The 144,179-nt window shown below is 42.0% G+C and overlaps 2 protein-coding genes across 2 annotated transcripts; one reads left to right on the top strand and one right to left on the bottom strand.

Annotated features, from left to right (window-relative positions):
* The first annotated feature begins 10,897 nt into the window (after positions 1 to 10,897).
* Positions 10,898 to 17,565, top strand: PSMG4 (proteasome assembly chaperone 4). Its single transcript, XM_087707531.1, is given in 4 exon segments — positions 10,898 to 11,075; positions 11,077 to 11,166; positions 14,709 to 14,784; positions 16,275 to 17,565. Coding segments are annotated over 4 exon segments (411 nt in total). The 5' UTR covers positions 10,898 to 10,952; the 3' UTR covers positions 16,397 to 17,565.
* A 6,854-nt stretch (positions 17,566 to 24,419) lies between these two features.
* Positions 24,420 to 125,513, bottom strand: SLC22A23 (solute carrier family 22 member 23). Its single transcript, XM_087707526.1, has 10 exons — positions 124,812 to 125,513; positions 94,946 to 95,049; positions 89,505 to 89,659; positions 51,614 to 51,782; positions 49,293 to 49,420; positions 42,054 to 42,156; positions 38,302 to 38,534; positions 35,968 to 36,000; positions 33,542 to 33,665; positions 24,420 to 25,349 (listed from the first exon to the last, which is right to left on the bottom strand). Exons 1-10 carry the CDS (start codon positions 125,373 to 125,375, stop codon positions 24,992 to 24,994), a joined length of 1,971 nt encoding a protein of 656 aa, XP_087563652.1. The 5' UTR covers positions 125,376 to 125,513; the 3' UTR covers positions 24,420 to 24,991.
* Between the last annotated feature and the right edge of the window lie 18,666 nt (positions 125,514 to 144,179).

Here is a 144,179-nt window from a genome sequence, read left to right as displayed (position 1 = left end):
TACCGAACCGGTTAGAAGAGGTTCCACCAGTGGACCCGGAAAGCAGGCCAGACCTACAGAAGAGGTTCCAAAAAAATTTGAAACCCACCACTGCCACACACACACACACCCACACACACACAGACACAGAGAGAGCGAGAAAGAGAAAGAAAGGAAGAAATAAATAAAGAAAAAAGAAAGAAAAAGAGTGAGAGAGAGAGAGAGAGATGAAAGAAAAAAAGAAAAAAGGGACAGAGAGACAAAAGGAAGGAAAGAGAAAGAGAGAGAGAGAAAACACATGGCCAGCAAGCCACTCCCACCAGGTCACATGGCTGCCAAGCCACTCCCACAAAGGAGGCCACACCCACAGTGTAGGTTCCAAAAAATTTTGAAACCCACCACTGGTGGGCGTGTAATGTCCCGCAGTTATCTACGCATTAATAATGATCTAGTAATATTTCCTTATACATTTTAGGGACCTTTCTTTACATAATTGGTGTTTTCTTTCATACTTTTGGATTTCTAATTTCTGTTTCCATTAGTTGGCAATTGCTAAAACCAATCCCACGTGAAAAAGTATTCAAAGCCTTCTTGATTTTAATTGTCAATTTATTTATTCCTGCACATTGTAATATTCATTCATTTACATATCTCTGTTTTCCCACTGTTGTGCAAACACAATTCCAGCAGCTGCTAACATGTGTAAAATTAAATATATATTATACTCCCTTTCAAATAGCCAACAAAATATTTCTGGTTTTAATTCCATATCTTGCTTTACGATTGCTTCTAACCACTAACTTCTGAATAGCTACTTGGACCGACCTAAGTACTAATTCATAATTTCATATCCGGTCACATGGGTGGCAAGCCACTCCCATCCGGTCACATGGGCAGCAAGCCACTCCCATCCGGTCACATGGGTGGCAAGCCACTCCCACAAAGGAGGCCACACCCGCAGAGTAGGTTCCAACAATTTTTGAAACCCACCACTGTTCTATACCTATGTGGAAAATATACTTAGTAAATTGAAGTATTTGTGAATATAACTCTCTGGAGCAGAGCCGAATGCTGGAGAAGATTGAGGGCAAAAGAAGAAAGGGACGACAGAGAATGAGGCGGCTGGATGGAGTCACTGAAGCAGTAGGCATGAGCATAAATGGACTCCAGAAGATGGTAGAGAACAGGAAGGCCTGGAGGAACGTTATCCATGGGTTTGCAATGAGTTGGACACAACTTCACAACTAACAACATGAGTATAACAACAGAATCTGTTCATTCTAGTAGTTAAGGCATCAGGCTAGAGCCAGGAAACCTTGTGTTTTTAGTCCTGACTTAGGCATGGAAGCCAACTGGGTGATTTTGGGCCAGGCACTTCCTCTCGGCTTAAAGAAGGAGGGGGTTGTTCCAGGATACAAACCAGTTGGTCATTTCCTCTTGCAACCAATGGATCAACATTTGATTGTTCTGAAAAAGCAAAGCCTGCGCTTGGAGACAGAAATGTTAGGAAGGAGAATGAGATGTATGAGAGTTGCAGGTAAATCAAGGTTATCTGTGAATAAATCTCCTGGGGCATCTAAAAATATTTTGGAGAATTATGTGCACCTATAACAAGGGTGTCAAACTTGCATCGTCACTTGATGTATTGCAACTTTTTTCCCCTTTGCTAAAACGGGGGTGGGCATAGCCAGCGCGTGATGTGGGCTGTGAGTTTGACACCCCTGATCTATAGCAATAGCAATAGCAGTTAGACTTATATACTGCTTCATAGGGCTTTCAGCCCTCTCTAAGCGGTTTACAGAGTCAGCATATCGCCCCCACAGTCTGGGTCCTCATTTCACCCACCTCGGAAGGATGGAAGGCTGAGTCAACCCTGAGCTGGTGAGATTTGAACAGCCGAACTGCAGAACTGCAGTCAGCTGAAGTAGCCTGCAGTGCTTCATTTAACCACTGCGCCACCTCGGCTCAATAGTTCTGCTGGTCGGCCGGGGTGGAGGGACAACAGTGGTGGGTTTCAAAAAAATTTGGAACCTACTCTGTGGGTGTGGCCTTCTTTGTGGGAGTGGCTTGCCGGCCATGTGACCTGGTGGGAGTGGCTTGCCGGCCATGTGTTCTCTCTCTCTCTCTCTCTCTCCTTCCTTTTGTCTCTCTGTCCCTTTTTTCTTTTTTCTTTCATCTCTCTCTCACTCTTTGTTTCTTTTTTCTTTTTTATTTATTTATTTCTTCCTTTCTTTCTCTTTCTCTCTCTCTCTCTATGTCAGTCTCTCTCTCTCTCTCTCTCTCTCTCTCTCTCTCTCTCTCTCTCTCTCTCTCTCTCTCTCTCTCTCTGTGTGTGTGTGTGTGTGTGTGTGTGTGTGTGTTTGTGTGTGTGGCAGTGGTGGGTTTCAAAAATTTTCGGAACCTCTTCTGTAGGTGTGGCCTGCTTTCCGGGTCCACTGGTGGAACCTCTTCTAACCGGTTCGGTAGATCTGATGAACCGGTTCTACCGAACCGGTGCAAACCGGTGGGAACCCACCTCTGGGGGACAGGATGGATGCCTCCTGCAGCACCTGCCAGCTAAAACCTTTTGGCTTCCAGAGGCACCAAGGGCTGGCCCTTTGCTATTTCCAGGCTGGTCCTGTGGGCAGATTTAAGCACCCCGCAGGCCATATCCGCCGCCCTGCACTACTGCATTCAAGCAGATTTCCCCTCACTCCACCTGTCAAGGCCACTATTTCATGAATAAAAATTTGGATCCAGAAAGAGCTGCTTTGTGGGTCGGATCGGCCCGCTTCAAGGCTGGCATTACTGCTCCATCAAGCCAGCATGAATAAATTAAGACAGACAGGGGCCAACAGAGCCACAATGTTTTATTAACATCCCCAGATCCCAGAAGAGTAACACGATCCATGCTATGAAACCCGTAGTGTTGCAGCAGTCAGAAAGAACTACAGCACGTCAAAAGTAGGTACTCAAACCAGAACGGATATGAATGATGTTCATATGCTCCCTTCGCCCACTGGATGATGGCCAAGGCTAAAACTGAATAATTAATCCCTTGGTTTATGTCTGTAATATATATCCATCTATCCCAAAAAGCCTGACACTCACACACAAATACCGTATCAGTTTCACATCGCATATAAAAATGGAAGTGGGTTGATTCTGTGAATTTTACTAGCAGGTGTTATAAGAAGATAATAGGCCGCCTGAAGAAAGAAGACGTCTCCAAATATAATTCTCTCTGAAATAAAGTGCTAGTTTTTCTGACTGTACGTCTCTGTGCCCTAAAAAAGAGAGGAAAGCAGACTTCCCCTCCCCCCCATCTCTAGTTAGAGGAGCCATTATTCTGAATAATAGCAGGTTCCTATTGTTTCCGGCAAGGCATTCTTGCCTGATCCCAGTCCCTGTTACATTTCGAACGTATGCGGTTATTTTTTTTATGCAGAACTTGACATTCCGCGCTAGGAGAGGAATTTGCATTTTTAAATTTTTTTGCTTCTCTTCAATTGCACGCCTTCCTTAATTCTTCAGAGACCGGCTCCCTCCTTCATTGAAACGCTACCCACAGATCTCTGACGCTCCGGTCTGGCCAGCCACGCATTGAATCAGATTCCACTTACTGCGGTTTCCTAGGAAACCGCTTTAGCCTTGGAAACAAGCTGCAATGAGGGGAAAAAAAAGGGATCCCTCTGTCTCGTGATCCGGTAACGTTTTCGGTTCTGACAATACCGTCTCGTGGCTTAAAAAGCAAGAATATGGAAACATATTCCCCCTCCCTGAATTTAGAAGGAAAAGAGCAGAGAATTGCTTGAAATCAACAACATTTATTTTACATCTTTTTCTATGCCCTTCGAGCATAGGGCTATGGTGTTAAAATATAAGAAGGTGTTAAGATGCCCACTGCTATAATTTTCTTTGCTGGCAGGTAACAAAAGACTTATTTCAGCGATACAACGACCATGGGCATCCATTGGTGGGGAGAAGGGAGGCGGGAATGATAAAGCACACGTCATTGTGTTGAAATGCAAACTTTGTTCCTTCTGTAGGGGGGGATTGTGACGTTCTGCTTATGCACGTAAGAGGTAGAATGTGCATTGCCGTTTTGATGAAAACTCTTATCACTTAGATTGCAGTTGAGACTGATATCCATTTATGTAGCTATATCAGTGTTTCTCAACCTTGGCCACTTGAAGATGTCTGGACTTCAACTCCCAGAATTCCCCAGCCAGCATTCGCTGATTTCTAGCTGGGGAAGCCTATGAGAACCATCTAAAGCTGACATTCAGTATAATTTGACACTCTTTTTCATAGATGTAAGACTCACATATTTAGCAATAGCAAGAGTTAGACTTATATACCGCTTCATAGGGCTTTCAGCCCTCTCTAAGCAGTTTACAGAGTCAGCATATCGCCCCCAACAACAATCCAGATCCTCATTTTACCCACCTCGGAAGGATGGAAGGCTGAGTCAACCCTGAGCCAGGGAGATTTGAACAGCCGAACTGCAGAACTAGCAGTCAGCTGAAGTAGCCTGCAGTGCTGCACTCTCTAACCACTGCGCCATCTCGGCTTCTGTGTGTCTTACACTGCAGTATTGCAGTGTTAAGTATCTTTTATCTCAATGAAATCAATAGTCTGGATTTCACTATGGGTAATGGCCTGGATACTGCTAACAAAAAAAAAAGGCATTTCCGATCCAAGAAAAGATGAAGCAGCTCTTTTTTTGCTGATATGTTGATAGACTCAAACGAGAAATCAGAGCCTTAAAGATTTTAGTTAACCAGAGCTTCTAAATCTGGTGTCCTTCAAATATGTTGGTCTGACACAGAGGATGATGGGAGTGGGTAGAGTGCAGTACTGCAGCCACTTCAGCTGACTGTTATCTGCAGTTCAGCGGTTCAAATCTCACCGGCTCAGGGTTGACTCAGCCTTCCATCCTTCCGAGGTGGATAAAATGAGGACCCGGATTGTTGGGGGCGATATGCTGACTCTGTAAACCGCTTAGAGAGGGCTGAAAGCCCCATGAAGCGGTATATAAGTCTAATTGCTAATTATGTGATGAAGCATTTCTGTTTTTTTTTTATAAAAAAAAACCACAGTTATGCATAATGCTGCCTTCTGTGAGTAATTGTATTAAGTCTTGAGGACAAGGCAAAACAAACATGCTTAAATGCAGCAACAAGGGAAGGCCATCATCAGCTGTTCTGTGTGCAGATAGGGTTTCATTCCTGGCAGCTACAATTAGGAGTGGATTTGGTCTTTAAGATCTGCTGGCCTTGTAAATGAACACTGAGCCTGTTGCCAGCATCAGAGGTGGCATTCAGCAGGTTCTGAACCAGTTCTGGAGAACTGGTGGCGGAAATTTGGAGCCGTTTGGAGAACTGGTCAATGCCACCTCTGACTGGCTCCACCCACGCCTATTCTCTGCCTCCTGAGTCCCAGCTGATCAGGAAGAAATGGAGATTTTGCAGTAACCTTCCCCCGGAGTGGGGCGGGAATGGAGATTGTACAGTATCCTTCCCCTGTCACATCCACCAAGCCACACCTACAGAACCGCTAGTAAAAAAAATATTGAATCCCACCACTGGCCCGCATGGCCGTATTCTAAATGCAGCACTTCCCTGGGCTCCTGCTCATGAACAGGGATGGATTGATCCTGGAAACTCTTCTTTCCAACTTGCAGAAAGGTAGGTTGAGGGAGGAGAATCTTCTCAACAGATCCACATCAAGCACTCATAGGGTGAACGTAGAGTTTCTGCCCAACCCATTGACTGCTTAACAGATGCACTGCAATGCCTCTAGGTGAGATGGGTGACCATTCAAAGATAATTTTAAAAAATAAGATAAAAGTAATAAAATAAATAATAACATAAATTAAAAATGATAAAATTAAAAAGCAATAGACTTATATACCGCTTCATAGTGCTTTACAACACCCTCTAAGCAGTTTACGTAGTCAGCATGTTTTCCCCTACAATCTGGTGAGATTTGAACTGCCGAACTGCAGCTAGCAGTCAGCTGAAGTAGCCTGCAGTACTGCACTCTAACCACTGCACCATACAAAATAAAGTAAAATAATAATAAAATAAAATAATATATAATATAATATAATATAATAAATATAATAAATATAATAAATATAATATAATATAATATAGTATAGTATAGTATAGTATAGTATAGTATAGTATAGTATAGTATAGTATAGTATAGTATAGTATAGTATAGTATAATATAATATAATAATAATAAAATAATAAAACAATAATAAAATAAAATAAAATAAAATAATAAAATAATAAAATAATAAAACAATAATAAAATAATAAAATAATAAAATAATAAAATAATAAAATAATAAAATAATAAAATAATAAAATAATAAAATAATAAAATAATAAAATAATAATAAAATAATAAAATAATAAAATAATAAAATAATAAAATAATAAAATAATAAAATAATAAAATAATAAAATAATAAAATAATAAAATAATAAAATAATAAAATAATAAAATAATAAAATAATAAAATAAATATGATATAATATGATATAATATGATATAATGATATAATATGATATAATGATATGATATGATATAATATAATGTGATATAATGTGATATAATATGATATAATATAATATAATATGATATAATGATATAATATGATATGATATAATGTGATATAATGTGATATAATATGATATAATATGATATAATATGATATAATGATATAATATGATATAATATGATATAATATGATATAATATAATAATAAAATAATAAAATAAAATAATAAATAATAAAATAAAATAATAAAATAAAATAAAATAAAATAAAATAAAATAATAAAATAAAATAAAATAAAATAAAATAAATAAAATAAAATAAAATAAAATAAAATAAAATAAAATAAAATAAAATAAAATAAAATAAATAAAATAAAATAAAATAAAATAAAATAAAATAAAATAAAATAAAATAAAATAAAATAAAATAAAATAAAATAAAATAAAATAAAATAACAAAACAAAGCAAAGCAAAGCAAAGCAAAGCAAAGCAAAGCAAAGCAAAGCAAAGCAAAGCAAAGCAAAGCAAAGCAAAGCAAAGCAAAGCAAAGCAAAACAAAACAAAACATAATTGTCTGGAGCAGGAGGGTAGCAAATGCTGAATTCAGAGACCAGAATAATTTTTCCTCTCCTGATTTTATAAGAGATGAGATGAAGAATATCAGCTCTTGTCTGGTGTTTGCAAAAAGAAGTAAGATATACAGAGTTTCCAGAACTATTTTTGCTTAGATAACTGGATTTTTCTAAACAGTAGAAATGTGTGTATTCACAGAAGGACTAATGTTCCAAGAGCAGGGAGTAGAAAATGGGCTACATCCCAAAAGAGTCATTCTTAGCTCCTAAATGTAACAAGGGAAGCTTAGTTTTTCACATAAGCTTTCCAGGAAGAAAAAATGGTTTCATAGTTAAACAGATTCATAATTCGTTACAAAGTTCCTGCATGCTGAAATAGAAGGACAAAGAAATCTCTGGAGAGTTTGTTATGCTGCATTTTGTGTGTGTGTGTGCACAAATATGTAAATAGAGAATAATAAAAGTATAAAGACGCAGAAAAACTATGGTATTTTCAGAAAACGACGGGCTCTCTCTTTCAATTCACACTCAGCAGTGTTTGCACAACACATTCAATTGTGGTTAACAGAATTGTGGTTTACTTAACCCAATTGCCTGCGTTCAGACATCTCACTTAACCATAAGCTAGCTGGGCTCACACTCTCCTCTGGCATATATCCATTGGTACATGAATCTGATAGATTCCAGCTACAACAGTAATCTATTAGGTAATATTAAAAAAAATCAGTTTGCTTCCAGCCTTAAGTACATTTCAACAATTTAGGTTCCATTTCAGGGTATTCAAGTGGCCCCTTTCTCATTCTTCCGGAATTGGAGCATGTAGATGTTTATCTTGGAATGGGGACCATTGAATGTCATTTAATAGTTGTCTTAAAATGCGACCCAACAAAAGGGCGAACGGCAAAACCGCGCCCGACTAAACCGTGTCGCTAAAACCGCGACATCATCAGCGCGGCGACAACAGCGCGGAGACAACAACGTGGAGACAGAAGGGCGCTTTACAACAGCGCGTCGGCAGAAAGACGATTAAACTTAAGGTAAGGGTGAGGTTTAGGGTTAGGTTTAGCGTTACGTTTAGGGTCAGGTGGGCGTGTCCAACTTGTAAAATGTGGTGAAACTCACTTAACAATGCTCTTGCTTAGCAACCAAAATGTTGGCTCAGAAACTCTGGCATTTGAAGCACACAAGTCTTAAAGCTGCCAAGTTACAAGACCCTTGCACCCCTAACCCTTTAGGAAAAAAACCCCCAGGGGTGTTCAAACTTGACAGCTTTAAGACTTGTGGACTTCAACTCCCAGAATTCCTCCTCTCGCTCTTCATCTTGATGATGTGCGGATGGGAGGGGGTGGAGGGAGCTGGAACCGGTTCTAAACAGCACAGTAGATTTGTGGAACCTCTTCTGTAGAAGAGGTTAGAACTGGCAGGAACCCACCCCTGATTCCAGAGGAGCAAAGTTTAGTCTTGAGTGGGAGGAAGACAGCCGGAACAGCTCCTCCCTAGGAATTCTCAGAGTATATGTTTAATGATGTAAGTAGTTTGCTTTAGCTCGGCAATATTTCTGTCTATGGGCGAGGAACAATAAAGGAATCTGCTTAGAACAGGTGGGTCAAACTGGCATCCCGTGGGCTGGATGCATGATGTGCAGGCCACGCCCACCCAGTGATGGCGAAAAATATGTCAAGGGATGGCAGTGTGACATGGCAAGTTTGCCACCTGTGGATTAGAAGAACTTTGCTGTGTCTTTGTTGGTTTTTGGAGCCTGACATCCACACCCACGTCTGGAAAAAGCTGACTGAGATTGTGGGAATAGCTGATATTTATAACTGCTGAGTTTATGCTATTCTTTTATCCTGCAAATGTGATTTCCTTAATAGATACAATTTCCATTTAAATTCAGCATAACCTTTTCCAGCGAAATAAAAAAACAAAAAACCAGAATCGGAATATTTATAACAGGTAGAGACTCCAGATAGGAATAATAAATTTTCTCCATCTAGTGGATAGATGAGCTATCACATCTCCTGGTCTGGTTGTGATAATGCAAAACAGCAATGATGTTGCAGTTTTTTTTAACAAATTGTTGAAAGAAATGTCCTTCTGGGTTCGGCTCCAAGTGGGGAAAAAGACACTGGAGACATGGAGGCTGCTTGGAAAGATGGTTTATTGTTGGACAGGGCCACATGGCTTGAGCCCTGTACAGAAAAGGTGGTCACATACTTTGATGTAGGTGGAGAAGAAGAGAAGGAGGGCTGAGGAAGGGGCTTGCTAGGCTTTTTATACCCTGTTTAGTCCCACCTCTCTGTTTCCTGTTCCTGTGTAAGATATGTATTCTGATTGGTTGTCAGACTCCCTTGGGGCCATGCAGGGGGCCACTCTCTAGGCTGTTTTGAATCCAGGTATAGATGAGTTCTCAGATGCCATGTGGAGAGTTGAATAATATCCCTTTCCCCTGCAGCTGCAGTGGAGAAGTCTTTGTTATGTAAAGTGGGCTACCCCGGCCTTCTCAATGGCCTATTGACAAAGTGTGGATGGGCAGGAAGCTACAGGCAGCTATTCTGTCTTTTAAAGCATGTTTCTTTCTTTTCACATCCAGAGAAATATTCTGCCTTTTCAATATTTCCTAGGATTATTTCATTTTTCTGGGGGAGGGCTGGATGATAACTTCCCACAAACCATCCCAATTTTCCCAGAGCATTGGGGTTAAAGAAGTTAATCATAGATTCCTTGTTGGATTGGTTTGATTTATTGGATTTATATGCAGTTTATTGGAGATAAACCTTATTGTTTATTGGAGTTTATTGCGGCTTATTTGGTTTGTTGGATTTATATGCAGCTTATTGGAGATAAACTTTTATTGTTTATTGGAGTTTATTGGGGTTTATTTGGTTTATTGGATTTATAGGCAGCTTATTGGAGATAAACTTTATTGTTTATTGGAGTTTATTGCGGTTTATTTGGTTTATTGGATTTATATGCAGCTTATTGGAGATAAACTTTATGGTTTATGTAGTTTATTTGGTTTATTGGATTTACATGCAGCTTATTGGAGATAAACTTTATTGTTTATTGTAGTTTATTGTAGTTTATTTGGTTATTGGATTTACATGCAGCTTATTGGAGATAAACTTTATTGTTTATTGTAGTTTATTGTGGTTTATTTGGTTTATTGGATTTACATGCAGCTTATTGGAGATAAACTTTATGGTTTATTGTAGTTTATTGTAGTTTATTTGGTTTATTGGATTTACATGCAGCTTATTGGAGATAAACCTTATTGTTTATTGGAGTTTATTGTGTTTATTTGGATTATTGGATTTATATGCAGCTTATTGGAGATAAACTTTATGGTTTATTGTAGTTTATTTGGTTTATTGGATTTACATGCAGCTTATTGAGATAAAACCTTATTGTTTATTGGAGTTTATTGTGGTTTATTGGATTTACATGTAGTTTATTGGAGATAAACCTTATTGTTTATTGGAGTATATATATTTATTTATATTGATATGGAGGAAGAACGGGCGGGGAATGCAATTCAAACGCCCAAAACTCTGTTTCAAGTAACACCTGTTTCTTAAGCTACGTTTGCACCACAAAGGTGGCCAAACTGTGGTTTATGGCGAGCCAGGCGTGTGAATTTAACCCAATCCAACCATTCCTTTTATGGCTCGGCGTGCATTTAAAAAGAAAAGAAAGAAAAAATGAAAGTCGAGACGCCGTTTGGAAGGGAGAGGAAAAGTAAGCGAGGGCCACGCCCGCTTCTGGCCCGCTGACACCCGGGGAAGGGCGGGCGCGATCGGGGATCGCTTGCTTCGGCCTACAAGCCTGCTTTGGCCAGCAGCGGCGATGGAGGAAGCGCAGGAGCCGGGAAGAGGAGGCGATGCTGCTCCCGCCCCGCCGGCGGCCGAGGAAGCCGGGATCTCGCTGCACAATTTCTGCGGGCGCTTAGCGGAGCAGGTCGTGCATTTCCCACGCCATGCGCCTCCGGGACTCGCTCTTCCTTTGGGTCGGGGACGGCCCGGAGCTCGGCAACCTGGCCGTGGCCATGTGCAACCCCCGCGTGAGTCCCGGGCTTTGGGGTTGCAACCATGGGACGGGGTGTGTGTGTAAAGGAGGTTGCAGACGATGCGCGTCATTTGCAAAAGCGGGGTTCGCTCCCGGTTGGATTCCCGACGCAGCACGCAACCATTTTTCCCCGCAGATGCGGAGGTCTCGTCTTATCTTTCTTTTTTTAAACGGAGCAATGAGGAGGCGACCTCCTTCTGCAGCTCAGCTTTGTGGGTGCAGGCAGTCCTCAAGTTACGACCGCAGTTGAACCCCCCCCCCCCAACAAACTGTTCCTCGGTGAGAAAACGAGTTGAGTTTTCGCCCCATTTGATGACTTTAACCACTGCGGGCTACTTCAGCTGACTGCAGTTCTGCAGTTCGGCTGTTCAAATCTCACCGGCTCAGGGTTGACTCAGCCTTCCATCCTTCCGAGGTGGGTAAAATGAGGACCCGGATTGTTGTTGGGGGGCAATATGCTGACTCTGTAAACCGCTTAGAGAGGGCTGAAAGCCCTATGAAGCGGTATATAAGTCTAATTGTTATTGCTATTGCTATCTCACCGGCTCAGGGTTGACTCAGCCTTCCATCCTTCCGAGGTGGGTGAAATGAGGACCCAGACTGTGGGGGGCGATATGCTGACTCTGTAAACCGCTTAGAGAGGGCTGAAAGCCCTATGAAGCGGTAGATAAGTCTAATTGTTATTGCTATTGCTAATCTCACCGGCTCAGGGTTGACTCAGCCTTCCATCCTTCCGAGGTGGGTGAAATGAGGACCCAGACTGTGGGGGGCGATATGCTGACTCTGTAAACCGCTTAGAGAGGGCTGAAAGCCCTATGAAGCGGTAGATAAGTCTAACTGCTATTGCTATTGCTATTGCTATCTTGCCGTGTTGGTTAAGGGAATCCCCTGCCCTTGTTTTCAATTACAACGCAGTTGTTCAAAGTTTAGTTTATTAGCAATAGCAATAGCAATAGCAATAGCAGTGGACTTATATACCGCTTCATAGGCCTTTCAGGCCTCTCTAAGCGGTTTACAGAGAGTCAGCATATTGCCCCCAACAATCTGGGTCCTCATTTTACCCACCTCGGAAGGATGGAAGGCTGAGTCAACCCTGAGCCGGTGAGATTTGAACCGCTGACCTGCTGATCTAGCAGTAGCCTGCAGTGCTGCATTTAACCACTGCGCCACCTTGGCTCTATTAGTTTTGTATGCCGCCCACTCGCGAAGGACTCCGGGCGGCTTACAATAAAAAGGGAAAGGGGATAAATAAGACAATGCAACAATTAAGAGCCTTAAAAGGGAACCTGACCACTGGTTTACATAATCAAAAGCCTTAATATAATCCATAAGCAAATTAGGCATTTTTTTGGCAACTCCCTTGTCTTTTCTAGGCACCCAGATGTTAACAATATGATCTCAGGCCCCTCTGTCTGTTTTGAATCCAGCCTGTACATCTGGCAGTTCTCATTCCGTGCATTATTGAAATCTGGATTGCAAAAATATTAGTTTACTGGCAGAGAAGTGTGGTACTATGAACATTATTTAGCACTGCCCTATAAACTGATCTTTTATACCATCCCTTAGCCTACACTCTGCTTTCTATATAGCAATAGCAGTTAGACTTATATACCGCTTCATAGGGCTTTCAGCCCTCTCTAAGCGGTTTACAGAGTCAGCATATTGCCCCCAACAACAATCGGGTTCTCATTTGACCCACCTCGGAAGGATGGAAGGCTGAGTCAACCTTGAGCCGGTGAGATTAGAACCGCCGAACTGCAGATAACAGTCAGCTGAAGTGGACTGCAGTACCACTACACCACCTCGGCTCTATATAGGCTTACAAACTAGTTCTTTAACTGTATCACCCTCTTGTAGGATTATAACAGTAGAGCTGGTAAATTATTCACTACCTGCAGCTTTGCTATTAGTAATATTTTCTTTCTTTTTTTAAAACGGAGCTATGAGAAGGCGACCCCCTTCTGCAGCTCAGTTTTGTGGGTGCAGGCAGTCCTCAAGTTACGACCGCAGTTGACCCCCCCCCCCCCAACAAACTGTTCCTCGGTGAGAAAATTAGTTTTGCCCCATTTGATGACTTTTTCTTGCCGTGTTGGTTAAGGGAATCCCCCTGCCGTTGTGTTCAATTACAACGCAGTTGTTAAAAGTTTACATAATCAAAAGCCTTAATATAATCCAGGATTACAAGGATTAGCCCTGTAAAGTGGGGGGAAAAAACAAAATGAGATTTCTTCCAACAACCGGTTCTCCAAACTGCTTAGAAAGTTACCAACCGGTTCTCCCAGATAGGTGCGAACTGGCTGAATCCCACCACTGCTACATCTACTATGGTCTACATCAGGGGTCACCAAACCTTCGGACCTCAGGGACCACTAAATTCATAATTTTAAATCCTGTGGACCACTAATATGATTTTTTTTAAAAAAAAAGATAAATAGTATTTAGTGCAATATAAAAAATGCAAATAATTTTTCTGCGGACCACCAAACTTTTCAGTGGTGACCACTGGTTTACATAATCAAAAGCCTTTAATATAATCCATAAAGCAAATTAGGCATTTTTTGGCAACTCCCTTGTCTTTTCTAGGCATCCACATGTTAACAATATGATCTCAGGCCCCTCTGTCTGTTTTGAATCCAGCCTGTACATCTGGCAGTTCTCATTCCGTGCATTATTGAAATCTGGATTGCAAAAATATTAGTTTACTGGCAGAGAAGTGTGGTACTATGAACGTTATTTAGCACTGCCCTATAAACTGATCTTTTATACCATCCCTTAGCCTAGGCTCTGTTTTCTATATAGCAATAGCAGTTAGACTTATATACCGCTTCATAGGGCTTTCAGCCCCTCTCTAAGCGGTTTACAGAGTCCGCATATTGCCCCCACAGTCTGGGTCCTCATTTCACCCACCTCGGAAGGATGGAAGGCTGAGTCAACCCTGAGCCGGTGAGATTTGAACAGCTGAACTGCAGAACTGCAGTCAGCTGAAGTAGCCTGCAGTGCTGCATTTAACCACTGTGCCACCTCGGCTCTACATAGCAATAGCAGTTAGACTTATATACCGCTTTCAGCCCTCTCTAAGCGGTTTACAGAGTCAGCATATCCCCCCCCACAGTCTGGGTCCTCATTTCACCCACCTCGGAAGGATGGAAGGCTGAGTCAACCTTGAGCCGGTGAGATTAGAACCGCTGAACTGCAGATAACAGTCAGCTGAAGTGGCCTGCAGTTCTGCACCCTAACCACTGCGCCACCTCGGCTCTTAATAAAGTTCTTCCAAGGAGGGGAGAGGGCAACCGATTTAGATACGAAGTTTCTGTCGTGTGATCTTTCATTTTAGCACTTCTGTTGTTTTCATACATCTTTGAAGCGAGGTTTTTAGAAAATAAACATTAAGTCGAAGGATGAAGCCAAAAATTGTATCTTCAGTGGCATCAGCCTCTGAAAAAAAAACCCATAATTACAGCAATTTTTCTTCTGTAGAGGATCTGTATATGTATTAAGAGCACAGAATTGCTCCTAAAAATTTTTTCTTTGTTACAGGATTCCATTCCGGCATCAACCTTACTTTTTGGCAATGCTTCTGACAATACCTCCAATTCTTTAGCTCAAAGACTAGGTACGTATGTGCATGAATTTTTAAAACTTAGCACAGGGAAAAGGAAGGGGAAAAAAAATCCATGATCACATAGGTTGGGCTTAATTGACATCCTTCGCGTGTGCTGGTCACCACGATGCAAAAGTTTTTTTAAAAAATGTAATGGCTCAAATTATATGGATCATCCTAAACCTTGTGCGGTTTGAGCAATCTTTGAGTATGTTTATTATTATTGTTTTAAATCAGGGATGAGGAACTATGGTCTTTTGTGGACTTCAACTCCCAGAATTCCTGGGCCAGCTGTCAAACCGGGAACCCATCTTTTTACCTTTGGGATTTCAGGCCCGCCACATTTTCTACTGCGGGAAACTGGGAGGGAGGATTATAGTGTGGGTGATATGTAGCCATAATAACATTCTTTCTCTGAAAGTCAAGGCCATTTCATCCTGCAGCTGCTAATGAGGTGGCTGGAAGGCATCTCCAGTTTTAGATGGCACCTGATTGGATCATATGATGGACATGTGGGTTCTGGTGGGCAGGGACTTGAACTTTCACTTGGGTGGGGGAAACCTGGAAGCTTTCAGATTCGGGTTTCCCCAGATGTGCCAATATGACATCTCTAATAAAATGGAACTTTGGGGAACTTCAGTCCATGGAGTCTTCTTTCATTGGGGTGTTTTTTGGAACTCTTGACACACCAGCTATGCTGGCTCAAGAATTCTGAGAGTTGAAGTCCATAGGTACTAAAGAGGCCACAGTTCCCCCCCCCTCTACTTTACATAATGCTGCTTCCCAGAGAACCCCTGGGGATAGCAATAGCAGCAGTAGCAGTTAGACTTATATACCGCTTCATAGGGCTTTCAGCCCTCTCTAAGCGGTTTACAGAGTCAGCATATCGCCCCCACAGTCTGGGTCCTCATTTCACCCACCTCGGAAGGATGGAAGGCTGAGTCAACCTTTGAGCCGGTGAGATTAGAACTGCTGAATTGCAGATAGCAGTCAGCTGAAGTGGCCTGCAGTACTGCACCCTAACCACTGCGCCACCTCGGCTCTGAAAGCAATTCAATTCCTGTTTTAAAGCAAGCCTTTTATCCCAAAGAACTCCCCAAAGTGTGTTATGCGGAGAATTTATCCCAAATGTAAAGCAACTACCTCCCAAACGCACCCCTGTATTTTTTTTGTCAGCAATTGGGGGCTTCAAACTGTGGGAAACACATGATGGTATGTGGGTGGCGCAGTGGTTAAAATGCAGCACTGCAGGCTACTGCTAGATCAGCAGTTCAGCGGTTCAAATCTCACCTGCTCAGGGTTGACTCAGCCTTCCATCCTTCCGAGGTGGGTAAAATGAGGACCCAGATTGTTGGGGGCAATGTGCTGACTCTCTGTAAACCGCTTAGAGAGGGCTGAAAGCCCTATGAAGCGGTATATAAGTCTACTGCTATTGCTATTGCTATTTGTGCTATGACATCCCTTCAAAGATTGATATGATGTGTGCTTTGTTTATGTTTCAGCCAGCAAGACTAAAAAACAGATTTTTGTCAGTTATAACATTCGAAATACTGACAACAGCTTCATACTACTTGTAGAAAACCGTATCAAGGAAGAAATGGCAACTTTCCCGGACAAATTTTAGTTTGGGATAGTCACGTTTTTTGTTTTGTTTATATTTGTGTTTTTTTTTAAAGATGATTTTTTGGTTCCACCACAAAAGCGCGGTAGACAAAAGCGCGGTCGACGAAAGCGCATATGTGACATCATCAGAGCGCGACGAAAAAGATCGAAAAATGTAAAAATAAAGCGAAAACCTTACTCTAACCCCCCCAAACCTAACCCTAAACCTAACCCTTAACCTAACCCTAAACCTAACCCTAAACCTAACGAAAAACCTAACGCTAACCCTTAACCTAACGCTAAACGTAACGCTAACGCTCTAAACCTAACCCTAAACCTAACCCTTACCTTTATGTGAATCGGCTTGCTGTAATTTAATTTTTATTTCAATTTTTCGATCTTTTTCGTCGCGCTGTGATGACGTCACATACGCGCTTTCGTCGACCGCGCTTTTGTGGAACGCGGTTTTGACGGGTCACAGATTTTTTTTTGTAAAAAAAAAATGTCACCGAGATATATTTTTTGGATGGCAAAATGCATTCAGTTTAATCGAGTATCTTTTTGAACTAATGAATGAATCTACATATCAGTATATAATGAAAAAGAAAGAAGTATTCAGTTCTTTAGATATTCCTGTTGGGAGAATATAGAACTGGAATAAATGCTGCAACATTTGACAGATGTTGCCACCTACTGTTTCTGCTTGACAATACATAGAATCTGTTTTGAATTTTCCAATCACACGTTGATCCAGTTCTGTGGCATCGGATCAATGACAAAATGAATCTGTTCAGTGGAAAGTATTAGATTTGAAATGGATTCATTGCAGAATAGATGCCCATAGCAAACCAAGTCAAGGAAAAAAGACTTAAAACTTATTCAATTAAGCGTAGTCTTATCAGCTTCCTTAACAATTTTTGATGGGATGGTGCGGAATTGGATCGACTACTTTCCCATTATATGAGCACCAGTGGTGAACAGGCTTACATTTTTTTACAAGAAAGGAGGAAGCATTCTAGAAGAACATTTGTGAGATGGGGGAGAAAGAGAGTCACGTGCTCTTTCTCAGGAAAAATATATGAATTTCAATGCCTAAAGTGAAATAGCTAGACGTAGATTGTATTACCAAGAAAACCACTTGTGCTGTCAAATTAAAAAAATAAATAAACCACTATGTAATATTTATTCTTACACGCTTTGTGATTCATCCATTAAATCAATAACAAGACAAGCTACATTTCAGTTACGCTCTACATGGGGCTACCCTTGAAAAGCGTTCGGGGACTGCAGCTAGTCCAGAATGCGGCCGCGCGAGCGATATTGGGTTTACCTAGATACACCCATGTTACTCCTATCCTCCGCGAGCTGCACTGGCTACCTATTGGTCTCCGGACACAATTCAAGGTGTTGGTTATCACCTTTAAAGCCCTACATGGCTTAGGGCCAGCATACCTGCGAGACCGCCTACTGCCACACTCCTCCCAACGGCCAGTAAGATCCCACCGATTGGGCCTCCTTCAGATGCCGTCAGCCAGACAATGTCAGCTGGCGGCTCCCCAGGAGGAGAGCCTTCTCTGTGGCTGCTCCGACCCTTTGGAACGAACTACCCCCAGAGATCCGGACCTCGCCCACTCTCACGGCCTTCTGAAAAGCTGTTAAAACCTGGCTATTCCGGCAGGCCTGGGGCTGTTGACCTCATTGCTGAGGTCCAGCCCCAATCAGATGGATGATGTTTTAAATTGTTTTCCTTTATTTTTTATTAATTACTCTTCTTTTCGCTTTGTAAGCCGCCCGGAGTCCTCCGGGATTGGGCGGCCTATAAATCTACTAAATAAAATAATAAAATAAATAAATAAATAAAATAAAATAATAAAATATAATAAAATAAAATAATAAAATAAATAAATAAATAAAAAAATAAAATAAAAAAATAAAATAAAATAATAAAATAAAATAATAAAATAATAAAATAAAATATAAAATAATAAAATATAATATAAAATAATAAAATAAAATATAAAATAATAAAATAAAATAAAATAAAATAATAAAATAATAATAAAATAAAATAATAAATAAAATAAAATAAAATAATAAATAAAATAAAATAAATAAAAGAAAATATAAAATAAAATAAATAAAATAATAAAATAAAATATAAAATAATAAAATAATAATAAAATAAAATAATAATAAAATAATAAAATAAAATAATAAAATAAAATAATAAAATAAAATAAATAAAATAAAATAAATAAAATAAATAAAATAAATAAAATAAATAAAATAAATAAAATAAATAAAATAAATAAAATAAATAAAATAAATAAAATAAATAAAATAATTAATAAAATAAAATACATACATACATACATACATATACATACATATACATACACATACATACATACATAAAAATAAATAATAAATAAAAAATGCTCAGCTTCATTCAGTCACCCTGATTCTTCCCTGAATAGAAAAAAGGGAGGTATATTCTTTGGGAAAGCAATTTTGGGCAGAGCAGCATCTGTAATAGTGCAAAATGGGGTAATCCCAACAAAACAGATAAAACACTCGAGTCCAGCCATAATGGAGCAACATCTTTTATTCCTGTACATTTTACATACAAAGTTGTTCAGTAGGTACAACGGGTGTAACATCATGCAGACATTTAGCTTTTAAGACTGTTCTCCAGTAGTTGATTGTTAAGCTTGTGCTATGAAGAAGCACCAACTACTCATGATAAAAAAAAAAGGTACAGTAACAACGATTAGTCAAGAAAACATCATCAGAAATTGAGGGAAAGGGTGGGGATGTCATCCACTTACAGACATTAGCACACTACTCTGTTCCAAAAAAGTTTTTCACACAGTACATTGGAAAAAAATGAGGTTTTGTTAACTTTTATTTTTTTTAAAAAATCAAGTGTGAACCATATTCGACACTTGTCTTTCTGTCCCAGCGGTAGATGCAACTTGACATGACATTCAGAGTTCATTTTAATGGCACTTCTGAATTTGGTGACTTTTTCCTTCTTCTTTAGTTTGGCTATAGGAACTGGCGACATAAATAGTTGGTAATTTAAACAACAACAACAACAACAACAACAAAAACTGAGAAACCGAGCCAACAATTCAGAATACTCATAAGAATCCATTCTTACAATGATCCATCACAAGGTTCTCTGCACCATTTTTAAATTCTTTTAATATTTTTTAAACCTGTTTTTACGTAAGCCGCCCGGAGTCCTTCAGGATTTGGGCGGGCATACAAATCCATTAAATCTCAAATCTCGTTTTCAAAATGTTTTGATAACAAATGGCGCACCAAGTCTTGGAATGTCCAATGTTGATCTGAACTTTCTTGCTATTAAAAAGGTTTCTAATAAATTATTTTCAAATATACTTCCCCCCCAAAAATGGCTGTACCGAAAGCAGAAGTAGAAAAACTGAAGTGGACAGAAGAGATACCGATGGGATACCCTTGTTTGGATAAATATGACGATTTATTTATTTCTCTTCCGGAGCCAGGGCAGCCTGCTAAGAGCTTCCTAGCTGGAAGGTCCTGACTGTCGTGGTTCTTAAAATTCCTTCGCCAAACAACATATGCCGTTTTTTTATTTAATTTGGCAAGAACCAAGGATACGATCTGTGTTCAGTTTTCAGGCGTTCTTGTGCTGAAGCTGGTCTTGAAATCTGTGCAACTAGAGAGGCATCCCTTCCCTTTTTCTACATTGCAACAGCTTGTAGGCGATGAAGCAGAAGCTGATCTGACAAGAACGCACATTCTGTGGTTCTGCAGATTGTTAAGCTTCAAAGCTGCCGCAGGGAAAGGCTGGTATGTTGTTGCTTGATTCTCCAGAGGATAAAATGGCATTGGGTACATGATGAGAGTCTCAAATGATAATTTTAAATGGAGAGTTCAAGCCATTCTCACAGGAGACAATGTGTGTGGTAGTGGCAGTTGAACCACACCGATGCCGCGGTATATGCGCAGACACAAGTTTCCTACCACTTCTGCTGAAACCTAGACCCATTGAAAGGAATGGCCAGATGACCATTTTCAATGGGGGATGGGAGCTCTTGTTGATCAACCTTTTCCTATCAGAGAACAACATTTGAAACTCTTTTTTTTAAAAAAAAATATAGATTTAATACAGGCATTGCCGTTCTGTCCCGATTGAACATTCAAACTGGCTTACCATTTAAAACAACAGTGGGGGGGGGGGGGAAGTTGCCACCCAGTTAAAGACAGTGTTGTGCTAAAAAGATTTGGTGGTGAATGGATCCTAGTGGAACATGGCCTCATTCTTGCTAGTCTCCACTCAGTTTTGAGGACCATAAAACCTGCTTTTCAGACTTAACGAGAAGAATGAAGCTATACACCACGTACCTCAGGGGTGGGTTTCAACCGGTTCGCGGCGGTCCCCACGAACCGGTTGGTCGGCGAACCCGGAAGTAAGTAACTTCCGGGAACGGCGAAGGGCCCACCCGCCCGCCTGCGCTCCTTACCGGTCTTTGAAGGCTTCTGTGCTTCCACGCAGGCGCATGGCACATACAGCGCCTGTGCGATTCTCCGCGAGCAGCTGGATGGCACATACAGCTCCTGCGCGAGTCTCCGCGAGCAGCTGGAGCATCGCGCAGGCGCTAAGACGCATGCGTGAACTGCGCGCGTGCACGAGGACGCCGCCGGCCGCGTTCCAACCAAACCGGTTGGAACGGGATTAGCAACCCACCACTGACGTACCTGCAACATTTCACACACTGGAAAAAGCTACAACATCAATTAATGCCTAATAAATAAATATATCCAAGTCCTGTGAGGCTGCCTGACAGTTTTTTCAAAGTTATAGGCTGTGTGCGTGCAATCAGCTCTGTACTAAGGACCGTTGCCAACGTCTAGGGACAATGCTAAAGTTGTAAAAAAACGGAGAACTGTCCAAATGTTGATAGGCTGCAATAAGTAGTTGATTTTCCAGAAACAACACGGGGACCAAGTATGTAGTAGTTCAGTCTTAAGAAGAATACTCGAATGGGATGTTATGGAAAAATATTGCCAATGGTTTGCTACGAGCAAGCCTCCCGCAACGTGCAGCTTATTATCGGAGGAGACAGCAGCAGAGACCCATCACACCACAACTGTAACAAACTTCTGTGAGTCCTTGAAAATGGATCAAAGTTCAGGTACGTAGGTCAAGTTTTATGAGTAGCCTTCGGAATCTAGGGTTGCGCTTGAGCACATTCAGTAGAATCCGGTGGTCCTGCGGATAATTTTATGCCCACTTACTTCATCCAAAAATAATTTAAATTTAGGCGTGCAACATAATTTATTAGAAACACGTTCTACAAAACTGCCTTCAACAAAAACGCCGTGAGGACTCCCGACTGACAGTCTTCCGTGAGGCAAATTGCAAGGAAAGTTGGGCACGAATAACGACACATTAATTCCAAATACCGGATTCAGACCAAAATAATAAAAAGCACATCTTTAAAAACAAATCTTAAAAAAAAAAAAATCACCAAGAGCTCCTCTCTCATCTTACAAATATACAATCTCCAACCATTTGCTCTCTTTCTCCGCTTGTTTGTAAAGTTAAGGAGCGTCACATCAGAAAGTGGTGAGGACTGTAGGAATGAACACAACGGGGACTTTGAACCATGGCAAAATGCAATCAATTCCCTATATTACTGCATGGTTGTTTATAAAGACTATATGTACAGGAGTGGGGAGTTTAAAAAAAGCTACTCCACAGCGTACAGACTGCAAAAGTGCTCTGTTGTCTTACTTGGAGCCTGGATGTCAATAATAAATCCCCCTCCCACGAAGAAAAAAACACAAGGCCCCCACTCCACTGAAAAATAACTCTATACTAGAAACTTGCTGTTCCTGATGTATCACTTAATAACAAGCATCATATAAAAGGCAAAAGGCGTCACACGAATTTGGCACATGAATACTGCACAATTCAAAGGGCCTTATTTTTTTTTTTGAATGTGATGTCGAAGAGATAAATGGAGGGAGGGGTGGTCATGTTAAAACCGGACAGTTTACTAGAGTGTGCAAAAAAATAATAGTGAAAAAGGCTGGAAAAACAAGTTGTTTTTCCCCCACCTCTGATCTACACAAAACAGAAGTAAGAAGATACACAGAGAAGTCAACAGACAATATACGGAAAGAAAGGAAGGAAGGAAGGAAGGAAGGAAGGAAGGAAGGAAGGAAGGGGCATAACAAGGAAAGTTGCACAAAAAGTGGGTCCTTAACACTTTACCCACAAATGCAAAATATACATCAAACAAAATGACCACCACGTGAAGAGCTCTTACACATCACCGCACTGGCTGCTGCGTTGATTTAAACGGGACATCAATCTCATGATGGTGATGTTCGTTTAAAAAAAAGGGAGTAGGGATAGTTTTAACTAGCCACAAGTTCAGATCTTCTTGCGTGAAGCTGACTCTGAGGGACTCTTGCCTAAGAAGGATTGCTGAGACAGCCAAGGATTGAGCAAGAGCAGGAGATTTAAATTGCCAGCAGATACTACGGATGAATCTGTGGGGAAGAGGAAGGAAGAGACGATGTGTTTCCATGAGCTTCCTGCTCTTCAACGCAGCTGAGGCAGAAGCAGCTGAGTTTCAACAGCAGTTTTACCTTCAGGTTTACTTAGGACCAGGGAGTTAAGGATCTATTTTCAGCCCCCAGTGATCATAGGGGGTCTCGGCTTTTATTTATTGTAGGGTTTAAAAAAAAAATGAAGAATCCTACAAGAGCACTTTGGAGTTTGTGTTGGTGCACTTATGGCGGCCATTTTGAAAGGTTTCAATAGTAAAAAGGGCAGCTGGTTGGCAATAGATGCCAATTACTTCGGATGTCACATCGAGGGTGCACCAAAATCTTCTTAAAGGGGCCTTTTCAACCAGTTGCTTCCCATTATAGCAATAGCAGCTAGACTTATATACCGCTTCATAGGGCTTTCAGCCTTCTCTAAGCGGTTTACAGAGTCAGCATATTGCCCGTAACAATCCGGGTCCTCATTTTACCCACCTCGGAAGGATGGAAGGCTGAGTCAACCCTGAGCCGGTGAGATTTGAACAGCCGAACTGCAGATAACAGTCAGCTGAAGTAGCCTGCAGTGCTGCATTTAACCACTGCACCACCTCGGCTCTTTCTCCTATATTTCCCCCCCCCCCTAAACTTGATCTTTAAGTCATTGCACTTATCCATCAGAATCAAGCATTCCTTAGAACAAGGATGATGATGATGAGGCTGCCTAGAATTTCAGCCCATGGCTTCTGGGACAACCAGTAACTATTTTGCAATCATTTATCCCCCTTTTCAGGTTGGAGGTAATTTTCTAAAAAGCATTACCTCTTCCTTTTGAAGTTAAAGAACAATTCTTGATAGTGTTTATTATCAAGGAGGGCGTTTTGAAATGGCTTCCTGTTCTTAATTAGCAGACACTTGAAAGGATAGCAGTGAAAATCTTTCCCACTTAAAAACCCTATCCGTTTAACCTCTTCTTGAAAAAAAAAAATTACCTCCTTGTGCAGTGTTTTTTATTTTTACTGTAAATAGCAATTTACACGCGGATTCCTCAACTTCTAAATTAAGAGCTGTTAAAAATACCCCAGGGCTTCTGATCCAAACTTTTTTTTCCTGCTACTTGAAATGCGTGACCCGACAAAAGCGCGAACGTCATAAGCGCGCCGACAAAACCGCGCTGCTAAAACCGCGATGTCAAAAGCGCGCCGACAACAGCACGCCGACAGAAGCGCGATTTAAGTTAAGGTAAGGTTTAGGGTTAGGTTTAGGGTTAGGTTTAGGGTTAGGTTTAGGGTTAGGTTTAGGTTTAGGGTTAGGGTTAGGGTTAGGTTTAGGGTTAGGTTACAGCGTGCTTCTGTCGGCGCGCTGTTGTCGGCGCGCTTCAGGGCTCATTCGTCGCTCATTCGTCGCACGGTTTTGTCGGCGCGGTTTTGTCACCGCGGTTTAGTCAGGCGCCTTTTTTTCGTTCGCGCATTTGTGGTGGAACCCTTGAAACGCAGTTGGAATTTAGTTTTATGGGCACACACTTTCACAGTAGCTAGGACTAGGAGGTTGGAAGGAGGAAATATTAATTATCTGGAGAGATCAAGGGGGGAAAAAAAAGATGACTCAAAACGCCAGTCGCCAACAAATTCATTGTTGCAGCAAGAGATGCCTCATACCCCTAGAAAAAAAACACACAAAAAATAAACAATAAAATGAAACCAAAACCATATACCGCCTCATGATTTCTTTCTTGGAATGGCTGCTTTTCTTGAGAGTAACATGGCTTCATGTTTATGGTCAACAAGAGAAGAAGAACAGAATAAAGTGCTTTCATGGGGAAAATCGACAAAATAAATAGAACTATTTCGTGGCAGGGGAAAAAAAAAATGGACAGTGATCTCCAGCCAGTTTTTCTAAAGATGCATTTCCCCCCACATTACTGTGCCTCAAAGCAATTTGTATCCCCATCACAGATTTCTAGAAGTGGCTTTAGCAGCAGAGTCTTAATTTCCCTGTGTATCCATCCCTTCTTCTCAATGGTTTGTAAATCTTGGACGAGAAGCAAACCCACAACTCAATGCTCCTCCTCCTCCTACATTGCTTTCATCCCGTTGGCAGTGACGATCTCGGTCACCCCATCATTCACGGTTGCCGAATCATGGAGGCCGGAGTAATCTTTAAGTTCAGAGTTCGTGAGCAGCAGGGGCTGCTCCCCCTTCTTATGCGGTATGAGAGGCTGCCGGGTGTAATGTTCACCATCTGGAATGTTCTCCGGCAGGTTCTGGTTTTTGCTCTCTGGCAAGAGGAGAATGCAGATGATGCAGATGAGGGTACAACAGGCAAAAATCACATGGTGGAGGAAGTAGCCTTTCTGGTTGTGAAGTTCCATGATGGGTGCCGTCAGCATCCCAAAACCTGCGCTAGCCAGGACGAGGCCAAGGCCACCACCCCTGCGGAAGGAAGCATAGTTCTTCAGTATAGGGCAACTGTCCATGCAATACGGTAACAACATTAGAATAGCTGCACTTGAGCATCTGTTTTCATGCTTCAGGCCCCTCCTCATCTCTCGGTTACTTTATCTAATACTTTTGTTTAACGCCAAATATATAAAAATGTTTTTAACGCTAAAAAACTCAACACAATTTGCAATCGTTGGAAGGATTGCAATAAAAGTATAAGAGGAATGCCCATGGAAAAGAACCCTTTAATTACTTAACTGAATTATAATAATGATGGCAACTAGTCGTCCCAAAGCATTTTTCCAGCATCTAGCCCAGAATATTATAAATCACCCAATGATATCCTTGACCCAGTGGTGGGTTTCAATTTTTTTTGGAACCTACTCTGTGGGTGTGGCCTCCTTTGTGGGAGTGGCTTGCCGGCCATGTGACCTGGTGGGAGTGGCTTGCTGGCCATGTGACCTGGTGGGAGTGGCTTGTCGGCCATGTGTTCTCTCTCTCTCTCTCTCTCTCTCTCCTTCCTTTTGTCTCTCTGTCCCTTTTCTTTTTTTCTTTCATCTCTCTCTCACTCTTTTTCTTTCTTTTTTCTTTTTTTTCTTTATTTATTTCTTCCTTTCTTTCTCTCTCTCTCTCTCTCTCTGTCAGTCTGTCTCTGTGTGTGTGTGTGTGTGGCAGTGGTGGGTTTCAAAATTTTTTGGAACCTCTTCTGTAGGTGTGGCCTGCTTTCCAGGTCCACTGGTGGAACCTCTTCTAACCGGTTCAGTAGATTTGACGAACCGGTTCTACCGAATAGGTGCGAACTGGCAGGAACCCCCACCTCTGCCTTGACCCCAATAGAAGCCAAGAAACTTGGCCACTTACTATTGACTTTTTAAAATATTTGGTTACACAGTACATGAGAGAACCAAAGATGGACCATGGCCAAGCCTGAGGACTTATGTTCACTTGTTGGTCTCCTTCTGCCAAGGTTGGCATGGATTATAAAAGCAAAAGGAGTAGCTGATTGGTTAATAAGTGACAATAAGTGACAATTATGGACAGCAGCAAGAGTTGTGTTTCTTTCAAGAATTATTTTCAGAAATCAAATGAATATTTTACTCAATAAAGTTTTATTGTGCCAGCCCTGTTGCTGAGATAAAACCGAACAGTTGCGTATACAGTAGATGAAAATTACTTCACCACTCGGTTCTAACAATAATCAGCAGAAATGAGGAGATGTCACAATGAGGTGTTCCGCTGTCTGCTTTAAATCTGCATTTATCATCAAGTACAATCCCAAAATAGGTAAAATATGTTATTAAAACTAATAGGATACCTTAAAACAATACACTTTTTATTCAAATAGACATTCATCATTTTCTAGAATAGATATGATATGGGCTTCAGCAGAATTGATCTGCAATGTACAAGAAATTGAGATTGGAGCAAGCATTAACTCTTCTTCTCTTCCACTGTTCAGCCTTTGTTTTCTATCCTACGAAAAACAGAAACTTGGAACACGTAATTCTTTGTGTTATCGCTAGAGAGCAACCTTTCCTCAAATTTATTTTATAAGAAATATAAAAACAGGGAGCCGGGTTACTGAAAAAGATATACTGATGACAGACTTCTGTCTGCTCCCTTTTCACTGTCACATTTTATATCCACTATAAATTTGGAAGTCCTTCAGGAGCTATCGTTTTTGAAAAATGTTTCTTTTAGCTAATGAATTAAGTACACATGAATGTGTAGAACAATGACAATTCTGGCCTGGATCCAAATATAACAAATACACAATGATAGAGGCTTTAATGACACTGATTTCTAAAAAAAAATATTTTCTAAGTGTGCCTCTTGGGATTCAACGCATTATATCAGAATGAAATCATTCTTTGATCAAACAGTGGGAAACAGAACAATTTCTATCCACATTTTCCATACTATCCATGAATTTTGTTGTGTCTACATTTACTTATCTTTTATCTAAGGTCAGCCTCCAAAGTTTTTTTTTTTAAGGAAGGAAGACACCAAATAAATGTATCTGCCCCTTTCTCCATCTTTCTTTTATCTCTCTGTAACAATCCTCTCGAGATCAAGTGATCACACTGTTTCATCTCCTAAAATTCAGTCTGCGGAATTTATTATCTCTTGTTTCCTAGTAGTGCTTAAAATCAAGAATCTCTACAAATATATTGGCTCTGTCGGGATTCTACAATAGGCTTTTTTGGTGAAAAATGTTTTTATTTAGATATTCACACTTTAGGGAGTTTCCAAAAGCTGCTCCTAAACTTTCATGGAATATATACATATGCTTCAATGGGATATGGAATATGGATGAGAATCACTCCCAAATAATTTCAGGAATTATTCTCTCACACATTCTGGGTGCTATCTCTCTCACTCTCTGAAATTACTTGAGAATGATTCTCTTTCTCAGCTTCCTTTGATTTTTCTGCTTGTCCCTCTTTGCCCAAGTAATAAAATAAAGGGCAAAAGAAATCCCGGTTTTTCTATCCGAATAAAGAGAGAAAATGTGGTATAGTGCTAAAGATGCTTGACTAGAAATAGGGAGAGCCAAGTTCTGGTCCTCCCCTAGGACAGAAGCCAGCTGGATGACCTTGAACAATCACTCTCTCCACCCAAATCAGCAAGCCAGATGAAAAGCACAGTCCTTATCACATCACATACTGATAAGCTTCGTTGAAACAATGAGGCAAGTTCTTTCAGTGAAGCTAAGAAGAACAGGCTCTTTAGCTGAGACAATTTCCATTTTGTTCCTTTTGCCCAGATTCCGATCTGGGCAAAGAGATTGAGAAATGTTTCAAATGGGAAAGGCCCAGCTTCTTAGCACCTGGACCTTCACTGAACCTTTTTCTTTCCTCATAAATATTCTATTAAAAAGAATTCTGCTTTCAGTAACCAAAATACACAGTTATTCCACACTAAAAAAATACTACAGGAGATTTAGGGTGTTCACTTTGCTAAGTGTTTGAACCAGTGGTGGGTTTCAAATTTTTTAGAACCTATTCTGTAGGTGTGGCCTGTTTTGTGGGAGTGGCTTGGTGGTCATGTGACTGGGTGGGTGTGGCTTGGCGGGCGTGTGACCGGGTGGGTGTGGCTAACTTGGAAAATGTGGTGAAACTCACTTAACAATGCTCTTGCTTAGCAACTAAAATTTTGGGCTCAATTGTGATCATAAGTTCTCTTTCTTTTTCTTTCTCTCTCTCTCTCACTCTTTCTTTCCTTCCTTCCTTTTGTCTCTCTCCCTTCTTTCTTTCTTTCTTTCTTAGTTTCTTTCTTTCTTTCTTTCTTAGTTTCTTTCTTTCTTTCTTTCTTTCTTTCTTTCTTTCCCATTTCCTGTTTCTTTCTTTTTTCTTTCTCTTTCTATCTTTGTCTCTCTCTTTTTTCTCTCACACTCCCTCCATTCCTTCCTTCCTTTCTTGTGTGTATCTCTTCCTTTCCTGTGTGTATCTCTCCCCTTTCCTTCCTTCCTTCCTTCCTTCCTTCCTTCCTTCCTTCCTTCCTTCCTTCCTTCCGAACACGTTCCAAAAGGTATGCTAAATTTCACAAACCGGTTTTGGCGTACCAGTGTGAACCGGAAGAAACCCACCCCTGGTTTGAACGCATATCTATTTTCAATCCCTTATAATGTGGAATTAGGATTCTTCAGAGATGTTTAACTGCTTAGCAGCTAGAAGCTGGAAAAAGCAACCAGAATTAAGGGATCGGCATCTATCTCAGGGATGGGGAATCATGGCTCCTTTATGACTTCTGGACTTCAACTCCCAGAATTCCTAAGTCAGCCATTTGACTCATGAATGCTGGGAATTGAAGTCCACAAGCCATAAAGGAGAACACTTCTGATCTAATTGAATGAATGCGACTGTATCAAAAGATCTTCACTTCTTTTTATACTTCAGTTTGAAGTCGTTCACAATAGACCCTTTCTTGTAACAACACAAGTTTTAATAAATATCATTAATTGCCCCTCTAGTCAATATCTTATATATATATTTGAAAGTTTAAAAATGTTTTTATGAACTTATATTCATCAAATTTAGAGCCAGTGAATTATACAGCTGAGGGGAATTAACAGGAAAAATCAACACTCAGAAACACAATTTTAACAATGCTTATTCGTTGTAAAGGATAGGGTATTAAAAATATTTTACATTACTTCAAGTTGAGTTACGTCGTTCGTGAAAATCAAACTGGGTTTATATACCAAATAAACCTAAAAATATTTTCCTAATAATTTTAGCAAGAAAGTAATTTAATATTTTGTGCCCTTCACATTTTCCCTTTTATCAGCAGAGCTAAGGGAAGCTTAATCCTCTCTCTTCCAATATTAATTTGATTTACTCCAAAGTTATATAATAACATTATGCAAAAATTGTATATACACCATCTCACTAATATTTACAGTGCTCCATGACAACAGTGTTTATGATAGCAACACAGATGCAAAGTCTAATATAATTGCCAATATCTCATTTGCTGCGGGCAAAATAACAGCAATAATACATGTGTTAAAGGCATTGGAACAGCTTACATTCTGTGATGATACCTTTAACACACCCACATTTGCCTATCCTGGGTCCCTGGAAAAGACTTGATAGATGGATAAAAATGTCAAATCCAGTCTGAACATTGGGCTGACAAACGACAACAATAATAGTACCGGTATTAGCAGGAGCACTGGTACTACTTTGAGCAATGCATACATTACTATTTCTTTAACCATCCTAAATTTTTGTTTGTTTGTTTTATTGGTCTTGTAGGCCGCCCACTCCCGAAGGGCTCCGGGCGGCTTACAATAAAAAGGGAAGGGGGATAAATAAGAAAATACAAAATTTAAAAAGCAACAACATTCACAATTAAAGTTCAACAGCCTCAGGCCTGCCGGGACAGCCAGGACTTAGCAGCTTTACGGAAGGCCAGGAGGGTAGTAAGGGTCCGGATCTCAGCCAGGAGGTCGTTCCAGAGGGCCGGAGCTGCAACAGAGAAGGCCCTCCCCCGGGGGGTCGCCAGCCGGCATTGGCTGGCAGATGGAATCCGGAGAAGGCCAAGTCTGTGCGATTGAATCGGTCTTAGGGAGGTAATTGGCAGGAGGTGGTCTCTCAGATCTTTTTGGGAAAGATCTGATAGTCAAAAGTGCTAAATCCAGTCAAAGATATCTGGAGGGATAAATATACTGAGAAGGATGATTGGTCCCCGAATGGGACAACTTGTCATGGTCAATTCATCAAGGCCAACTCACCATGGATAACTTGCCATGGCCAACTTGATATGGGACAATTCACTGCAGGACATTTCAACAATCCAACTTAATTATTTAAAATAATTTTAAAAATTATTTTATTTTTTCTCATTCACATTCAATTTTGTCCCTTGTTTGGCATCCTTCCTTTAATGCTTCTATTCCACTATTTCTACGATATTAGTGTAACTCTTGTCCCTCAGCAAGTTGTCCAACAACGAGTTGGCCATGGCAAGTTGGCCATAGTGAACTATCATAGGCCTAACTGGTCCAATGTCACCCAGATGGCTTACAGGCATATGGGGTGACAAGGTCCTGGGTCTCTCTCCAAGTCTAGTCAGCCCCTCAACCACTACACCACATTGGATCTCCTTCAGTGAAGCTTCCTCTGCAGATTATAACCACTGGACGATGCAAGATCTCACCATAGCTGATGGTAGTCACCAGAGGTGGGTTCCTACCAGTTCGCACCTATTCGGTAGAACCGGTTCGTCAAATCCACCGAACCAAAATTTTTTGAAACCCACCACTGGTCCTTGGATATGATTATTCTACACTATCATGCTCATATTTATAAAACTCAGTGCCTCTGTGAAAGGATGGCTACTGCGTTTGTGGTGCAATCAGAACATTGCTTGTGTTGAAGTTGTTTTAACGCAAACCAAAGATGCCTTTAAAAAAACAAGTTTACATCCTATTCTTATGCATGCCAGTGCTGTGTGAGAGGTAATTTAAGGTGGTTCTGACAAGTGTCGTCGGCATCTTCATATCTGGTTACATGGGCAGCAAGCCACTCCCATCCGGTCACATGGGCTGCAAGCCACTCCCACAATGGAGGCCACACCCACAGAGTAGGTTCGAACAATTTTTGAAACCCACCACTAGTAGTCACAAAACACCTTGCAGCTGCCACAAAAATCTGGACAGAGCCTTCAACCATTAGCAAGAAAATTATGAAATCCACCTTTATTTTATACAAAAATCATTATCTTTTTGTCTAAGGAGCTCAAGCCATCACATGGCCCTCCAGGAAACAATGCCTCACCCCTTTCCCCTTGCAGCAACACCATGACTCTTCAAATCACATGATGGTGAGAGGGAGTTTTTTATTTTATTTTAAAATGTACTGATAAGAGAATATTAGGACAATGTATGCAACAATTTGACCTCAACATTATGAATTGATTAAAAGTGTACATATTGCTTCTTATGTGCACACTCCTGCTGCCAATTACCTCCAACAGACCTATTAGATCCCACAGACTAGGCCTCCTCTGAATTCCATCTACCGGCCAATGCCGATTGGCTACCACCCGGAGGAGGGCCTTCTCTGTGGCTGCTCCGGCCCTCTGGAACGAGCTCCCCGTGGAGATCCGGACCCTCACCACCCTTCAGGCTTTCCGCAAAGCCCTTAAAACCTGGTTGTTCCGACAGGCCTGGGGCTGACGAATTCCTGTCCCCGCTCGAATTGTGTGGTTGTTGATTGTTTTTAAATTGTTGTAGTTGTTTGTCTGTTGTTTTTCTCTTGTTTGTATTCCCCCTGCCCCTATTTTGGTTTGTGAGCCACCCTGAGTCCCTCTGGGAATAGGGTGGCATAGAAATGCAATAAATCAAATCAAATCAAATCCTGTAATGGTTGGCCACAAAAGTGTAAACAATAAAAGAACCAGGTAAAAAGAACAATAAGGAGTCAACTGAGCATGCCAAATGTTTGGTTTGCCAAAGTTCTGAAGAACACTATGGCATTCAGAAGACCTTTTGAAAAGTGTACGGTTGTGATAATCCCTTAAAAACAAGACTTTTGATTGGACTAGAAGAGAAGGTTTAAGGAGAGACAGATTAATATTTCCATTAAAACTAAAAGGCTCCCTGAATAATTTTTATTAAGCCTGCTCATTCATTGATAACTGAAACCTTTGATATTCCCCAAGCTCAAATCATTTTATGAGGCTCAAAGAGACACTAGGAAAACTATTTACACCGACTGGAATATAGGTTAAAAAGAAATAAAAGAGAAACGGAGAGGGCAACTGAAGAATAACCACAATCATTTCCAATTTAGCACACAGTAGTCCTGTCACGTTCTGAGCATGCGCTAAAATAAAGTATTTGTACAGACCGATTAGATCCCACAGATTAGGCCTCCTCCGAATTCCATCCGCCGGCCAATGCCGACTGGCGACTACCCGGAGGAGGGCCTTTTCTGTGGCTGCTCCGACCCTCTGGAACGAGCTCCCCGTGGAGATTCGAACCCTCACCACCCTCCAGGCCTTCCGCAAAGCCCTTAAAACCTGGCTGTTCCGACAGGCCTGGGGCTAAAGAGCTGTTGCCCCCCGCCTTGAATGGTATGGTTGTTGTGTGTTTTTAAATTGTGTATTGTTTTGTCCGTCTTTTTTTTTTATCCCTTATCTGTATCCCCTTCCCTGACTTGGATTGTGAGCTGCCCTGAGTCCCCTTTGGGGAAAAGGGCGGCATATAAGTGCAATAAATTCAATTCAATTCAATTCAATTCAATTTGAGCGGGAAGCACTCGACACCTGATTGGCTGGTCGTTTGACAGCTCCAGTATAAAAAGGGAGCTGTCCAAATGAGCAGCACGCATTCCTGTCTAAAAGCCGGTTCTGAATGTTAGCCTGTATTTGTTAGGGAATAAAATTTGTTAGCCTTTATTCCCGTCTCCGCCTCAGTTCTTTGGCTACCCACAGTCCCTAGTACACACCAAGTCCGTTTTCCTTTCATTAGCTTTAAGGATCAAAGCCACTGTATGGACTAATCACTAGTGGTATGCAAAACAACAAAACAAAACAATGTCCTTACTAGTTTTTGGAAGTTTGCCCCCAAAATGTCTAATCCTAAAACTAGTTGATCAGAGGATCAATGTCTATACGTAAGGATGGAACTTCAAAACATCTTCTGTTCCTAGAATGAACTCTTATTTAAATACCTTATTACAGTTGGGGTGATCTCTGCGCAGAAGAATACACTCAGGCTTCCAACTGCGTGCGATGAGAACATCCCCACGATGGAAAACGTAATGGAAAATTTGTCCTTTACGGTGTCACTCATACCTGTTTAGAAACATGCAAATACGTCATTCGCATTCTCTCTCTCAAGGACTGACAGCTCCCCCTTGTTTAACGTGCCCCTCTACCAACTACAACAGTTGGCCCATGTACACATTTAGGAGACTGTCATGAAGAGTGGCTCCGTGCAGCCTGAAGAACGGCTCTACTGAGAAGCTCCAGCCCCGAGATCGTGTTACACTGTTTGGACAGCGTACATCCGCCGTCTGACAGATTGATAACCCTTTCCTCGGGTGAAGAGGAAGGGGGAGAGCTGCTGAGCTTGGAAAGAGCTCCATTAACGCCCCCCCCAGGAGATAATTCTGGAGTGTGGAAGGTGTGAGCCACCCTGCAGCTTGGTACACTCCGCGTCCAGGACTCATTCTGCTTTATAGCAGAAACCAAGGCTCACGACCGCCCCTGCACAATGTTTGATTTACTTCTGAGCAAAAAAGCAGGCAGAGCAAATACCGGAGAATCTACAACTGTAGGTACATTTAAACTTTAGCTCGTTTTTTTTTAAAAAAAATTCCTTCTATTAAAACTAACGAGACAGAAGATAAAATGGCACCGGAGTCTTGAAGGCGGGGCTGAATCGTAAATTAACAAACAAACTACAGAGCTTAAGATCGCTCTAAAAGAGCATTGATTTATTAACGAGTTACAAGAGGAATAATTGGAATAAGCGGTTTGTTTGGACTTAATAATTTGGTGGAAGATAAGCTTAATTGAAGGTTAGAAATGGCTGTAGTTTTCTTGGCAAGGTTTTGGAAGTGGCTTGCTACTGCCTTCTTCCCAGACTTGAGAAGGTATGACTGGCCCAAGGTCACCCAGTTGGGTTCATATCTAAGGCAGGACTAGAACTCACAGTGTTCTGGTTTCTAGGCCAGCACCAAATTGGCTCTTTTATCTCTCTCTTATCTGAAGTATGGAGAGATAAACCTGCCTTTATCTTGCATGGCATTGAAAAGAAAAATGACCTCCAATTCCTATGTAATTATAATTAGTCTAAAAGAGAGAAAAAAAACAGGACATAGTTACCCATGCAGGTAAAATACACCTTTGGGCTCAAGGAATAGATATTCCCATACCATTAAAATCAAGGCTGTCCAAATTTAGGAGGCCGGGCTGCCCAGGGATGTCCTCCAAAAAGGAGACTCAGCTAGGGCAAAGTCTAAACTTGATTCATTTCAATTTACATTTGATTAAAAAAAAAGTCACATTGATATTACAGATATTGTAGTTATTCCCCATATGTCTGATGCTTTCCTCTGTTTTGTTAACCTGAAATTTTGTGGAAGCTTTGGGGATGTGTGGCCTTGACCAATAAGATTTATGCCTGTTCACTCCTGATTTAAAAACATGCTTGTTGGGGACGTTAAAATACAATAACAATAGATATTAAATGGATGAAATAGTATTTCTTCAAAAATAGCTAATTGTGCTTAAAAGGATTGAAATAGCAGTTAGACTTATATACCACTTGATAGGGCTTTCAGCCCTCTCTAAGCGGTTTACAGAGTCAGCATATCGCCCCCACAGTCTGGGTCCTCATTTGACCCACCTCGGAAGGATGGAAGGCTGAGTCAACCTTGAGCCGGTGAGATTTGAACCGCCGAACTGCAGATAGCAGTCAGCTGAAGTGGCCTGCAGTACTGCACTCTAACCACTGCGCCACCTCGGCTCTATAATGTACCCCCAGACCAGTGGTGGGATTCACATTTTTTTTACTACCATTTCTGTGGGTGTGGCTTGGTGGGTGTGGCTTGATGGGCATGGCAGGGGAAGAATACTGTAAAATCTCCATTCCCAACCCACTCCCGGGAAAGGTTACTGAAAAATCCCCATTTCCTCCCAATCAGCTGGGACTTGGGAGGTAGAAAATAGATGTGGGTGGGGCAAGTTAGAGGTGGTATTTACCGGTTCTCTGAATTACTCAAAATTTCCGCTACCGGTTTTCCAGAACCTGTCAGAACCTGCTGAATACCACCTCTTCCCCAGACCAAGATAGCAATAGCAATAAGACTTATATACCGCTTCATAGGGCTTTCAGCCCTCTCTAAGTGGTTTACAGAGTCAGCATATTGCCCCCAGCAACAATCCGGGTCCTCATTTCACCCACCTCGGAAGGATGGAAGGCTGAGTCAACCTTGAGCCGGTGAGATTTGAACAGCCGAACTGCAGAACTGCAGTCAGCTGAAGTAGCCTGCAGTGCTGCATTTAACCACTGCGCCCCCTCGGCTCAATAGGCTCAAGAAAGTTCACTAACATTAATGAAATCACATTCTAAATGATCTGGAAATGATACCTGAGTCTGGAAGTTGACTGTATTTTCCTATCACTGGATTCCGAACGATAAGATGAGGAAAACATGGGAAACAGAAAAAGAAAAGAAAAAAGAACATATGAAGAAAAACATACATCCAGTTGCAGTTGTTTAAAAAAAAAATTACAGTGTAGAATTGCTCCTCTAACTACCCCAGCACATTTGTTGTTTAATGATTTGATAAAGCGGAAATACATCTTTTTCCCTGGCTTGCCGTTTTAATTTCCAATTCCCAATAAAAATCCTAATGAGATGATAACAATGAACTGCGTAATAGTGGAAGATTCCAGGCTTAGAATTAATGCAAAGGCTCAACAAAAGCTTTTATATTGATAATGTAGGGAAAATAGAGAGAGAATACAGATAGAAACAAATTCAGTATTAAAAAAAGAAAACTCTTTAAGATTTTTAGGCAAGTTTACTGGAGTCTCACAAAATCCTGTTATTGTAAATGTTAGGACTCAATCCTTCTTGAATGTGTTCAAGAAACATGATCCCCACTTCTTTTCCTGTTTCTCAAGACATCTTTGGATTATTTCAATATTATTTTATGCAACGTTAGGTATGTTATATACAGATATGTAACATATACATATTGCTATGTAATATTGCAATAGCACTTAAGACTTATAAACCACTTCACAGTGCTTTATACAGCCCTCTCTAAGAGGTTTCCGCAGTCAGCATATTGCCCTCAACAATCTGGGTCATTTTACTCCCCACAAAAGGGTCGAAGGCTGAATCAACCTTGAGCTGGTGAGAATCGAACTGCCAAACTTCTGGCAACTGGCAGTCAGCAGAACTAGTCTGTAGTACTGCATTCTAACCACTGTGCCACCACGGCTCATAACCAGATATAAAATTTTACAGAGCTGATTTGCTGTCGTTTGCATTTATATGAAGAGGGATATGATATGAAATCAAGTCCATCCTAGTGATTCATAGAAGATGAGCATTTTAAAATCGAAATAACATTTCCTTGAAGTTTAAGCTTGACCTGTGTATCTTCACGGATAACATCCATGCAGTTGAGAAACGGAATGAAAGTTATTTGTTACTGTCTTTTTCCAAAGAAATGTTTCCAGTCCCCCCAACAGGCTGAGACTCTATAATGCTCTTCCTTCTTCCTTTCATGTATGAAATGTCTAAAATCCTCCTTGGCTTCCAAATCCAGAAAAAAAATTCACCCTTATCCATCTGCTAAGAACTGAAAGTGGTGTGTTCAAAGTTTGATTGTAGGCATAAATCGCATGGAGCTTTTGCTAAAATATGCCTTCTAAATGCCTGATGCCATATTTCATTATATCTGCATGGACAGAATCACCTGATCATTACAATCTCAGAGGCATTACTTAAAGTAACACAAGGCCAACATTAATTTATGGAATTTAAGGAATTTAGGGAAAATGATATTGGATTAAAAGTAGAAGTTAAAGGTGAATCTGAGTCACTATGACCTGCTAATAGGATCTTGTGGGATCTTGTGATCTCGGCATCTGCTATTCTCAGCCAAATTCAAATTAACGCAACAGGAGTTGAGATGCTTTCCATTAAAAGTAGCATAATCAGTAAATCCCAGGATAGTTCTGGCAGAGTTGGAAATGTGTCATCAGCCAATGTTTTCTTTCTCCTCAATCTCTGAATTTACCCAGACTAGACACAGAGTAGGCTAGAAAATGAATCTTGCAGAGACCCAAGATTTGGCTATATATGTGACAGGGACGTGCAGTCAGGGGAGGCAGAGCCTCACCACTGTCATCCTGAAAAGAAAAAAAAAATGTAAAAGGAAAAAGGCAAGAGCTGAGGTCAGGCTGAGCTAGTTGCTGCCAGTCACCATGGATGATTCTGCTTAACTGTTTAAAAAAGCCTCTAAAAAGCTCCCTCTACAGGAGGAGGCAGGAGAACGAGGTGCCTCATCTAGTCTGGCGTTTTATGATCACTCGAGCAGAGTTAAGTAAGGGTTAAAAGCCGAAAAATTCCTGTTCAGTTTTATATATAGCAACAGCACCTAGACTTATACACCGCTTCATGGGGCTTTCAGCCCTCTCTAAGCGGTTTACAGAGTCAGCATATTGCCCCCGACAATCTGGGTCCTCATTTTACCAACCTCGGAAGGATGGAAGGCTGAGTCAACCCTTGAGCCTGGTGAGATTTGAAGTGCCAAATTGCAGGCAGCCGGCAGTCAACAGAAGTAGCCGGCAGTACTGCACTCTAACCACTGCGCCACCACAGCTCATAAACTGGAAACCCTGTGGGTAAAGTCAGGGCCCCGTGAATCTGCACTAAACTTTGCAACAGTTCGATGCCGACACTCACAGTTGAGAAGGCCCAGTTGTAAAAGAGACGCCAGAGCAGTAAGGATCATGAAGAGCAGGAGACCCCCTCTTCTTCCGAGAAAACCAACCACCGGGCACATGGCCAGGCAGGACACCAGAGTGATGCTGGCCATGGTGTAATAGTCTGCATAAAAATTGTTGGTGAAGGACATCATTTCTTCATGACCCATCATACTCTTTGCAAAGCAGTGGTGTATTCCGTATCCAGTCAGCCTGTGGGAGACAACGTGAGACAAATAATAGGAACCATTCCTTTTACGACTGCACAGTAAATGATTATTTAGGATTATCAGGTGGGACTTAGCCCAATCCCAAAGAAATAGGTTTCCTTTTTAAAAGTCGGGTAGGGGGACGAGAAGGGCCCTAAATAATGTATTCCTCCCAGTTGCTTGGATGTCAGGACCTGTTGTGGCCCGCCAGCAGTCAGCAGAACTGGCAGTAATTGGACAGTGAGGAGATTGGGGAGGAGCGTGGGCAGAGGTGGGTTCCTGCCAGTTCGCACCTATTCAGTAGAACCGGTTCGTCAAATCTACCGAACCGGTTAGAAGAGGTTCCACCAGTGGACCCGGAAAGCAGGCCACACCTACAGAAGAGGTTCCAAACTTTGTTGAAACCCACCACTGCCACAGACAGACAGACAGACAGACACAGAGAGAGAGAGAGAGAGAGAGAGAGAGAGAAAGAGAGAGAGAGAGAGAGAGAAAGGAAGAAAGGAAGAAAGAAAAAAGAAAGAAAAAGAGTGAGAGATGAAAGAAAAAAAGAAAAAAGGGACAGAGAGACAAAAGGAAGGAAAGACAGAGAGAGAGAGAGAGAGAGAGAGAGAGAGAACACATGGCCAGCAAGCCACTCCCACCAGGTCACATGGCTGGCAAGCCACTCTCACAAAGGAGGCTACACCCACAGAGCAGGTTCCAAAATTTATATTCCTCTCCTGTGGAAAAAGACACAGCCGCAATAACTATGCAACCTGCTACAAGAAAACTACACATGAATGCACTCCCAAAGATTTGCATAGATTCATAATGGAACACTAATTCTATTCAATATATCTATATTGAGCAAAATTATTGTTCCACCATGAATCTAAGCAAATTTTGGCACGGAGCAGTTGCAATTTGCAATTAGTAGCACCTGGTACAGTGGTGGGTTTCAAAAATTTTTGGAACCTACTCTGTGGGTGTGGCCTCCTTTGTGGGAGTGGCTTGCTGCCCATGTGACCTGGTGGGAGTGGCCATGTGTTTTCTTTCTCTCTCTCTCTCTCTCTCTCTCTCTCTCTCTCCTTCCTTTTGTCTCTCTGTCCCTTTTTTCTTTTTTCTTTCATCTCTCTCTCACTCTTTTCCTTCCTTCCTTCCTTCCTTCCTTCCTTCCTTCCTTCCTTCCTTCCTTCCTTCCTTCCTTCCTTCCTTCCTTCCTTCCTTCCTCTTTCTCTCTGTCTGTCTGTGTGTCTGACTCTCTCTCTCTTTGTGGTAGGAATCTTTTTTTATCTTTAGTGTCTAATATCTGCGGGTATCAAATATCAAAATCTGTGAAAACTCATATCAAACTATAAATATTCTAAGACATGCTTATTCTAGGCAGATAACACGAACTGCATTGTTCGCATAATCTTCTGTACTCCTCCTTAGCCAGGGAAAGAACAAGGGACAGTGCAGAATAAAGAAATAATATACTTGTACATAAGAAACGAGCTGCTTTTTTCAATGTTATTTCACCGATCATGGACAAAATCTTGGAAGCCAATGTTCACAACCAAGAGGGACTATAAACTTGCTTTTAATTTAAAACAACAACAACAGAGTTTTGGTCCAATAAAGAATTCTATTCTATTCTTTTCTATTCAAATAACGAATTCCCTGTTCAATACTAAACTAAAAGACATTTTTCTACTCTAGCAAAGAACTGCAGAATCTAAAGGCTAGCAAGAAATCATGTACAATTAGATGGCACAGAATCTTATTTCGTTTCGTAGTGCGCAGTTTGTCTTTCCCACAATGAGCAATTTCCATTAGATTAGCGCATCAGTTGACACGATCAAAAGAGCAACAAATATTTGGATGATTTATTTTTTGTTAAAGAATTACTTCCTACAGGAGCCGGATGGATGTTTGAAAAAAGAATCTGTATTTGCAGTACCACTGAGTGATACCAAGACAGCATCAGGCATGTGGGTAGAACATTTAATGCTGCAGTTACCAAGCTATGAACATGCATATACAATCATTCCTAATATGGGCCCTAAAGAACTTTTACTATTCTCACTATTTAGATAAATAGATGCCTGTTCTGACCCCCCTCTTCGCTCGTTCACAAACGACAGCCAGACAGAACTTCAAAGGAAATATCTTTATCCGTCCCGGCTCAAGCTGGCTGCGAGCCCAAAATAAACATAGATAAAGTCTCTGGCAAAAAGTTACACAGCAAATGCAAAAACAAAACTCTTACAGCAAACCAGGTTTACAGAAAGCAAATCACTTATCCAAGTGTCTCTTTGAATCACTAACGCGAACAGGAACGGAACTGAACTCACGAACAAACGAACGACAAACGTTGACTTCTGCCACTAAGGCGTGGCACCATCAGTCTTTTATCTGCAGGAGAAGACCCTAACGAGCAACAACTGCTCAGTATCCTGCATCCCGAGAGCATCCTAAAACCACTCACTGATAGCAGCTCCAAAGGCTCCTACTGAGCCACAACAGATGCCTTACATAAAAATATTATGCCAGGGGGCAACCTGTCTCCAAAATCAACCTGCCAACTCCAAATCAACCTGCCAATCCTGTTTTTAATTGTTGTTTGTTGTTACAGTCATTCAGAGTGATATTGCTAAGTAAAAAAATCATGCAACAAAGAAATCAGTTCATTTTGAGGAGTATCTTCAAGTCAGTCATGACTCCTAGTGACTGCCTGAATTAATACCTGCAATTTACTATTAATATTAATCTTCTCACTGTTCCTGTCATCCATCTCCTCCCACTTATGACTGTATGACTAACTTTGTTGCTTGTATCCTTATGATTTATATTGATATTGTTTCCTAGTATGATTCGTTTGCTTATTTGTACCCTGTGACTATTATTAAGTGTTGTATTTTATGATTCTTTTCTTTTATGTACACTGAAAGCATATGCACCAAAGATGAATTCCTTGTGTGTCCACACTTGGCCAATAAAGAATTCTATTCTGTTCTGTTCTATTCAGTGGTGGGTTTCAAAATTTTTTAGAACCTCTTCTGTAGGTGTGGCCTGCTTTGTGGGAGTGGCTTGCCAGCCATGTGACTGGGTGGGAGTGGCTTGCCAGCCATGTGACTGGGTGGGCATGGCCAACTTGGAAAATATGGTGAAACTCACTTAACAACGCTCTTGCTTAGCAACCAAAATGTTGGCTCAGGAACTCTGGCATTGAAGTGTGCAAGTCTTAAAGCTGTCAAGTTAAAAGACCCTTGGACCCCTAACCCTTTAGAAAAAAAACCCCAGGGGTGTTCAAACTTGATAGCTTTAAGACTTGTGGACTTCAACTCCCAGAATTCCTCCTCTCGCTCTTCATCTTGATGATGTGCGGACAATAATAGTAAATACTATGATGATGATGATGATGATGATGATGAAGAAGAAGAAGAAGAAAAAAGTCTAACGTTCAAGCTACAGGAGTTGCTGATGCTAATAGGTAAATTACACTAGTATCAAGAGTTACTCTTGATAATCCTTCTTGGGGGGGGGCGTTCATACTTACGAGTTGATGCAGAGCACAACAATGTTTTTCCACAGGTTTCTCGTTCCCACCACTTTAACAATGCAAACTTTTTTCGGTCTCCTGGCAAGCTCTTTCTCCAGTTCTGAAACAAAAGCAAACATTTCATTATCTAAAAGGTGGGCATTTGGGAACGAGGCAGATCAGCTCAGCGGAAAGAAGGAAGTTCTAATTAAAGCTCCTTGTCCCTTTTTATCCAAGGTTCTGTTAGACAGTGAGTTGTGTTTAAACTGCAGGCGTTGTGGTTTCTGAGGTTTGGGAACCATGCAACGGAAAAAAAAGAAGAGAAAGCAATACGCCTCCCCTAATCTTGATCTCCTTTTTGAATTAATAATTAATTGAACCTATTCCCCTTTTCCTTTCGAGCTATCAAAGCCTTGGAGAGTTTTACGATCAGATTAAACGAGGCGTAAATTTCAGGATTATAGTGCCCACAACCGCAGCTGGCAGAAGATAAAATTAAAGAATTCTTAACCCAGTCACTTAGTTTGTTTCATAGGCTCACAAAAATGTTACTCCTGATTTCTTATTTCAGCTTGCAATAGTTTTGCTAAATGTAGAATCTATCTCATTCCCTTCTGCCCATCCTTGGATTAAATGTTCCATCTTGTCCTTCAGAGAGTTGTTAACCTTGTTAAAAATGAACAAATCCACAAAAATGTTTTGAAATGGGCATGGACAGTCAATTACCTCACTGTCTTTGGCAAATTAAAAATGCCAGCAGTTGATCAGAGTAGGTAGATGGGAGGTTTTTTAATGTATTTGTTAATAATTTGAAGATGAGAACCTGTTAGTCTGACCCTACATAGAAAATGGTTTTCCCTTTATTTTTTAAAATAAAAATGTCAGCTTTCAGAAGATTTCTGCGTAGCTAAAAAATTTCTATCACCAAGCCATAAACACAAGGGAAATAAATATAATTGCTTTGGCACGCCCATAGATTTGTTTCCCCATTCCCTTGAATCTTTGTAAAGTTCAAGAATTCAAATTTTTGAATTAGCGAAGCATCTCTCAAGCACAGGAAATCCCATATAACATGAAAAAAAGACCAAAAGAGAGAAAAAAAAGATTTTTCAATTCATCTTCTTGTAAACATTACTGACTTTCTTAGATAGCACAGATAAGATAGGGTTGAGTCAACAAAACAATCAGACAGAAGGCCATTGCAGAACTGGTTTTTCTTGCTTTATTCTTAAAAAAAACCCTATGTTTGTGTGTGTATATACGTGTGCAATTGAAAAAACTGAAATACCTGTTAGGTTACCTATAGGTTTTCAGTGTGACAGTCCTTTACAGAAGCTTTTGTGAAAAGCAACAAGGGCTTATAACTTTGTTTTCAGTGGGGTTGGACAATGATGATTTTCTGATTAGGCTTATCAAGAGGTTGCAGGCGAAAAAACATTATGGAGAGCCATTTTTGACTAGTGGTTGAGCACCAGGCTAGAAAGCAAGAGGCTGTGAGTTCAAGTCCTGCCTTGGCCCTGAGTGTCTTTGAGCCAGTCACTCGCCCTCAGACCAACTCACCTCAAAGGGTTGAGGTTATGGGGAAAACAGAAGGAGGAAGGCGTGTTGCAGTGGTGGGATTCAAATAATTTAACAACCGGTTCTCTGCCCTAATGACCAGCAGAGTAGGTGGGGCTTGGTGGTCATGTGACTGGGTGGGCGTGGCCAACTCAATGTCACTCAGGTCGATGGGCACTTCACCTTAGTTGTTGCAATGGTAATAAGGGTTAACCGGAGAGGCAGTTTCTGTAAGCAGGGCAATAAAGATGAGGCTAGAAACAACACCAGGATGTTTCCTTCCTGCCTTCCTTACAGGATTAGCCCTGTAAAGTGGGGAAAAAACATAAGGAGATTTCTTCCAACAACCGGCTCAGGGTTGACTCAGCCTTCCATCCTTCCGAGGTGGGTGGAATGAGGACCCAGACTGTGGGGGGCAATTTGCTGACTCAATTTGCTAAAAATCTGTAAACCGCTTAGAGAGGCCTGAAAGCCCTATGAAGCGGTATAGAAGTCTAATTAATAAATAAATAATACATAAAAATAAATAAATAAATTGTATTAGCAGAGACTTGCTAATCCCAGCCTCTGCTTCTCCATGAGTTCGTTGTATGGAAATTCTGTTTCTGGCAGCCTGCTCATACATTATCTCTAGCTTGGCTGCTTCCCACATCCCCCCATCTGGCACTTTCTGACAACAAAGCCATTAGAGGTCCGTGACACGCAGTCCTTTTTCTTCACTTCCTGACAAGAGCTGTGGGCAACCACCTGTGGCCTATGAGAGAGGAGCCAATCAAACAGGTAAAAGGAAGCATGGTTTGACTGACAATATCAGGGAACAAAAACAGCATTCCCTTACTCTTAAGTTCGCAGTCCAGCACAAGATCATGAAAAGCAGTGTTATGTTTCCCTAAATAAACCACATCCGTGTAAAGGATTTTCTTTCCTAGGAGCGATGAGCTTCCGGTTCGGATAATCTATTGTCCTCAAAATAGAGAACATTCGTGTGTGCATAAACCAGGCTGACTTCCAGGCATCCGAACTCATTTACAAGCAGGGATCATCCTTATCTCCCTTCTGCAGAGTTTTACTATTTAATGGCTAATGGAGTATGTGTATACACTGCACGGGTCTCCTTCTCAGAGTGTACTTGGGGAAAGATTCTCTGCCCCTTTTCACAAATAAAATAAAAATGGAAATTAAACATGTGCTCAATACACCTATTTCCCCTTCCGTTTTCCAGAAAAAAAACACAAAAGCACCAAATATTGGCAGTTCAACGCAGGTTGTGATTTAACAACCACGCACAGTAACAAAGGCTCTGTAGGAGGCCCATTTTTTGCAATACAGAAATGGAAGAATGGCTTTTATAGAGTCAGGACTCTCATAGGTAGCAAGCATGATGAAACAGACTTGCAAGGCCAGCATACAAGCTTCAGCTAACAAAAGGCTGATAGACAATCATCCAGGAAACTGCAAAGTCATGGACTGGATTCAATATAGCTAGTTATCTGTTGTGGCCCAGCAGGAGCCGTTGGAGCTGCCACCAGACTCCGACAGAGAGGGGCCCCTATGAGTCGGCTCTGGAGGATGTGGAGGACCCTGGACAGGGTTCCAACTCCGAACAGGGTGCAGAGAGGGTGGTTGGCCACCAGGAGGCGCCTGAGCCTTGGACCAGTGGGGAGGAGACAAGGGAGAGTGAGCCGGACGCCAGCAGTGAGTTGTTCCTGGATGCATGCCACCAAAGAGCTAATAGGCATCAGGAACAGTTGCGCAAGTACAGGAGGTAATTGCACTCAGCTGGTGGTCATTAGGCTCCTCTCCAGACTATAAAAGGACTGCTTGTGCACACACCCCTCTTGCAGAGGTCAACGCAGGAACTAATGTTGGAGAACATTATTGTGAGCTTGGCAGGCTGGATTGCTGCCACGGCTTATCTGTGCTGGATTGCTGCCCAAGTTTGTCTGTTCTGGTTTGCTGCCAAGGACCTGTCTGTCTGTTAATTAAATGCCGTAACTAATCTTTGGCTCGGAGTGTGTTGGAGTGGGACGAGGGGGGTCAGAACAGTTATCTAAATGTTATCTATACTGCTGCAACTTTCTTAATCTATGTCCGCAACAACAAAGGCTAAGCGAAGTCTTATTGAAAATAGAATCATTTGTAGATCCAGAAAAATACGTATATAAAAACTTGTAAAATTGTCATCTCTGGAGCAAAACACAGCAGTTCCACCATCCAGATGTCAGATCATCTGGAACATCATCAATGTCATTTTTTTTCTGCGTAAAAAGGGGGGCATGTAATAATTCAGGGTAACACAGAGATGCTCTAGAAGTTGGGAGGGGGACTACTGCCCCTTTATGACTTGTGGACTTCAACTCCCAGAATTCCTGAGCCAGCCATGCTGGGAGTTGAAGTCCACAGGTAATAAAAGGGCCTTAGTTCCCCACTCTTGCTGTAGGGCATACATTTGCTATTGAGAACTGATACCTCCTTATTGGTTCAGATATATTCAGTGGAAGATTAAGGCTCACTGGTGCTCTAAGCACTGACAAATCTTGGTGCCCCCCTCCTTTGGGTTTAACCACCAAGGTGGTGCAGTGGTTAGAGTGCAGTACTGCAGCCACTTCGCTGACTGCTAGCTGCAGTTCAGCGGTTCAAATCTCACTGGCTCAAGGTCGACTCAGCCTTCCATCCTTCCGAGGTGGGTAAAATGAGGACCCGGATTGTTGTTGGGGGCGATATGCTGACTCTGTAAACCGCATAGAGAGGGCTGAAAGCCCTATGAAGCGGTATATAAGTCTAACTATTTTTCTTTCTCAACTTTGTGGTGCTCCCCCTCCCCCAAACATGTGCTTAGTCTGCTTAATGGTTTAATACACTACTGGATAGATTATCCAAATACACCGGAGCAGAACAGAGCCCAAATCACTCAACCCATTACATTTAGGAGAGTCCATTGTGCATTTATTTTTCATTTTAAAGCACCCAATGCAGTGGTGGGATTCAAATAATTTAACAACTGGTTCTCTGCCCTAATGACCATCTGGGTAGGTGGGGCTCGGTGGTCATGTGACTGGGTGGGCGTGGCCAACTCAAGGTCACTCAGGTCGATGGGCGCTTCGCCTTAGTTGTTACAATGGTAATAAGGGTTAACCGGAGAGGCAGTTTCTGTAAGCAGGGCAATAAAGATTAGGCTAGAAACAACACCAGAATGTTTCCTTCCTGCCTTCCTTACAGGATTAGCCCTGTAAAGTGGAAAAAAAACAAAATATTTCTTCCAACAACCGGTTCTCTGAACTACTTAGAAAGTTACCAACCGGTTCTCCCGAATAGGTGCGAACTGGCTGAATCCCACCACTGACCCAATGGTAATGTGGCTACAAATTTGCTTTTATAAACGTCCAGCTGGTCACTTGATTCAGATGCATCCTTCTCCCAAAATTCAGTTCAGGGCAGGACACAAAATATGAATTAAAGGGAACAGAAGGGTCAAATTACAATACAAAACAAGACCATCTAAATGATAAGTGCTGTTCTATATTTCACATTATGGAGCAAAATATCAAGCTGAGATACATAAGATATTTGGTGGGGAGGAAACCAAAATATGTACGATAGGGAGGTTTGGACAAGATGCTGCTGCTTCTGTTGTAATTCTTGAATCTGCTATACATTTTTCAGTTTGTACAATCAGAGACCGAGTAATTTTCTGGGGTAAATGAACCTTATAGTCAATGACTTCTAAAATTCTCCTGTGCAAAAGTGAATAAAGTTACCATCTGCAGTTGTCCAGGATTCCTTGGCCACCATCTTAAGCAAAGCACCCCTGGCCACAAAATTATATTCCTAATTTGTTGTTCTCTTGTCTCTTTCTGGCTTTCTAAGATATATTTTTTTCCTAATGCTTGCCCTCTCATTTACTCATTACTTTACTTTAACTCAGTACTTTACTTTACTCAGTACTCATTACTTTAACTAACTTAGGAAGAACGAGAGACATTTTCTGTAAAATCCATTGTGAAAAGGTGCTTTCTTGACACATTTGTCCTTGACAAACTCATGTACAGACAGGAAAGCCCTTAACATATGGACTTTGGAGATAGTTTAAAGGAAAAAAAAAGTGTTGTGATAAGGACTAAAAGGAGAGAGAGAGAAGAAAGAGGACACCAATTGATTTGTTATGCCTACAAAAACAGATGTGTCCTGTTTTCTAACGTTATTAAACAAAGCTTGCAAGAGTGGTGTATCTCTGCTAATATCGTGGGCTTAGATAGTTTAAGCCTTTAGTCCTGTGGAGCTGTTGATTGTTCTGTCTTGGAAGTAATGTACCCAGCTCATTTAAGTTATATGAAGCATTACAGGTAGCCCTCGACTTACGACAGTTCATTTAGCGACGGTTCAGAGTTACAGCAGCATTGAAAAAAGTAATTTAAATCAACCATTGCAGCGTCCCCATGGTCAGACAATCAAAATTCAGATGCTTGGCAAGTGACTCATATTTATGACGGTTGCAGTGTCCCGGGGTCAAGTAATCCACCTTTTGTGACCTTCTGACAACCAAGTCAATGGGGGGGAGGGGGGGCAAATTTACTTAACAATTGTGTTACAACTGCAGTAATTCCTTTAACAAGTGCGGCAAAAAAGGTCGTAAAACGGGGCAAAATTCACTTAACATCTGCGTCACCAACGAAAAATTTGGATTCCAATGTGGTCATAAGTTGAGAACTATCTGTACTTCTATATTCCAAAATAATTTGATTCTTAGTATCAATAAAATATTATTTACCCCCTATTTTGATATGGGACATAATTGAACCAAGTAATTCTTGTCTCCATTTTGTTGGTTAAATAACCTGAAGGAAAAATAGCATATGAGTTCTGGAATCCAATTTTTTTTCCCCAAAGCAAAATTGCAATTTTTTAATCTGCAATGTGCAAAACCATCCGTGTGTACTTTTATTGTCTACTTCGCATAGCTTCAAAAGCTTACCAGGTTAAAAGGTTAAGGCATTTTGGATAAAAATATGGTGGATTATGCAAAATATCTTTAAAAGAAGGATAAAGTTTACTCCTCAGTTATTCTTACTAGGTATATGTACTGACTTTACAGTGGTAGAGACTAACTTGATTCTGCACCTAATAACGGCAGCAAGACTGTTGGTGGCCCAATACTGGAAGAAGGAAGACTTGCCTACAACTCAAGAATGGACATTGAAAGTCACAAACTTAGCCGAGATGGCTAAAATATCGGCATATCTTAAAGACCATTCCAATGAGAGATATAAACGAGACTGGAAAAAATGGATTGACTATATACAAAATAAATACGGGACCAAGAAATTCCAGTTAGCCTATGCTTAAGATCAGAAATGATTTAAATTGTTTAAAGTTGGTTCAGCAAGAAGAAGCTAAGGTCAATGTAGAATGTTATTAATTTTTTTTATTTCTTTTTTTTCTCAATAGATTTTAGACTGTGTTTGTTAGAAATCCATACCGTGTACGGGTTCTGGGAAGTCGGGGGGGGGGGGAAGGAGGAGGGGGGTTGGGGGAGAGGGTGGAGGGAGGGAGGGGCATATATTAGGCTAGACAAGAATTTGGTGGTAAACTAGAATTATTTTGATATACAAGAAATTGTACTTTGATGTCTTACTGATTGAGGAATGATGAAATGTTTGCGTTAAAAGAAATAAAACTTTTGAAAACAAAAAAAAAGCTTACCAGGCATCACTCCCTTAATATCACACTCTGTGCTCGACCTATTCCTGTGAGTCAGACGAAGGATGAGTTTCTTTGCGGCTTCAAACTGTTTTGTAGCCATCAGCCAGCGAAGAGATTCTGGGAAAATACTTCAAAGGGAGAGAATGTGTTAGTCAAGGTTCTTAAAGGGTCACCAGCCTTTTTGAAAAAGGTTTTTTTTTAGTTTTTAATATCATCTTCTTTTTCTGTCTGGATGAATTTCGTTTTCTTTCTTTTTTAGTTGAACTATGGATAACAAATATTATCAAGTAGCTAAATTAACCCAAATGCAAGATGAATAAAGAGAAAAAGATGCCAAATAATCTACTAAAAAGTAAGTAGAGAAACAGTTACTATACATTAGAGTATTATCCTATTGTGATCTATTGTTATTGGTTCCACCACAAAACCGCGGACGACAAAATCGCGCTCGACGAAAGCGCGTGCGTGACGTCATCACAGCGCAACGAAAACATCGCGCTGTGATCGATAAATGTAAAAATAAAGCGAAAACCTTACCCTAACCCCCTCAAACCTAACCCTAAACCTAACCCTAAACCTAACCCTTAATCTAACCCTAAACCTAACCCTTAACCTAACGCTAAACCTAACGGTAACCCTTAACCTAACGCTAAACGTAACCCTAACGGTCTAAACCTAACCCTAACCCTAACCCTTAACCTAACCCTAAATCTAACCCTAACCCTAACCCTAAATCTAACCCTAAACCTAACCGTTAACGTAATGCTAAACCTAACGCTAACCCTTAACCTAACGCTAAACGTAACCCTAACGCTCTAAACCTAACCCTTAACCTAATCCTAACCCTAACCCTAACCCTAACCTTTATGTGAATCGGCTTGCTTTAATTTTATTTTTATTTCAATTTTTAATTTTTTTCGTCGCGCTGTGATGACGTCAAATGCGCGCTTTCGTCGAGCACGCTTTTGTGGACCGCGGTTTTGACGGGTCATGATTGTTATTGAGGTAAACCATAAAATCCAACCACATTTGATAGAAATATGGTTCCTGTCTCTGATGTCTCATTAGTTTAACTTTGCCTGTGATTTAAAAAGCACAGGCTGGAAGAGAAATGGCAGAGGAAAAAAGATGGTACTGTACTCTTCCCACTATTTCTCTCAGTGTCCATACATTATATTGCCAAAAGTATTCGCTCACAACTGAATCTGATTATGTGGATGGGTGAGTGTTGTGGCCCAGCAGGAGCCGTTGGAGCTGCCACCAGACTCCGACAGCTAGGGGCCCTATGAGTCGGCTCTGGAGGATGTGGAGGACCCTGGACAGGGTTCCGACTCCGAGCAGGGCGCAGAGAGGCTGGTTGGCCACCAGGAGGTGCCTGAGCCTTGGACCAGTGGAGAGGAGACAAGGGACTGTGATCTGGACGCCAGCAGTGAGTTCCTGGATGCCTGGCACCAAAGAGCTAATAGGCATAGGGAACAGTTGCACAGTTACAGGAGGTAATTGCACTCAGCTGGTGGTCATTAGGCTCCTCTCCAGACTATAAAAAGACTGCTTGTGCACACACCCCTCTTGCAGAAGTCAACGCAGGAACTAATATTGGAGAACATTATTGTGAGCTTGGCAGGCTGGATTGCTGCCACGGCTTATCTGTGCTGGATTGCTGCCCAAGCTTGTCTGTGCCAGTTTGCTGCCAAGGACCTGTCTGTCTGTGAATAAATTCCGTAAAGTATCTTTGGCTTGGAGTGTTTCGGTGTGGGACGAGGGGGGTCAGAACAGTGAGCGGATACTTTTGGCAACATAGTGTATATAGTGTCATGGAAATTTGTGATCAAACACTTAGCAATAGCAATAGCAGTCAGATTTATATACCGCTTCATAGGGCTTTCAGCCCTCTCTAAGCGGTTTACAGAGTCAGCATATCCCCCCCCACAGTCTGGGTCCTCATTTCACCCACCTCAGAAGGATGGAAGGCTGAGTCAACCTTGAGCCGGTGAGATTTGAACCGCCGAACTGCAGCTAGCAGTCAGCTGAAGTGGCTGCAGTACTGCACTCTAACCACTGCGCCACCTCGGCTCTAAAATCCTCATATCCTGTTCTAGCTAAACATCCATAATATTTAATACCAAAATGTTCTAATCCTCCATGTATATAATTTATTATCATTATCCTTTCTTTATTTAACTATTTCCTATATCATAACATTTTCTGCACCCTAACCACTGCGCCACCTCGGCTCATTTCTCTTGTAACGTTTGGCTCCATACATTTGCCTGTTACTAATGAACCCCTTTCTGAAAGTAAAGTAAATCGTAGGTACTTACAACCAGTACAGTAACATCAGCAGGAAAGGGCAGATGATTACGGCTTGGAGAATTTGCCAGTCCTTGCAGAGGGCAGCCAGCCCTGGCATCAGGAACTGTCCTGCCATCGCTACGAAGCTTGCTATCATGGTGATCATGAAGCGTTGGTTAGGAAGGCAAAGCTCTATCCCTGAAAAAAATATAAATAACGTTTTGAAAGCGATGACAATCAAAAAGGGGGAAAAAAAGAGATAAAACCTTTGAAACGGTCACTCTCAGTGCTTATGAAAATAGCCATATATTCAAAGAGGGTAATTCCTATCTGGAATATTAAACACAATATTAAACTTTGTTTTAGGGCTTATGGAAAAAACTGCAAAGCTACCCAGCTGCTGCTCTGTGCTACTCTCAAGAGTGACGGTCCGCATTTTTACAATTCAGAATAGAATAGAATAAAAGAGTTGGAAGGGACTTTGGAGATCTTGAGAGACCGCCTGCTGCCAATTACCTCCCACAGACCCATTAGATCTCACAGGGTTGGCCTCCTCCGGGTGCCATCTACCAGCCAATGCCACCTGGCTATTACCCGGGGGAGGGCCTTCTCTGTGGCAGCTCCGGCCCTCTGGAACGAACTCCCCGCAGAGATCCGGACCCTCACCTCTCTCCAGGCCTTCCGAAAAGCCGTCAAAACCTGGCTTTGCCGGCAGGCCTGGGGGTGATGAGTTCCCTCCCCTCTCGACGTGTATGGTTGTGCGACTGTTGTTTACTTTTATTATTTGTATTTTGTCTTTTTATGTTCCCCTTTTTCCCCCTTGAATTGTTCGCCGCCCTGAGTCCTCCCGGAGAAGGACGGCATACAAATAATAAAATTCTATTCTATTCTATCTTCCAATCCAACCCCCTGCTCAGGCAGGAAACTCTATAGCGTTTCAGGCAAATGGTTATCCAATCTTTGCTTTGGAGAATAGCTTGACTTGGCAATTTATTTGCATGAATCCAGGTTAAAAAGGAAAAGGGAGAAGGGGCCAGCCTAGAATCCACTGGCTGGACACTGTCAAAGATGACACCAGGATGACCATGGCAGACCTGAAAGAGGCAGTGCAAGACGGAGAGTGATGATCCACACAGTGGCGGAGGGTCAAGCATAACTGAACGTCTGTCCCGAGTTTATATTCTGGGAATCACATCAAAACCAGTTAGACTTGACTTAACCAAGAGTCACTGTTTTCAATTTCTATAAGAGCCGAGGTGGCGCAGTGGTTAAATGCAGCACTGCAGGCTACTGCTAGATCAGCAGTTCAGCGGTTCAAATCCCACCGGCTCAGGGTTGACTCAGCCTTCCATCCTTCCGAGGTGGGTAAAATGAGGACCCAGATTGTTGGGGGCAATATGCTGACTCTCTGTAAACCGCTTAGAGAGGGCTGAAAGCCCTATGAAGCGGTATATAAGTCTACCGCTATTGCTATTGCTATTCAATCAAATTAATCATCTCACTTGGATCCAGATTATATTTACCACTGGAAAAAGAGTAACATTTTGTTTTTTGGTTTTTGGTTTTTAACAGCTACTACAAATACCAAATATTCGCTTGGCATCATAAGATACTTATTCCCATCTGAACATCCCAGAAAATCATTAGTGGCCTGAATATTTGACCGTCAACAAGTAAACATTTGGATGTAGCAATAGAAATAGCAGCTAGACTTATATACCGCTTCATAGGGCTTTCAGCCCTCTCTAAGCAGTTTACAGAGTCAGCATATTGCCCCCAACAACAATCCGGGTCCTCATTTTTACCCACCTCGGAAGGATGGAAGGCTGAGTCAACCTTGAGCCGGTGAGATTTGAACAGCCGAACTGCAGAACTAGCAGTCAGCTGAAGTAGCCTGCAGTGCTGAATTTAACCACTGCGCCACCTCGGCTCTCTCAGGTATCATAAGATGCCTATTCCCATCTGAACATCCCAGAAAATCGTTAGTGGCCTGAATATTTGATTGTCAACAAGTAAACATTTGGATGTGCCATAGTTCACCTAATTAAATGTCACCCAACATATTTAGAAAATATTTCTACTCTGTGTTTTGGAAACAGAGTTGAAGGCATTATTTTGCTCTAGATCTTATCAGTTCAGTCTGTATTGAAAGATAACACTGGCTTTTTAAAAAAACAATTGTTTCCAGTTCAAAATATTGTTGTTGTTCAGTTTGGCTGCACTGTATTTATTCTTGCGGGGAAAAAAATCTACAAATATAATATATGCACAGTTGTTTCTGCTACCAGCAGGGAACAACAAGAGCTGTATTGCCCATTCTGCTTGTAATAAGATGCACGTAAATGGTGAATGGTTTTGGATGGAAAAGATTGCTCACACATGCTGCAGCGCAAAGCAGCATAAAAGATTGGTTGGCATTCTTTGATTTTATTTCCCCCCCTTGATTAAAAAAAAGAGCAAGAAATACAAAAGAGAGAAAAAAGAAACGAAATCGAAGAAAACCCAACCAACTCACACTGCTTTGCAACAAAAACACAGCAGGAATGTAATAGGATTCAATAAGTTATTCCAAATTAGTTTACAAATGAAGGCAAATATACATGTCCAAAGATAATGTTGCAAGATCGAATCTGGATCAGCCACTGGGACCAGAGATTTAGTCTTCCAAGGTTTTGGATTCATGCTGGATCCATCTTCAGAGAGATCTTCTCTCCGGAATATGTGCTTGGGCCTATCCTGTGAGTCATATTTATGTGGTGCCTTCCTATTGGCTGTTTTAAGCTTGTGTCGAACCAATGACGGAGGAACGTTTGCTTCAACGAACTCTTTATTAAATCAGAACAACAGTAACAGCTCAACAGAATAGAATAGAACAGAACAGAACAGAACAATTTATACTTGTAGCTGTTAGGCGGGGAACCAATAGGAAAGCTGTAATTTTCCTGCCGGCCAGCAGGGGTGCCAGAACCAATCAGGGCTTCTTCCTGATCCCTCTGCAGCCGCCAGTCGAATCTCCGAGGACATAACAGGCTGATTGATGTGTTGATGGCTGGCGATTGCTGTTGTTTCTTCATGTTGCCAACCCTCAGCTCCTAAGTACTTGATAATCTAGGAGCCAAGGGCTTAGCAACAGAAGGAAACAACAGCCGCCATCAACACATGGTGCGTACATCTCTGGCTGGAGTTAAAACTTCAGCCTGTATTTAACACATTTTGTCAGTTTTTTCCACGATGGTACACATTGGAGGCCCCCCAAAATATATCTTGGGACGTCACATATCAACTCCCCTCGCCTTCACCTCATATTAATTTTTCTGTTTAATAGGCAGACCTATTTCCTCCTAGTTAAGGCTACGGTTTTCCCAGTTGCAATGGATGGCTGTGAAAGTTGGACCGTAAGGAAGGCTGAGCGCCAAAGAATGGAAGCCTTTGAACTCTGGTGCTGGAGGAGACTCCTGCGAGTCCCTTGGGCTGCAAGGCGATCAAAACGGTCAGTCCTAGAGGAGATCCACTCTGACTGCTCTTTAGAAGGACAGATCCTGAAGAGGAAACTCAAAGACTTTGGCTACCTAATGAGAAGGAAGGACTCACTGGAGAAGAGCCTCATGCTGGGAACGATGGAGGGCAAAAGAAGAAGGGGACGACAGAGAATGAGGTGGCCGGCTGGAGTCATTGAAGCAGTAGGCGTGAGCTTAAATGGACTCCAGAGAATGGTTGAGGACAGGAAGGCCTGGAAGAACGTTGTCCATGGGGTCGTGATGGGTTGGACACGACTTCGCAACTAACAACAAAATTTCCTCCTCGCTAGTCTCTTCCTTGGGAGAAGATATCACTAAACCACTAAGTGTCTGAGAAAATAATTCTATCAAACTGGGGATTATATGATAACCATATTTAGATTTTGGGCAGGGCTTTTGGCCTTTCATATTAATTGGCTTGGCAATATTGTATTTCAGCAAATAGGATTGGTTATATGGTACAATAAACCAGGATGGCTGAAGATGACATCATTAAGTCAATTCAAAGTGAGAAGAAACATTATCTTACTTCGAAGGAATGTGAATTAGGAGGAAGAAGAATATACTAAAGGACACTCGGGCATCTGTGAAATGGGTGGACATTTTTGTTCTTATTGTACTCTCAACTGAAGGAAATCAGGATAAACATTTTAAAGGTTATAAAAACAAAATTTATCATATGGTCCATGAAAAATGCACTGGGGACTCTCTCTCTCCTAAAAATGCAACCAGCGATATACAGTAATTCATAAATGTGGCACGACATAACCGCGAATGTCAAAAGCACGCCGACAAAACCGTGGCGCTAAAACCGCGATGTCAAAAGCACGCCGACAACAGCGCGCTGACAGAAGCGCGATTTAAGTTAAGGTAAGGTTTAGGGTTAGGTTTAGGGTTAGGTTTAGGGTTAGGTTTAGGGTTATGTTACAGCGCGCTTCTGTCGGCGCGCTGTTGTCGGCGCGCTTCAGCGCTCATTCGTCTCCGCGGTTTTGACGGTGCGGTTTTGTCACCGCGGTTTAGTCACACGCGCTTTTGTCATACGCGCATTTGTGGTGGAACCATTTATAAATGGTATGTTTGGAAAGCTAATTTTATAAAAACATGATTAACAAGCAGAATATGAACCCTAATCCTAATAAGTATTTATTCATCTGCGAAAAACGTTTTCATGAAAACAATAACATAACCCTACTGTCTCACTTTTGGCTCCTTCAGATATCTCTCTGTTTACAGATGAGAAAGGGAATAACACGGAAATGATTTGATACTTAATTGTCCTTGTTATCGGCTCTTTCAGGTTAAGGGTGCAATGCAATTATCTTAAGGAAAGAAAAATAAATGATTATTTCAAGTTTTAAGTGTGGACAAAGGAATGTGGAAGGGAAGAAGTGCTGGACTGAATTATGTCTTAAGAGACTGTATTCATAGTAGACATAACAATTATCTGCATAATTGATAAATGTAGCACAGGCAAATGTACACATAATAAAATAAATAAAATAAAATAAATATTCTTATTACTGATTTGTTTATTTGTGGACCAAAATACCAGCCACAACAGTAATGGTAATATTGAGCACTATGTAAAACAGCCTTCCCCACACTAACTCTTCTAGATATTGGCCATGTCTTGGATCTTCTTGATGTGCCCTTTGTTGTCGTGTTGTCTGAGAACTCTTGGAGGCACTAAATTCAGGAAGGTGAACACAATGTATTTCCAAGTGTTCAAAGCACTTCCCAAAAACTTTTTACCACTTCTTAGAACAACTATTGCGAGCCGTGGCACGACAAAACCGCGAAGCCCTTATCCGCGGAGACATAAGCGCGTCGCTAAAGCCGCGACGTCATCACCGTGCGTCATCACCGCCGCGACAACAGCGCGGCAACAGAAGGGCGCTTTAAAACGGCGCCACGGCAGAAAGCCGATTTCAATTAAGGTAAGGGTTAGGATTAGGTTTAGGGGTTTGTTTTAGGTTTAGGTTTAGGGTTAGGGTTAGGGTTAGGTTTAGGGTTAGGTTTAGGTTTAGGGTTAGGGTTATGTTTCCTGGGAAACATAAACTGTCTTCAGGGGTTACAAAATTGTTCCACCTCCGTCTCCTCGATCCTATCTCTTCTGAGCTGACAGAGGAACTCTAAAATCACCATGGTAAACAGGTTCGGCTAAACTCGGTAGTAAAATTTAATATACATTTAAATCTAGACAAGAGAGCAGGATCATGCTTGGTTAAACATTGGTATACCTGCCTTTTGATCGTTCGGGCAATCTAGAAGAGGACAGGAGGTACAATTAGTCCTACAAGATACAACAGTTCGTTTAGCGACTGTTCGAAGTTACAACGGCACTGAAAAATATTGGACTTATGGCCATTTTTCACGGTTTTGACCTTTGCAGCATCCCCATGATCATCTGATCAAAATGCAGATGCTAGGCAACTGGTTTATATTTATAACCGTTGCTATGTCCCAAGGTCATGGGATCACCTTTTGCAACCTTCTGATGAACAAGGTCAATGGGGATGCCAGGTTCACTTAACACCTGTTTACTAACTTATTTTTTTTAATTATTAAAAAGTTTTAATAAGTTTTACAATTGTATACCTTTCCCCTTCCCTCCCTCCCTCCCCCCCAATCCCACATCCCCTCCCACCCTCCCCCCCCCAACCTCCCAGAGCAAAATACAGGGTATAAGCATTTGCAAGTTTAATAACATTTATATGCCACCCAATCCCGTAGGACTCCGGGCGGTTTACAGTACAGAATAAATCAAAAATAAAATACAGGGGGGAAAAAAAGATAGATTTAAAAACAGCACACCATGCACTCCGTTCTAAATGGGGCTGGACCGTATTTTGGGGTCAACAGCCCCAGGCCTGCCGGAACAGCCAGGTTTTAATGGCTTTACGGAAGGCCGAGAGAGTGGGAAGGGTCCGGATCTCTACGGGTAGATCGTTCCACAGGGCCGGGGCAGCTACAGAGAAAGACCTCCCCCGAGTAGTCGCCAACCGGCATTGCCCGGTCGACGGTACCCGAAGGAGGCCCAGCTTGTGAGATTTTATAGGTCATTGGGAGGTGTGTGGCAGGAGGCGGTCCTGTAGATATCCAGGTCCCAAGCCATGTAGGGCTTTAAAGGGCTTTATCATACACTAAAATAAACTAACTAACTTTACCATCATACCTTCGCTTATACTTTAACTCCCCTTTTGTAAAGCTAACTTTAGATAAATTTTTACATTCCTTGTTCATTCATTCATAAGCTAACTGAAATTTCTTAGTCCCATATTTATTTTGAATATAATCAGTCCTGTTTACTAACTTATGACCTGCAGTGATTCACTTTAACAACTGTGGCACGAAAGGTTGAGGCAAAACTGACTTAACAAAATAAAGTTTGGGCTCAATGGTGGACACAGGTTGAGGGCTACCTGCATTACAAACTTCAATTGTGTAATCCTTTATTTAAAATGGTTTGTGGTAAGAGAGAGAGAGAGAGAGAGAGAGAGAGAGAGAGAGAGAGAGAGAGAGAGAGAGAGAGAGAGAGAGAGAGGACAAAACCGCGGTCCACTAAAGCGCGCCCGATTAAACCGCGTCGCTGACGTCATCAGCAGCGCGACAACAACGACCGCGGAGAAAAAAGGGTGCTTTAAAAAGCGCTTTTAAAGCAAGCCGATTCACGTAAAGGTAAGGGTTAGGTTTAGGGTTAGGGTTAGGGTTAGGTTAAGGGTTAGGGTTAGGTTTAGGGTTACGTTAAGCGTTAGGGTTAGGGTTAGGGTTAGGTTAAGGATTAGCGTTAGGTTTAGCATTAGGTTAAGGGTTAGGTTTAGGGTTAGGTTTGGGGGGGGTTAGGTTTAGGTTTACGCGTTAATTTTAGCTTTACTGCTCACAGCGTGCTTTTTTCGTCGCGCTGTGATGACGTCAGGTACGCGGTTTCGTCGAGCGCGCTTTAGTCGACCGCGGTTTTGTGGTGGAACCAGGAAAAGATGGAAAGGAGACATCAGAAACCATAGACTAATTGATAGGCAAATTAGTCAAATAAAACCATGCTAGACTTTGCACAGCAAAGAGAAGGTATGGTAATTATAATAAAATGTTCCTCAAAATAGACCTGGATTTTCATCAGCACTATTAATTTATCATTGCAATTTTCTCTCTAACATTTTCTAGTCACACTGTCATTCTTACAATAATACCCACTATTTTTAGCAGCAAGCTACTAAACACGCACCTCCCTTTTCCCCATCCATGATACCTTAATCAGAGATTTCTGATTTTACGCCAAGGGGAAATAATACGCAAGCTATTAGGTATATATTTTGCCCGACTCAAAAAGACCACCCCTCCCCCCCAACAATTTCTATTCTTGCCAGCAAAATAAAATTCTGCCTGGCAATATATGCAGGTACAAGAAGTTCTAAATACAGGGTTATTAATTGGAGCATTTGAATTTTACACCAAAATGCCAGTTGCTTGAAGTTTCTTTCTTGTGTTGGGAGATGCTGATTCAGGCCTTTTATTAAAAAAAATAAGTCTTGATTTCTGTCTCGAAAATAAAAGCAAATTCAACCAATAAAACAACAGAGGGAATAGAACAAACCTCCTTATGGACGTGACCCGTCAAAACCGCGCTCGACAAAACCGCGCTCGACGAAAGCGCGTACCTGACGTCATCAGCAGCGCGACGAAAAAAATTAAAAAATAAATAAAATTAAAATTAAAATAAAATTAAAGCAAGCCGATTCACATAAAGGTAAGGGTTAGCTTTAGGGTTAGGGTTAGGGTTAGGTTAAGGGTTAGGGTTAGCTTTAGGGTTACGTTAAGCGTTAGGGTTAGGTTTAGCGTTAGGTTAAGGGTTACCGTTAGGTTTAGCATTAGGTTAAGGGTTACGTTTAGGGTTAGGTTTAGGGTTAGGTTAAGGGTTAGGTTTAGGGTTACGTTTAGGGTTAGGTTTGGGGGGGTTAGGGTAAGGTTTTCGCTTTAATTTTAAATTTACCGCTCACAGCGCGATGTTTTCGTCGCGCTGTGATGACGTCACGTACGCGCTTTTGTCGAGCGCGCAATTGTCTACCGCGGTTTTGTGGTGGAACCCTTATGGATAGATAGATCTATCACTATCACAAGGAAAGGAAGCATCTATTGGCTGCAAAGATCTGGACAAACAGTAGGTGGCAGCAAAGAGTTAAACAAGATACAGTATAGCTTTGCTGGCTGAGGAACTCTGGGAGTTGAAGTCCACAAGTCTTAAAGTTGCCAAGGTTGGAGACCACTGTTTTATAGCACCAGCAGGTAAAATGCTTTAATCTAATTCCATTCCTGACACATTGCTGACTGTATGGAGTCTCAGAGAGTGTCCTTCATCAGTCCTTTCCCCTGCATGGGCTGTCTATGGAAACGTTCTACAAGCTTCTTCTCCACTGAAAAAGACCCATATATCTTTGAGGAAGCAGATTTGGTTTATGGTTCAATGCAGTGGTGGGATTCAGCCGGTTCGCACCTATTCGGGAGAACTGGTTGGTAATTTTCTAAGCAGTTCGGAGAACCGGTTGTTGGAAGAAATCTCCTTTTGTTTTTTTCCACTTCACAGGGCTAATCCTGTAAGGAAGGCAGGAAGGAAACATTCTGGTGTTGTTTCTAGCCTCATCTTTATTGCCCTGCTTACAGAAACTGCCTCTCCGGTTAACCCTTATTACATTCTAACAGCTAAGACGAAGCGCCCATCGACCTGAGTGACCTTGAGTTGGCCACGCCCACCCAGTCACATGACCACCGAGCCCCACCTACCCAGATGGTCATTAGGGCAGAGAACCGGTTGTTAAATTATTTGAATCCCACCGCTGGTTCAATGTAAGATATACATCCAATCAACGATTGGAAAAAATAAATAAAAATCAAGCCAGATCTTAGCAACATTTGTGAATACAGCTGAAGAAAAAACACCTTTTGGGTGACCTCTGAAGCATTCGGGCAAATGACTCTTGCAAAAGAGAAGGGAGAATATGAATCTCTTATAAAGCAAACTACTCCCTCTTGTTTTATTTTCCTTTCTCTTGTTTCTTTCTTTTTTTGATACACACCTTGTGCTAGAACACCTTGTCTTTTAATCTATCTTGCCCTTTACATTCTTAGTGGAAAAAAAACCACAGGTAGGTGTTATCTCAGTTAAATATTTGCTTGGGGGACGACACCAAAGTCCTCTAGCTGCTGTGAACAACTAGAGGAATTATTCCAAAGAAGGTAGCATTTAAATCACTGTTCCAAAATAGAACTTCCGTGCATTCTTGCCTGAGATTCTTACATATGGAAAAAAAATCAGCAAAAATGAATATCTGTCCCAGTGCCATGGGATGGGGTGGGAGCAGTGGTGGGATTCAAATAATTTACCAACCAGTTCTCTGCCCTAATGACCAGCTGGGTAGGCGGGGCTCGGTGGTCACGTGATCATGCGGGAGTGGCCAAGTCAACGTCACTCAGGTCGATGGGCGCTTCGCCTCAGCTGTTACAATGGTAATAAGGGTTAACTGGAGAGGCAGCTTCTGTAAGCAGGGCAATAAAGATGAGGCTAGAAACAACACCAGAATGTCTCCTTCCTGCCTTCCTTACAGGATTAGCCCTGTAAAGTGGGGAAAAAAACAAAAGGAGATTTCTTCCAACAATCGGTTCTCCGAACTGCTTAGAAAGTTACCAACCGGTTCTCCCGAATAGGTGCGAACTGGCTGAATCCCACCACTGGGCGGGAGGTTTCATATGATGGATTTTTAAATATTGTAAATTTCCTGTGTGTGTGTTGGGTGGCCATATGAATTTGTCAAACAAATAAATAATGCCCCAGGTTATGCAAACTGTCACTGCTTATGAAGGGTCTTGAGGATGTCCAGAGGTCTCCAAACACTGATAATCCTTGACTTATAGGAATTGGACCCCAAACTTGGATCTCCTCTGCACTTGTGAACAGCAGTAATTTGGACAAACTTTTGACTTGAAGAAGCCACTACCGTATTTTTCGGAGTATAAGACGCTCCAGAGTATAAGACGCACCAAGGTTTTGAAGAGGCAAATTAAAAAAAAAAGTTTTTGAACTCTGCAAACCTCGCAAAAACGGGCCTGTTTTTTTTTAAAGGGCATTAATAGCCCTTAGGAAGCTTGTAGAGTGTTCGGTGTGTGTGTGTGTGTGTGGCAAAAATGAGCAAAAACTGTTTTGCTCAAAAATGAGCAAAAACTACAGTATTTTTCAGAGTATAAGACACACCAGAGTATAAGACGCACCAACGTTTTGAAGAGACAAATTTAAAAAAAAGTTTATGCACTCTGCAAACCTTGCGAAAACGGCTCGTTTTTTGCAAAAAGGGGCCTGTTTTTTGCAAAAACGGGGCTGTTTTTTGTCAAAAAAAGGGCATTAGGAAACTTATAGAATGCTCCTGGGGTGGGGTGGGGGCAAAATTGAGCAAAAAGTGGCCCATTTTTCGCTTGTTTCTTCCCTCCCTAGTTCTAGGAGTTCTCTGAAAGTCTCCTACAAGCTATGCACGGCCATTTTGGTGAAGGGCTTTCAGGAGGCAAAATAATGCCTTTTGAGGGAAAAAGTGCGTCTTATACTCCAAAAAAATACGGTAATTCTGAGAGTCAGTAATTTAAGTAGACAATGGATAAACGGGAGATCAACTCCTATAGGTAGAAGCTCAGGGCAGGGAAATAAGGCTGTGCTGCCAATTTTTTTTTATTCTAGAGCTTGTATTATCAGCTATTCCTCCTTTTTATAAGAATGTCCCTTCTTTTAGTAAACCTTTTCTTCATTTTCTTCATCCTTTTATAACATTTACAGGATATTAAAGGTATTTATTTTTATTCCCATTTGTTTTAATAGATCTATAGATTACTTAATAAACCACAATTGACTGGGTTCACAAATGACTTGGGGAAACCAAAACCAGGTAAATCCATACTGTAGCCTTGCTGTGTTTATAGCAAACAACTATGATAAGTGCATTGGTGGGTTTAAATTTTTTTTAGAACCTCTTCTGTAGGTGTGGCCTGCTTTGTGGGAGTGGCTTGCCAGTCATGTGACTGGGTGGGTGTGGCCAACTTGTAAAATGTGGTGAAACTCACTTAACAACGCTCTTGCTTAGCAACCAAAATGTTGGCTCAGAAACTCTGGCATTTGAAGCACGCAAGTCTTAAAGCTGTCAAGTTACAAGACCCTTGCACCCCTAACCCTTTAGAAAAAAAACCCCCAGGGGTGTTCAAACTTGACAGCTTTAAGACCTGTGGACTTCAACTCCAATAATTCCTCCTCCAGTCATGTTGGCTCAGGAACTCTGGCATTGAAGCACGCAAGTCTTAAAGCTGTCAAGTTACAAGACCCTTGCACCCCTAACCCTTTAGAAAAAAACCCCAGGAGTGTTCAAACTTGACAGCTTTAAGACTTGTGGACTTCAACTCCCAGAATTCCTCCTCCAGTCATGTTGGCTCAGGAACTCTGGCATTGAAGCACGCAAGTCTTAAAGCTGTCAAGTTACAAGACCCTCGCACCCCTAACCCTTTAGAAAAAAAAACTCCCAGGAGTGTTCAAACTTGACAGCTTTAAGACTTGTGGACTTCAACTCCCAGAATTCCTCCTCCAGTCACGTTGGCTCAGGAACTCTGGCATTGAAGTGTGGAAATCTTAAAGCTGTCAAGTTACAAGACCCTTGCGCCCCTAACCCTTTAGAAAAAAAAACCCAGGGGTGTTCAAACTTGACAGCTTTAAGACTTGTGGACTTCAACTCCCAGAATTCCTCCTCTGGCTCTTCATCTTGATGATGTGCAGACGGGCGGGGGGAGGGATCTGGAACCGGTTCTAAACGGCACTGTAGATTTGTGGAACCTCTTCTATAGAAGAGCTTAGAACTGGCAGGAATCCACCCCTGGGTCAGTGGAAGTGCATCTCAATTCAAAGTATTTGGTAAGCCTCACTGGGACTTCCTTCTGAATATACACTTACTGGAGCCGTGGCCTTGCACCTGTGACATTTCACTAGCACATAAATAAGTTCTTACAGCAGCTAAGCCCTTGAAGAGTGTGTGTTAGCAAGAGAGTGTCTGTGCTTTTATGGAGGAGGGAATCACATTTCCAGAACAAGTAGGCAACAAATCTGGAGAGAACCTGCCCCCACAACATTTCAAGTATCCATAAATAGTGTTGTGATATTCTATGCCTGTTATGGAATATAAATACAACAAGGAACAAGCCATCTGCCTCACCATGTTGTTCGCCTTTTTCTTCTAGAACCAGCTTAGCTTAGCATCCTTCTCCATCTGTGGAGAAATTCTCTTTTCTTCCTTGGCCGTCTTACAAGAAAACACTATAACAAACCCTTGCGTCATTCATTTTAACTGCTTTTAATGCCTCGGTTCAAATTTTGATTTTATGCATTATTGTAAATCGGCGTTTAGATACATAGTTCTTAAATATTCATATAAGTCAGGGGTGGGTTTCTCGCCCCGTTCCAACCAGTTCGGTTGGAACGGGGCCAGCGGCATCCTTGTGCATGCATGTGGCACGCACGTGCGTGGCGCACGCATGCATACTAGCGCCTGTGCGATGCTCCAGCTGCTCCTGGAGGATCGCGCAGGCGCTGTATGCGTCCTGTGCATGCGTGGAAGCGCAGAACTCGTCAAAACCGGGTAAGGAGCGCGGGCGGGCGGGTGAGCCCTTCGCCGTTCCCGGAACTTACTTACTTCCGGGTTCGCCGACCAACCGGTTCGCAGGGACCGCCGCGAACCGGTTGAAACCCACCCCTGATATAAGTTCTAGATACCCTCCCCACTCCAGGGGAGCTAGAACTTATAAACCAACAGCTTTCTGCTCTGCTTTATTTCTTAACTAGATAGTTTCAATGTACCATAACAGCTCTTACTTTATAATGGTACCTTGCTACTCAACTGCTTTAAAACTCATTGAATTTGGTACTTAACACATTTTAATGGGAACATTTTGTCCCAGTATTAATCATTCGTTTGGTAGTCAACGCACAAGCTAGAACGTGTTGATGTCAGCTGCCTTGTGACTTACTACATTATTCCTTATGGGGGAAAAAATCTGTTTGGTACTAATCATTTTTGGTACTCAAAGGGCTTCCCGGAAGAATTAAGGATGAGTACCAAGGTACCATTGTACTATATTTATGGTTCCACCACAAATGCGCGAACAACAAAAGCGTGCCTGACTAAACCGCGGTGACAAAACCGCGCGACGAATGAGCGACGAATGAGCCCTGAAGCGTGCCGACAACAGCGCGCCGACAGAAGCGCGCTGTAACCTAACCCTAAACCTAACCCTAAACCTAGCCCTAAACCTAACCATACCCTAACCCTAACCCTAACCCTAACCCTAACTTAAATCGCGCTTCTGTCAGCGTGCTGTTGTCGGCGCGCTTTTGACATCGCGGTTTTAGCGCTGCGGTTTTGTCGGCGCGCTTATGACGTTCGCGCTTTTGTTGGGTCACGATATTTATAGGATGCTCATTCATAGAGACTCTAAGCCAGTGATGGTGAACCTATGACATATCGTATAGCTCAAAGATGATATGCCGCAATGTTTTCAGTGACGTGCCAGATTGCCAGAGTTCACCAATACCCAACAACAACTACTTTTAAAAGCAATTCAAAAGAGTTGAACTCCCAACAAGACTTATCAACCCTTAGCACTGCTATTTTCAGTAATATTCCTTCCTCCCACACTGACTCTAAAAGCTACCTGATAAAATAAAAATGATGGGTAGTTGCAATGTTTTGCTTTGCAATCAGAGGTGGTATTCAGCAGGTTCTGACCAGTTCTGGAGAACCGGTAGCGGAAATTTTGAGTAGTTTGGAGAACAAGGTAAATAGCAATAGCAATAGCAGTTAGACTTATATACTGCTTCATAGGGCTTTCAGCCCTCTCTAAGCGGTTTACAGAGTCAGCATATTGCCCCCACAGTCTGGGTCCTCATTTTACCCACCTCGGAAGGATGGAAGGCTGAGTCAACCCTGAGCCGGTGAGATTTGAACTGCCGAACTGCAGCTAGCAGTCAGCTGAAGTGGCTGCAGTACTGCACTCTAACCACTGCGCCACCTCGGCTCTAATACTATCTCTGACTGGCCCCCGCCCCCATCTATTCTTTGCCTCCCAAGTCTCAGCTGATCGGACTGGAATAGGGATTTTGCAGTATCCTTCCCCTGGAGTGGAGAGGGAATGAAGATTCCCACCCCTGGTCTGGACAATACCAGAATGGAGAAGGCTGCTGAAAGCTACCCATAAAAAGATTTTTGGCTGAAATCTTGAGGAAAAGGGTATTTTTGTACAATCATTATAATTGTAGATGGGTGGGAGCTCATTGTACCATCTGTATAATTACGTTCAACCTGTGATTCCTATAGAAGTTATTCCTGTCTAGAGGTTGAACAATGCAGGAATGAAGTACTTATCCTATAATTCTTCCTGGCAACACTGAATTCCTGGCATCTGGAAAGCAGAAATTAAACACCCTCATATGGTATCAATAAACAGTAAATCAAAGTATTATTTTCTGCTTATGATCTTGTTGTTCCTTCCATTATTAGAATTATCAGTAAAACACACTCTTTTGCAGATTCCTTCCTTTTAAAAAATGTAATACAAATACAAGTAAGGAATTGATACCCAAGTAAACAGACTTAGGACAAAGCCTAAAGCAGGCTATATTATACAATCAGCTTTTAATAGGATTTGAATCAGAGGAACCTAACAAACCAGTCCTCTCTATGTGGTTTCCAAAGTCAGCATATTGCCCCCAACAATATGGGTCCTCATTTTACCCACATCAGAAGGATGGAAGGCTGAGTCAACTTTGAGCCAGTCAGGATCAAACTCCTGGCAATGTAATGTAGAGTTAGTCTGTAATATTGCATTCTAACTACTGCACCACCACGGCTCCATTATTTAACATATTAGCTGTCTCTCTGGATCATTAATCTCATAACAAGAATTGAAACTGGCCGGCAAGCCACTCCCACCCAGTCACATGGCCGGCAAGTCACTCCCACCCGGTCACATGGCTGACAAGCCACTCCCACAAAGCAGGCCACACCTACAGAAGAGGTTCTAAAAAATTTTGAAACCCACCACTGGTGGAGACTGAGGACATCTTGCAACTGGACTGCATGCTGATTGGACCATGTGATTGGGGACTCTTGGGGGGGAATAACAAAGTTTTACTTTTAATTGGGGGAAAACCAGCGCCAACTTAGAGATGATTTCCACCAGGAAGATGCCAATTTGATATGTCCTAATAAAATGTTTTTTGAGGAACTTTCTTGCCTCCGAATTTTTATTGAATGGGATGTATTACTTGGAACCCTGACAGTGAGATCCATTCTCATCCTTCCGATTTTCTGTAAGGGCCCGAAGACCTGGCTTTGCCAGCTGCTTTTGGGGGGGATTATCACACTGGAGACGGTTGATATATTAGAAGAAGACCCCATCTGAGGAGTGGAGGGTGGAAGAGAGAGAAAGAGAAGGAGAGATAGTAGGAGAGGAAGAAGTGTGGAGGAGAGGTAGGGGAAGAACAAAGAGGTAAGGAGAGATGGGTGGAAGGGAGAGAAAAAGAAGGAGAGGAGGGAGGAAGAGAAAGAAAGAGGAGGAGAGCAGGTAGGAAGGAGAAGAAAGAGGGTAGGAGTAGGGGAGAGGCAAGGGAAGGAAGAAGGGGATGGAGAGGAGGAAGGAAGGAAGTAGAGAAGGAAGGGAGGGAGAAAAGAAAAGAAAGAGAAAACAAGGTGGTGTCATAGCAGGTGCGAAGGATGGTAAACAAAGCATTCCAAACTATACCTTATAACTTTTTAAATGGAATAATAATAATATAAGAATGGCAAAGAAAAAGAATAACTATGTGAATGTATATATATATTAAATAAATAAAGAATTGTATATAAAAATGGATAACGAACAAGGAGATTATGAACGCAAGATAGAAATGTAGAGAAGGGAAAACACTAACTGCAAAGAAACCGATTCGGAACTGCTGTATGATATACGATGGAACTTATTGTTCCTATGTTGTTTTTCAAGTTATGTGTTTGTTTCTGTTGATGTGCTTACGTGTTTAAAATAAAATTTTATAAAAAACAAAACAATAAATAAATAAATAAAAGAAGACCCCCCCACCTTCTCCTCCTGCCATCCTGTTTCTTTCCTCCTCATCTTTTAAATTGTGATCTTTGCCCTTATCGGAAATATTTATTTTTCATGGTTTTACTGGCTTCTATTGTTATAAGCCATCCAGATTCACCACGAAGCTAGAAGGGCCTCAAAACATCTAATAAATAAATAAGTATACTCTCAGTTTCCAAATTCTCCCAGGGCTCCAACAGCCCAGGGGGTTAAGGCAGCTGGCTATAGATCTTCCTAATAAAATGCCTTGCAAGATGCATTGGAAAGACAATATCTTGAATGCAATACATCTAGATGTCACAAGGCTGCATTAAATATTGGAAATTGAACTCAACAGCGGTGCATTAATCATAGCTTCTTTAATTCTGGCAAAAAATTATGACCTCATTTAAGGAAGTATCTGTAATATTTCCGAGAAAGCATTCTAGGAGCACAAAAATGTATGGCTTATCATGATTTTCATAAGCCTCGAGTTTGGCAGAGCTGAGGTTGAACATTTTACTATTTAAAAAACCTGAACCTTCTCAAATGAGAGCTATAAACGAGACTGGAAAAAAATGGATTGACTATATACAAAATAAACACGGGACCAAGAAATTCCAGTTAGCCTATGCTTAAGATCAGAAATGATTTAAATTGTTTAAAGTTAGCTCAGCAAGAAGAAGCTAAGATCAATGTAGAGATGTCATTAATTTCTTTATTTCTTTTTTCTCAATAGATTTTAGACTGTGTTTGTTAAAAATCTATACCGTGTACGGGTTCTGGGAAGTCAGGGGGGGGGAGGAGGAGGGGGGTTGGGGGGGAGGGGGGAGGGAGGGAGGGGTATACATTAGGCTAGACAAGAATTTGGTGGTGAACTAGAACTATTTTGACACACACACACAAAAAAAATGTACTCCGATGTCTTACTGATTGAGGAATGATGAAATGTTTGTTTTAAAAGAAAATAAAACTTTTGAACTACCAAAAAAAAACAAAAAAAAACCCTGAACCTTCAAAAAACCACATCCCCTTTTTTGGATGCAACCATCAATATGCCATCAATCATCAAACAATTAAAATGTTTTAATACTGCCCCAAAACTGATAAAAGTCACACGTTTCTTTTCAATAAGAAGCAACTACAGGGAGTCCTCAATGTATGACCACAACTGAGCCCGACATTTTGGTCATAAGTGATTTGGTCATTAAGCAGGTCACCATGTGACTTGACTGAATTTTACAACCAGTAACCTGAACTAGCAGGCTAATTTAGGCACCTGTAGCAAGTATGAATTCAATTTCCACATTGAAGATTGAGCCTAGCAGGTGGGGTTTTTAACAGGACTATTAAGTCGTAGATAATTCTAGCTTTCTCGTGCTGTCCTAGCCACTAAAACACCTGACGTTTTTAAGATGACTGAGATGGGCAAATTAACAATGCTACACATTTTCCTTTGATGATGTTTAAGTTCTACTTTAAGCCTCTTAGACCAAAAAGAGAAATCACATTCTGGTTTGCTTCTTTGGATTTCTGGTAACACAGCAATCAAGAACGAACAAGAAACTGAGATTTTTATCTATAAAACACAACAGCTCAAACATACATAATTTTGAAGAGCTCCCTTTCCTAAAGGAATAAGTGTATTTATTATTTTTCCCATATCTGAGATTGTATTAATTTATAATGTATATTATATTATCTATATCACCATATAATACTATATATATATATATAGGGGTTGTGACACTAAATACATACCTATTTCCCTGGCTCAGCTGATAAAGGAGGAGAACCTTGTGGCTTAGTGGTTAACACATCTGCCTAATATGTAATACAGCCCAGGTTCGAATCCCAGTAAGGGTATGGCTAACTGATGAGAGCTAAACAGCTTGAAATAGATCCATACTAGTCTCCCTTTATTTATTTATCAGCACAAATACAACACAAATATAACAAAGGCAACAGTAAAAATATTGGGTTTCTGTCTGGATGGTCTCTTGTGACGAGCCGATAGACAGAGAAAGGAAGCAGTAGACTTCCTCCCATATTTGGGCATACCAGGGATTGTGACAATAAATATATATTAAGTTATAATATAACTTGGGTCAGAGAAGCAATTATTTTGCACCTACTTATTCAAAGCTCTTAAAACACATGAGTTGCCATCCGAACTACATTGATCTTGTCACGATTAATTACCCCTCTGTAAGAGTTTATTCTAAATAAAGAGAAGAGCAAGTGAAAATGTGACCATACGAGGAAGAAACAGCATGGTGGAGAGATCCTAGGACAGACAGTGCGCCTTGATATTTGTCCAGCAATTTTAACTTGGACATCTTTTGTGATAAGGTGAAATGCCAAAATTACAATGGAGCTTTCAATGAATGGAGCTTTCTGTGACTGTTTTAAATTGATTGAACTTTTTCCACCTAAGTAATAGTGGATGCTTTATAGAATACGAATACAAATTAAAGAGGAACATGGCTTTGTGTTATATTTTCATAAGTTGGCTATAGTGAGAGGACAGTGGGGATTTGTAATTCATATTCCCAATCTTTTTTTATATAATAAAAAAGTTTAAAATTATCCTAGACAATTAGCCCGTTCAGACAGTCATTGAAAATTCTTATTTGCAAATTAGTCAATGTACTCATCTAAATATCTCCATAATAGATACTAATGGCCTGTGTCAGGTGCTTTGAGCCAGGTTAGTGGGACACAGCCAACCCCATAAACACTTTTGAGACAATCACATCTGACAAATGGTATTTCAGAGAGGGAATATTACTCTGAGTTAGTGCTTAAGTTTGTGGAGATTTCTTAGTTGAGGCTCTCTTTCTTGGAACAATTTCTTAGGGAATAATCATTACTTTCAGAAATGTTGCTAGATAATCTGCATAAATAACAACCATGTAATTTAAAGTGGCTGAAATTAATTTGGGGGGTGGGGAAACAAATCTGCAAGAATCCAGATAACCAGCATTTAAAATATATGAACAAGCAAAAGTTTAGAATCGTCTGGCACAATTTATATTATAACACGTTGGAGGGCTTCATGTGCTTTCTTCAGTACAGGGGATCACAAATGATATGGGTCTCCTTCTAAAGGAGAAGGAGTGGGGTAATGACAGAGGAGAGTATTTTCTTATTTCTGTGGTGCTAACAGGAGATAAACAGAGCTTAAGATAAGGTGAAGATCTTCAGGGTTGAAGGTTTCTGGAGAAACTGGTCTGATTGCTTTCCCCAACCCTTTTCTAAGGAAATACCTTTTTGACTCCAGATGGAACCTCAAATGACCTACGTAACTAAGAATTCTTATTTGATTTCGGTGACGTTTGTTCTCATACCCAAATGCCATAAGAAATGTGACAAAACAAAGCATCCTACAATACTGGAGACTTAAAAGATAAAATTGCTTTCTGTAATTTCCTACATGCGGGGTGTTCCAAAAAATACATGTCCATTTGAATTATTATATAAGAAAGATGGGGAATATGAATTAAAAATCCCCACTGTCCTCTCACTATAGCCAACTTATGAAAATATAACACAAAGCCATGTTCCTCTTTAATTTTGTATTCGTATTCTATAAAGCATCCACTGTTACTTAGGTGGAAAAAGTTCAATCAATTTAAAACAGTCACAGAAAGCTCCATTCAGTCAGTATTAGAAATAGTTGAAGCCAACCGGTTCACTCAGAACCGAAAATGTGAATATGCGGGCATGTTCTGACTCTCTTCTCCGTCCAGTAACGACTGCCGAGACAAGCTTAACTGGAATGTACTTTAATAGCAAGAAACCAAAACCTCAGTGGCTGAAAGCCAAGCAGAACAAACAGATAAGGACCTTGGCAGCAACTCAGACAAACTCGGGCAGCAATAAACACAGATAAGGCTTGGCAGCAATCCAGCCTGCCAAGCTCACACAAAGTTCTCCGACATTCGATTCTGTGTTGACTTCTGCAAAGAGGGGCGTGTGCATAAGCATTCCTTTTATAGTCTGGAGAGGAGCCTAATTACCACCAGCTGAGTACAATCACCTCCTGTAATTGCATAATTGTACCTGATGCCTAGTAGCTCTTCGATGGCGTGCATCCAGGAACAACTCACTGCTGACCTCAGGCTCACACTCCCTTGTCTCCTCCCCACTGGACCAAGGCTCAGGTGCCTCCTGGTGGCCAACCAGCCTCTCTGCGCCCTGCTCGGAGTCGGAACCCTGTCCAGGGTCCTCCATATCCTCCAGAGCCGACTCATAGGGCCCCTCGCTGGTGGCAGCTCCAACGGCTCCTGCTGGGCCACAACAGGACATGATAGTGCCAAGGTGGGTGGGCAGCCCTAGCTGCTGGTCAGAACTACTGGTTTGTCTGAACCAGCTCAGCACTGCTTGAAGCCAAGCTCACATATGAATGAAATTCTGTGCGTTAATCTAACAGACTGTCTCTCCAACAAAACACTGATCTAGATTAATAAAAGCAATGCACTCAATGCACATTTACCAAGGTAGGTTTTTTTATACTATGTAAATTCAGCCCCAGGGAAGTAAAATGACCTTTGAAACGACTTTGTCAATTCAACAAAGTTTTTCTTCAGCGCTGTAATGCAAAACTGGTGGGTTATGTTTGCAAGACTAGTAGGAATACTGCCAAATCTCTGGACAAAATTAGTTCTCACAGGAGACAGATTATTTATTAATATGTGCATACATCAGGCTTTTATTTATTTTCAGCTGTGTTCCCTTAATGGCTGTTAGCAAAAGCTCACTTTATCATACAGTTAGATCAAAGGCCAGAACATGAGACCCAACTGTATTTTTTTAAAGAATCAAATTCAGAAATAAGCTGAACATAAGAGAGTCGTCGTTAAACAAAGCAGTCTAAATTTTCATAGATTTTTATGAGTAGCTATGGAAATATTTACTATTCAGAACCAGTGAGCTTTGCACACAGTTGTACACACGCTACCTACTTCCATCTGGCTGAATGCAACAGAAATTCAACTAATCTAAAGGGAAGACTTTGTTCCAAGATAGTTTATTTTGAAATGATATATGATGTTTCTGTAGGAGAAAATACTAAATCGGTCACTGTAACCTGAAAAATAATTGCTTGCTCACAGGAGGATTCTAGTGAATTGCCAAGAGTGAACGTTTGATTCCACCAACTGGAAATAGCACGACGGCTGGCATTTAATATCAAATATAATAAATTTTAGTTTAATCTGCATGAGATGCACCAATACGAAGTTTGACTCTTTATACTAGGCTCCTGAATCGGGATTAGCAGCTTCCGATAACGATGAAAAGTTTAATGTTGCTCTGAGCACTGTGAATTTATTTGGTTCACCGACAAAAGGGCGAACGACAAAACCACGCCCGACTAAAGCGCTCCAACGAATGAGCGCTGAATTGCGCCAACAGCGCAGCGACAGAAGCGTGCTGTAAAACTAAACCTAACCCTAACCCTAAATGTAATGCTAACCCTAACCCTAAACATAACGCTAACCCTAACCCTAAACGTAACGCTAACGCTAACCCTAAACCTAACCCTAACCCTAAACTTAACCCTAAACTTAACCCTAACCCTAACCCTAACCCTAAACCTAACCCGTACTTTAACTTAAATCGGCTTTCTGTCGCCGCGCTCTTGTAAAGCGCACTTCTGTCGCCGCGCTCTTGTAAAGCGCCCTTCTGTCACCGCGTTGTTGTCGCTGCGCTGTTGTCGGCGCGTTGATGACATCACAGTTTTAGCGACGCGGTTTTGTCGGCACGCTTTTGTCGGGTCACGAATTTATTTATCCTAGTAGGGTTATACACCATTGCAATACTGAATGCAGTTTTGCTTTATAGTTCATTCTTCATTCCTTCATTCATCTTCTATGGCAGACCATCTCAGTCAATGACTTTGGGTGGCTTACAGGTTCATAAAATGCGTGGGGGAGATGGGTGGCAAACAAATTAAATAAATAAATAGTACAATTAGAAATAAAAGGAATTAAATAATGAAAAATAGTAAAATCAATTAAAAAAACATCAAAGACATCCAATTCAAGGTATATAAGAGTAAGATATTTGGCCCATTAGCAACACAGCCAGGAAACGGGCGCATTCAGCACCTGAGGCTTGGAAACATAACTGGACTTTTTTTTTAAAAAAAAGATTTGTATTAACAAACATGTAAAATAAAATGTTCGTATTGTATTGTGTAAATGTGGTGTACGACTAATTTTTTTGTGTGTGTATTTTACATAACTGGATTTTTAAGGCCTTAAGGACCGGATTGTTGGGGGCAATATGCTGACTCTGTAAACCGCTTAGAGAGGGCTGAAAGCCCTATGAAGCGGTATATAAGTCTAACTGCTATTACACAAAAGGCTAAAGGCTAGTTCAAATTATTATTATATCGTCAAATTCCATTGCTTCCATCTGCCTTAGGTTCTAGCCACCAAAAAGCAAATTTAGATCTTCATTTACAAGGAAATAAATCCATTCAATCCATAAAAGCTGAACCATTTGGCTGCATATTATTACATAACAAGGTAAGTAAATCAGCTCTGTACGGCATAAGGTCATTTCCAGTATGTCTTTGCAAATGTGTCAATAAAAATTATGACCCCATAATGCTTTTTATTGTGGCATTTCTGTAGATAATTTTGCTTGCCAGAAAGAGGCTAAGATTGCAGAAAAACTATTTGCCCCTATCAACTTTCAATATATGTATCACTATTACATAATCTATATAATCACTACTAGGCCTGGGGTAACATGCTTCACATTAAAATGACAATGCATTGAATAGCATTTTTATTTTAATAAAAAGGAACCAATGGAACAATTCAAGCTTCATTGCATTTAATTAAACTTGGTTTTAATGAGACCTAGTCTAATCTGTGGTGAGATCATCTACAACTCAAATTTATTCTCTAACAGCTCAGTTCCCCAATTTTCAAACAAATAATCAAAACTTACGTACAAAATAAGAAAGGCACAACTTTATTTGGGTTAAGATACTATCTGTTCAGAAATAACTAAAGGTGAGATTGACCAACATTATAATTTACTTCAGAGGTGTACAAGTGAAAGTTTGGGGTCCCTGCTCTTCCACACCGACCCATTAAATTGCACTCTTCAAGGTATCAGAAATAATTGCGTTAACTAAATGTAATTAATTAAATTCTGATTAATTTAAAAATAGTTTTCTCCTTGTTCCATCTTTCTGTGTGTTTGTGGTACCCTGGTATTTTAAAGAAAGGCTACTTGCAGCTCTCGGCCGAAAAAGCTGAAGTGAAGTATAAATGACCTAATTTCTCCCGTGTCTGTTTCAAATCTTACTTCAGTTCCACTACTAAGGAAACCGGATTTCAGAAAGATGAGCCACATCCGTCTTGAATTTCTCAGACCTCAATCATCTCAACAACTCTTTAGAATAGGCTGTTAGGAAAAGTCATTGAAGGGAATAAAAGGTCACCATCTAAGATAACCAAACAGATATCTTATTTCAGGTAATTTAAGAAGTAGGTTAATCCACATCCAGTTAATATTATCAAGATACGTACACAAATCTTGGCTAAAAAGGTTCTGGAAGATATATATGATTGGCAAAAGTCTCGACCACTTATACCATGGCACAGAGCAGCATGCCAGAATACATTGCCTGCATAATTTTATTCTGCAAATCCATGGATGAGTTCCTGGAAGCTGTTTTCTTCTTCCAGGATCTACCCATCAGAATTAAAGATTGAACATCAATGATTTTCCTCCTTTTGCACATGCCTGCTCCACTCACTTCCTCACGACCACTCATATATTGTACACAGGTGTGTTGTGGCCCAGGAGGAGCCGTTGGAGCTGCCACCAGACTCCGACAGCGAGGGGCCCTATGAGTCAGCCCTGGAGGATGTGGAGGACCCTGGACAGGGTTCCGACTCCAAGCAGGGCGCAGAGAGACTGGTTGGCCACCAGGTGGCGCCTGAGCCTTGGATCAGTGGGGAGGAGACAAGGGAGAGTGATCCAGAAACCAACAGTGAGTTGTTCCTGGATGCACGCCATCGAAGAGCTACTCGGCATCAAGAACAATTACGTAATTACAGGAGGTAATTACGCTCAGCTGGTGGTCATTAGGCTCCTCTCCAGACTATAAAAAAGACTGCTTGTGCCACGCCCTTCTTGCAGAAGTCAACGCTTTGACTAAAGAGAAACTAACTTGGCAGGCTGGATTGCTGCCAAGGTTTGTCTGAATTGCTGCCAAGGTTTGTCGGACTTGCTGCCAAGGTCCTTATCTGTTTGTTTACTTGGCTTTCAGCCACCGAGATTCTGGTCTTGTTATTAAAGGACATTCCATTTAAGCTTGTCTCGGCTTTCGTTACTGGACGGAGGAGGGGGTCAGAACACAGATGTATGCAGTATATCCAAAAAGGGAGAGAAGGGAGAGGAAGGACAAAATTTCATAACGAAAGAGAGAAAAAAAACTGAAGTCCACCTTGAACGAGGGAGAAAAACAGCTTAATGCAGTTATTATACTTTTTTTCAGTATATAAAGGTAGTGGCCTGGATGTCTCATTGGGAAACTCCTTGTGAAAGAAGGGTTTTTATTTTATTTTCTAAGCTGTTTCAAAAAGAAGCTTGGCCTCTCAAAGCCCCCCACCAACAGCTTCCCATTCCATATTGTGCTTTGCTATGTTTTTATAAATCGTCAAGACACTCAAACTCATTGTGCTGGAATAGGTGGCTATAGTGAAATAAAAGCTAGATTGAGAAACACATGAGGATAGCAAAGCCTCGTGCCCGTCTAAATAACTAAATAGTGTCTTGAAGAGTAGAGAGTAGAGTGTATGTGTGTGAGAGACAGTGAGAGAGGAAGAGAAATCCTTTGCATTGTAAACACAGTGACTCAGTTAATTAAGAACAGACCAGATGAGAACCAGAGAGGGGTGTGCTCATCTATTGTATCTCTAGTGGTGATAAAGACACATGTATGCAAGCACATGATGTCATCAACAATGGGGTTTTATCAGTGGTGGGATTCAAATAATTTAACAACCGGTTCTCTGCCCTAATGACTATCTAGGTAGGTGAGGCTTGGTGGTCATGTGACTGGGTGGGCATGGCCAACTCAACATCACTCACGTTGATGGGCGCTTCACCTTAGCTGTTACAATGTCATAAGGGTTAACCAGAGAGGCAGTTTCTGTAAGCAGAGCAATAAAGATGAGGCTAGAAACAACACTAGAATGTTTCCTTCCTGCCTTCCCTACAGGATTAGCCCTGTAAAGTGGAAAGAAACAAAATATTTCTTCCAACAACCGGTTCTCCCAACTGCTTAGAAAGTTTCCAACCGGTTCTCCCGAATAGGTGCGAACTGGCTGAATCCCACCACTGGATTTTATGGAAGCTAATCTTGTGACCTGTACAGGTAGTCATTGACTTACGATCACAACCGAGACCCAGATTTGTGTTGCTAACCAAGACAGTTATGAAATGAGTCATGCCCAATTTTACAACCTGTCTTGCCACAGCTGTTAAGTGAATCACTTAACAGTTGTCAAGTTAAGCTGCACAAGGTGAGATCACACGACCCTGGGACAATACCACTATCGTGAGTCAGTTGCCAAGCATCTGAATTTTGGATCCTGCGACCATGGGGATGATGCGATGGTCGTAAGTGAGAAGAATGGTCATAGGTCGCTGTTTTATTGCCACTGCAACTTTGAATGGTTGCTAAATGATGGTTGCAACTCAAGGACTACCTGTATAGACTTTTTAAAAAAAAATGCAACTTGCAAAATGCCTCGCCAGTAACTGATTTTGCTTCCCCCCCCCTGTCTTTGCTGTAGACAATATGTATTATTTTTTTTTAGTGATTTTATTAACATTTGTAGGCCGCCCTTTTCCCTGAGGGGACTCAGGGCGGCTCACATAAAATCAGGGAGGGGAAGTACAAACAATGACATAGACACATATAATAAAAGTAATAAGCAACATACATTCATCATTCAGGAGGGGCAACTATCCTTGTCCCCAGGCCTGATGGGCTAGCCAGTTCTTGAGGGCTGTGCGGAAGGCCTGGACGGTGGTGAGGGTACGAATCTCCACGGGGAGTTCGTTCCAAAGGGTCGGGGCTACGTATGTATGTATTGTTTACTTCCAAACTGTATTGGACTGTGATGGGGAACCTCTGGCACACGTGCCACAGCTGGCACACAGAGCCCTCTCTGCAGGCACGCGAGTTGTCACCCCAGCTAAGCTCCACTGCACATGTGAGCGGACCTCCCGTTGGCCAGCTGATTTTTTGGTCTCCGCCGCACAAGCACGCAGGGTGGAGGCCTTATCCCGTTTTTGCTCCCAGGAGGCTGCAGGGAGGCTCTAGGCCCAAAACTGGGTGTGAGAGGGGGTTGCGCGCATGTGCAGGGAGGAGTGCTGGGGGGAGCATGTGCATGCACGGGGGAGAGGAGGGAGCGTAAGGGCGGGGTCGTGCATGGAAAGGGATGGGGCACACAGGGGGGTTGTGCATTATGGGTGCGGGCGCACACACGGGCTGTTGTGCGCACGTACATACACTTTTGGCATACAACAACGAAGGCCAGGAGCCGGCAGCAGATTCGGACAGTGAGGAGGCTGGAGAGGAAGATGGGCCAGTCCTGGAGTCTGTGGAAGGCTCAGATGAGGGCTCTGTGTCGGAGGCAGAGACGAGGCCAGAGCCGTCTGACAGTTATCAGCTGCCTTCAGAGTCAGACATCAGTGAGGCAGATGAACAGCTGGAGCCTGTTCCCACTGTCTGCAGAATTGCCAGAAGAAGAGAACAGCTAAAGAACAGGGGTCGACTTGGGACGATGAATGACCCCTCCCAGAGGAAATAAAAGAAGAGCGGAAAGTGGAGTGGAGTTTGCACGAGACAATTAGTTTGCTTAATTGGTTCATGCATCTCTGAGACTCCATGCCAAGTTCTGCTGATCTCGGCCTGTCAGCTCTCCAAGCCAGATAAGGTCTGTGACTGTAAATCCTCCCTTGAAAGACTTTGCTGGATGTGACTGAGCAGAATTCACAGTAAATTAATAAACGGTTTTTTGTGTGTTGGGACAAGGAGTTTGTTTCATGCTCTTGGGAAGTCTATGTCAGAACAATGTCCTTGCATTCTCCCTTGGGTGTATTTCAGTCCAGAGGTATGCCAGTTGCCTTATGCCAACACAGAGAGGCTTATTCTCTACATAAACAAAGCTATTTTTAGAGCCGGATCACCTGCTTATTCTCGCCTGTGCTTTATAATTCCGCAGCGTAATTTTTAGTGCAGCCAATTATTTCGAATCCTCTACAACTCCGAGTAAATATGCGCCATTGCTTTGTACGTCTCGCACAGTGAGGTTAAAACCGTGCTAGAGACAGAACGAATATGGTAATTTTAACCAGAAAATGAGGGAATCTCCTCTCTGTCTCCCTCCCTCCCTCTCTCTCTCTCTCCTCTCTCTCTCTCTCTGAGAAGGGTGATTCAAAGGTTTGATATATAAATAGGGAATATAGATACAGATACTCCTTGACTTACAACAATTCACTTAGTGACTGCTTGAAGGCACTGAAAAAGTGACGTTTGACCATTTTTCACACTGGTGATCTTTGCAGCATCCCCATGCTCACATGATCAAAATTTGGATGCTTGGTAACTGACTTGTATTTATGACAGTTGCAGTGTCCCCGGGGTCCAGAGGTGGGTTCCTACCAGTTCGCACCTATTCGGTAGAACCGGTTCGTCAAATCTACCGAACCGGTTAGAAGAGGTTCCACCAGTGGACCCGGAAAGCAGGCCACACCTACAGAAGAGCTTCCAAAATTTTTGGAAACCCACCACTGGTCCTTGGATATGATTATTCTACACTATCATGCTCCTATTTATAAAACTCAGTGCCTCTGTGAAAGGTAAGGATGACTACTGCGTTTGTGGTGCAATCAGAACATTGCGTGTGTTGAAGTTGTTTTAACGCAAACCAAAGATGCCTTTTAAAAAACAAGTTGACATCCTATTCTTCTGCATGCCAGTGCTGTGTGGGAGGTAATTTAAGGTGGTTCTGACAAATGTCATCGGCATCTTCATATCCAGTCACATGGGCGGCAAGCCACTCCCATCCGGTCACATGGGCAGCAAGCCACTCCCACAAAGGAGGCCACACCCACAGAGTAGGTTCGAATAATTTTTGAAACTACCGGGGTCATATGATTCGCTTTTGTGTACTTCTGACAGCCAAAGTCAATGGGGAACCAGATTCATAACAACTTTACTACTAACTTAACCACTGTAATGATTCACTTAACAATTATGGCAAGAAATGTACAATGGGGCAAAACTCTCCTAAAAGTTATTTTGCTTAGCAACAGAAATTTTGGCTCAATTGTGGTTGTAAGTCGAAGGCTTATCTGTAATAACCAGACTACTATTACAGCTGTCAGGAGCACCAACCACCAAAAAAATGGAAAATTATTTTCGCATACATGTGAGATTTATCTTTTTGGCTAGCAACTATTACTACTTAGATTTGGAACTTTGGAAACAATGAAAGAGAAAAGAAATATTTATTGATGTAGAACAGTGAAGAACAGCTGTGAACTTCCAGTTATTATTGGACTCCAAGTCTAAGTTTCAAAGTTTAATAACATTTTTATGCCGCCCAATCCTGTAGGACTCCGGGCGGCTTACAATACAACGTAAATCAAAAAGAAAGGAAGAAAAGAAAGATAGATTTAAAAAACATAGATTTAAAACACACCATGCACTCCGTTCTAAGTGGGGCTGGACCCCATTTAATAAATCCCATGCAGCTTATTAATTGATTAGGAATAAGAAGAGCTATTTTTGAAGAACGTTTGAAAAAAAAACCCAAAGCTTCCTTAGCACAGAGTTATGGGGAGCCAGTATTCAAGATTAAGTATTCAGAGAGCGAACATATACTATCCTTAAAACTAATACAATGGCTGTGACCAGTATAAGATAGGAGTTAAGTCAGCACTAAAAATAATCAAATGTTATTACCTCCAGCCTTCCTGACTGTTCAATTGCTGATGAGTATTTTTATTTCAATCACAGTAACTAATAGGGTAATAATCTTACATTTGTCCATTCAGACAGAGATATATTTGAATATTTTATTCAGTCTAAGTTTTTAAGAGCCAAGGTGGCGCAGTGGTTAAATGCAGCACTGCAGGCTACTGCTAGATCAGCAGGTCAGCGGTTCAAATCTCACTGGCTCAGGGTTGACTCAGCCTTCCATCCTTCCGAGGTGGGTAAAATGAGGACCCAGATTGTTGGGGGCAATATGCTGACTCTGTAAACCGCTTAGAGAGGCCTGAAAGGCCTATGAAGCGGTATATAAGTCTACTGCTATTGCTATTGCTAATGGTTCGCATTTCCTGGACTAACAAAGAACACAGCTATTATCTGATTGTCAATGTCTCCTATATAGTGTGGAAATTCTGTGTGAAGAATACAAACAGGGGATAAAATATATAGAATTATAAACTTTGACCAAGAATACATTTAGCAATTAGGGAAGTGTGAATACTTCTATAGAGAAATACAATGTTGCGTGGATTTTTTATTTTAAAAAAAATTGCTGATCCAAACAGAAATGAGATGGAATGGATTTACGGATGAACATACGTCAAACTTATATGGACTGTAAAGATCAGTTTAATTATAAAGCGATACTTAGGTCCAAGGAAGTGATCACAGGATTTCAGCTGGAATGAGGCACTAAGCGAAATGCATTCTTACCCATAATGACATCTTATGGGGATTTAAAGGAGCCCACGGTGGTTTGAGTTGATTTAAAAAAAAAAAAGACTCAAAAGAATATATACAATCTGAAAATACACTGTGCCACAGAGGTGAAAGCTTAATTATTATAGATTGGCAGGATGCAATTAAAGGGGTGTGTGACGCTGAATTCTGCACTGTGGTGATATGGTACACAGAATGAAAATAACTGCCAAGTCATAATTGTTAAATCACCGCACTGACACATTCAGTCAGGTAAAAGCTGAACAGAACCCAATTCCCCAGGGATGTAGTAGATTCCCTCGTGACCCGACAAATGCGCGAACGTCAAAAGTGTGCCGACAAAACCACGGTGCTAAAACCGCGATGTCAAAAGCGCACCGACAACAGTGCGCCGACAAAAGCGCGCCGACAGAAGCACGGTTTAAGTTAAGGTAAGGTTTAGGGTTAGGTTTAGGGTTAGGTTTAGGGTTAGGTTTAGGGTTAGGTTTAGGGTTTGGTTTAGGGTTAGGGTTACAGCGCACTTCTGTCGGCGCGCTGTTGTCGGCACGCTTCAGCGCTCATTCGTCGGCGCGGTTTTGTCGGCGCAGTTTTGTCACCGCGGTTTAGTCAGGCGCGCTTTTGTCATTCGCGCATTTGTGGTGGAACCAGATTCCCTTCATGAGACATTGTTTTAAGGGGACATATTTCAGAAATGTTTACATTTCAATCTCTGCAGAAGGTTGGACTCCATGCCCTAATGATTCCTTCCAGCCTGTACGATTTCACCACATTCTGACACAGATTCGTTTTCAATTACAATTAATTTCACGCCTGTGATAGCCATAGCCAAATATATTTTTGTTAAAAAGCCTAGAGGAAATGAGCAACGTTGGCATAACAATCCAGAATATAAATGCAGCTGCCCAGTTTCCCCCCCAAAAAATAAGACATCCCCAGATAATAAGTCCAATCGGGCTTTTGAGTGCATGTGCTAAAATAAGCCCTCCCCCAAAAATAAGCCCTCCCCAAAAATATTGCAACACAGTAGCAGCCATGAGGTGACCATGTTCACCACTTCCTGCACCTCAAAAATAATAAGACAATAAGATAATAAGTAATCAGTACTTCTCAACCTGTTTAATAGCATTACTTTCTTATATGGTTACATTAAAGCAGTGTTTCTCAACCTTGGCAACTTGAAGATGTCCGGACTTCAACTCCCAAAATTCCCCAGCCAGCATTCGCTGGCTGGGGAATTCTGGGAGTTGAAGTCCAGACATCTTCAAGTTGCTAAGGTTGAGAAACACTGCATTAAAGGAAGGAAGGAAGGAAGGAAGGAAGGGAGGGAGGGAGGAAGGAAGGAAGGAAGGAAGGAAGGAAGGAAGGAAGGAAGGAAGGAAGGAAGGGACTTTACTTAATAGATTCCAAAGTTTTATGGGAATATTACTTTTCTTCTTGGGCTACCTGCCCAAGAAGTTTGGCTACTGCAGTTGGGACAGGGAACTCAGCCATTAAGCAAAGTGGTTGCTAAGTGAAACCACAACTGTACTTACGATCTCCCTTCAGCTTTTCTTTGCTTTATAGACTTGCGAAGGTCATAAATATGAGGATTGGTTGCAAAGTTATTTTTTTAAATCACTGTCATAACTGTGAATGGTCACTGAATGAGGCAGTTGCTAAATGAGAACTGCCTGCATTACTCAATTTAGCCATGGAGATATCATTTGAATTTAAACAAACATAGTTGTGTACATTTTTACTTTGGTTTGGGAAGAAAAAAAAACTCAGGTTCCATAAAGTGCTTTGGAAACAGCGATTATCTCTTATAACTAAGGGAATCTAGTTGGTTATTCAAGTTTAATTTATACATACTCCCCCCCTATTCCGAAAGATTACACCGAGATGTGCACTTTTTCAGAAGAGTGAAGTCTTTGACAGGCATGTACTCCTGTTGGAAAGCTCGGTTTGACAGATGTTTTCCTGCTATTTAATTCTTAAAAAGGAAGCAAACCAAGGGGTGGGGGGGAAGCATTCTATAAGCATTCTTTCCAGAAGTGTGTGACTCAGAAGTGGGTTCCTACCAGTTCGCACCTATTCGGTAGAACCGGTTCGTCAAATCTACCAAACCGGTTAGAAGAGGTTCCACCGGTGGACCCGGAAAGCAGGCCACACCTACAGAAGAGGTTCCAAAATTTTTTGAAATCCACCACTGCCACACACACATACACACACACGCACACACACACACACACAGAGACAGACACAGAGAGAGCGAGAAAGAGAAAGAAAGGAAGAAAGAAAGAAAGAAAGAAAAAAGAAAGAAAAAGTGAGAGAGAGATGAAAGAAAAAAAAAGGGACAGAGAGACAAAAGGAAGGGGAGAGAGAGAGAGAGAGAGAGAGAGAGAGAGAGAGAGAGAGAGAGAGAGAACACATGGCCAGCAAGCCACTCCCACCTGGTCACATGGCTGGCAAGCCACTCCCACAAAGGAGGCCACACCCACAGAGTAGGTTCCAAAATTTTTTGAAACCCACCACTCGTGTGACTTCACTGTTATATTATACCATGAAGCCTTACAAAGAAATATTTAGTTTGTCTTGAAAAATACTTCCAATTCTGAACAAAGATAGCGAATTACATTCATAAAGTCAGCTTTTAACCAGTTCATGCCCTGACTGAATTAACGGATGTGCCATCAGGTAAATATCAATAATAAATACCCAGATATATTTTCAACCATACAAACAGTTCTTAACCTGGTCCTTCAGGCCTTCCAAGGGTATATTCGTCACAACTGTAATTGAATCAATCCAACTTATTTGGGGGGGGGGGTTGTTTCATCTTCTCCTTCTTGTTCCTTGCAACTCACGCCATAAATCACAATTTTTCGAATTCTATTAAGGAGTGCACCAAAAGGATTGCACATTACTCAACACAGATGTCGATCAATTTGTAGTCCACTGGGCCATGAAAATTTCAGTTTCCTTTCCTACTGATTGAGGAACTTAGCTTGGCGAAGTATTCATGTTAAAATTATAAACAGCATCCCGCTTTTGAGGAGTTAAATGATGGATTCTGAAGATGATACGGTTGCATAAAGCATTTTGCCTCTGCAATCTAGATTAATTGCATGGTTCTTAATGATTAAACATTTACCCCCTGACACCCTTCCGGCTTTCTTTTAAGTTGGCAAGTACAATTCATTAGATTTCTCTATTGGGTATAATGCTTTAAACATGATGTAATACTGCTTTTGAAGGTCTCCTCAAGGGCTTCCTTGGTGAAAAAGCAGAGTATGCATCTTTAAACAAAAGATTATTGTACTGAAGTGGTTCCAACAATGTTGTTTAGCTAGCAGAAAGATATTCTTTCCTAGAAGAGCTATTTCTGATCAGGTGAAATTACACTGTGTCAAACACAAGGACTGCAAATCCTAAGGGCTTCGAATTGTTCAAGACAATCTCTAACAATCCTTTGTGTCACATTATAAATGGCAGGCCTGTATCTTTTTATGTGGTATTGTATCTTGTGACCTACATTCCATTCCTATGTTCCCAAGACATGTTATAAGAATTTTGCTCAGTTCACAAAGATACCAAAGGAAGTTATCTTGGAGCCAAGGTGGCGCAGTGGTTAAATGCAGCACTGCAGGCTACTGCTAGATCAGCAGTTCAGCGGTTCAAATCTCACTGGCTCAGGGTTGACCAGCCTTCCATCCTTCCGAGGTGGGTAAAATGAGGACCCAGATTGTTGGGGGCAATATGCTGACTCTCTGTAAACCGCTTAGAGAGGCCTGAAAGGCCTATGAAGCGGTATATAAGTCTACTGCTATTGCTATTGCTATATTGCTATCTTGGGAACTGTAGGTGGAGACATCAGTGGTGGGTTTCAAAAATTGTTCGAACCTACTCTGTGGGTGTGGCCTCCTTTGTGGGAGTGGCTTGCCACCCATGAGAACCGCTGCCTTAGAGGCAGGTGTGACCTAGATGTTTACATTTGTGAAAAGGAATCTTCAAAGAGGTTAAGTTTTAAGAACACTGCTTGTAAAAAGCAGATTTATATTCATCTTTTAAGCAAATATGTATATAAACATAAACATGGGCTTAAGCTGCAAGGAGGAAAATGGGAGAGAATAGGTTTACCAGTTGGAAAATAAGAATTTGATAGCAACTAACACATACAACAATTGTCTCATCTCTTTACCTCTTCTCAGACTCCACAGAACAGTTCTAAGACACTTTTTTTCTTTTGCTTAGAGAATTTTGGATACAAGCCATTATTATGACCTTTTAGGCTGCACAGTATATTCTGTACTTAATTTTCAGGTGTAACTGATGGAATTGATTCACATACACCAAATTTTCTGACTGAATTCTCTTGAAGCGAGCCTCTTCCCTTCCCTCTTTGACAAGAAAAGGAGTTGATGTTTAAGAAAACTTGTAAAACAAGTAAATAAAGCATCACTATGTGGCAAATCCTTTTCCCTACGCGATGGCAATATGAAGATAAAAGCAATATTGATGAATATTGCCATATCCTAACTCCACATGAACTTGTATTATTAGCCTTACTTAATTGGGATCTCCCTGAGTAACCATAATGAAAACAATAAAAGGAAAAACATTCAGAAAAAAAATGGGAATGGATTTGCAGAACAAACTTGCACCATTGTGGGGATGACATGCTGTTTGTATTCCTCTGAAAAGCATCTAGCTGACTGTTCTGGCCCACCTCCATCTGGTAATGAACGCAGACACAGGTGTGGCTGTTTGCCACTCTTTATTCACAGCAATTATAGTCCTGTTGGCTGAAAGCCCAGACACGACTCACTGGCAAGACGTTGGCAGCAACCCAGACTCCAACAGACACGGGAACGCAAGGCAGACCAGACAAGGAGTTCTCCAGATTAGTACGAACGGTTGTGTCCTGCAAAAGGACTCCTCCCAAAGTCTCTTCTTATATACTCTCTTGGGAGGGGCCAAGCCACAACCACCTGGGCTTGATTATCTCTTATGAGTCTGTCTCCATAACTGCTGCCTCTGTTTCTCCGCCCTTCGTTGCCTGGCATCAGGGACAAACTCCCTTTGATCTTCCCCACTGCTCCATGCCTCAGGCGCCTCCTGGGGGCCAACCAGCCTCTCCGGTCCCTGCTCTGAGTCTGAACCCTGCCCAGGGTCCTCCACATCTTCCGTAGAAGACTCATAGGGGTCCTCGCTATCGGAGTCCATCGGCAGCTCCAACGGCTCCTGCTGGTCCACAACACTGACCTTAGCCAATCTTACTTAAATTAATATTTGGCTAGACTGGGGAGCCCAGGAAAAAAAAAGGAGCATAGGAATCTAATTTGATTGTGGCCAAGAAATTTATCATTGCCGATAAATATATGTAGTAGTATATATGTCCAAGCCTGATAATTGAAAGGATCTTTAATTTTATCCCATAAGAGAGAGACAGAGAGAAAAAAAAACCCTGAAGATTGTAAAATCCAAGCAAATTGTATTTAATACGTTAGCTGGACATAACCATAAACTGGTTTAACGAACATTCCACTGATTTCAATGGGATTAATTAAAGATGGTATTCAAACAGTGTTTTCTCTGGACAGATTAACAACTACCATCAGAAAAATGGTCTTTTTTTTGACCTCTGCACATATTGTCCAAAGTCTGGTTGAAGATCTGGGTGCACAGTATTTTCCAAAGCAGGAGTAGGAGGCTGGGAAGGGGAGGAGAAATTTTAATGTGAAATGTTGACCTTGAGCCTACTTGCAATCAAAATATGTTTTGGTGCAGGGGCCAATGAAAAAGGCATTTGGCTTCAATGCGTAATTATATTTAATGATGACATGGAAGAGGCACCGTATGCAGTCTGCGTAATCATGCCCTACCCACATACTTCACAGAGCATCTAATTTGCTATACTTGGTTGGTTAGATTAAATGTGGATCAAGAGAGTATCTACCCTGCTCTTATCTTCATTCTGCATCACTTATTCTGGTGTTCTGCCTAACAGGTTCCCCATAGCTGCACCAGCCAGTTTGACTAGTTCCTCAGTAATATAAGAAACACAAGAAGGAATTGGGTAATTGTATGTATGTATATGTATATGCATATGTAAATGTGTGTGTGTATATATATATAGAACCTTGTGGCTTAGTGGTTAACACAACTGCTTAATATGTAATACAGCACAGGTTCGAATCCCAGTAAGGGTATGGCTAGCTGATGAGAGCTAAATAGCTTGAGATAGATCTATACTAGTCTTCCTTTATTTATTTATTCATCAGCACAAATGCAACACAAATGTAAGAAAGGCAACAGTAAAAATAATGGCTTTCTGTCGTGATGGTCTCTTGGACGAGCCGATAGACAGAGAAAGGAAGCAGTCTACTTTGTCCCGTATTAGGGCATACCAGGGGTTGTGACACTAAATACATACATACATACATACATACATACATACATACATACATACATACATACATACATCTATATCTATATCATCTATATCTATATCTATATCTATATCTATATCTATATCATCTATATCTATATCTATATCTATATCTATCTATCTATCATATATATATATATATATATATATATATATATATATATATATATATATATATATATATATATATATATATATATATATATATATATATATATATATATATATATATATATATATATAAAATCTGTGGGTGGGTGTTTGTAGACCGTATTTTTGGAGTATAAGATGCACCGGAGTATAAGACGCACCAAGATTTTAAAGAGGTAAATTTAAAAAAGAAAATTTTGGCACTCTACAGACCTCCCAAACCCTCTGCACACCTCATTTTTTGTGAAGAATGGGCATGCAGAGAATTTAAGAGGACTGCAAACTGCTCCTGGGGTCGCCCCCCCCTCACAAAACAAGCAAAAAACGGGCCCTTTTTTGCCAAAAAAAAAAGCATGCATAGCCTTTAGCCAGCTTGTAGAATGCTCCTGGGGGCAAAAACAATAGCAATAGCAATAGCAGTTAGACTTATATACCGCTTCATAGGGCTTTCAGCCCTCTCTAAGCGGTTTACAGAGTCAGCATATCGCCCCCAACAACAATCCGGGTCCTCATTTTACCCACCTCGGAAGGATGGAAGGCTGAGTCAACCCTGAGCCGGTGAGATTTGAACAGCCGAACTGCAGAACTGCAGTCAGCTGAAGTAGCCTGCAGTGCTGCATTTAACCACTGTGCCACCTCGGCTCTGTATAGCATAACCATATGAAAACAAGCAAAAACGGCCCGTTTTTTGCTCGTTTCTGCCCTCCCCAGCCCCCAGGAGCACTTTGCAAGCCTCCGAAACCCTCTGCACGTCCATTTTTTTGTGAAGGGGCTGGGTTTCAGGAGCCAAAAATGCTGTATTCAGTGTATAGCATCACCATATGAAAACACATGAGGCTTATAACATATATACGACGACATGAGGCTTATAACATAAACATTTTTTTTTTTACAAAAAGATATCCAAGATGTGTTCTGAAGACAATACTCACGTAGTGCATACAAGGAAAGGGTTATTCCAGCCAGGCAAAACCCTTCAAAAAACCTGAGTGTGCTGAACATGGTCACGTTCACTGAGAGGGCCACTGTCAGTCCAAATATTAAGATGAGCAACACTGAGAAGAGCAGCACCGTACGACGACCCACCCTGTCAAAATAAGAGGGGAACAATAGGAAATGTGCATTCATGCGTTACAGGTTCCATATTATCCATTTGCAAATTAGAACGCTGCGCTGGGTACAATGTTCTCCAGCCAATTTCAAGGAATCCATGATCGCAAACACTCTCTTGTCAAAACATTCCCAAAATGTTTTGGGAACAATATCTTACTGGAAGATTTATGATTCAGATTGGGTGTATTTAAAAAAAAAACCAAACCAACAGCAATTATATAAATTGATTTTGGAGCCTCCTCGATGTAGAATATAAACTGTGGTATGAAAAGAGAATATGTCTGAAGAAGCTTTGTTGCCTCCTATCTCTTTTGAAAAATGCCCGCGTTAAAAAAAAGTTTATCCTGGCTAAAAATCACGTCAAACTTTGGCTGATATTCTATTGCTGCTAGTTATTTATTTTTAAAGTTTATATGTGTCCCTTCAATGCTAGGTTTTCCTGGTCCACAAAAATGAATGTCCTGCAATGCCTCGAGCAATTTCAACCAAACTTATTTATTTATTTATTTATTAGACTTATATACCGCTTCATAGGGCTTTCAGCCCTCTCTAAGCGGTTTACAATATTTTTTTTAACAAATTGAGTCAGCAACTTGCCCCCACAGTCCGGGTCCTCATTTCACCCACCTCGGAAGGATGGAAGGCTGAGTCGACCTTGAGCCGGTGAGATTTGAACCGCCGAACTGCAGATCACAGTCAGCTGAAGTGGCCTGCAGTGCTGCACCCTAACCACTGCGCCCCCTCGGCTCTCTTATTCATTAAGATAATGAATCCTTTGATATTTTTATTTTCTAGGAAACACAGTCTTTACTTTAACAACTGCATTAAAGTAGGACGTAAAAAGAGATTTGGACATTAAGCGTGAAACCTACTGGGTCAGGATGGAGAGCCTCTCGGGGCCCCTTTACTTCTATATTAAAAAGCCACATAGGCAGAGTTGGAGCTTGCAAAAGAACAGGAAGCAGGTGCCTAACCACAAGATGTTCTAGACAACGTCCCTATGTCAAAACCTATGTCAAAAGTCCAAACCACGAGGTTCAATTAAAGTCCGTTAATGACATGTACTCCATAAACAAAAGGAGAAGTAAGACCCCATCTCCTTATAAGGCTTCCTCTCCTCAAGGGAACCACTAAGAAATGAGTTAAGTGTTTCTGTGTTACGCTGCCTTTGAGGATGTATAAGAACGTGTGCTTCGATAATTAAGGTGGTTCAGAACTTGCAATGCTAGCCATGGGCTCGCTTTCTGAACCTGGCTGCCAAATAAACTTTTCCTGTATCCTGAGAGGTCTAAAGCCTGTCATTTTCTGCAACAGCATTGTTCAGTGACTGTTTAAAGTTATGATGATGCTGAAAAGATAATTTTACAAACAGTCCTTGCACTTAACAACCACAGCAGTGGTCCTCAGTCACGTGATCATCCTTTGCAAGGTTCACAACTAGTTTCCAGAGAGCCAAGGTGGCGCAGTGGTTAAATGCAGCACTGCAGGCTACTTCAGCTGACTGCAGTTCTGCAGTTCGGCTGTTCAAATCTCACCGGCTCAAGGTTGACTCAGCCTTCCATCCTTCCGAGGTGGGTAAAATGAGGACCCGGATTGTTGTTGGGGGCAATATGCTGACTCTGTAAACCGCTTAGAGAGTGCTGAAAGCCCTATGAAGCGGTATATAAGTCTAACTGCTATTGCTATTGCTAATCTCACCGGCTCAAGGTTGACTCAGCCTTCCATCCTTCCGAGGTGGGTGAAATGAGGACCCGGATTGTTGGGGGCAATATGCTGACTCTGTAAACCGCTTAGAGAGGACTGAAAGCCCTATGAAGCGGTATATAAGTCTAACTGCTATTGCTATTCTCACCGACTCAGGGTTGACTCAGCCTTCCATCCTTCCGAGGTGGGTGAAATGAGGACCCAGACTGTGGGGGCGATATGCTGACTCTGTAAACCGCTTAGAGAGGGCTGAAAGCCCTATGAAGCGGTATATAAGTCTAACTGCTATTGCTATTGCTATTCCAACAAGCAGAGTTGGTAGAGGAGCCAGCAGTAAAACCTTAAATCATGATCACACGATGTCTCACTTAACGACTGAGGGTAATTTACTTAATGACCACAGCAAAAGTGGTATCCTAAGTCTGGTGCAGTCATATGGCTATTTGCATAATGACGGCATTACTTAGAAATGGATTTACCGGGCCCAATTGTGGTTAAATAAGGATTACCTGGATTATGTGGAATCCAAAGGAATTCTTGGCAATAAAGATAATTGGAGGTTGGTTCTTTGCTTTAGAACATGCTGGCTTCACTTTCAATTTTATTTTTAAAAAAGCCTTTAAGCCACGGAAAAGTAACTGGGATGTGGAAGGTGAAAAGGAAGATTTCCATAGCTGTATGGTGCTCACAAATATAATGTTGGACATAGTGGCAGAAAATTGGTGGATTATAAATATTTGGATCAAAACCTGGCTTTAAAAAAAGATGACGGGTTTATAGCCAATGATGGCTTTCTCCTGGCAGTATAAAATCTATCATCAAAAAGAAATTCTTCCTTTGCCTCCTCAACTCACCGCAAACCTCACCAAATTTCCTCCAGAATTTTGAGAGGGCCTTTGGAGAAGATCTGAGGAATGCTGGAGGAATGGATAGGAGAAGGAAGAGAAGCAATATATCCTGTTGCTTCCGCAGATATATTTGAAGATGGTTAGATAAATCCCATACATCGTTTTTCTTAGGATGACTATTTATAGCACTACACTTTTTAAGTTTTTCTAAAATGTGAATTTATCTCATTCAACGAAAACATTAAAAAGAAGGAAAATGTGCTAGTGAGTACTGCAACAAGGTGAAAATAAAAACAGGAAAAAAACACTATGCCTGTGTGATATACTTTTTGTGTGTGTTGTTCTTCCAAAACCTATGGAATTGCATTAAGCAGCCAGTGAATTGTGTTGGTATATTTCACATAACCAACTTGGTTCCACCACAAAACCGCGGTAGACTAAAGCGCGCTCGACAAAAGCGCGTACCTGACGTCATCACAGCGCGACGAAAACATCACGCTGTGAGCGGTAAACTTAAAATTAACGCGAAAACCTTACCCTAACCCCCCCAAACCTAACCCTAAACCTAACCCTAAACCTAACCCTTAACGTAACCCTAAACCTAACCCTTAACCTAACCCTAACGCTTAACGTAACCCTAAACCTAACCCTAACCCTTAACTTAACCCTAACCCTAACCCTAAACCTAACCCTTACCTTTATGTGAATTGGCTTGCTTTAAAATCGCTTTTTAAAATCTCCGCGGTCGTATTTGTCGCGCTGCTGATGACGTCAGGTACGCGCTTTAATCGGGCGCGCTTTAGTGGACTGCGGTTTTGTCGTGCCACGAACCAACTTAATAGTATTTTTTAAAAAAATACCTTAGAATAAACCTACTTAACCTTCTAGTTTCTTAAACGTCCATTCACCACATAACTACCCCCTAATCTACCCACAGGAAGACAATTCGAAAAGGATTTTTAGAAAATAATTTGTTTTGGGTTTTTTTTTTTTAAGGAAATAAAAAAAAATTGAGTCCCTAAACTACTCTGATTTCCAAATCAGCCAGATCTAGCTAGGAAGCAGAAGGAATGACATTTATGCTAACCTGATGGTGGATTACAGCCGTTATTCAGCTAAAAAGTCCCAATATCTAATCCAGATTCAGGTACCCAGCATGCTTAATAAAACATAGTCACAGTCTCTGCCGGTTACCAAGCAACCATAAAATGCTCCTATCAAACCTCTAAATCATAATTCTATGTCATGGCATTGTTTACCCAACTCAAATCACCATTAATCCTCTACAACCTGAAGAAAATACAAGCATCTTATTTGGAGGATTTTCTGACGATTGCTGATGAATATATAATTCTGAGTAAATAGGCAAAGTATAAGGCACATTTGTTTGGATTCAGTTAATATTACACTGATGCGTCTTCCCCCCCCCCCCTTTTCTATTAAATTCTTGATCAAAACAAGCTCCCTGAAAATTTGGCTTGGCCAAATTATCAATTAGGGGAAGTGTCAAGCTATGACATCAAGGCAAATGGAAATATGTGAAGCGGATGCTGGCGAATTTTTGCCCAGATAGGACTCCTGGCATTAGGACCTGCAAATGTAAATCCGGAATGCATTTCATTCCGTAGCAGCATATGGTATAAAAGCTGTTTGAATTGCACAGAGACATGTATGAATGTAAAACTCTCTCTGCATTCCCAAACAAGTAATGGCTGAAAAATATATATAGAAAAATATATATAGAAAAAATATATAGAATGAAAGTTTTTTATTGTGTGCTTTTCTAAATTTAAGAATGAAAGTAATCTCTTGTTTAATTCTTTATTATTGGATGTTTCACTTCAATTTTACCTACAAATTCCTAGTTCTTTTCTTACTAGCAATGAAGTCAGTGGCTATAGTGAAATAGCAATAGCAATAGCAGTTAGACTTATATACCGCTTCATAGGGCTTTCAGCCCTCTCTAAGTGGTTTACAGAGTCAGCATATCGCCCCCAACAACAATCCGGGTCCTCATTTTACCCACCTCGGAAGGATGGAAGGCTGAGTCAACCCTGAGCCGGTGAGGTTTGAACCGCCGAACTGCTGAACTTGCAGTCAGCTGAAGTAGCCTGCAGTGCTGCATTTAACCACTGAGCCACCTCGGCTCAGAAATAAATATTTAACTGCATTAAAATTCCTTACAGGGATAGAATATTTTAGGTAAGAAGTCCTGTCGTTTTCTCTAAACTACCTCAATAGCTGGGAGATATTGGAAGCTGAATTTCAACATAAAATGGGGCTGAAAATAGCTTTAATTCAAGCCATCCTTATTATCTCAAATGCCTTCTTTTATTTTTTTAAAAATTACTTTATTTAGCACAGCAACAATACCAATCAACGGCAAGCCATTTGTGAAACACTGTGCTTGTGTATGCGTGCATAAACTTTACTGAAGATTCTTATATTGATAAAAGTTAGATGTAAAAGATATATATATATAAACCAGTTAGGAAAATGTGCAGAACCAATTAGAGAATGAGAAGAAGAAAAAGATAGTTAAAGAAATTACTTTTGATCTTATTCGCAATTGCAAATGAATTTATTATCCCTTCTCCCCTTCTAAAATTATATTACAGAAATTCCATTGAAATTTAAACATCACCGGAGGTGAGAAAATGTCATTTCCTCATAGAAAGTAATTTTGTAGAGGTTTTAGTTAAACTTACCAATCAGCTATACATCCTGTTATTAGGTAGCCAAAGATTAATCCTACAAGCAGAGAAAACTTCGCAATGTGAACTTTCCAGGCAGAGTCACAGACCAGATCCCACTAAAAGAAACAAAAAGAAAGAAAGAAAGATGATGCATTTAAAGTGGATAGGGTTATTTTCATATACTTGGAGCAAAATCACATATAACTGTCTAGCACAGGTAGTCCTCTGTTCTGACCCCCCTCGTCCCACTCCAACACACTCTGAGTCAAAGATAAGTTACGGCATTTAATTAACAGAACGACAGGTCCTTGGCAACAATCCAGCACAGATAAGCCGTGGCAGCAATCCAGCCTGCCAAGCTCACAATCATGTTCTCCAACATTAGTTCCTGCGTTGACTTCTGCAAAAGGGACGTGTGCACAAGCAGTCTTTTTATAGTCTGGAGAGGAGCCTAATTACCACCAGCTGAGTGCAATTACCTCCTGTAACTGCGCAACTGTTCCTGATGCCTATTAGCTCTTCGATGCTGGGCATCCAGGAACAACTCCCTTGTCTCCTCCCCACTGCTCCAATGCAATTACTAATCGTAATTGAACATATACTGTACAGTGAAAGTGAGGTATTTAGTTATACTAGACGAAAAATCTGTGATGGTAAATGTTATTCGAGAATATGGATGCTAAAACACCTGTAACCAAACGACATGCTCTATGGGATGATGCTTTTTTTAAAATCGTTGTCTGTATGTGTTGTCTGTGTAATAAAAATAAAAATTTATATATAAAAAAAGATTTTACAATTCTAGTCATTCCCTCTTTCTTCCCTCTGGCAATTCAGAGTTTTGACATATATTCTCTGAATATGGAGATCTTCTGTGGCAAACGTCTCAATAATGAATCTGTCTATTTTTTTTAAAAGCAGATGATGTATTGACTAACATGGTCTGCTTTTGGCACTAGCTTGTGCCAAAAAGAAGTGCTTCCTTTGTCTACTGAACTAATTTATTAGTTTACTTCCATCACGCTGTTTGCCCTTTTCTTTTCCCCATAAGGAAATATTCTAATGGCTCTTTAAAACAGCACCCGGAACTCAATTTTTTTTGTGTTCTTTGTTGGAGGTCGATATCTAAGGTCATGAAAACGAATGGTAAACAACCGTATTATTTTTCTGTATTCAGAGCAAGTATTAGCAGAGGTTTGGCCAGATCATCTGTAATCAGAGAAGGAAGAGTTATTGTTAAGCTGTTAAGAGTTCTGGGAAGCTTGTATATATATCCAGTAACATGAAATGGCTGGATAAAATGTCCTTTCTGTAGACTAAATCTTCTACAGTTAGTCTTCACCCTTGAAGAAAATGGGAAGAATTTCAGTTTGCGCTATTAACGACTTAAGGATAGTTTCACATCTCTGAGTCATTTAAATAAATATTATAGTATTGTTGAAAGAAATGTCCTTCTGGGTTCGGCTCCAAGTGGGGGGAAAAGACACTGGAGACATGGAGGCTGCTTGGAAAGATGGTTTTAATGGTGGACAGGACCACGTGGCTTGAGTTCCTGAACAGAAAAGGTGATCACATGCTTCAATGTTGGTGGAGAAGAAGAGAAGGGCTGAGGGAGGGGCTTGCTAGGCTTTTTATACCCTGTTTAGTCCCACCTCTCTGTTTCCTGTTCCTGTGTAAGAAATGTATTCTGATTGGTTGTCATACTCCCATGGGGCCATGCAGGGGCAACTCTCTGGGCTGTTTTGAATCCAGGTATGAGTTCTCAGATGCCATGTGGAGACCTGAGTAAAAGGCCAATATTATCATGTCTTTCTGTAGCTGCTGCTGAAGTCTTTATTATGTAAAGTGGGCTAGCCTGGCTAGTCTTAATGGGCCTATTGACAAAGTGGGGGGTAGGCAGGAAGCTACAGGCAACTATTCTGTCTTTTAAAACATGCTTCTTTTCACATCCAGAGAAACATTCTGCCTTTTCGATATTTCCTAGGGGATATTTCATTTTTTTCTGGGAGAGGGCTGGGTGATCACTTCCCACAGTATCTACAAGGAAGCAGTCTAAAAGCATTTCTTTGACTAAATATTTAACGCAAAACAAATCTTGAATTTAATCACCATTGCATTCAAGGAGATTTATATCAATTTTTTTTTTTAAATTCTGGAAGCTCTTTCGGACCGATCAGCTCAGACAGAAGAGACATATTTAAGTGAAGTTGTTTAATTATCCTTCCTTCAGGATGTCTCAAAAATCCTAGTTGTTTAGTAATCTTTTAGGCTAAGCAGCAAGGGAAGTTCAGGGAACCAATAATTCGGTAGGAACTATTTTCAGTGTTCCCACGTCACAAGGGGAAGAAGGGGGAAATTAACTAGATTAACTAACACAAGCAGAAATCTCAGGGAAAATGAGCTGCGGTGGATTTTATGTCGCATCAATGCCAACCAAAGTAGATACTAACCCTGCCCTGTCTTTCATTAAATGTCAGTAAAAACAATTGGTCCTTTAGAAACCCATGAATCGTTTTGGGAGAATGGGGTGCTTGAGTCCCTGCTATGAAAAACCTTCATTGCACATCTCGTGAAAGCTGTTCAACCAAACCACCACACAATAAACAAACACAACAAACTGCCCCATTATCCAAATCTCTTCAATGAACTGTTTAGAGAGAAGGCCCGTCGGACAAAACGGGCAGGCAGGAATACAGACAAGAGCACTAGCATCTGATCCCTTTGTTGAGATAATATTTCCGCGGCACATCTGCTAGCTCGCAGGCGTGTTCGCCGCTGCGTCATGAGACAGGGTGGCTAAACCACAACAAACTGGATTTCCTAGATTTCTCCACAAAAGCTTTCTTTCATGGCAAGAACAATCTAACCGCAGTTTTCTTCGCGAAGGAAGTTCATCAACAGATAAAGGGTTCCTCAGAGAGGATTCAAGCCATGCGCAAAAGATGAGCTGTTTGGCTCTGGTCCTTTTTGGCAGGATGTGCACGCACGCCGGAGCGCCAGAAACCGGCAACCGGCTGGCTGAACTGGGGCGATGATGGTGCACGTCCCCACAGGAAGGGCTCTGCGTGCCATCTCAGGCACACCTGCCATAGCTTGCCCATCACGGCTCTAGATAGAACAAAACACTGTCGTAACGTCTGCACATGTGCTGCTCCACTGAGTTACAGCACAAAAGCATCGCTTAGTGATGGCATTCCCTGACGTTCCAGTTGCTATGGCTAACAAAATCCCACAGTTGTTAGGGAAGGTGACTCCCTGCTGGCTTCCCACAGCCAACTCAACGGGGAAGCTAGCAGAAAATTGCGATTCCTAGGCGACTCACAAGCAAGCAGAGGTGGCAGCTGTCAGGTGGGGACGGTGCAAGAGAAGGTGAGGAAGGATGCACATCAGAGGTGAGTTGCTCCTAGGTTTGGCCCAGTTTGGCCTGGTTCGGGTGAACTCGTAGTGGCGGCGGCAGGAGGCTCCTCCCACCCACCTAGGCGCTTCTGCACATGTTGTGTCCAATATAGGGAACAAATCAGAGGTGGGTTCCTACCAGTTCACACCAGTTCGTTAGAACCGGTTTGTCAAGTCTACCGAACTGGTTAGAAGAGGTTCCACCAGAAAGCAGGCCACACCTACAGAAGAGGTTCCAAAAATTTTTGAAACCCACCACAGAGAGAGAGAGAGAGCGAGAGGGAGGGAGGGAGGGAGGGAGGGAGGGAGGGAAAGAAAGAAAGAAAGAAAGAGAAAGAAAGGAAGGAAGAAATAAATAAAGAAAAAAAAGAAAGAAAAAGTGAGAGAGAGATAAAGAAAAAAAGGAAAAAGGGACAGAGAGACAAAAGGAAGGAAAGAGAGAGAGAGAGAGAAAGAGAGAGAAAGAGAAAGAAAGGAAGAAATAAATAAAGAAAAAAGAAAAAAGAAAGAAAAAGTGAGAGAGAGAGATAAAGAAAAAAAGGGAAAAGGGACAGAGAGACAAAAGGAAGGAAAGAGAGAGAGAGAGAGAGAGAAAGAGAAATAAATAAATAAATAAATAAAAAAGAAAAAAAGAAAGAAAAAGTGAGAGAGAGAGATAAAGAAAAAAAGGAAAAAGGGACAGAGAGACAAAAGGAAGGAAAGAGAGAGAGAGAGAGAGAGAGAGAGAGAGAGAGAGAGAAGAGAAATAAATAAATAAATAAATAAAAAAGAAAAAAGAAAGAAAAAGTGAGAGAGAGAGATAAAGAAAAAAAGGAAAAAGGGACAGAGAGACAAAAGGAAGGAAAGAGAGAGAGAGAGAGAGAGAAAGAAAGGAAGAAATAAATAAAGAAAAAAGAAAAAAAGAAAGAAAAAGTGAGAGAGAGATAAAGAAAAAAAAGGAAAAAGGGACAGAGAGACAAAAGGAAGGAAAGAGAGAGAGAGAGAGAGAGAGAGAGAGAGAGAGAGAGAGAGAGAGAGAGAGAGAGAGAGAGAAGACATGGCCGGCAAGCCACTCCCACAAAGGAGGCCACACCCACAGAGTAGGTTCCAACATTTTTTGAAACCCACCACTGGAACAAATGTAAATGTCAAGATGATGATTACTATTTAAATTCTTGTTCTCTTTCCATCAGGTACAAACAGATCAGAGGTTGGTTTCTGCCGGTTTGCCCCGGATCGGGGCAAACTGATAGTGGCGGTGGCGGGAGGCTCCGTCCACCCTCCTGGACACTTCTGCGCATGCACAGAAATGGCGCACCAGCATGTGAGTGCACCCGTATGAGCAAACCGGTAGTAAAATAAATTGAAACCCAACACTGAAACAGATAATCTGCCCAATAAAGCACCAGATTATGAATATCAAATTGTTCTGGAACATTGAAAGCGTATTTCTTTCCCTACCCCCCAAGCCATCTTGACAAGATGTACGTGAATCAGGCAACTGTCCCACATACTTTTGAAAAGCCCGATCTTGTTTTCATTATTTAGAAATATTATTTGGAACATTATTTTATCAATTACTACAAAGTAACAGACTCCATTCCAGTTATTTGGGCAGAATGGAAAGCCAGAGTTAATTTCCAACCTTTCACTCAGAAATTCTTCTCTCCAATGCCTTTCTACTTTATCTAACTAAAAGGACATAATTTTAATCTCCTAATTCCCTGTTTCCTAACCTGCTGCTTTCATGGCACTGCAACAACCCGAGTCTCCAGGAAGAATGGCCCAACAGCCTAGAAATGTGTTGACTTGAAGTTACATCCTACTTGAATGTTGAATGTTGATTTTATTTATATGCCGCCCTTTTCCCCCGAAGGGGACTCAGGGCGGCTCACAACTCAACCAGGGAAGGGGGATACAAACATAAAATTAAAACAACACAAAAACAATACATAATTTCAAATGCACAACAGTCATACCAATTCAAGACGGGGGCAATAGTTCTTCCGCCCCAGGCCTGTCTGAACAGCCAGGTTTTAAGGGCTTTGCGGAAGGCCTGGAGGGTGGTGAGGGTTTGAATCCCCACGGGGAGCTCGTTCCAGAGGGTCGGAGCAGCCACAGAGAAGGCTCTCCTCCAGGTAGTCGCCAGTCGACACTGGCCGGCGGATGGAATTCGGAGGAGGCCTAATCTGTGGGATCGAATCGGTCTAGAGGAGGTAATTGGCAGCAGGCGGTCTCTCAAGTACCCAGGCCCAATACCATGAAGGGCTATATAAGTGACGACTAGCGCCTTGAAGCGTATCCGGAGACCAATAGGCAGCCAGTGCAGCTCGCGGAGGATAGGTGTTACGTGGGTGAACCGAGGTGCACCCATGATCGCTCGCGCGGCTGCATTCTGCACATACTTAGAGACTATCAAGTTGGGAAAAGCTAGTTTTAAATTCTAAAATATTTGAAGATACAGTGATCAGCCTTACTAATTAATAGCTCCTTTTGCAAGCAATGCTTCTCTACCAGATTTTGAAGGCACCACAGCCACAACATCCAAACATTCAGCAGTCATATCATCAGGCTCAAAACTCATCCGTAGGTCAATCTAAATAATTCTGAGATCCATCTTGAGTGTGACAGTGTACTAGCAAAGCAATAGTTTGCAATGTTTCCCATTTTCTAGACTTCTCCCAGTATCCTCACCAATCCTCTGGTTTACCCAGGAAAGTGGAGGGTTTCAAAAATTGTTCAAACCTACTCTGTGGGTGTTGCCTCCTTTGTGGGAGTGGCTTGCCACCCATGTGACTGGATGGGAGTGGCTTGCCACCCATGTGACCGGATATGAAGATGCCGACGACACTTGTCAGAACCAGGTTTAGGGTTAGGTTCAGGGTTAGGTTCAGAGTTAGGTTCAGGGTTAGGTTTAGGGTTAGGTTTGGGGTTAGGGTTAGGGTTATTAGGTTGTTATTAGTTCTTTGTTGAAGGTGTGCTTTTGTCGGCGCGCTGTTGTCGGCGCGCTTCTGTGCTCGTTAGTCGGCGTGATTTCGACCTCGTGGTTTTGTCGCCGCGGTTTTGTCGCCGCGCTTTTGTCAAGCGCGCATTTGTCGGTGAACCTGTTGCAGAATGTTAGCTGTTCCGAGTGAAGTTGCCTTTTACAATTGACTGATGGAGGTTTTGTCAATGTTCAAGTGGGGTCCAGGTGTTTTAGAATTGCACCCATGATGGCACCTACTTCTACTGGTACTAATTTGCTTTAGATAGATAGATTTGTAGATTTGTAGATTTATTTATTTATAGGCCGCCCTTTTCCCTGAGGGGACTCAGGGCGGCTTACAATCAAAAAAGGAAGGGGAGTGTAGGACAATACCAAAAAGAAATGTGCACAAAGTAAATTAGACAATAAAACTCAACATTCACTCAGCATTCGGGAGGGGCAAAAATAAGATTATCCCCAGGCCTGACGGGCTAGCCAGTTCTTGAGGGCTGTGCGGAAGGCCTGGACGGTGGTGAGGGTACGAATCTCCACGGGGAGATTGTTCCATAGTGTCGGAGCCGCAACAGAGAAGGCTCTCCTCCGAGTAGTCGCCAGTCGGCACTGACTGGCAGATGGAATACGGAGGAGGCCAAAGATAGGTCTTTGTATTTCTTCTCCTTTATTTTTTTTATACTCTTTGGGACAAATAATATTCCCAAGAATGTCAGGTCAGGCAGTCCCATTGGTAAGAATGACAGGCATGCTGCGCTCTGCTATTCTCACCACCAAAGGAGTGTCAAATCTTACATTTACACCTTTTTAAGTGAAAAGAGCTCAATTGTTAATTGATGCTTCAGCTACTGTGTAGAATATTTTGAAAAAGTAAAGCCATGAAAAAGGCCTTTTATGGATTCATCTGGAGGAACCGATTCACGAGCAGATGCCAACATCTTTGTTCTTAAATAAATGCACCACTGCTTTATGTACATTGTGTGGGCAGTAATTCTCCACCCTGCCCCAAGTGTGCCTATATAATTACATGTAATTATATTTGCTCACATTCTTAAAAGCAGATCATTAGCTTGGATGGAGGCTTGTCCAGGTGGAAGTCTAAGGAGATTCTCAATAATCTAGGTCAGTGTTTCTCAACCTTGGCAACTTGAAGATGTCTGGACTTCAACTCCCAGAATTCCCCAGCCAGCATGGCTGGGGAATTCTGGGAGTTGAAGTCCAGACATCTTCAAGTTGCCAAGGTTGAGAAACACTGATCTAGGTCATGGTTCTCCCAAATGTGCTTTTCTTAAAGTCAACTGGACTTCCTTGAGTTTCTCCTTGAAAATATTTAGCTTCTCATCCAAGAAACCTCTTTAGTTCAGAAAAAAAAGGCAAGAAAGTCCAGTTGCCTTTTGGAAAAGCATCTTCGGGATTGTCCAGCTGGAGGTTACTAGGATCAGAGAGGGCCAAGCTTCTAGGAATCCCCTACATCTGTCCAGTTGGAGAACTTCCTATCCAACTTGGCATGAACTTTGGTTTGAAAACTTAAAGGAGGATATTTAATCAGCTTCCAAGACAGCCAGTTCCCTTCTCAACAGTATGCTGCACTGTCAGGAAATGCTTCCTAAATGTTTTGTTACCTTTTTTCCCCTTATAGCCTGAATCCAAGAGTTGAGGGTTTTTTCCCCCTATTTTTCCTTAATTGTTTTTCAAGCCTAGTTAATTATGTTGGCTCAGAAACTCTGGCATTTGAAGCACCCAAGTCTTAAAGCTGTCAAGTTGCAAGACCCTTGCACCCCTAACCCTTTAGAAAAGAAACCCCAGGGGTGTTCAAACTTGACAGCTTTAAGGCTTGTGGACTTCAACTCCCAGAATTCCTTCTCCTGTCATGTTGGCTCAGGAACTCTGGCATTGAAGTGTGCAAGTCTTAAAGCTGTCAAGTTACAAGACCCTTGCACCCCTAACCCTTTAGAACCCCCCCCCAGGGGTATTCAAACTTGACAGCTATAAGACTTTTAAGGTTTAGATAGGACTCTTTGAGGTGGGCGGGGCGATTGGTGAGCCAGCCAATCATTGAGCGATGGGTGGGGCAACCACGGTGCGGATGGGTGGGAGTAGAGAGCTGGAACCGGTTCTAAATGGCAGGGTAGATTTGTGGAACCTCTTCTATGGAAGAGGTTAGAACTGGCAGGAACCCACCCCTGGTGTATACATACAGTGGAAGGAATGCTCATTAAACTTGACGGCTACCTCTGGATAACCATTTATTATTATGCATGGCATATCCTATAATAGTATAGTCCCCCAGGATTGTGATTCCTACATATTCTCTTGTTTTTCAGTGGCTATAAACCAGCTGAGCCAAAACTGAAGTCGGTTGCCATTGCATATTATTGATTGATCGGGCAAACTAATTTACTAAGCTAAGCTAACATTCTGACATTCTGTCACTCCGAATAATATAAATTGGTGTTACAGTTCATAACACAGTACCTGAAGGAACTTCCCTGACCACAAAGCTTTAGCACTGAAAAGGCAGAAGGATGTTTTCAGTCCAGATATTTGAATGCAGAGTCTTTCAACAGGGCCTTGACATGTTAACACAGGTTCTACCACAAAACCGCGGAGGACAAAATCGCGGTCGACGAAAACGCGTATGTGACGTCATCACAGCGCGACGGAAAAGATCGAAAAAGATCAAAAAATGTAAAAATAAAGCTAAAACCTTCCCCTAACCCCCCCAAACCTAACCCTAAACCTAAACCTAACCCTTAACCTAACCCTAAACCTAACCCTAACCCTTAACGTAACGAAAAACCTAACGCTAACCCTTAACCTAACGCTAAACGTAACGCTAACGCTCTAACCCTAACCCTAACCCTTAACCTAACCCTAACCCTAACCCTTAACCTAACCCTTACCTTTATGTGAATCGGCTTGCTGTAATTTAATTTTTATTTCAATTTTTCGATCTTTTTCGTCGCGTTGTGATGACGTCACATACGCGATTTCGTCGACCGCGCTTTTGTGGAACCCGCTTTTGACGGGTCACGGTTAACACACACCTTCATCATGAAAATGAATTTCACCACTGCACTGGATCCTCAATATTTTACAGAGACAGGTGATGTGGAAGCGGTTTAATTTCCTAGCATGCCTCCTGTATGCAGTCCAAGTCTCACTGGCATACATGCAAAATGCAATAATCAGGAATCCAGGACAGTTTGTGATGGGTAAATGGTCATTACTAAAAATATTATGTTCCGCATAATATTGCTGCCTCATTTTGCTGGGAGACTGTTCCTGGGCTGAATTAGTGAAGAACATTGCTAGCCTATGCCAAGAGTGTATATTCCTAACAAGGTGACCTTAGGTGTGAAGGACATCTCAACTGCCCAGTTTAAGGAAGCAGCAATATTGGGCAGCATCAATAAAGGACAATGCTGGAGAAATATGATCGCTTAGACAATGACAAAGACATCAATTCAGAATCATGGATAAAATCTACTTATGTGATTGCTAGGAGTTGAAAAACTACTTGATGGCATATTAATCAATCAATCAATCAGGATATATGGTAGCCAGCATCCATCTGCACATCCTCTCCATAAAAACAGAAGTCCCAGGAAAATAGTAGTAAATCTACATTCAATTCCTCCTATTCTTTATTCTTCATGGACCCATCTCAAAAAGGAAATGTGTTTTTTGCAATGTATGTATGTATGTATGTATGTATGTATGCTAACTGCTTCCATAAAAATATTGGGTTTCTGTCTGGATGGTCTCTTGTGACGAGCCGATGGACAGAGAATGGAAGCAGTTAGTTTCCTCCCATAATTGGGGCATACCAGGGGTTGTGACACTAAATATATACCTACTACCCCTGGTTTAAGCTGATAAGGAGGAGGACCTGTGGCTTAATGGTTAAGACTTCTGCCTAAGATGTAATACAGCACAGGTTCGAATCCCAGTAAGGGTATGGCTAGCTGATGAGAGCTAAATAGCTTGAAATAGATCTATACTAGTCTCCCTTTATTTATTTATCAGCACAAATACAACACACACACACACACACAAACATACACACACACACACACACACACATATATATATATGACTGAATAAAGGAATGTTGGAAGTGAAGAGATTAAAAACCACCCCAAAGGCCAAGGAATTCTTGGTCCATTCCATATAATCCAGTGTCTGGTGGTAAATACAGAATGGTATTTTCAGCGTTCTGGAGCTTTTAACAGCCACAAAATTTACCATTTGTGGTGAACATAATTTCAATGAGATGCTCGGAAGAATATTTCAAGACAATAAAATAACTGAGAGATATAAAGGCAGCTGCACAAAAGCCATTCATCTTATCCAGAAAAGTGCCATTCCCAAAGGAATTACCATAAACTACTGGTTCTTAAAAATATAGTACTTTTTACTGAGAATAAATGGTAGTTCTGACAAGGATGAAAGATTCTTCTGAAAACTTGTCATATTTGAAGATTCTCTACATTCAGCATTTATATTTTAAATAGGCCTTCCATAAACAATGCCGATGCTGAAAATATTGGGAAACCTATTCACACATGCCTGATTCAAGATTCAGCTTGGACTAGGCGGTGAACTATGCCCATTATCTCAGTGTATTTCTTGATTTAGACCACAGGAAGTGGGGCAAACACTGCTTTACACCCAATTGCTCAAGTTTTGCTTGGATTCAGGAAGGGTTAAAAGAAAAGAGGCAGTGGCCAAAAAAGTCCTATCCTTTTTTAATGTGCATTGTAAACTTTTTGTACTCTCCTTTTAGGGTCTGTCCTCTAGGATTAAAAGCCATGTTGCAGTCCTGTTTCCCGTTAATAGAGAAATAGAAAGCTAGAGACTACTTTAACAAGACAGAAATATACAGGACAGAAGCATCACAGCCAAAAGTTCACAAAAAAGTTATTTAGAATTGCTGATCTGCCCTGTTGTCCATTCTGGACTCAATCAATAAACAAAAAATAGATTTCCTTCAATATTAGATGACTTTATTGTTTTAATTATAGCTTCTATTTTTGCATCACGTGTTTTACGTTTAAAGAGGTGCCCTTAGATTATCTTAACGTTTTACAGGTCTGTCTTAAGCAGCGGCAGAAGTCACACTGTCCTTGATCATGGTTTGTCAAATTAGCTAGAATTGGATAGTTTTCAATAACTGCGAAGTCCTTGGTGCTCTTTGAATTTGGTTAATTCCTTGTGGATATTTCATTACCTGACTTGCTTACAGAGTGTAGAATAACAAGAGTTGGAAGGGATGTTGAAGCTCTTCTAGACAATCCCCTGCTCAGGCAGGAGACCTTATACCATTCTGGACAAACGGTTGTTGAATCTCTTCTTAAAAACCACCAGTGATGAAGCATCCACAACTTCTGGAGGCAAGCCATCCCATTGATTAATTATCTTCATCATCAGGAAGTTTCTCCATAAACCTAGGTTGGAGCCAGTGGTGGGTTTCAAAAATTGTTCGAACCTACTCTGTGGGTGTGGCCTCCTTTGTGGGAGTGGCTTGCCGCCCATGTGACCGGATGGGAGTGGCTTGCCGCCCATTGTGACCGGATATGATGCCAACGACAGTTGTCAGAACCACCTTAAATTCCCTCACACACAGCACTGGCATGCATAAGAATATGATGTCAACTTGTTTTTTAAAAGGCATCTTTGGTTTGCGTTAAAACAACTTCAACACACGCAATGTTCTGATTGCACCACAAACGCAGTAGTCATCCTTACCTTTCACAGAGGCACTGAGTTTTATAAATATGAGCATGATAGTGTGGAATAATCATATCCAAGGACCAGTGGTGGGTTTCAAAAAAATTTGGAACCTTTTCTGTAGGTGTGGCCTGCTTTCTGGGTCTACTGGTGGAACCTCTTCTAACCGGTTCGGTAGATTCGACGAACCGGTTCTACCGAATAAGTGTGAATTGGTAGGAACCCACTTCTGGTTGGAGCGCTCCTTGAACTGTCCATGACTTCTTGTCTTGCCCTCAAGCGCTTTGGAGAATAGATTGACCCCTCTTCTCTATGTCAGCCCCTCAAGTGTTGAAAGACTTCTATCATGTTACCCCTAGTCCGTCTCTTCATTAGAAACTAGACAAACCCAGTTCCTGCAGCTGTTCATCATGTTTTAGCCTCCAGGACACTAATTATCTCTGTTGCTCTTCTCTGCCCTCTTTTTAGAGTCTCAACGTCTTTTCTGCGGTAGCCAAAATTGGACGCATTATCCTTAGTTGACAAGGGATCCCTCCTAAGATTACCCGCTAGAACAAGAACATACAGTAGATCACTACAAAATTTATCTTTGCCCTTCCATTGTCCGTAAGCAACAAGACAATTGTTTGCTGCAGCAAAACTTTGGAAATCAACCATCAAACCATTGTGATTGTTCCATAGGAAACATTTAAGTATGAGAAAGAGAGAAAGGAGCACAAAGGAAGAATAATTGGGTGAGAAGCAATTGTCCCAAGGACAGAACATGTAATGAAATGAATCAAAGAGTTTGGATGATACTGAACACATTGTATATCCCTATTCTCATCTGATATCTTTCCTGCTCTAGAAATACCGGTTTATCTTGCCTATCTACCTTACCCTTAATATGAAACTTTACCTTACCTTACTGTTCTGACCCCCTCCTCCGTCCAGTAACGAATGCCGAGACAAGCTTAAATGAGAATGCCCTTTAATAACAAGTTCAGACTCTCGGTGGCTGAAAGCCAAGTAAACAAACAGATAAGGACCTTGGCAGCAAGGCCGACAAACCTTGGCAGCAATTCAGACGAACTCTGGCAGCAATCCAGCCTGCCAAGTTTGTTTCTCTTTAGTCAAAGCATTGACTTCTGCAAGAAGGGCGTGGCACAAGCAGTCTCTTTTATAGTCTGGAGAGGAGCCTAATGACCATCAGCTGAGCGTAATTACCTCCTGTAATTACGTAGTTGTTCTTGACGCCGAGTAGCCCTTCGACGGCGTGCATCCAGGAACATCTCACTGTTGGTTTCTGGATCACTCTCCCTTGTCTCCTCCCCACTGATCCAAGGCTCAGGCACTACCTGGTGGCCAACCAGTCTGTCTGCGCCCTGCTCGGAGTCGGAACCCTGTCCAGGGTCCTACACATCCTCCAGGGCCGACTCATTGGGCCCCTCGCTGTCGGAGTCTGGTGGCAGCTCCAACGGCTCCTGCTGGGCCACAACACCTTATTAACATAATTGCTTAATTGAAAGCACAATTAAGTTAGACACAAAACTGTGATGATATAGTACCAATGGGTGCTTAAAGAAACCTAAAAAAAGAGGCCAAGTATCGAGATTGTGTTGATGTTCATTTGTTTGTCGCATACTCCCCTTTGAGTCAGTGCTGACTCCTTGTAACTGTCGGGATAAGTCCCTGCACCTGGCCCCATTTGAGAAGTGGTTTGCCACTGCCTGCTACCTAGGACTAAGAGGGTACGACTGGCGCAACGTTACGCAGCTGGCTTTGCGCCCGAAGTGGGACTAGAATTCATGGTCTCCAGCCTGAACCACTGGACCAAACTGACTGTCTCTGATCTAAAGGCTGGATAAAGAAATGGGACACAAGTCATACATTAGCAGTGGAAATGAGGATTTTCCTTCTGCTTTTTGTAGTCGCAACAGATGCGCAAACCTATTAGGGGGGCGGTTGTTTTTAACCAAGAAAGCAACCTTTAGAGTGCTAGATTTCAGATTTCAGATTTAGTTTATTCGTATGCCGCCCTTCTCCGGGAGGGACTCAGGGCGGCGAACAACTCAGAAGGAAAAAAGGGGACACAAACATAATACACGTAATTAAAATACACAAAAGTCATACAGCCATACAAGTCGAGAGGGGAGGGGAACTCATCAACCCCAGGCCTGCACAGCCAGGTTTTGACGGCTTTCCGGAAGGCCTGGAGAGAGGTGAGGGTCCGAATCTCCGCGGGGAGTTCATTCCAAAGGGCTGGAGCTGCTACAGAGAAGGCCCTCCCCCGGGTGGTAGCCAGATGGCATTGGCTGGTAGACGGAACCCGGAGGAGGCCGACCCTATGCGATCTAACGGGTCTTTGGGAGGTAATTGGCAGCAGGCAGTCTCTCAAGTACCCAGGTCCAATACCATGAAGGGCTTTATAAGTTACGACTAGCACTTACTGGTACTGGTAGTATGGAGTTTTCCTTCTGCTTTTTGTAGTCGCAACAGATGCGCAAACCTATTATGGAGACGGTTGTTTTTAACCAAAGAAAGCAACCTTTAGAGTGCTAGGATGTCTCTAAAAAGAGAAAAGCTGCATTAATGCCAGGAGTCTGGCATTCTTGCAATAAATGAATATAGCCTGCGTGTAGGCTTTGTGTGAGGAATAAGCGCAGCCAACATTTCAAAAAGACCACAGCCAAGTGCTCAGACACACAAAAAACAAAAAAAGTAAAAAGATGTGTTGGAGAAAAAGCACTGGCTTAAGTATGTTCTAAATTTAGGCCCTCGTTGGGAGTTCTTTGCAAGATCGAAATTACTGCCTGTCCTCAAAACCTCCATACACAAGGGCCACGCTGAAATGTAAATTTACCGTAATTGCAACGTGACAATCCGACGCCCTGAAAACACACACTGCTCCATTATGCTCTGCATGATAGTTATCTTTCTGCTTTAGGGAGGGGAGAGGAAGAACACCGATCAAATTACGCAGACGTGAAATGACTTCCAAGTAAAAGTCCCAGTTTAAGAACGGGCTACAACGTAAGTTTATTAGCTGTATTAATGATTTGCCACCTCCGCATATTATAAGTGCACACAGGCAGGATTTCAGCGCTCCTTGCTCAGAGTGGTAGTTCCATCAGAGGCAACTAAGCAGGACTCTTAATTAAAGACCCCAAGGTTTCAGGTCAATAATTGTCCCGAACAGTGGCGGGTTTCAATTTTTTTTAGAACCTCTTCTATAGGTGTGGCCTGCTTTGCACTAAACTTTTTCCAACTTTAGTGAAGACGTTGACTTCTGCAAAAGGGGCGTGTGCACAAGCATTCCTTTTATAGTCTTGAGAGGAGCCTAATTACCACCAGCTGAGTGCAATTATCTCCTGTAACTGCGCAACTGTTCCTTACGCCTATTAGCTCTTGGTTGCCGGGCATCCAGGAACAACTCCCTTAGCTCCTCCCCACTGCTCCAATGCATGACATCATGATGACACTCCCTTGTCTCCTCCCCACTGGTCCAAGGCTCAGGCGCCTCCTGGTGACCAACCAGCCTCTCTGCACCATGCTCAGAGTCGGAACTCTGTCCAGGGTCCTCCACATCCTCCAGAGCTGACTCATAGGGCCCCTCGCTGTCGGAGTCTGGTGGCAGCTCCAACGGCTCCTGCTGGGCCACAACACTTACTTTAAGATACAGGTAGTCCTCAACTTACAACAATTCATTTAGTGGCCATTCAAAGTTACAACCGCACTGAAAAAAAGTGACTTATGACTCTTTTTCAGTTACGACCTTTGCAGCATCCCCATGATCATGTGATCAAAATTTAGATGCTTGGCAACTGGTTCACACTTATGACGGTTGCTGAGTCCCAAGGTCACGTGATCCCCTTTTGCAACCTTCTGACAAAGCAAACTTAAATGGGGAAGCCGGATTCACTTAACAGCCAGATTTACTAACTTGCCAACTGCAGTGATTCACTTAACAACCGTGGGAAGAAAGGTCGTAAAATGGGGCAAAACTCACTTAACAACATCCCACTTAGCAACAGATATTTTGGGCTTGATTGTGGTCATAAGTTGGGCTTTCGGTACTAGCCTCAGCATTTCTTATTTCTATTACTACAAATAGCAAGATGTTGTTTTAAGTGCTGTGAAGTCGGAGAAATGAAATATTGTAAGTATCCCTACAGTGTTGTATGTATTCTGATCCTTTGGCCCCCTGTGTGAGTGAAATTCAGGATAAACACAGAGGGAATCGCAGTCCCTTGATTGAACAGCAGAGAATAAAGGGTCACTGTTACCAAAAAAAGAGATAAATCTGTATTTTGTCCTGAAATCAATATAGTAGTCACGGAATGCATTTTCTTAACTATAATATCAGCGTGCTAAGAAAATGTAATTTCCCCAGATCCTCCTTAACAAATGGGTAGTAAAGGGATCATTCTCAAAGCATCAATATGAAATTTGGGAAAACTGCCTCATTGTATACAGACATCTGAGAGCTTGCCTTGAGCAAAAATTACTTAAATTGGCATCTCATGTTAAATTGGGTCATTTAAAAAAAAAATAGTCATGGACAAGAACTATCTGAAGGGATTCTGTTAACCCCTACATTTCTACAATCTAAGCTGTGATGCTGTGTTTGTGGAACCAAAGCACATCCCTCATACATGACAGGGGAAAAAAATGGCTATCTTGGGGAAACCCAGGATTTGCAAAAGAACACATAATTTTCAGAAGATGAATCTGGTTGGGAAAAAAATCTCCGTGGCACGACAAAACCGCGCTGGTCAAAATCGCGGTGATAAAATCACGGCGCTAAAGCCACGACGTCATCACCGCGCGTCATCACCGCCGCGACAACAGCGCGGCAACAGAAGGGCGCTTTAAAACGGCACCGCGGCAGAAAGCCGACTTCAATTAAGGTAAGCGTTAGGATTAGGTTTAGGGGTTTGTTTTAGGGTTAGGTTTAGGTTTAGGTTTAGGGTTAGGGTTAGGGTTAGGTTTAGGGTTAGGTTTAGGGTTAGGGTTAGGTTTAGGGTTAGGGTTAGGTTTAGGGTTAGGGTTAGGTTTAGGGTTAGGGTTAGGGTTAGGGTTAGGTTTAGCGTTAGGTTTAGGGTTAGGGTTAGGGTTAGGTTTAGGGTTAGGTTTAGAGTATGAGTGCTTGGGAATGCGCGATTTTGCCCTCCACAATTATGTCATCGTGGTAGGGTCGCGTTTTTCCTTAGCACTTAGAATGGTGCGAATTAGTCTTCGCGCTTATGTCTCCGCGCCGAAGGGCTTCGCGGATTTGTGGTGGAACCAAAATCTCAACACTAAATCAGGTCCAGAATGCTCACCGAGAAGCAGAAAATCATCACAAAGCAATGCCGCAGGATTTCAGGATTTTGGGATATTTCAAAAACTATATGTACCCTTCCTCATACAGAGATGTTGACCCCCATCAATTCTGCAATGCCTTCACAAATGCAGGAAGTCCACCACACGTCTCTTAAATATTACAAAGCGGTTTCCAAGCTTACTTTCTTTGATAGGAAAATCCATCATGGCAATTGCTGTTTTTTTTTAACTGTCTTGTATATCTTATTACCGTGTTTCCCCAAAAATAAGACAGGGTCTTTTTTTTTCTTTTGATCCCCGAAATAAGCACTTGGCCTTGTTTTTGGGGAGGCATTATTATTTTTGAGGTGCAGGAAGTAGCGAGTGTGGTCACCTCATGGCTGCTGCTGTGTTTCAATATTTTCAGGGAGGGATTATTTTAGCGCATGCGCTCAAAAGCCCGATTGGGCTTATTATCTGGGGAGGTCTTATTTTCGGGGAAACAGGGTAGTTTTACTCTGTTAAAATATTTCAGGTCTTGCATTGTTCATATGAGAATATGAAGAAAGCATCTAGGTCAAACCCAGGGCTGTGGGCCAGATCCAGCCTGTGGGGCTATAGCAATAGCAATAGCAATAGCAGTAGACTTATATACCGCTTCATAGGGCTTTCAGCCCTCTCTAAGCGGTTTACAGAGTCAACATATTGCCCCCAACAACAATCCGGGTCCTCATTTCACCCACCTCGGAAGGATGGAAGGCTGAGTCAACCCTGAGTCGGTGAGATTTGAACCGCTGAACTGCTGATCTAGCAGTCAGCTGAAGTAGCCTGCAGTGCTGCATTTAACCACCGCGCCACCTCGGCTCTTGGAAACAGTGAAGGACCAGCTTGCACCGCTTCTGCTAGTGAAAATGCCCCCCTCCCCCGAGCTCTGTTTTCAGCTGCCACGCCCCCGGCAACCGTCTGCCAGTGAAAACGGAGCTCCATTTTTATTGGTAGAGGGTTGCAGGAGGCCATGGCAGTCGAAAACGGAACTCAGGAGCCCATTTTCGGTGGCTGAGCACTCGGTCCACCATAGGTGACCTCAACAAGAGTGATGTTGGGCTGGTCACCCCTACCCTGGCCATACCCATCCTGGGCCTCCAAGATCAAACACAACCCTCAATGAAATTGAGTTTGTCAGCCCTGATCTAGGTGAAGCTCACATTGCTCCAGAAGATCACAGATCATCTCACAGAGTCCTCTACAACCAGGGTTTCTTAATCTTGTTGAACCCGCAGGGTCCCCCAGGAACCCCCAGGATCCTTTGAGAATCTGATGAAACACCAAAACCCTTCTCAGAAATATGTATTTAAATACATAAAATAAAATGGTGATTCTCTTCCATCCAAGTTCAGGAACCACCAGAAATCTATCACAGTTTAAAATCACGACTCTACCAGAAGGATAGGATAAGATGCAACAGCATCAAGATGACATTTGGAAGCCAAGTTTGAAATAGACTTACTTCACATGTAAAGTAAATGATGAACAGTATCTTATGAAAATATTTCACATAGGAACTGGAATATTATTAAATCCAGTCTCTTAAGTTTATCTAGCTAATCCTGATAATGTATATGGAATTGGCTCCCTATAAACAGGAATTTTACCAGTGTTTTTCAATCTTTTTTGTGCAAAGGCACACTTTTTTCATGAAAAAAATCACGAGGCACACCACCATTAGAAAATGTTAAAAAATTTTAACTCTGTGCCTATATGACTATATATAAAGTAATTCTCCCACGGCACACCTTACACTATGTCACGGCACACTAGTGTGCCGCGGCACAGTGGTTGAAAAACACTGGCCTATACAGTTGTAGCTGCTTTAAAAAAATCACACACACAGAGAGACATGGAAATAATGAAACACACTAAATAAGACTTTCAAGAAATAAAAAGAGAAGGCTGTGTAAATTTTGCAATGGGAAGAATCACAAAAATGTGCTCTACATACACTACGACACGAATCCTTTGCATACTTCACTTAATACACTAAGCCATGGATCTCGTAGAAATTATGAACAAGTTTGCTTTTCACTGATGGGATAAAAGAAATATTCCTTTACTTATTTATTACCATTACTGGTATGGCTTAAAGGAATTGAAAGATGAAACGAAATGCCGCGGGAGACTTAGCAGCAAGCTGGTGTCCTCAGATTCAACAAAAACAACTATATCCTGTAGAGAGAGAGTGTGTGTATGAATATGTGTGCGTGCACAAACACACAAATAGCAATAGCAATAGCAATAGCAGTTAGACTTATATACCGCTTCATAGGGCTTTCAGCCCTCTCTAAGCAGTTTACAGAGTCAGCATCTCGCCCCCAACAATCTGGGTCCTCATTTCACCCACCTCGGAAGGATGGAAGGCTGAGTCAATCTTGAGCCGGTGAGATTAGAACCGCTGAACTGCAGATAGCAGTCAGCTGAAGTGGCTGCAGTACTGCACCCTAACCACTGTGCCACCTCGGCATACCAAAGCTTGGGTCTTAGAGGCATGAGCTTTCGTAGAGATACTTTGAGTACAAATAACTTTCAATCTGATTGCAGAAATAGATGCTATCATGAAATTGATCAAATTTCCCATTCAGTGAATTATGTTTATTTCTCTTATATATTGCCTTATCTCTAACAGGTCAAGGCTGTATACACTATTCACACCTGGATGAAACACCATCAAATAGATTTGGGGTGAAGCAACTGATTAGGCCAAAGAACCATAATTGACTGGCAATGAATCCCTAATCAAAGTTTAAATCACAGCTACCTAAGTCATTTAGAGTTTAAAAGATTCAAACCAATAATGACTGGCAACCAGAGCTTTTAGCACTGCGGTGATACAATTGATGATCACAGTATCATTCATTAGTTAGCAACAGGAATGTAGTTGCCATATTTTGCTCTAGCTGACTTTTGGTTATTCTTCAGGGTAATGTTTTAGTAATTGAACCAAGTATCAGATCAGATTATTTCAGTATGCATAAGGACCTGCTCATCCCTTCCAGAAAGCTGATATGAGCTTTGCTTATTTGGAATAGCAACAGCAATAGCAGTTAGACTTATATACCGCTTCATAGGGCTTTCAGCCCTCTCTAAGCGGTTTACAGAGTCAGCATATCGCCCCCCACAGTCTGGGTCCTCATTTCACCCACCACGGAAGGATGGAAGGCTGAGTCAACCCTGAGCCGGTGAGATTTGAACCGCTGAATTGCAGATAACAGTCAGCTGAAGTGGCCTGCAGTACTGCACTCTTAACCACTGCGCCACCTCGGCTCTTGGAAGCTAGTGCTATGAATGAACTGGTCACTCTTTGGCACAACTATCATCTTAAATATTCACAGAAACAGGAGAATCAATAAAAAATAATCTTTCAGGGATCAACAACAGCCCCAAAATTGTCTCACAAATCACTTCCTATGTCCTCACAAGGCCAATGCCACAAGGAAAGTGATACGCACTACATCAAATCTCTGGGAAAGGAAAAGCCATTAAATTAAACCCTGAATGAACGTTAATTTGGAAATTTAGGGAACTCATGAGAATATGTCAAGATGTACAGTGGTGGCCTTACATCGTGACCCGCCAAAACCGCGGAGGACAAAATCGCACTCGACGAAAGCGCGCATTTGACGTCATCACAGCGCGACGAAAAAAATTAAACATTGAAATAAAAATAAAATTAAAGCAAGCCGATTCACATAAAGGTAAGGGTTAGGTTTAGGGTTAGGGTTAGGTTAAGGGTTAGGGTTAGGGTTAGGTTTAGAGCGTTAGGGTTACATTTAGCATTAGGTTAAGGGTTAGCGTTAGGTTTAGCGTTAGGTTAAGGGTTACGTTTAGGGTTAGATTTAGGGTTAGGTTAAGGGTTAGGTTTGGGGGGGTTAGGGTAAGGTTTTCGCTTTATTTTTACATTTTTCGATCACAGCGCAATGTTTTCGTCGCACTGTGATGACGTCAAATGCGCGCTTTCGTCGAGCGCGATTTTGTCCTCTGCGGTTTTGTGGTGGAACCGCCTTACATATCACACCAAGATACATATAATGTGATTCATCTGATTCCAGCTGAGCATATTTTGTGTGGTTGATGCTTCTGCTTTAGCATTGTGAACTCAACCAATTATGGATTTTGCCAAACATTATGGTTAAATCTTGTATGAAACAAGATAATTGGGAGTAGGTTCACATATTGCACTAAGTCATGGTTTACTAAACAATGAATTTCGCAATAAAACACATCGATGTCTATAATTTTCCCCCTAAATCCCATTTAGAGCAACAGGTTTTTTTTAATACCACAAGCAGATGGCCTCCAATATCCAACATTCCCAACCAATACACTCAATAAGTGTGCCTGTTAGCTACAATAAAATACAAGCAACCTGGAAATTGAGAACGTGACTTATAAGAATTATATCCTTGGTCCATTAGATATTTGAGTTCAAAAAATGGAAGAATAAGAGGTTGCTATTAACATTTTGTAATTAAGTAGTTTTATTTCATTCCCAAATACATAACAATAGAGAAAACATCTAATCAATGACTCTACCACTAATGCAGTTTTCTCTCCTAAACTGGACACCCAGAACCATCAATGCCCAATAAACATTGTGGTGCTATTTGGAAATCAGATGATACTTTTATAGCCACCGTAAAGCCAATTGGAGGTTTAGAGATCCAATCATCTAAATTAATTCAGATAGATAGATCTAGAACGAAGAGATTTACTGATGCCCAACGTTACAAGCTCTGGATTATGGCCAGAGTCAAGACCTCAACCCAGATCTGTGATTAAATACACTCACTGGCAGCTCTGAATTATGCCATCAGCTACTATTACAACATTTGTTTTGAGTTGTATAAAAGACTCCTGATCCTGTATTATCTGCTTCAAATTCTAATTGCTAAAACCGACAGCTGAATCTGATAATGGGCCCAATGTCAAAATTCATCCCTAGCAGAAAGCAGGATAACAGGATGGCTTCCCACAATGCCAAGGCCATGTTTAATCATGATTTGCCGAATAACCACGACAGTTAAATTTTTCCATCTCACCACCATCAATCTAGGAGTAAGGTGTAACAAAGGTATATCCTAGATCAGTCAAGAGGGCTTTTCACAAACATATTCCCCACAGAGGAGCCATCCAAGTTACAAATTGTATTACACCGCTATCAATGCCTAGGTGGGATGGCTGTATCTATAAACATAGTGGTAAATGTTGCAACAGACATCCCACTGCTGTAAGATTGCAATACTCATTATCCACAGCTGTCACGCAGCCTAAGAGCCGAGATGGCGCAGTGGTTAAATGCAGCACTGCAGGCTACTTTAGCTGACTGCAGTTCTGCAGTTCGGCTGTTCAAATCTCACCGGCTCAGGGTTGACTCAGCCTTCCATCCTTCCGAGGTGGGTAAAATGAGGACCCGGATTGTTGTTGGGGGCAATATGCTGACTCTGTAAACCGCTTAGAGAGGGCTGAAAGCCCTATGAAGCGGTATATAAGTCTAACTGCTATTGCTATTGCTATTGCCACTACAGCTGACTGTTATCTGCAGTTCAGCGGTTCTAATCTCACCGGCTCAAGGTTAACTCAGCCTTCCATCCTTCCGAGGTAGGTGAAATGAGGACCCAGACTGTGGGGGCGATATGCTGACTCTGTAAACCGCTTAGAGAGGGCTGAGAGCCCTATGAAGCGGTATATAAGTCTAACTGCTATTGCTAATAGTACTAGAATTCCTAGAGCAGTGTTTCTCAACCTTGGCGTCTTTGTCCTGTGGACTTCAACTCCCAGGATTCTGGGAGTTGAAGTCCAAAGGACTGAAAGTCGCCAAGCTTGAGAAACGCTGTCCTAGAGCATAGGTGTCAAACTCGCTGCGTCAAGTTGCTGTCACATGATGTTCCATTCGTGAAGCAGGGGTTGGCATGGCCTGTGCGTAACGCATCCAGCCCGCGGGCTGCCAATTTGACGTCCCTGTCCTAGAGGCTTATCAGTTGGAGAAAGCCGAGAACCCGGATTGTTGTTGGGGGGCAATATGCTGACTCTGTAAACCGCTTAGAGATGGCTGAAAGCCCTATGAAGCGGTATATAAGTCTAACTGCTATTGCTATTGCTATTTCGACTAGCAACAACATACTTGGTCTAAAGCTCAAAATTTTCACAGCACCCATTTTTGAAGAGATATTAAAAATAAGACTTTTCTGCATGCAAAATAGATTATGCTATGGAATCACCAGTGATTTAGCTTGGTACGAATTTGGGCCTTTCAGAAGAAATCATACACTGAATTTGGACTGGCTCACTAATGCTTAGCTATGGGTATCTGATGATTGCGCAAGAACAATTTCCTATACGAGTTCTCAACCAGGAGGGCAGAGGATCAGAATGAGATATTTAATTAAATCTGGGTTACAGTGAGAAACATTACTAGAAAAAACAGTGTACGATACTTCGGCATGAAATAAAACAGTGTTGGAAAAATCCATTTCTGCCAGCAGCTCAGAAATGCAGCCCATTTTTTCTTCTCACCTTTTAATTATTTTACTTCTACTTCACAAAAAGCTTTTGGAATATTCTTGGTTTTTCAGTCTAATCAACTGATTCTCCAGTAATCATTTTCAGGTTACACATCTTTCACTTGCTTCATGCGACTTTCTCTAAAATAAATGAAGAGTATTTTTTACTCTAATAATTAGCACCTTTTTCAATAATGGGATTATTGAAGCATAATGGAATGTGTGTGTGTGTGTGTGTGTGTGTGTGTGTGTGTGTGTGTGTAGTATTTGTGCTGATAAATAAATAAAGGGAGACTAGTATAGATCTATTTCAAGCTATTTAGCTCTCATCAGCTAGCCATACCCTTACTGGGATTCGGCTAGCTGATGAGAGCTAAATAGCTTGAAATAGATCTATACTAGTCTCCCTTTATTTATTTATCAGCACAAATACTACACAAATGTAACAAAGGCAACAGTAAAATATTGGGCTTTCTGTCTGGATGGTCTCTTGTGACGAGCCGATGGACAGAGAATGGAAGCAGTTAGATTCCTCCCATAATTGGGGCATACCAGGGGTTGTGACTTTATATATATAAACATCCACACATGTATGTATGTATGTATGTATGTATGTATGTATGTATGTATGTATGTGTGTGTGTGTGTATATATATATATATATATATATATATATATATATATATATATATATATATATATATATATATACACACACACACACATACACATACACACACACACATACACATACACACATACATACATACACACACACACACGTTGCATTTGTGCTGATAAATAAATAAAGGGAGACTAGTATAGATCTATTTCAAGCTATTTAGCTCTCATCAGCTAGCCATACCCTTACTGGAATTTCAACCTGTGCTGTATTACATATTAGGCAGTTGTGTTAGCCACTAAGCCACAGGTTCTCCTCCTTTATCAGCTGAGCCAGGGAAATAGGTATGTAAATATTTGGGCATACCAGGGGTTGTGACACAAAATTACATACATACATACATACATACATACATACACACACACACACACACACACACACACACACACACTGCAATGCTTTGGATTGATTTCCAAAAGTTTTTCCAGAATGCAGTAACACTCTCCGAGGGGTGGGAGGATATTTGCCTTAAAATGTTGCTGATTGATGTTGCACTCCTGGAAATTGAAACAATTTTGGGGGGGGGGAACCTACATTTCTTCTGGTGGATCAAAAATGATATATGAGACTTTAATCATAGCACAGCATTACAGGATTAATAAGAAGCATATGGGAAATATTATTTGTCCCTGAAGGAATGAAGTAACCATAGAACCATAGTGCGGAGTGTGGATGTTTTCTTGTCCAACCCTCTGCCTATATCATCCCAGTCAAATGGCTATTCTTGGAAACCTCCAGTGATGGAACAACTGAAACCCCAGGAGACGAGCTATTCCATTGATTAATTGCTCTCATTGTCAGAAAATCTCTCATGACTGCTAGGTTAGATCTCTCTTTGACAAGCTTCCACGCATTACTTCTTGTCCTGCCCTCCCTGTCCTAGAGAGTAAGAAAATAAACCACAATTTGAGTGATGGGCTTCTTCTAAAAGTCCAACAGAATGGTGTGTCCCGGTCTCTTCCTTGGACAATGTCGTCTGATGGGATTTAGGAGAATCTGTCATTTCTGCTATGGGGCCTGCCCTATGGAACAATCTCTCCCACCTTCTGTTCAAGATTTGATTGTCCCCAAGTCTGTTAGTCTTCAAGAAGGCTTTGAGGCTGTTTCCTCAGTTGTTGATCGGGGATGTTAGATGAGTCCATCTTGGGTGGTGAAATATATGTTGATGTGCCCCAACTGTGGATTTATTGCCTTCATTGATTTTCAGTTCTTCTGTTGCAGGGGACACTAATCTCATTTTTATTATTGTATGCCCTCAGGAGTCACATTTTGGCAAGTGGGGTAACTCTATAATTTCTTTAACAAGTCTTACATAATATTTTTTATTTCCATTTCATTCTATACAATCACATGTTTACTGTGCATGTAACATTGAGTAATAAACACAGCCTTCACTTATATAGAAAATGCCCCCTACAATACAAACCCAATATACCACCTTGGCCCACCATACACCCTCTTTCAACCCCCTCCAACTTTCATTCTTCCTTCTTACATACCCCTCTACTACCTACTTCCCCTCCCCCTCTATCACTCCCTCTCTTCATCCATTCCCTCCCTTCCTTCTCCTCCTCCTCTCTCTCACCCTCTCCACCCTCCTTCTTCTTTCGCTCAACTCCTCCCTTCGGTTTACTTCTATTACCTTCCAATATATTCAATTTCTTTAACAAGTGAATTCCTAATCACAGTTAATAGATTAAGAACGTAACAGCTAAAGCAAACCACACTCGGACTAGATACCCGGTTTTGCCTATCATTGTTGCTCCTCTTAAAAATAAACTAAGGTAGGTCCTCTACCATTTTCAAGAGGAATTGAAGCAATATTTAATCACCCGCCAAAGAAAGTTGCAAGATAAAGCAAGAATGCCCTCCCTTGATTAGCTTAAACCACCGGGCAGTTAATTCTAACACGGTTCCCAGAAGGATTGCATTTTGCTGAGCTTCGGTGTTTGGGGATTAAGCGAACTACAGCACATTCAGGATGAACAGTTTCATTTTACAGCGTAGTTGTTTATTTGAGTCATGCTGGAAAGTCAGGGAGAGACTCTCTCTTGAGGTGAACATGACTCCTTGATGACTTCATGGCATCTCCATGCAGCTTCTTAGAAACAATTTGGAAGTGCTTTGCCACTGCCTTTTCTTGGATATTTTTTTTTAAAATTTCTACTCTAACCTAAAGCTTTGGGATTCCCTAATTAATCTGCAATCCAAGTATACCACACAGATCTGGCTCAGTTTAGATGCCAGAGGCTAGAGAAGATGCAAAACACCCAAAACAGCTATCTCTCTCTTCCCCAAGAAAAAAAAGAACCAACTGTTAAAGGAAGCAAGGGAGGAATTGCATTCTAAATATTTAGAATGGGCTCCTGCAGCAAAAGATTATACTGCAATTCCACCCTTAAGAGCACCATTCCTATTTGTGATTCCGACTCTTCTGCATAATATGATGATTAAAAGTCCCAAATAAATCTAGCATTTATTCATATCAGAGATTATACCGAATTAGCATCAAGAATTATAGCGAAATTGTTATGCTGTAATTTTGGAAGACAATTTCTTGGTGCCTTTGACCAAAACCTTCATTCTCATATTGAAGTAGTCAATATATCTCTAACTGGCTCCATCCATCCATCCATCCATCCATCCATCCATCCATCCATCCATCCACCCACCCACCCACCCACCCACCCACCCACTGACTAGGGTTGGTCATGTCAAATTCTATTTGGCTTTAACCATGGTTTGTTAAACTAGTAACTGGTTATTTATAAATTCATGTTGGTTCCTGTGGAAATCAGCTACCCCCAGGGGTCCGGACCTCACCCACTCTCATGGCCTTCAGAAAAGCTGTTAAAACCTGGCTGTTCCGGCAGGCCTGGGGCTGTTGACCTTATTGTAAAGGTCCAGCCCCGATTAGAAATGTATGCGTGTTGGGAATTTTTAAAATATTCTTTTATTTTGCTTTTCTTTTTCTTTCTTTGTAAGCCGCCCGGAGTCCCCCGGGATTGGGCGGCCTAGAAATTTAACAAAAAAATAAATTTAACAAAAAAATAAATAAATGTTGATAAAATATGACTGGTTCACAGTATCCTATCAAATCACATTAAGAATTAGCGTACTAAGAGCGCGTACCAGCCAATTCAATGACACCTTCCTTTCTTCCTTAAGTGAAAGGTTAGAATTTGTAGTCTAAAGCTAGCAACTCTGTCCCTTTGTGTTTTAAGCTTCCTTTGTGTCAACCTGCTTTTCACCAAGAAATATATACCATCGTCACATGGCAAAAGTACTTATGAAGTGGGACAAGCAAAATTCCCAGGTGAAAAATGCACACACTGGAAATCTTTGTCTAGAAGCTGGGCAGGCAGACCCAGCTTATGGGTCACCTGGTTTGTCTGAATGACGCCACTGAGAATCCAGAATTTCATTTATGATTTTGTTTCATTAAAAAGGAACCTCCTTATCATAGGAGCTTCACTTAGAAACTATTATTGATTTTGCCAAGAAAGGAAAAATAGGTGGGATTTTTTTGTGCATTCTTAGCTTAGAAATCTAAAACAGGATAAGTTATAAAAGGATTGTGAAAAATATACGCTCGTATCTCACTGACTTAAAGAATTCCAAGGTAACAAGAGATTATTTCACTTTAGTCATCAGAGCAAAGGATATCCTTAGGACAGTGTTTCTCAACCTTGGCAACTTGAAGATGTCCGGACTTCAACTCCCAGAATTCCCCAGCCAGCGAATGCATTCGCTGGCTGGGGAATTCTGGGAGCTGAAGTCCGGACATCTTCAAGTTGCCAAGGTTGAGAAACACTGCCTTAGGAGGAAGGTTATCCCTGAAAAAGGAAAGGTATTATAGGAATACAGTTCAAACACAAGTAACAGAAGGTTTTTTTTTTTCTGGGGGTGGGGGTGGGGAAACCATCCAAAACGAGCAAACATTCTTTATTACGTCCGTGTGAAATAATGTGCTTGAGAAGCAGCTGAAGGAATATCACGGCTCATAATCCTCCCTCCCATACAAACAGCCTGCTTTTGTACGGCTTAATTACCAACATTAATTTAGCCACAGCTATTCCATTAACCCAATTTTTCTGGGTTCACCTGACATACTAACCGTTTAACTACAAGGAGCTGAATTCACACCAGGTAGGTGAAAATGTGGTTGAACAGCTTTTGTCAACCTTTTCTTCACCACTGACCCCTTTAAATATTTTTTGTGGCCACGGACCAGGTCCATGGACCCCCCCCCCCAAGACTTAACTCAAGAGTTAAATCATAGTATTACTTCAAGACTTTGCAAATCCCCTGTGATGACATCATGCAAACACCCCACCCCGCTGACCACAGGTTGAGAACCACGGTTCCACCACAAAACCGCGGTAGACAAAAGCGCGCTCGATGAAAGCGCGTACGTGACGTCATCACAGCGCGACGAAAACATTGCGCTGTGAGCGGTAAATTTAAAATTAAAGCGAAAACCTTACCCTAACCCCCCCAAACCTAACCCTAAACCTAACCCTAAACCTAACTCTAAACCTAACCCTTAACCTAACGCTAAACCTAATGCTAACCCTTAACCTAACGCTAACGCTAACCCTAACGCTTAACGTAACCCTAACCCTAACCCTAACCCTAAACCTAACCCTTACCTTTATGTGAATCGGCTTGCTTTAATTTTATTTTAATTTCAATTTAATTTATTTTAAATTTTTTTCGTCGCGCTGCTGATGACGTCACGTACGCGCTTTCGTCGAGCGCGCTTTTGTCTACCGCGGTTTTGACGGGTCACGGAGAACCACTGGCTGATATTAATCTACTACTAATGTAGTCGGTGTTACGTGATGACACATCCCTGTCCAGGCAGAGGTATTTAGAAACGAAAAATGGCCTGGTCCTGTGCCAAACCTCACCCACCCACCTCCCACTTCCTGCTGTGGAGTCTTCTCAAGCGCAGGGACACATTTAAGCCTTTGCAGGACCAGAACCCGCCCCAGCCCCCTCTGAGCACCTCCACTCAAGAACTGCATTCAAAGAACTGAAGCCACACATGATCTCATCCATTGGTCCCCCTGCAGCTAAGGTGGACTGCAGAGAACTTCATCAGAAGTTGCAAGGTCCACTTCTCCTCCACCCGGCCCCAGATACAAGATGCCACCTTTCCTGCTTTACTGTTTCTGCCAGAGAGAAGCCAATAGACCCAAACCACCCATTCTGCCCCTGGAGGAGAGGCAAGGGGGCTTTCCCACTCTGCACCACCTCCGTTGCTCTTACCTTGCTGACGATATTCTGCTGCAGGCCCGCAGGGATCCGGTGGTACCTCTCACTGCAGTGGCAGTAACTGTCATTTTTCCCCTCGGGGGTGGGCAGCTCCGGGGCGGCCAGGATGCCCCTACTGTAGCTGCTGCTGTGGTTGTAGCTGGGGCTGGTGGTGAGACCCCTGGGGGGCGGCTGCGGGGGGAACTCGCTCCAGTTGCCCTTCCCATCCGTCCCCTTGCACCGAGAGATGGGATGCACCAAGAGGAAACTGTCCGAGAACTGGCTGAAGCCGATGAAAAGCGCCGGGATCCAGGTGAGGAAGATGAGGGCTTTCTGGTGCCCTCCGCCCAGGCGCCCCAGGAAGGGCAGCACGGAGCCGTCGTAATCCAGAAGCAGGGGGCTGCAGGAGCCGGAGGGAGGCGTGGGAAGAGGCAGGCTCTGGATCTCCGCCGGGAGACCCCCCGCAGGAGGGGCGGCCGGGGCTGCCGGGTCCGCCTCCCCGGCAGGCAAAGACCCGTTTTCTTCGGGGAGGGGTCGGCCCCCTCCGCCGCCCTCCTCTCGGCGCCGCTCAAGCGCCATCCAGCCGCAGCAGGAGGAGGAGGAGGAGGAGGGAAGGCGAGCTTACATAGAGGGGAACCGGGGAGGCGGCGCCCGGGCCACGATCCGCGGGCTGGGAAGCCGGAGGGAAGGCTGGGCTGAGCCGCGCATAGGGGACCGGCCGCGCTCAGACGCCCCCCCTGGCTTCGCCCCCTTCCCCAAGCCCGCCTCGGCCGCCACACCCAGCTCTCCCCTTTCCCACGTTGCCCTACAAAACCTCCCCGCGTCTCCTTCGCTTCTTCCCGGACACGCGGGTGCCGTGCCCGCCGGGTCTACGGAGAGAAATCGGGTCTCAAAGATCTCCTTCGGGTGGCGGCGCGGGTCCCTAGCCAGCCCGAGCTACCGCCGATTAAGCACGCCGGTGGGGCGGGCGGGCGGACGAACGAACGATATCCCTTCGCCGAGGCTCGAGCAGGCGGAGCGTCGAAAGGAGCCGCATTCGCTGCGCCCAGCCAGCGCGGGATCCGCTCCTCTCGCGGCTGCGGATCGCCTCCTTTCTCCAGTCGGGGGTTGGGTGGGGGGGGCGGCGGTGGCGGCGTCTCGCCTGCCTCCCTCTGTCTCTTTCTCCCGCTCCTCCGCTTGGCTCCCTACCTGGAAGCCCAGCCCTCCCCCTGAGCCAGCTCCCCGCCTCCGTCTCCTCCTCCTCTCCCGGAGGTTCCCGGAGGTAAAGGTAGCGACTGCAGCCGCCGCCGCCGCACCTGCTGCTGCCGCTGCTGCTTCTGTAGCCGCCTCTCCTCTTCCTCCTCCTCCTCCTCCTCCTCCTCCTGCCGTATTGAACCTCTGGCGGCCGCTCGGCTCCCCCTGCAGGAGGCGATCGCGACGCCCCCCCCCCCCCCCCCCACCACCAGACATCGGATCGGCTTGGCACGACGACAGGAGGGAGAGTTTCCAGGCAGGCCGGCCAATCTTTGGGGCGAGTGCCAGGAAAAGAGAGAGACAGAGAGAAAGAGAGAGAAAGACACGGCTTGGCTTGGCTAGGCAGCGTCTGGGCAGAAAATAGGTCGGGTGCAACAGCGAGTCTCTTGGGTTACGCTAAGCTGCGGCGTGGCTCGGTTGGGTTTTGGAGGGCGGGACACCTTGTGAAGCTTAAGGTATTTGTAACCTGGGAGTCGTTGTTTTATTGCTTAACCCAGGGGTAGTCAACCTTTCTATACCTACCGCCCATTTTTGTATCTCTGTTAGTAGTAAAATTTTCTGACCGCCCATCGGTTCCACAGTAATGGTGATTTATATCTATCTATCTATCTATCTATCTATCTATCTATCTATCTATCTATCTATCTATCTATCTATCTATCTATCTATCTATCTATCTATCTATCATCTATCTATCTATCTATCTATCTATCTACCTACCTACCTACCTACCTACCTACCTACCTACCTATCATCTATCTATCTATCTATCTATCTATCTATCTATCTATCTATCTATCTATCTATCTATCTATCATCTACCTACCTACTTACCTACCTATCATCTATCTATCTATCTATCTATCTATCTATCTATCTATCTATCTATCTATCTATCTATCATCTATCTATCTATCTATCTATCTATCTATCTATCTACCTACCTACCTACCTACCTACCTACCTACCTACCTACCTACCTATCATCCATCTATCTATCTATCTATCTATCTATCTATCTATCTATCTATCATCTACCTACCTACTTACCTACCTATCATCTATCTATCTATCTATCTATCTATCTATCTATCTATCTATCTATCTATCTATCTATCTATCTATCAATCATCAGACTTATATACCACTTCATAGGGCTTTCAGCCCTCTCTAAGCGGTTTACAATTTATTTTTTTTAAGCAAATTGAGTCAGCAACTTGCCCCCACAGTCTGGGTCCTCATTTCACCCACCTCGGAAGGATGGAAGGCTGAGTCGACCTTTGAGCCGGTGAGATTTGAACCGCTGAACTGCAGATCACAGTCAGCTGAAGTGGCCTGCAGTACTGCACCCTAAACACTGCGCCACCTCGGCTCTTTATAAAGTAGGGAAGTCAATTAAATGAAAAAAAGGAAAGTGCTTCAGCGTCGGACAAAACCCTTACCGCCCACCATGAAAGCTGGAACGCCCACAAGTGGGTGGAAGGGATCAGGTTGACTACCACTGGCTTAACATGTTAGGTCAAGCTCAGACTAAGTCATAAACTATATTGGGGACAAGACAGTGGTGGGTTTCCAAATTTTTTTAGAGTGGCTTGCCAGCCAGGTGACTGGGTGGGACTGGCTTGCTGGCCATGTGACCGGGTAGGAGTGGTCAACTTGTAAAATGTGGTGAAATTCACTTAACAACACTCTTGTTTAGCAACCAAAATGTTGGCTCAGGAATTCTGGCATTTGAAGCACGCAAGTCTTAAAGCTGTCAAGTTACAAGACCTTTGCACCCCTAACCCTTTAGGAAAAAACACCCCAGGGGTGTTCAAACTTGACAGCTTTAAGACTTGTGGACTTCAAATCCCAGAATTCCTCTTCCAGTCATGTTGGCTCAGGAACCCTGGCATTTGAAGCACGCAAGTCTTAAAGCTGTCAAGTTACAAGATCCTTGCACCTCTAACCCTTTAAGAAAAAAACACCCCAGGGGTGTTCAAACTTGACAGCTTTAAGACTTGTGGACTTCAACTCCCAGAATGCCTCCTCTCGCTCTTCATCTTGATGATGTGCGGACGGGCAGGGGAGGGGGAGCTGGAACCGGTTCTAAACGGCACTGTAGATTTGTGGAACCTCTTCTATAGAAGAGGTTAGAACTGGCAGGAACCCACCCCTGGGACAAGATCAGGGGTGAAAATCAGCAGGTTCTGGAGAACCCGTAGCTGAAATTTTGCAAATGCTCACCTCTGGCAGGCCCCAGAGTGGGGAGGGAAATGTGGATTTTGCAGTATCCTTCCCCTGCCATGCTCACCAAGCCATGCCCAGAGAACTGGTAATAAAAGAATTTGAATTTCACCTTTGGACAAGATGTAGACACCCGCCAATTGTGGGGATAATAAATAGCTCGATGTGATGTGTGCACTCAATCTACAAAGGGTAACCCAAGCCTATGGAATCTGTTTCAAGGTAATTCTCTGACGGGGTTTATCTTGATATCTTCTAACCTTGGAGCAAAGATGCCCCATTAACCATTTTCAATGCCACCTCCTCTTTTTGTCTCAATCACAGCTGAGGCACCTTAAAATGGTCTTTAGTGTTAAACTAGCACAGTGTTTCTCAACCTTGGCAACTTGAAGATGTCCGGACTTCAACTCCCAGAATTCCCCAGCCAGCGAATGCTGGCTGGGGAATTCTGGGAATTGAAGTCCGGACATCTTCAAGTTGCCAAGGTTGAGAAACACTGAACTAGCATTTCCCCTCTTCTCCAGAGACCCTTTTGCTGTGAACCTAACCCTGTACATGTCCTCAATTTACAACATTTCCTCTAGTGGACGTTCAGTTACATCATCACTGGGGGAAAAAAATGACTTATAGCCATTTCCCACCCTTAAACCGTGTGTAGCATGCCCGTGGTCACACGAGTTACATTCAGATGCTTGACAACTGACTCACATTTATGACGGTTGCATTGTCCAGGAGCCATGCAATCCCCTTTTGTGACCTTCGGGCAAAGTCAGTTAGCAAGAGTCGCTTAACAAATGTGGCAAGGAAAGTCGTAAAATGAGGCAAAACTCATTTAACAAACTTCTCAACTAACATAAATTTGGGGCTCAATTGTGATCATAAATGGAAGACTACTATATTAGGGTTGATGAGGGTTCCTTATTGGCCATACCAGACTGTTGTGGCCCGGCAGGAGCCGTTGGAGCTGCCACCAGACTCCGACAGCGAGGGGCCCTAGGAGTCGGCCCTGAAGGATGTGGAGGACCCTAGACAGGGTTCCGACTTTGAGCAGGGCGCAGAGAGGCTGGTTGGCCACCAGGAGGCCCCTGAGCCTTGGACCAGTGGGGAGGAGACGAGAGTGATCCAGAAACCAACAGTGAGTTGTTCCAGGATGCACGCCGTCGAAGAGCTACTCAAGAACAACTACGTAATTACAGGAAGTAATTACGCTCAGCTGATGGTCATTAAGCTCCTCTCCAGACTATAAAAGAGACTGCTTGTGCCACACCCTTCTTGCAGAAGTCAACGCTTGGATTAAAGAGAAATGAACTTGGCAGGCTGAATTGCTGCCAGAGTTTGTCTGAATTGCTGCCAAGGTTTGTCGGATTTGCTGCCAAGGTCCTTATCTGTTTGTTTACTTGGCTTTCAGCCACCGAGAGTCTGTTCTTGTTATTAAAGGACATTCCCATTAAGTGTGTCTCAGCTTTCGTTACTGGACGGAGGAGGGGGTCAGAACACCAGGCTGCTGCAGGCACAGCCTCTCTCCTCCAATCTTTAGACATTGCTCTTCTTGGCTATTTAGGCTCCAGTACCAGGCATGCTACTCAATTCCGCGGAGGCCTCTGTGTGCATAATGCTTTACTCGAGCACAGTGTTTCTCAACCTTGGCAACTTGAAGATGTCCGGACTTCAACTCCCAGAATTCCCCAGCCAGCGAATGCTGGCTGGGGAATTCTGGAAGTTGAAGTCCAGACATCTTCAAGTTGCCAAGGTTGAGAAACACTGCTCTAGCACTTTTCAAACCTCATAGGAGATCCTTGCATACACAAGTTTAAAGGTCTTTGGAAAGTGCTTGGCCTGTGTTTAAAATAAAATTAAAAAAAACAAAACACCAGCATTTTCTTTCATTGCATTGATTCCACTAGGGGAAAAAACCCTAGATTCTACCAGCCTCATCTTGTTGATTTTGCTGCGGGACTGCATTTTCTATTTATTCTGCTGACAAAGGGTTTTTAAAAAGATTTTTATTTGGGGGAGGGTGGGACTATTTTACTCACTTCATACTACTTCCAATTACAGCCAACCACAGCTGCTGGAGGAGGGGAGGAGCAAGAATCCTTAACGTGTCCTGCCTTAACACAATTAGGGTAATAATAATACCACTCTCAGGTTTCTTTAGTGAAGCAGTAGGGAAGTAGGGAAGACACTGCAAAATATTCCACTTTGCAGTCTAGGTAGGTGAAAGGACTTTTAGCATTGTATTTGCTTCCTCTTCAGTGGAAGATTACATAAATAAAGACCATTGATTTCCAAGGAGTTTCATATAACATCTTCTCTAACATCTTATTCTTAGCCTGAAATTTATTTTGAAAAATAAAGTGAACCGCGTACCTATGTTTGATAGGTAGATTAACAGCATATTTGTTTAGGAAATTCATTTGTATTGATTATAATTTTGGTATGTTAAATAGTTAGAACTGTAAACCATGACATTTTAATGAAAATGTTTAACCATTTATAGATTTTTAATTTCTAAAAAAATTGTTCTTCTGGATAAAAAAAGACTTATTTATAAAAGAGACTTCTATGAGGACCTGGACTGTGGGGGCAAGTTGCTGACTCAATTTGCTAAAAAAATTTGTAAACCGCTTAGAGAGGGCTGAAAGCCCTATGAAGCGGTATAGAAGTCTAATAAATAAATAAATAAATAAATATAAACCTTTCCGTGACCCGTCAAAACCGGGGTCGACAAAAGCGCGGTCGACGAAAGCGCGTACTGACGTCATCAGCAGCGCGACGAAAAAAATTAAACATTGAAATAAAAATAAAATTAAAGCAAGCCGATTCACATAAAGGTAAGGGTTAGGGTTAGGGTTAGGTTAAGGGTTAGGGTTAGGTTTAGGGTTACGTTAAGCGTTAGGGTTACGTTTAGCGTTAGGTTAAGGGTTAGGTTTAGGGTTAGGCTTAGGGTTAGGTTAAGGGTTAGGCTTAGGGTTAGGTTTAGGGTTAGGTTTGGGGGGGTTAGGGTAAGGTTTTCGCTTTAATTTTACATTTACCGCTCACAGTGCGATGTTTTCGTCGCGCTGTGATGACGTCACGTACGCGCTTTCGTCGAGCGCGCTTTTGTCTACCGCGGTTTTGTGGTGGAATCAACCTTTCACCAGCGTTTAATATAAGTGAATCCAGAGATAGAGGCTACGCATGATGGATGATACCTAACAAGGCTGTTCATGTTGCAGAGATAATATGTTCTCCCTTGATGGGGCTTGGAGCCTTTTTTCAATGTGCTTTACATAACCAGAAATGCCAAAGGTGGTGCTTTTGTGCTTTCTCTGCTGAGTGTGACACTTAGAGATAGTTTCATGAAGCTGCTTCTGCATGAAACTTCATAGGAAGCACATCTTCAAAGAATTGCTCAGCCTTACTTAAAATCCCATCGATACCTTTTTGGGGGGTGGGATTAACGGTTAGGAAAGTGTGCAGAAAGGTTTTATGCAGTGCAATTTCTCTTCTGCGCCAACTGAAAAGATACCCAAAGAAGATCAAGATATTACCCAACCAAAAAATTATAGACCTATTTCATTACTTAATGTAGATTATAAAATTTTTTACTAAAATACTAGCAAATAGGTTAATGGTGGTTATTCAACAATTGATACATACCGACCAAACAGGTTTTATACAGGGGAGACAGATGAAGAGTAATGTTAGACTAATTATTAATGCTTTAGAATATTTGGGAAAGAACAATCAAATCCCTGCTGCGTTCATATTTCTGGATGCTGAGAAGGCCTTTGATCGAGTTAATTGGCAATTTCTGTTGAAGATATTGCAAAAAATGCAGATAGGAGATAGCTTTTTACGGTCAATTAAAGCAATATACCAACAGCAAACAGCTCAAATCATAGTCAACGGAAGTTTAACAGACTCCTTTCAAATCGGAAAAGGTACAAGACAGGGCTGTCCTTTGTCCCCACTATTGTTTATTATAACTTTGGAAGTATTATTGAATAAAATACGGGGCTTGGATGGTATAAAAGGGATCAAGATTAGGCAGCATGAAAAGTAAGTACACAATTCACATTACATTAAGCCAGAATGTTTAAGCTATGATTTGTTGGATAAACCACAATGTACGTAAGTACCTTAAATCCTTCAAGGCACTATCCAGTAGCACTCCAAAACCAAACAACCTCATTTAAAATCGCGTGTGAACTCAGCCTCTTTGATAGTTTACACATCAATTTGCAAGGAGAATCTGTCATCTTTGCCTGTTCATGCCAACATTAGTTTTATTGATGGATGGGAGTTGGAGAAATTGCATAGCATGTCACAAATATCAAAGGCTAAGTGTTCTGGGAACTGGAGCTGAAGGAAATAGCAAAGGAGAGAGTTGAGACAGAATCAGAAGATAGTAAATACTATCTTTTAAAGAGAGATGATAGATTAAGTTATTTTTTTCCCCCAGAATCTACCTATGTTGCATAAGTTCATAGATGACATCAATTATTTAAAAACCTAATTCTTTTTTTTTTAACCTTTCGGATTTAATAATTTTTTATTTTAAACATGTAAGCACATCAACAAAAACAAACACATGACTTAAAAACAACATAGGAACAATAAGTTCCATCTTATATCATACCGCAGTTCCGAATCAGTTTCTTTGCAGTTAGTGTTTTCCCTCCTATACATTTCTATCTTGCGTTCGTAATCTCCTTATTCATTATCCATTTTTATATACAATTCTTTATTTATTTATACTTAGCTACTTATGACCAAATATTATTTACCTATATTATGCTTTATATTTTTACTGTCATTTAATTCTCTTGCATACAGTTCTAGATATACATTCACATAATTATTCTTTTTCTTTGCCATTCTTATATTATTATTATTCCATTTGAAAGGTTATAAGGTATAGTTTGAAATGCTTTGTTTACCATCCTTCGCATCTGCTAAGACACCACCTTGTTTTCTCTTTCTTTTCTTTTCTCCCTCCCTTCCTTCTCTACTTCCTTCCTTCCCCCTCTCCATCCCCTTCTTCCTTCCCTTACCTCTTCCCTACTCCTACCCTTTTTCTTCTCCTTCCTACCTTCTCTCCTTCTCTTTCTTTCTCTTCCACCCTCCTCTTCTTCTTTTTCTCTCCCTTCCACCCACCTTCCCTTTCCTCTTTCTTCTTTAAGAATTTTAAGAATTAATAACCTAATTCTTATTAATCTGACCTTATGATTTCTTACAGTATTGGATATTTATGCTGAATGTCTTAATTTAGACCTGTCTGTTTGTAACAAAAAAATTTTTTACATGTGTGTGCAGGCAACTAGTATCTACATGCTACTTTTTTGCACAGAGTAATGGAGAGAGGGATGCCTATTGCAATGCGCTCTACATGGGGCAGCCCTTGAAGAGCATTCGGAGACTTCAGCTCGTCCAGAATGCAGCCGCGCGAGCGATTGTGGGTGCACCTCGGTACACCCATGTTACACCTATCCTCCGCGAGCTGCACTGGTTACCGATCGGTCTCCGGATATGCTTCAAGGTGCTAGTCATGACTTATAAAGCCCTTCATGGTATTGGACCTGGGTACTTGAGAGACTGCCTGCTGCCAATTACCTCCCAAAGACCCATTAGATCACACAGGGTCCTCCGGGTTCCGTCTACCGGCCAATGCCACCTGGCTACTACCCGGGGGAGGGCCTTCTCTGTTGCAGCTCCGGCCCTTTGGAACGAACTCCCCGTGGAGATTCGGACCCTCACCTCTCTCCAGGCCTTCCGGAAAGCCGTTAAAACCTGGCTGTGTCGGCAGGACTGGGGTTGATGAGTTCCCTTCCCCTCTCGATCTGTGTGGCTGTTGGCTATTTTTAAATGCTTGTATTTGTACTTTTTGTGTTTCCCTTTCCCCCTTGGGTTTGTGCGCCGCCCTGAGTCCCGCTGGGAATATTTTTTTTTTACTACCAGTTCACCTGAACCAGTAGCATTTTTACAACCAGTTTGGGCAAACCAGTAGCATTTTTTTATTACAGGTTCAGGCGAACTGGTCCGGACATTTCACCCCTGCCATTTTACCACAATTTTATGGATCCCTTATGCATTTAATTCACTGGAGGCTTCTCCAAAAGAGGTTTGGCAGAACATTTTCGCTAAAGTTTGCTTTCGAAAGTCCTACTAACAATTGTGTTGCCGATTCCTAAACCTGTTAAACCTGCTTTTTTTTTTAAAGCTCATAACTGATTTCCTGATGGGTCACAGACCTGAGTTAACTAAGAATGGGTGCTCTTGACCACATCTCTTCTGTTGAAACAGGAAGTCAGACCTTCTTTTAAAAAAAGGGTATTGCTCAACGGCTTCTGTAAATAGAAGTGATTATTTTTATCAATACGTCGTTAAACAAACTATGGTTTAAGGCAATAGGACAAGTTTCCTCTATCAATTTATCTAGAGATCTGAATGGAGTGGTCAGAGAAGGCTGCGTATCCCTACAAACAGGTCACATTCCTTTGTCTAAGGCCATAAGCGGAGGAAGCGCAGGAGGGTTTGTGCACGGGCATGCCACACCCATAATGCAATGCGTGACCCTCCCCAGTGCGCATGCGTGCATGACAGACGTGACCCTCTCCCATTTTTTACATGCTTTTTTTTTGCCCTCCTCAGGCTCCAGAGGCGTTATAGGAGCCTGGGGAGGGTGGAAACAGCCTCCTCTCCCCCACCCGGAGGCTTCAGGAGCTTCCGCTGAGCCTCCAAGCACAAAAAACCCGCCCTACGGGCAAACCGGAAGTTCAGGAACAGACTTCCGGAGGCATCCCTGAAGGCTCCAGAGGACAAAAAACGACCCTGCGAGCAAACCGGAAGCCAGATTCATTTAACAACCATGTTATCAATTGAACAACTGCAGTGATTCACTTTAACAACTGTAGCAAGAAAGGTTGTAAAATGGGGCAGAGCTCAACAACTGTTTTACTTAGCAACAGAAATGTTCTGCTCAATTGTGATTGTAACTCAAGGATCACCTGTGTCCTTGTTCCAGATTAGGAATGTTTTTAAAAAGGCAATTTTTATTTTCTGCAGACTTTTAGGAACTGTTTTAAAATATCTGCATTATTTTACACTTTCTATTTTTCTTCTTGGCAGTATTGTGTGCTCTTAATCGTCATTCTTCTGAGTTGCCACCATGATTTTATTGTTGCCCTGTATTCTTTGTTCTTAATTTATACAGTGCCCAGAAAAAAAATTGTTTATTGGTGATTTAAAATGCACCAAATGTAATTAAAGGAATTAAAAACGGAGCCAATATTCACTCTCTTAATTTTTCTTCTCTAGAAAAACAATGTGATTTCAAAATTTGCTGAAAGTAAAACTATTTTAACCATTTCCACTCAAAACCATAAGAATTGCCATTTCATTCTCTGTAATAAAAGTGCAATCTAATACAACATCAAGGTTGAGAAATCATTGTTGTTGTTTTTGAAGATCAATGCTAAACATCCAGGCCATCGTCTTGTTCTTAATACATTAAAATGTAATTTCCTACCATTATTAATAATTAAGTATAATGGTAAACTATTGTACAATATTCTGCATGAACTTGGTCAATAGAACAAAATGTCTTGCCAACCTGACAGTTTAAATCAAAATTATGAGAAAATTGGTATGAGGCACGGCAAGATTCTCTAAGGTTGTTCCCAAGGCTGGTGAGCTAAGATGCTCTTGTCCCATTCTCCCAGCAGAAAATCAAATTATAGAATGTAAGAGTTGGAAGGAAACACAGAAATAATCTAGTCCAATTGCTTGCCCAGTGTAGGAATCCAGTATTCTACCCACTGCCAAGGAACAAGTTTGTTCCTTGTTGAGCAACTCTTAACATTTCGAAGGTCTTCCTAATGGCCAATCCATATTTGCTTCCTGTGCACTTTAAACCAGAGGTGGGTTCCTACCGGTTCGCACCGGTTCAGTAGAACCGGTTCGTCAAATCTACCGAACCGGTTAGAAGAGGTTCCACCAGTGGACCCGGAAAGCAGGCCACACCTACAGAAGAGGTTCCAAAATTTTTTTGAAACCCACCACTGGTCCTTGGATATGATTATTCTACACTATCATGCTCATATTTATAAAACTCAGGGCCTCTGTGAAAGGTAAGGATGACTACTGCGTTTGTGGTGCAATCAGAACATTGCGTGTGTTGAAGTTGTTTTAACGCAAACCAAAGATGCCTTTTAAAAAACAAGTTTACATCCTATTCTTATGCAGGCCAGTGCTGTGTGTGAGATAATTTAAGGTGGTTCTGACAAGTGTCGTCGGCATCTTCATATCCGGTCACATGGGCAGCAAGCCACTCCCATCCGGTCACATGGGTGGCAAGCCACTCCCATCCGGTCACATGGGTGGCAAGCCACTCCCACAAAGGAGGCCACACCCACAGAGTAGGTTCGAACAATTTTTGAAACCCACCACTGCTTTAAACCCATTGTTTCTAGTCCTTTCTTCTGGAACAATTTGACCATTATCTACATCTCAGCCTTTCAGATGCCCCCCCTCCCCCCCCGCAATCATCTCAGTGCATCCAATTGTTAGTCCTAGGTGGCTCCTTAGAGGGCCCCTTATCAGATTGGTTGCGGTCCTCTTCGTGCTCCACTTCTTCAATATCTTTCTTAAAATACAGTGCTCATAACTGAATGGAATATTGTCTGAAATTGTGCTCAGAATGTCCTGGTCTTTGTGAACAGAATGTTAAAAAGAACAATTGTTCCTTTTGATCTACACACTCTTAATCCTATGGATGCAACCTAGGATTGCGTTATTGTTATTTTTGCAGCTGTATCACAAGTACAATTAAAGATACATTGCCTTTTGAACTTTTTAAAATCTTTTAAGCTAGAAAACACTTTGCTTTCTAGGACAAAGCCTTGGTAGCGATAATGAGTTTCTGTTTGGATAACCATGCTGTGCAATTTCAGTCATTTCTGTTTGGAAACCATTATCGATGGTCTGTTTGTGAATCAAGCCACTAGGGCTTGTTCGACTAAACATGCATTACACTTAGTCTGTGAACCAGGTTATCTAGGGCAGTGTTTCTCAACCTTGGCAACTTGAAGATGTCTGGACTTCAACTCCCAGAATTCCCCAGCCAGCATTCGCTGGCTGGGGAATTCTGGGAGTTGAAGTCCAGACATCTTCAAGTTGCCAACGTTGAGAAACACTGATCTAGGGGTCAGGATATATTAATCAGGGATGATGAAACAATAACCTTTAATGCTATTTAAATTCAGTTTCCATATCTTGACGGCGGCAAGGATCGCATATGCGCAGTGCTGGAAGAAAGAAAATGCCCCCACTAGTACAATAAAATTTTAGAAATAGCGGAAATGAATAGATTGACAATGCGGATTAACGAAAAAGAAGACACAGACTTCTACAAAGTCTGGGAGAAATTATACAAGTGGTTTGATAAGAAAGACAATGAGAATCAAGATATAAAATGAGATAGTTGATTAACTTAAAATGACTGAAGCAACAATTTAAATATACAATACACAAAGACTAAGTGACAAATGAGAGAAGAAATGTATTAGAGGTGAGCATTCACCTACAAGTAATATCAATAGACTACAGCGTTGGAAAAACTTTGATGATCTGATAGGAAAAATCCGTTATAAATACCTGCATGGAATTAGTAACCTAGTCTTATACTAGGCAAGGTGAGATGGACTATGTGAGATGAACAGTGCCGTCTGCGCTGTAAATATGTAAAGAGTTTTATTTCTTTTTTTCTTTTGTTTGTTTGTTTGTATTTTGTAAATCTTGCCTTTTTTTATAACCTTCAATAAAAAATAATAATAAAAAAATCAGTTTCTAGTGACTTGGGTTACCAGATCTGGTCTATCCATCTACTGGTTATTCAGATTTTTCAGCCCAGGAATTCTGGAAATTGAAGTCTACACATCTTGAAGCTGTTAAGGTTGAGAAACACTGCCTTAGCCAATGCATCTATTCCAGTAGTGAGATTCATTTTTTTTAACTACTGGTTCTGTGGGCGTGGCTTGGTGGGCATGGTGTGGCTTGGTGGGCGTGGCAGGGGAAGGATACTGTAAAATCTCCATTTCCTCCCCACTCCAGAGGAAGCTTACTGCAAAAAACCCATTTCCTCCCGATCAACTGGGACTCGGGAGGCAGAGAATAGCTGGCCAGTCAGAGGTTGTATTTACCAGTTCTCCGAACTACTCAAAGTTTCCGTTACCGGTTCTCTAGAACTGGTCCGAACCTGTTGAATACCACCTTTGCTGGAAGCTTACAACAAATCTGGTCAGTGTGTTATATATGATGAAAGAGGTTTAAAGTTTTAATTGTACATGCTTAGCAGGGGTGGGTTTCTCACCCTGTTCCAACCGGTTCAGTTGGAACGGGGCCGGCGGCGTCCTCGTGCATGCGCATGGTGCACGCATGTGTACTAGCGTCTGCGTGACGCTCCAGCTGCTCCTGGACGATCGCGCAGGCGCTGTATGCATCCTGCGCATGCGTGGAAGCACAGAACTCGTCAAAACCGGGTAAGGACTGCGGGCGGGCGGGCGCGCCCTTCGCCATTCCCGGAAGTTACTTACTTCCGGGTTCGGCGACCAACCGGTTCGCAGGGACCGCCACGAACCGGTTGAAACCCACCCCTGATGCTTAGAAGTCTGCTGGTCTGCTCTAGTGATTAAAATGTTTACCATTCCAACAGATAGAGAAGCAAGCTGGACTTTCTGAAGAAGCACCCTCACTTTGCACTGGCCCCATGGGTGACTTGATGTGCAGTTTTTCAATATTGGAAGGGCTGCCACAAAAATAAGGGGATCAATCTATTCTCCAAAGCATCTTGAGTGCAGAACAAGAAACAATTGTGGAAACTGTTGTGGTCCAGCAGGTCCTATCTGGAGTTCCTTAGTCCCGTATTTATTTTGAATATAGTCAATCCATCTTCTCCACTCCAGTATTATATTTTTCATTTGAGAGGTCCTTAAGATATGCTGATATTTTAGCCATCTCTGCTAAGTTTGTTACTTTTAATGTCCATTCTTGAATAGTAGGCAAATCTTCCTTCTTCCAGTATTGCGCCACCAACAGTCTTGCTGCCTATAGATCTATTTCAAGCTATTTAGCTCTCATCAGCTAGCCGTACCCTTACTGGGAATTGAACCTGTGCTGTATTACATATTAGACAGCTGCATGAGCCATTAAGCCACAGGCTCTCCCTCTCAAGTGTCTGAATTTTGATCACATGATTGTGAAGATCCATGTAAGTGCGTTCAGTGCAGTTGTAAGTTTGAATAGTTGCTTAAACCAGAGAATTCTGGGAGTTGAAGTCCTGAAGTCTTAAAAGTTGCCAAGTTTGGGGAACCCTGTCCTAAACCAGTCATTTGTAAAATGAGTACTACTTGTATAAGCGATTTCCCTTTCAGACAGCCTGGAAAGGAGGGAGCCCTGCTAAGCTGTTTACACAGGTGAATGTGATTCAGTGTTTGGCATCTAAATAATGAGCAGAGTCATCAATTGAAAAGCTGCAATCTTGCCCCCAGCTAAGTTGGGCTCATTCTAATGAAGTCACGAAGGTTTAAGCAACTGAATTGTCTTCTTTCTTTTTAGAGTACAGCAGAGTTAATGACTCAAATTCTATATATAGTGGCATGGTAATAAACCTCTCTGGACTTTTAAATAAATATAAATGGGATGTGGCTTTGCAGTAATTGAGGAACCGTATTCCCAAAGCCACATACATAGATTAAATCAATGGTTCACATATACTAAACCACATTTTGTTAGCCCTCTATTGCTGAATAATAATTGGTTGGGTTTGCAACCATATAATGCGAGCTTTAATGCTGTTGGTTATTAATCACAATGGATAACAATTTGTTGCTGATCAGAATAAACCACGTTCTGATATAGCATAATTTATGTTTCCACACAATAATGGCTTGATGCAGTGCAACACCTTAAGCCGGGGGTCAGCAACCTGCGGCTCTGGTTTGGTTTGATTTATTGGATTTATATGCCGCCTTTCTCCCAAGGACTCAGGGCGGCGTACAACATTTAAAAAAAAAACACATATTACAAAAGTTTTAAAAAAAAATTAGATAGAGTATCCAAAAAAACAAACCCAATTAAGATTAACAATAACATTTAAAAAAAATTCGATTAAAATTAACAATAATCAATAATTTATTTTGTTTTGTTCGGGCCAGGCTGGCTTGCTGGAAAAGCCAACTTTTTAGGGCGCGTCGGAAGGACCGGAGGTCGGGGATTATACGAAGCTCCGGGGGGGCAGCTCATTCCAGAGGGAAGACGCTCCCACAGAGAAGGCTCTCCCCCTGGGGGGGTCGCTAGCTGACACTCTCTGGCTGACGGCACCCTGAGGAGGCCAACTCTGTGGGATCGCACTGGACGGTGGGAGGCTACCGGTGGCAGTAGGGGGTCTCGCAGGTATCCTGGGCCTAAGCCATGAAGTGCTTTAAAGGTCATAATTAGTACCTTGAATCGCACCCGGAAGACGACCGGCAACCAGTGCAGGCCGCTTAAAAGGGGTGCAACATGGGAGCACCTAGGTGCCCCCATGATAACCCGCGCAGCTGCATTCTGGACCAGTTGAAGCCTCCGGGTGCTCTTCAAGGGCAGCCCCATGTAGAGAGCATTACAGTAGTCCAGGCGAGAAAGGACGAGAGCATGGGTGACTGTGCACAGAGCATCCTGATCCTGGAGCTGCATGTGGCTCTTTCATCCCTCTGCTGCAGGAAAGGACCTTTGTGGCTGTTTGAGCCAAGGTGGCGCAGTGGTTAAATGCAGCACTGCAGGCTACTGCTAGATCAGCAGTTCAGCGGTTCAAATCTCACCGGCTCAGGGTTGACTCAGCCTTTCATCCTTCCGAGGTGGGTAAAATGAGGACCCAGATTGTTGGGGGCGATATGCTGACTCTGTAAACCGCTTAGAGAGGGCTGAAAGCCCTATGAAGCGGTATATAATTCTACTGCTATTGCTATTGCTATTGCTATTGAGTGTTTAAGGTTGCCAATGCCTGCCTTAAGTCATGATGTTCTAATATATATTCATCATGCTGTACCATAAATCAGTCACTCCAGGAAGGAGAAGGGCCTAAATTCATCAAAAGCCTGAAGGGTCGACCTAAATTTGACAAATGCATACAAATAAAAAAAATAATGACTAATTGTTATTAGTCACTGCGACCAACCTCTTGGCGCTATTCAGTCATAGGGTGTGAACTAACGATGGTACAATGCAGAGCTGTTGAAACTTGCAGATGTAACCAGAAATGTAAACGATTGCAAGAGTTGGAAGAAAAATATCCATCTGGTTCAGTTCCAATTTGGGAGAAAGGTGCTGGAGGCTGATTGGAGAGACAGTTCGTTGATAAAGCAGAACCACAAACCGCGTGTGATTCTGGGCAGCGGACAAAATGGAGTTGAGAGTTGGATGGGTTTTATACCTTCTTTGGGCTTTGAATTTGAGCTTCCTGTTCCTGTGCAAGAACATGTCCTTTAATTGGCTATTGTCAGATCCCTATGGGGTTCATGTAGGGCTCATAGCTGGCGCTATAGGCAAAAGAGGAAATGCAAATCCTAGGTGTTTGTCGGAGGTAATCTGGTCAACCTCTGGCTTATTGTTTATCTGAGCTCCCAAGTTTCCGTGACTTTGAGGTTTGGACTTCTCTGAGGGTGGTGTAATGAAGGGGCTTATGTTTTGAAAGGGTGTTGGGTAATTCCTATTTGTGGCTAATGGTTTTCGTCCTGTGTTGGATCTTGGGTGAGGGGTTGCTTTCTAATCCTACCGTTGGCCAAGGAGTTTCGAAATATCCCGTCTTGAATGGATTTCTGCCTGCAGTATTTGCTTTGCTTATGAATAGAGCTGTCTAGATACTTGTCTTTCTCTTTCAATTATCTCTTAAGCGCTGGCATCTGCTGTCGGCTTATTAAGAAAGACTTGGGGGATGCTTTCTGTTTTTAAGAGCATGTTTCTCCATTTCTCCTTTAGTGAAATATAATATTCTGCCTTTTTAATATTTCCCAAAATATTTCAATCTTCTAGAAGGGGGGGGGGCTTCCCACACAAGAATAGATCATTTATTATCCTAAATCACAGGTAGCCCCAAACCTCCCTTTGGAGGTCCTGGGGGAACCTCTCTTAAAATTGCAGTTTCCCCATTTTGAAATGTAAAACACATGCCCTATAAATCCTAAAATTGAATCATGAATCAGTTACAAAATCAAGAGCATATAAACTCCCCCAATCCCATTTCTAACCACATAGATGATGTGGCCCTACACACTTTGTAAGTCCTCAGCCTCACAGTGTCAAATGTGTCCCTTGTCTCCTCTTTCAGGATTGTACACAAATGACTGTCCATTCTTTACTGGAGGGGAAAGAATTATGTAACTTTGAAAAGCATTTTTGGAACACTGGGCTCTGCAAAACGAAGTTGTATTATAGCTGCATTTTAAATATATAAAAATAGGATCATACATAGTCAAAATTCCTGATGCATGATGTTCAATCTGCCTGTAGTTGGCACACTCTCCAGATGCATTGCAATAAAATGCCTTCAGCTATTGGAGCATACTGGTAACCCACAATTTACAACAGTTTCTTTAGTAACTTGGGTGCTACATGCTAGTTATAAGATTTTGTGAACTCATCTTTTGAGTGCCAAGAACTTACTTTAAATTTCTGTTTTAATGAGAGTTTGTGTTGGATTTATTACTCCTAGTTAGAGCACATACATGAATCCAATTCCCTTCAGAGTTTATTCAACTGTTCTAGCAGTGGTGAGATTCCATTTTTTTTTACTACCAGTTCTATGGGTGTAGCTTGGTGGGCATGGCAGGGAAGGATACTACAAAATCTCTATTCCCACCCTACTCCTGGGGGGGAAGGATATTGCAAAATCTCCATTCCCACCCCACTCTGGGGCCAGCCAGAGGTGGTATTTGCCGGTTCTCCGAACTACTCAAAATTTCCGCTACTGGTTCTCCAGAACCTGTCAGAACCTGCTGAATTTCACCCCTGTTATAAATGCTTAGCAAAATGCTAATTATCAGTCACACAGAGGTGGGTTCCTACCAGTTCGCACCTATTCGGTAGAACCGGTTCGTCAAATCTACCGAACCGGTTAGAAGAGGTTCCACCAGTGGACCCGGAAAGCAGGCCACACCTACAGAAGAGGTTCCAAATTTTTTTGAAACCCACCACTGGTCCTTGGATATGATTATTCTACACTATCATGCTCCTATTTATAAAACTCAGTGCCTCTGTGAAAGGTAAGGATGACTACTGCGTTTGTGGTGCAATCAGAACATTGCGTGTGTTGAAGTTGTTTTAACGCAAACCAAAGATGCCTTTTAAAAAACAGGTTTCCATCATATTCTTATGCATGCCAGTGCTGTGTGTGAGGTAATTTAAGGTGGTTCTGACAAATGTCGTTGGCATCTTCATATCCGGTCACATGGGCAGCAAGCCACTCCCATCCGGTCACATGGGCGGTAAGCCACTCCCACAAAGGAGGCCACACCCACAGAGTAGGTTCGAACTATTTTTGAAACCCACCACTGCAGTCACAGATTAGTAACTACCACAATATAATTACAGCAGAAATGTAGAAGGCAGCTAGCTATGTTCCACTTCCAGGTATGGGGGAGGAAATCATATACAGCAATAGATTTATTAGACCAAAAGATGATTTGGAAATAGCATGGAAACATTCATATTTCTGAGAACATCTGTCAGAATGACTCCCCCCGCCAAGAAATCCGGAAGATGAGAGAAGAGGAAAAAATGACTAATATCTAAGATACATCTACATCAGATTAGTCTTAGATGAAAAGTAGAAGAAATGAGCAGGCGGGCAAATTGGACCTATCGGATGCAGAAGTGGTGTTGGCTAATTAAATTTCTTTTAATTTA

This window comes from Thamnophis sirtalis, unplaced genomic scaffold, assembly GCF_051295495.1.
Source record: "Thamnophis sirtalis isolate CommonGarterSnake01/CBP01778 unplaced genomic scaffold, rThaSir2_p1.2 scaffold_2, whole genome shotgun sequence".
Lineage (NCBI taxonomy): Eukaryota > Metazoa > Chordata > Lepidosauria > Squamata > Natricidae > Thamnophis > Thamnophis sirtalis.
The sequence above is the reverse complement of the archived record's forward strand: the minus strand, read 5'-3'. Positions and strand labels throughout refer to the sequence as shown.

What these genes read in the sequence shown, in the direction of transcription:
- SLC22A23 (XM_087707526.1), bottom strand. Translation starts at nt 125,375, where the DNA reads ATGGCGCTTGAGCGGCGCCGAGAGGAGGGCGGCGGAGGGGGCCGACCC. An exon ending in CCTTTCCTTGTATGCACTAC is followed by an intron (nt 51,783 to 89,504) that starts GTGAGTATTGTC and finishes TATTTTTTTCAG; the next exon opens with GGATAGAGCTTTGCCTTCCT. An exon ending in GTTGTGCTCTGCATCAACTC is followed by an intron (nt 38,535 to 42,053) that starts GTAAGTATGAAC and finishes TGTCTCCCACAG; the next exon opens with GCTGACTGGATACGGAATAC.